General features: G+C 34.9%; 10 protein-coding genes across 21 annotated transcripts; 6 read left to right on the plus strand and 4 right to left on the minus strand.

The window, feature by feature from the left end:
• The first annotated feature begins 1,138 nt into the window (after positions 1-1,138).
• LOC108986601 (aluminum-activated malate transporter 10-like) lies at positions 1,139-4,081 on the plus strand. Its single transcript, XM_018959272.1, has 6 exons — positions 1,139-1,478; positions 1,588-1,728; positions 1,837-2,109; positions 3,070-3,188; positions 3,285-3,428; positions 3,587-4,081. The coding sequence occupies exons 1-6, from the start codon at positions 1,139-1,141 to the stop codon at positions 4,079-4,081; spliced, it is 1,512 nt and encodes a 503-aa protein (XP_018814817.1).
• A 9,351-nt stretch (positions 4,082-13,432) lies between these two features.
• Positions 13,433-18,642, minus strand: LOC108986610. Of its 2 annotated transcripts, none has more exons than XM_018959288.2 (3): positions 18,386-18,642; positions 18,118-18,275; positions 13,433-14,322 (listed from the first exon to the last, which is right to left on the minus strand). In XM_018959288.2, exons 2-3 carry the CDS (start codon positions 18,209-18,211, stop codon positions 13,631-13,633), a joined length of 786 nt encoding a protein of 261 aa, XP_018814833.1. In that variant the 5' UTR covers positions 18,212-18,275; positions 18,386-18,642; the 3' UTR covers positions 13,433-13,630. The 2 variants fall into 2 exon arrangements, with proteins under 2 accessions (XP_018814833.1, XP_018814832.1); XM_018959287.2 differs by having other exon boundaries at positions 18,365-18,642.
• A 10,069-nt stretch (positions 18,643-28,711) lies between these two features.
• Positions 28,712-34,517, plus strand: LOC108986606 (probable serine/threonine-protein kinase WNK10). 2 transcript variants are annotated; one of them, XM_018959281.2, is made up of 7 exons: positions 28,712-29,435; positions 31,925-31,962; positions 32,103-32,330; positions 32,415-32,635; positions 32,721-32,878; positions 32,985-33,387; positions 33,505-34,517. In XM_018959281.2, the coding sequence occupies exons 1-7, from the start codon at positions 29,316-29,318 to the stop codon at positions 34,398-34,400; spliced, it is 2,064 nt and encodes a 687-aa protein (XP_018814826.1). In that variant the 5' UTR covers positions 28,712-29,315; the 3' UTR covers positions 34,401-34,517. The 2 variants fall into 2 exon arrangements, with proteins under 2 accessions (XP_018814826.1, XP_018814827.1); XM_018959282.2 differs by lacking the exon at positions 32,103-32,330 and having other exon boundaries at positions 28,728-29,435; positions 32,526-32,635.
• Positions 34,518-38,698: 4,181 nt separating this feature from the next.
• On the plus strand, positions 38,699-39,853 carry LOC108986598 (calcium-binding protein KIC). Its single transcript, XM_018959269.2, has one exon. The coding sequence runs from the start codon at positions 38,878-38,880 to the stop codon at positions 39,244-39,246; it is 369 nt and encodes a 122-aa protein (XP_018814814.1). The 5' UTR covers positions 38,699-38,877; the 3' UTR covers positions 39,247-39,853.
• A 1,492-nt stretch (positions 39,854-41,345) lies between these two features.
• On the minus strand, positions 41,346-44,328 carry LOC108986608 (serine/arginine-rich splicing factor RS31). Of its 3 annotated transcripts, XM_035692476.1 has the most exons (7): positions 44,264-44,328; positions 43,809-43,923; positions 42,681-43,151; positions 42,437-42,549; positions 42,078-42,307; positions 41,704-41,982; positions 41,346-41,576 (listed from the first exon to the last, which is right to left on the minus strand). In XM_035692476.1, exons 4-7 carry the CDS (start codon positions 42,527-42,529, stop codon positions 41,546-41,548), a joined length of 633 nt encoding a protein of 210 aa, XP_035548369.1. In that variant the 5' UTR covers positions 42,530-42,549; positions 42,681-43,151; positions 43,809-43,923; positions 44,264-44,328; the 3' UTR covers positions 41,346-41,545. The 3 variants fall into 3 exon arrangements, with proteins under 3 accessions (XP_035548369.1, XP_018814829.1, XP_035548370.1); XM_018959284.2 differs by lacking the exon at positions 42,681-43,151 and having other exon boundaries at positions 44,264-44,326; XM_035692477.1 differs by having other exon boundaries at positions 42,681-43,923; positions 44,264-44,325.
• A 15,115-nt stretch (positions 44,329-59,443) lies between these two features.
• On the plus strand, positions 59,444-65,785 carry LOC108986605 (calcium-transporting ATPase, endoplasmic reticulum-type). Of its 6 annotated transcripts, none has more exons than XM_035692228.1 (8): positions 59,444-59,610; positions 60,379-61,923; positions 62,019-62,140; positions 62,467-62,745; positions 62,842-63,225; positions 63,521-63,630; positions 63,704-63,932; positions 64,975-65,785. In XM_035692228.1, exons 2-8 carry the CDS (start codon positions 60,456-60,458, stop codon positions 65,536-65,538), a joined length of 3,156 nt encoding a protein of 1,051 aa, XP_035548121.1. In that variant the 5' UTR covers positions 59,444-59,610; positions 60,379-60,455; the 3' UTR covers positions 65,539-65,785. The 6 variants fall into 6 exon arrangements, with proteins under 6 accessions (XP_035548121.1, XP_018814822.1, XP_018814824.1 ...); XM_018959277.2 differs by having other exon boundaries at positions 59,444-59,583; XM_018959279.2 differs by lacking the exon at positions 59,444-59,610 and adding an exon at positions 59,617-59,700.
• A 14,870-nt stretch (positions 65,786-80,655) lies between these two features.
• On the minus strand, positions 80,656-82,905 carry LOC108986597 (pentatricopeptide repeat-containing protein At5g16420, mitochondrial). The gene has a single exon (XM_018959267.2). The coding sequence runs from the start codon at positions 82,721-82,723 to the stop codon at positions 81,116-81,118; it is 1,608 nt and encodes a 535-aa protein (XP_018814812.1). The 5' UTR covers positions 82,724-82,905; the 3' UTR covers positions 80,656-81,115.
• A 12,296-nt stretch (positions 82,906-95,201) lies between these two features.
• LOC108986596 (ras-related protein RABA3) lies at positions 95,202-97,384 on the plus strand. Its single transcript, XM_018959266.2, has 2 exons — positions 95,202-95,643; positions 96,860-97,384. The coding sequence occupies exons 1-2, from the start codon at positions 95,390-95,392 to the stop codon at positions 97,317-97,319; spliced, it is 714 nt and encodes a 237-aa protein (XP_018814811.1). The 5' UTR covers positions 95,202-95,389; the 3' UTR covers positions 97,320-97,384.
• Positions 97,385-110,362: 12,978 nt separating this feature from the next.
• LOC108986607 (AAA-ATPase At2g46620-like) lies at positions 110,363-112,517 on the minus strand. Its single transcript, XM_018959283.2, has one exon. It carries the CDS (start codon positions 112,150-112,152, stop codon positions 110,644-110,646), a length of 1,509 nt encoding a protein of 502 aa, XP_018814828.2. The 5' UTR covers positions 112,153-112,517; the 3' UTR covers positions 110,363-110,643.
• Positions 112,518-122,932: 10,415 nt separating this feature from the next.
• LOC108986609 lies at positions 122,933-126,779 on the plus strand. Of its 3 annotated transcripts, none has more exons than XM_035692717.1 (5): positions 123,041-123,456; positions 123,568-123,828; positions 124,154-124,313; positions 124,483-124,669; positions 126,584-126,779. In XM_035692717.1, the coding sequence occupies exons 1-4, from the start codon at positions 123,250-123,252 to the stop codon at positions 124,659-124,661; spliced, it is 807 nt and encodes a 268-aa protein (XP_035548610.1). In that variant the 5' UTR covers positions 123,041-123,249; the 3' UTR covers positions 124,662-124,669; positions 126,584-126,779. The 3 variants fall into 3 exon arrangements, with proteins under 3 accessions (XP_018814831.1, XP_035548610.1, XP_035548609.1); XM_035692716.1 differs by lacking the exon at positions 126,584-126,779 and adding an exon at positions 126,022-126,148; XM_018959286.2 differs by lacking the exon at positions 126,584-126,779 and having other exon boundaries at positions 122,933-123,456; positions 124,483-125,115.
• Positions 126,780-144,179: the final 17,400 nt, after the last annotated feature.

The following is a 144,179-nucleotide window of genomic DNA, read 5'->3' on the forward strand; positions in this document are numbered from 1 at the left end:
TGTCCATTTAATACTTTATTAGGAAGATCAATTAATTTTAAAATAGTGACTATTGCACCCTTCAACCAAAAGGTGTCACGTCAGTATTTTTATGGTAAGTAAAATAGATTCATCCACGCAAAATCAAAATACACATTTATAATAAAATAAATTAAAAACTAAAACTTATGAAAAACATCTTTAAAATAGCGACCAACCATTGGGAATTGAAAGGCTAAGCCCGAAATTAAATCATTTATTAAACCCATCTTCATATGGTAATTATAATTAAACATCTACGAAATCGAAATACGCATCTGTGTGCAGAACTTTCAGTACGTAAGTCCACCTAACAATGTGAATTTCCATTTTGTTTCTTCGTTTATATATGTTTTTTGTTTTTGTTTTTATTATTATTTTATTTTATTTTTACTCTTGGAATATCATATTTGATAACTAGCTAGGTTCCGTTTGAATTCAGAGATGAGTTGAATAAAATATTCTTTAGACTATTATTTTTTTAATATTATTATTATGAGATTTAAAAAAATTGAATTATTTATTATATTTTGTATAAAAATTTAAAAAAAATTATAATGATAAGAAGAAATGAATTTTCAATCCAAACTGAGGCTAGCGCTAAATCTCTACAAGTGATAGCCGACGTTGTACACAACACGTTACACAACATCCTGTTGAAGGAGCTTGAATTGAGAGGTGAGTTGAGATCACCTCATTACTATTCACAAATATTCTCAACTTATCTTAGCTATCTCTACATCCTAACAAATAAATGATTTGCCAAAACAAACTTGCCCTAAAAGGACAGAAAGCACCACCAGATCAGGCGCCGATCAATTTATTTAATTTATCTTCGCACTTTCTGTTCTCCTCTAATTGAAGGCATTCGTGCTAAAATAATCACAGATTCATGATTCACTCGTGGAGTACTTATTTTAAGCAATTTGATTAATCAAGCGCCACTATCGACTGCATATATAATACACACACTTGATTGGCAACAACGTATAACATAGCAGCCTAGCCATATTGTAAGAAACAGAAACCATAAAAGCCTAATCCGTCCAATACAATGGCAATCAAGTCTCCCTAGCAGCAACCTCCGATTCATATATAATTTTTCTTAGTCTTGTCCAAAATGGTGAAGGAAAATGACCTGTCGGAGAAACTGGAATGGAGGATCAATTTCCCAGACGGGAAATCGAAGGTGTTGGTCCCAGAATCTGGGATTCTGGACAAAACTTGGGTTGGGTTAAAGGGTCTTCTTGGCAGGTTCATCTTGATGGTTTTGAGGTTCTTAGAAAATGCTTGGAATTTAGGGGTTGCAGAACCTAAGAAAGTCATCCACGGTGTCAAAGTAGGGTTGACCCTTTTCCTCGTTTCACTTTTTTACTATATGAGGCCTTTGTACGACGGTCTTGGAGGGAATGCTATGTGGGCAATTATGACGGTTGTCGTTGTTTTTGAATCGAATGTGGGTTAGTACTCCAAAAATACATTCAAATTCCTAGATACGCTTTTCTTCTATGTCTTTTGTAATCATCATCACTTCTGATGTATTACATAAATAACGTTATTTCGGCGCAGGTGCGACACTCTACAAGTGCGTTAATAGAGTAATAGGGACTTTTCTTGCTGGATCTCTTGCTTTAGGCGTTCAGTGGATTGCATGCAAATCAGGAGAAACTTTTGAGCCCATGCTTGTTGGAGTTTCAGTTTTCTTCTTTGGTACATACGTACTTGCATGTGTTTTCTTGGATAATTTTCTTTGCCAATTGAGAATTCCTGGAAAAAAATAAAGAAGCTTATACTTTCCTTTGTTTTGGTTGCATGCAGCTTCGGCAGCAACTTTCTCTCGATTTATTCCATCTGTGAAAACCCATTTTGACTATGGTACCATGATCTTCATCCTCACCTTCAGCTTAGTTTCAGTTTCTGGGTATCGTGCGGATGAAGTGTTTCAGTTGGGACACCAAAGATTATCAACTATTGCCATTGGGACCTCTCTTTGCATCGTTATCTCCATTCTCATCTATCCCATTTGGTCCGGCACTGAGCTCCACCTCTTGATCTTTCGTAACCTAGGAAAACTTGCCGACTCCCTTGAAGGTATAATATGCATGAACATACACTCCAATTTTCAGATCAATATCTTTTTAAGTTCTTATCAGAACATTGAGCGTTACAAATTGGAGAGAAATTGACATATGAATCAGTTAATTATGCTCCTCAAAAAAATTATAGGAACAGTAATAAATGTTGTAGTCGTGTATATTTTTCTTCTACTTGAGTCTCTCCGGACTCGAGGAGATCTTTCTTCTTAATTTTCTACATCAATAGAGCACTCTTTTTTTTTTTTTTTTTTTTTTTTTGAAAATATCAATAGAGCACTCTCAATACTTATTTATCTTATCCTTTTAAATACATCATCAAAATTTATTTTTTCTATTTTATATATTAACTTTTATAATACATCATACATCAGCTTATTTATTTTTTCTTTATATCATTTAAATATTATATTTTTTAATCTTTTTTACTTATTTCAAATATTATATTCTCTACACATCATATATTTCAAATATGTTTCTATGTTTCTATACATCATATATTTTGATATTTATAATATTTCTTTATGTATAACATAATATTTTAAATTACTTAAAAAAAAGAGTAAAACGATAAAAAAATATTTGTCTTTATTATTAACCATATCAAAACTTATGCATGCATAAAAGTTGAAGAAACTATAAATTGAGTGCTAGAGAGTAGAAGAGAGATAAGAGAGTGGGGCCTGTGCAAAAGTGATAAAAAAGGGTTAAAATAAAAATAAGATAAAAAAAATAAAAAAAAAAGATGATGAAATGAGAGAGAAATAATAAAAAATTATTTAGCAGAATGAACAGTAACCTCTATGTGTAGAAGATTTATTGTAATTAAATGTAAAATAAAAATAGAATAGATGATTCAATAGAATAGATTTTGACTATTTTTCTTATATTTTAAAGAAAGTATATTTTATAAAAACCATTGGAGCTGCTGTTTCTCTGTCAACTTTAAACTTAACAGGATGTGTGACCGAGTACTTCGAGGAAGACAAAACTGTGCCAGAAAGTGAGAAAGATGACAGTAAAAGAATACAAGGCTATAAATGTGTGCTTAATTGCAAGGGAACTGAAGAATCCATGGTAGGGCTGCTAACTAAATCTCAGCCTAGTGGGGTCAATTTGCTAGCAGTGATACAATTTGACTGCTCAATCGTTTTACTTTTTCCAATTTTCTAGGCCAAGTTGGCAACATGGGAACCTGGGCATGATCGGTTCAACTTCCGACATCCATGGAAACAATACCTCAAGGTTGGGGCCACAATGCGTAACTGTGCCTATTGCGTCGAGGCTCTCAACAGTTCCGTAAACTCAAAAAATCAGGTTAACCACGTCTTAGCTGGAATAAGAATCGTCAGGTTTTTAGAAAAACTGTTGATTTATATGGTATTTGTAATTTTGCTTACACATTTTAACACCATAAATATTTTCTTAGTTTTTCTTGCAATATGAATTCCAAAAATATTTGTGGTTTTTTACAGGCACCAGAGCATCTAAAGAAGCATCTCAGGGATGCATGCATGGCATTGAGCTCCTGTTATTCGGATGTCCTAAAAGAATTGGCCCTTACAATAGAAAATACCACCAAATCATCCAAGATAGATTTCTTGATTGGAGAGATGAACTTTGCTGTGCAAGAACTTGAAGACGCATTGAAATCTGTTCCTAATTCTGTCACTGAACCCGCAGAGCTGTCAACACTGGAAGCTCCCATTAATGAAGCCAATAGGGAACCCGTCACAAAAACAACCTTACCACTTATCGTGGAATTTCTTCCGTTGGCAACTCTAGTATCTTTGTTGATTGAGATTGCAGCACGAGTCAAAGAAATTGCAAATGCAGTAGACCAGTTGGCAGACCTTGCAAAATTCAAGCTTACTATGGATGAAAAACCCAATCAAAAGAAAACCACTAAGGAGCCAACCTCGGATGCACAAGATGATGAAACTACGAAGATTCCACAAAATTTAAGATGAAGAATAGTATTTCTCTATTGGGTAACGGGAAAATGAATTTTCTGTCTTTTGATAGGAACTGGCTCAGTTTATATATATGCTTTCCACTCTATATATATAGAGAGATTTCTTAGGATAAAAAATAAAAGAGAATAATGTTATTATGCCGTTGTCCACTTATTTTGGCCGCTCATGTATTTAATTTTTTTTTTATATTTTTTTCTTTTACTAAATAAGAAGTGACTATATTAGCGTATTGCTATTTTTTTACATTTTTTAAAAAAATATAAAAAATTAAAATTAAAAAATAGAATTTTGTCTATGAGCACGCCCAACCGTCACTGTTGTGTGGCACCCTAGCAGCACTCAAAATAAAACTATATTAAGGTTAAGTCTGATAGAAGAGTGGAAGTGCTGATCACTTTATATATAACGTACAGACATATAACTAATTAAAGTGATAAAATAAAAATACTCTATGTACGTAATGAAATCAACATATCAAAAAGCCATTTATATATATATATATATATATATATAATAATTAACTGCGTACTATAACTTTTAAACGAGTGCCAATGTACGTAACACTTTGATCTCCAAAACTTTAGTTTAAAAACTAATTAATTGCATCTTTACTCTCCTTGTTCACATTTGTTTCTATGCTATATATCGATGAGAAACCTCACTAACTTTACTTGAGTTAAGAGAAGGATCGATCAATGACTCTTTAAATAGTGCATCAAAGTAATTATGGTCATGATCAAGCATCTCAACTGAAAGGTTAATTAACTTATTTTAAAATCGAGAAAGATTCATGAATCTAGTCATTACAAAAATAAAAAAGAACAAGTGAGAAAAATACATCCATTAGGAAATCTAAGAGGCTATTAATTTTAAACGTGAATTAGTAACTTAATTAACTTTTATTTCTCATTCAATTCATGATTTAATATAAATTAAAATTATTATTTTATTATTTTATAATTTATATTCAATGGCATATTAAATAATATATTACTTAAACTCATTTAATAGAACTATAATGAAATAGTCGATGATATGATTTCAAATAATCGATATTTCATACCTTGAAAAATTATATACCACGTACATGGATAATATAAATATATATATATATATATATATATATATTATCAAGAATAGTATAGGGACACAATTAGAAGACAAGTGGTGCGTGCACAAGTTCATAATAAACTTTATCTTTTAAAAAAAATTGTTGACTATTGCTTTATCTTAGGTATAATCAAATTGAAAAAACAATAATATTTTTATTGTAGTAAATTGCTCGTGTCCGTACTAGTTCTCCCTCTATTCTAAACATACAAATATATATATATATATATATATATATATATATATATAATATTAAGGTTTCGGAAAGTGAGATGAGATGAGATGAGATGAAATAAAATGTGAATAACAGTGAAATAACTTGTAAATAGTAGTGAAATTGTTTGAGTTAATATATTTTATAGAGTTTTGAGAAATGGAAGAGAAAAAATTAAATAAAAATATTAAAAGATTATTTTTTTTAATATTATTTTTGTTTTCCAATTTGAAAAAATTGAATTTTTTTTTTTTTTTTTTTTTTTTGGAAGTTTGGAAAAATTTTAGTGATTAGATAAAAAAAAAAATAAAGATTTGAAATTTAAAAGTGTTTGTGTTTGTGGTGTTTAGATATTGAGATCAGATGAGTTGAGTTGAGAGGACTTTGCAATCCAAATTAGGCTTAGGGGATGCTTGGAGAATGGGATGAGATGAGAATTTTGTGAATAGTAATAATATTGTTAATGCCAAAAAATCGTACAACATACCGGAATAGGATAAAAAATCATTCTCGGCCAACATCAACGTTTTAGGCCTTCATTATTGTGGTCTAGAGCCCTCGGCAGTGGTACAGTGCGGTTGTATGGCGTCGGTATATACATCCATGGCAATGAAAAATAAATGCTGGGAAAATAAAAGAGAGGGAGACATGCAGATTTACATGATTTGGCATACTGTCTACATCCACGAGCGTTTGGGGAGAAGAAATCTACAATAACATGAGTATTTTACAGTCTCTCATAATCTCTCATTTCTCATTGTATAATAAAAGTCAAAGATCTATTTGCTTGAGGAGATCTTTGTTCTGGAGCTCTTGTCGCTAGGTTGAAGAAGCTGAAGATGTCCCATTTCTTGTCCAGTCTTATCCATTTCTATCCCTAACCTTGGGAGTGGTGAAGGATGGCAGCTTTATTCCACTCCTCATTGGCGTGTCTGACTTGCTTTCTTTCATTTCTCCGTTTTCTCTTTCTTTTCGTCTCTAACTTATTTTCTCTCTAACATCTTATTTTCCCTTATCCCCTCATTGTCTCTTTTTCCTCTCTCCTTCTGTTTTTCTCTATTGAGGGCCCATTGATGGGCTAGACCTAGTTTATCTGGGCCTGGGATATTTTATGCAGCTTAGTTGCCGGCAATTCTTAAAGTCGATTTGCTTAAAAAGAAGGTCTTGAGAATTTCTAAGATAAAATATACTATAAAGACAGTCCGTTGAAATTCGTAAAGAAATAAATTCTGGCAGGTGCACTTGATCGTCTCAGGTGTGAGTGTGGAGTTCAGTTTTGGCGGGAGATGGGTTCAACCTTGTCAAGTGCGAGTGCGGAGTTCACCTTTGGCTAGAGATCGGTTGGACTGCATAAGGTGCAAGCGTGAAGCTTAGTTTTGGTCGAAGATGGGCTCGACCGCATAAGATGCATGCATAGAGCTCGGCTTTGGCCGAAGATGGGCTCGATCGCTTAAGGTGCAAGCGCGGAGCTCAACTTTGAGCACGAGGATTAGGCAGTCAAGTCACTTGCACGACTATTGGTTGCCTGGGAGGCCGAGTGGTCCCTAACCTTTCCCTACCATGAGTTCTTTGCGAGGGAGGTTGGGCAGTTGAGCAACCTGACCCGCCTATTGACTCTCGGCGAGGAACGGGTAGGGTCGAGCGATCCTTGACCTTTCCTGTCCGTTAGTTCATTTTTATAATCGTTTGCTTGATAGGTAGCAATGATGTCAGTTATTTTTTTTTTTTTTTAATTCCGATGGCATTGCTGGCTTTTTGCCCCTCGATGTGAATCGCAGTTGTTATTCCCGTTTCGTTATTGATGTTTGTTGGTGGTAACCCGCTCTAAATGGTTAGGGAGCCCGTGAACCCTCTAGGTCCATCTTAGGTAGTGGTCAAGCCCGTTGACTCGTTTTCGAAGGTATCCCGTGCAAGGCGGTTGTGGAGCTTGGAGGCTTGTTCCCGAATGTAACCCGCCGACAGCGATTGTGGCACAAGTGTAACACTCGGCGTTTGTTACAGAACATGTTGTGCTAGTATTGTTGTCTAGAAGCGAGTCCAATGACTCATCTTTGCTGGTGCTAGGGTCAGCAAGTCAATGGACTTATCCCCGACCCAGCTTCGTGATGAGTCAAGGGACTCGACTTGATGGCATGAAAGTCGAAAAATCAAGAGACTTGTGTCTGACTAGTCGTCTGGAGAATTCAAAGGACTTGTGTCTAACTAACCATTTGGGCAAGTCAAGGTACTTGTGCTCGGCCCAACTTCATGGCGATTTAATGGACTTGGTTTGATAGCACGAAGGTCAGCAAGTTAAGGGACTTGTGTCTAACTGACTATCGGGGCAAGTCAAGGGACTTGTGCCTAGCCTAACTTTGTGGCGAATCAAAGGACTCGGCTTGATGCAACGAAGGTCGGCAAGTCGATGGACTTGTGTCCGACTGGCCATCTGGACAAGTCAAGGGACTCAGCTTGATGGCACGAAAGTCAGCAAGTCAAGGGACTTGTGTCCGACTCACCGTCTGGGAGAGTTAAGAGACTTGTGCCCGGTCCAACTTCGTGGCAAGTTAAGGGACTCGACTTGATGGCACGAAGGTCAACAAGTTGAGGGACTTGCGTCCGACTGGCCATCTAGGCAAGTCATTGGACTTGTGCCCAGCCCAACTTTGTGGCGAGTCAAGAGACTCGACTTTTTTGGAGCGAAGGTCGGCAAATCAAGGGACTTGTGTTCGACTTCTCATCGCAACGAGTCAAGGGACTCAGCTTTGTTGAAGAATACATATGTCCATGCTAAAAAGGCCAACTCAGTTAGGGTAAATAACCCAAATCACAAATGTGAGATTTGCAAACCTAAATCGCTTTGCTAGAGCATGGCGAAGGTTAGAGGTGTGTCGCTGACTTCTGTGGGAAGCCATGTTTTGATGATGATGAAAATTTGGGTGCCAGCGATGCCAAACAATTTATTCTGATGGAGGCATATTAAGACGCCTGAGTGATGCCCGAGTGGGGCATGTAGCCGGTGTTTCACACCACATGAAGCAATTTTGTTAGTAAAAATAAAATTCACATAAATTTTAAGGTAGACAAACTTGAAGCAGTTTAGCTGCCGCTGTAGTCGATCTTCGCTTGATTGAAGTTGTCCGCTGTTGGTTGCTTGTTGTGTTTTTCTCAAGTTTTTTTACCGTATCTCCACGCAAAGTTCATTTTTTGGAGCATGTGAATCTTTGTTGGAACTCCGTGGAGCACCAAGTAAATTGACCAACACATATTGTGTGGCTTTGATCACCTGGGTTGGATAAATGCAACGTGTGATCATCACGGCATCTCTCTTTGGCCGTGTAACTTCATGCGGCGGGTCGTCTTGATAGTGGTTGAGAGACTTCATGTCTGAGCTTCTTTGTTTTGCAATTGTGTGGCTAGAGAACCACTGAGGCCGAGGAAGTCATGTGTAAGGAATTATGTGTGGCCTTGATGCACGAATCTAAGCAAGTAAGGTTGTGGTGCTTGTGGCCGAGTAAGTCGAAGTGGAAGATGTATGTGGCCAAGGAAATGTCATTGTGGGCAAGTATGAAGTACTGACCGCTGCATGTCTCATGCAACGTGCCGAGAAAATTCACTTTGGCTAAGCATCATCTTGGGGCTGTGTACCCCGTGTGGTCGAGCTTCTGTTGTGATTGAGGAGACTTGGCCTGGCAATGCACTGACGGAGCAGCCATGGGGCAAGCCAACTTTTGGCCAGGCAAGGTTGGCGAGGAGCTTGTTTTTGTCGAGGAGTTTGGGTCTTGACCGAGGGGTGTAGTGCTGGACAAGACACTGGCCGAGCGACTCAAGTGCTGGTCATCTTATGATCGGGCAGGGAGTTACCCGCCATGCTGGCCGAGCAACGCAAGCCCCAGTTGAGGGAAAAGCTAGCCGAGGAGTTCCAAGCTTGGGCCGTGATACATGTGTCTCGGCAAAAGGGTGCATGGCAAGACCGTGGCTGTTCAACTCATGGTTGGTCACGGAATTTATGGCCAAGCAACCCACCCTGGGTGAGTAGAGGTATGGCTGGGCAAGTTTTGCCTACATCATGAATGTGCAAAGTGGCGCTTGTCATAGGGGCATGGTGAGCTAGTTGCTTGCAAGGGCGGCCAAGGAGCAAGCTCAGTTGTGGAGTACCCTGTCGCCGACAAAGATTGTCAATGGTCCTAGTGGTAACTGGCGGGCAACCACTAACCCACAAGAGCCACTGGAAATGGACTCCCATCTGGTGCACGACGTTGTACGTTGCCCGTCGTTAGGTCTTTGTGTACATGTATACCCCGGAGGGCACAGACGATGTCGGCGATCCATGTGATGGCCATGTCCGAGTAACTTCGACCACATGCATTACCGTGCACATGTTGAATGGCGAATGCCGCCTCTAAAGGAGTTGGTCGAGGCCTCATCGGAACCATGGTCGTGTAGGGCAGGGTGGTGTTGACCACACGATTGGGGTGACAGACGTTGCCTCTATTGTTAGCGACCACCTGGGGTTATCAAAGAGGGCCGGCAGTCCACACGGTGGCCGCCGGTTGGTTCATTGGGCTCAAAACAGGCTGTCATGAGCCTCCTTGTGCACGACCCTCGCCGACGGGGGCCATAACGTCCGAAACAGAAACCATCTTGTCCACGGTTGGCCATCGTGGACCTTCTGGGTGAACAGTAACATGCACTCGTAATGCCCTTGTGCATGCCATGCACAGTGGGTGCTTGCCCACACACATAGAGCACATAAACTCATTGTGCATGCCACATTACTACACACTCAAATGCACAATACACTTTGATTATATGGCCGAGAAACTCTTTCCGGGTGCATGTCCTTTTATGCACTGTGCACTTAAATGCACAGTACACTTGATTATATGACCAAGAAACTCTCTTCCTGGGTGCATGTGCTTTATGCACTGTGCACTTAAATGTACAAATCATTTAACCGCATGGGCAAAGAAAGGCAATTTTTGGTAACAATGTTCTTAATAAAATAATAGGCGAGAAGTTGAGAACACTTATATGGAAAAAATTATCTGATCCTTCAGAGAAAGTTTCAAAAGCCGAAAAATATCCTTCTCCATCTTCCAGTGTAGAGAATCAGTTGATCCCACAGATGGTGCCAAATGTTCATGCCAAAAAATCACATAACATGTCGGAATAGGATAAAAAATCATTATAGGCTCACGACATTGCTTCGGGCCTCAATCTGTGTGGCTTGGAGCCCCCACCAGTGGTCCAATATGGATGTATTGCGTCGATGCGTACATTCATGGCGATAAATAGAAAATAAATGTAAGAAAAATAAAGGAGAAAGAGATACAGATTTATGTGATTCGGCACAATGCCTACGTCCATGGGCATTTAAAGAAGAAAAATCCACTATAACATAAGTATTTTATAGTCTCTCATTTCTCATTGTACAATAGAAGTCGAAGATTTATTTGCTAGAGGATATATTCTTGTTGCAGCTCTCGTCGCTAGGTTGAAGAAGCTGAAGAAGTTCTATTTTTCGTCCGATCTGATCCCTTTTTATCCCTGGCCCTATGAGTGGTAGGGATGACAACTTTATTCCACTCATTATTGGCATGCCTAGGCCTGATCGTCCGGGTCAGATTTTTTTTCCTACCAAGACTGAAATCCAGATAACCAGGTTCCGATCATAAACAAATCTAGGCCAATACCCACGTAGAAAAGTTTGGGTATACCCAATCTGGAATTTGAGTTTAAACTCGGGTACTCTTTTCTCTTTTTTCTTTTTTTATGTTTTTTATTTAATGTTTTGATGTTTTTTATAGCCGGAACAACCCTCCACAGATTATAAAGAGGTATAGAAAAAGCAAAAACACGAGAGGTTTTGCGAGATATACGAGCAGCTAAAAAATAACTGGGGTGAAATGGTAAAACCCGTGTTTTTTCGATTGCACAGCATACAATTAACCGACTTTGTATTAACCATGTTTGGCAACGAATAGAGGTTTGCGATACCTTTGACTAGAGTGACCGTACAAGAAAGTTAAGTAGCAAATCTCATCGCCCGAAATGAAAAGAGCTAATTTAAAAAAAAAAAGAAAAGAAATGAAAAGAGCTGAAAATTATCAAAAAAAAAAGACGTTACTAACTACTATAGCATAGATTAAACCGACCGTTACAAGAGAGTCAAGTAGCAAATCACATCACCTGACCTGACAAAGCTTTAGAAGACAGAAGGCAGATTTGTTAAAAAAAAAAAAAGACAACGGTTATAACCCGGAAACTTTTAAAACCGCTTCATCTGGGTTCAAGCTTGGGTCTGATTTGGACTAATTCGGATCAGGTTTCAAGTTTCAACCAGAGTTTCAATTTGGATATACTCAAATTTTCGGACTGGAACCCGAATAAACAGTCCTAGACGAGCCTGACTTGCTTTTCTAATGAAAAACACTACTATGCCCACTCTATTTGACACCTCTATTTAACTGTTTGTCTTTTTTTATTTTTTTATTATTATTTTTTTTTACTTGGTGATTAAGAAAGTGATTTTAAATGTATTGATGTATTTTTTTATTTTTTAAATGTATTTAAATATATTTAAAAAATATGAAAAAAAAGAAAAAAAAAAAACTACCGCCCAGCGGTCAAGATGGGGCGGCAGAGTAGCCGCACCCTTTTCTAATTTCTCCGTCCCATCATTATTTTTCTCCCGACATTTTCTTTATTTTTTTTTGTCACTACTTCATCTCTCTTCTGTTGTTCTCTAAAAAGAGTCTTTTGACGAGTTGGATCTAATTTATTTAGATATGAGATAATTTATTTTTCTAAAAAATAATTTATAAATAATAATAAAATAGTTTAAATTAAATATTTATTAATTTTTAAAAAATGAGAGAATAAGTTAAAATAGAAATATTATAAAGTTAAATTATTGTTAGAATATAATTTCTTTAATGTTATTTTTATTTTGAGATTAAAAAAAGTTGAATTATTTTTTAAAAAAAAAATTTAAAAAAATTATAATAATTAATTTGAAAATATTTGTATTTGAATTATATTTATGAAGAAAATGAATTGAGTTGAGATGAGATGAGTTTTGTTTCCAAACATCTATAAGATTCCATGTTTTTTCAAAAGGCTTTGTTATACATAAATCATTATTCATCCCCACACTTGATAGCTTTTTCCTTTTTTTTGATAAGACGTGGAGTGTTGATAGTGAATAATGACTAATAAAAAGATTAATTCTTTTTCAAATACTCAAAACCTCAAAATTCATCTTGAAAAGAAATTTATATAAAAAAAGCACATTGCACACACAACCAACCGTTGGTGCCCCTGGGGAGCCACCCTAGCCACCATCGATGGTTGCCTCGATCTGAGCCTCCTTGGTGGCCCCCCCAAGGCGGCTAGAGCGTTCTGGGTGGCTAGCCGCGTTTCAAGTTTTGTTTTTAATATCCAAACATACTTTATAACGTACGAATCCCGCCACTTTTTAAAAAAATTATCAAACCACCGTCAGTTTAAAAAGTGTTTATACTGTTCATGAAACCAACTACATGAAAGAAAATAAATACTTCTGATGGCTTCACTTTTCCTATCATTTGAAGAATTTTTATTGGATTGAGTTGATTATCATTCACCGTCCCTGATCACACACGTTGCAACCTTTTCCTAGTCCTTAAGAGGTATACAATGTTACGGCCAATAGGTGATAGTGGATATTGTAGCCATGGCCTTTGATTCAGCGTAGGTGGCAAAACAATAGACTTGCTATTCACAAATTATACACACATATACATCCCTGGCTCTTTGATGTTGAATTATTTTCATAGACCATTGAACTAATACGATCTGACAATTTTGCCATTTCACATACAGGTAAAAAGCATAAGAAAAAGAGAATAGAAAAGGAAATGATGAAACGAAAGAAAAATTCTTGCCCCTCGACAGACCATTATAAGTGCAAAATTCAAATTACACTACTCTGCACCCATCGCTACTACCTTCATTTATTTGGCAAACAGAGCATAATATATCATTTCATGCACAGCACAAGACCAGAAAGCACTGTATTATTACCGAAATGTTTGAGGGAAAGAGCATGGGAGGGTGGGGAACTGGGGTGGTGCAGTGTGAAAGATAACAACCATATCAGAAGTTTTACTTATCAGTGTCAACAAATGCTAATCAACCCCAACCATAAATCATCTATATATGCTAAAGTGTCACATGAACAAGGTTGAAATTTTCTACTATCCGGCAATCAGCCGGTTAGCCCCATTGTCATCAGCTACATCTTCAGGATGTGCCCAACCCAGGTTTACAGCCAAGTCCTCCACTGCCACCTTGATCACATCAGTTCGAACCCCAATATCAGTCGCATATCTACTCATACAGTACATTCCAGCGGTCACTGTAGCCACACCAACGGGACTTGGCATTAGCAACTTCAGAGGCGAAGAAAGAATGGCGGCCAATGGGGCACCAATGACAGAAGAAGCTTGACCACTTCCTCCAACCCCTCGTTTGTCCATTATCAGAAGACCAGTTTTGCAATAGAGTGCAAAGTCCTCGCAGTTGTTTTGAAACACATCATAATTTCCAAATCCATTTTGAAGGAGATACATAGCTCGATGGATAACTGTTTCCGGTGGGTCAGATGCTGCAGTGGTGCATGTGCCACCCCGCAACTTAGCAAGGAATACAGATGGGGCTACCCCATAATCAAAACAATAGAGAGATCCCTTTCCAAGGAAACAATCCAGACAAGAGAGGACTACACCACTGTTTGGTTGCCCGAATCCACAGTCGGGAAAGGTAGAACAAGATGAGGGGAGGCTCAATCTCGAATCATACAAGTCAGAATCATTAGATGTCCCAACCCCTGGATTCAAATTCCTCTCAGGTCTAAAGTGAACCACCTTGCTTCCCCCAACAAAAATACCTGCACGGTATGCATTCAATATGGCTTATGATTAAGCTTAATCCAACCACAAAATGAGTCAAAGTACAAAGCCATTTATTGTCAGCTGTTTGAAAGATTGTCAAGGTACAGTTGTATTTGCTAGAAGAATAAAACCCACTTCATTAAATTTCTGATACTTCATTGTCAACCAGGGTTCCTGAGGCAGCAAGGGTGGAGAACAGAATATTTGGGCTCAGAAATGGACGCTGAGACTAAGGCCCGGTTTGGTTAGCCAATACAAATGAAAACATCTCATCTGGAGTTGTAACGTACAGTAGTTTTGGCTATCCAAACACAATATTTCATCTCTTAAGTTTAGAAAACATAAACTTAAATGAACCGTAAATAAAAGTATAAATCAAATCAAACTGACATGAACAATTCATGAGTTGACGTGAATAGTATATGAACAGTGCGTAAACAGTATATGAACAGTGAAAAGTGGCGTGAATAGTGCACAATTCGGGTACTCTATAAAACTATCTCATTTCGTCTCACTATCTAAACATACATTTTTTTACATACTATCTTATCTCATCTTAACTCAAAAAATCTCACTACTATACGTGAATAGTATATCAATAGTGCGTGAACAGTATATGAACAGTGAAAAGTGGCACGAACAGTGCACAATTCGGGTAGTCTATAAAACTATCTCATTTCGTCTCACTATCTAAACATACATTTTTTTACATACTATCTCATCTCATCTTAACTTAAAAAATCTCACTACTATTTAAAATATATTATCTCATCTCATCTGAATTGTCTATCCAAACCAGGCCTAACATAAAAAATAAAAAAAAAAAAAAAAATTATGAAGGATGATATACATCAACTTTCATTTTATATTTGTACATCTACTAGGATGCAGCAGGCAAGTCACAATGATTATAAAACAATGCAAAGCTGATCAAAATTTCCATCAGCATTTAGTCCAATGATCTAATTACAAATGCATATCACTAGGTCCGTCACAATGCATAAAAGTAAGATTATACATGTAACCTGCATCGAATAATCAAGTACAATCCAAAAAGGGACAACTTATCTGATCTGAACTATATATTTTGTTGAGAAACTGAACTAGAATTACACTGCAAATTATGTGGAGAACATATGTAACAAGATTGAAACAGAAAACATCAGCAGTAGAAGAATCCTTGAGAATACAAATGACGAAGACAAAGATGATTACCTCCACATTTAGGTAAACAACCTATTATCTTCGAGTTCTGTAAATATTATAAGAGGGAAATGATAGGACAACATTTCTTTCACTGCAATATCTTACATCATTCTACCTTGGAAGCCCACTCTTTAAATCCAAATTTCATTACGATCACAATAATTAAGGGATCATATGTGAGAAGAAAATGGAGAGAGAAAACATAACCATGCTCTAGGACACTTTCAAGGTAGAATGTTGTTTTCATTTTGTTAGCATTTCGAGAAAACATACATTCACTTATAACAATGAATTCAAAGAAATAAATTGGTGATTTTGTTTTCATCAAACCAAAATACTCTCAAAATTTATTTTCATCAAACCATGTTACTTCAACTTCCATGATAATAAAAAAATAAAAAAAACAAACCCATAAAACTCAAATCAGCTCACAAAACTTCCTTCAAAACCCAATAAAAACATATTAAAAATACGTTCAACTCCAACATATTTCTAATAGGTCCCACCACTCTCACAAAACCCCATAAAAACCCATGCATATTTAAATGTTATTTTTTTCCAAATATTTCAAAAAATTTCAAAAAGAGCTTACATATAAGCATCCTCCAAGTGTTTATTTAATCTTCATTTAATAAGTCTAACTCAATGGCTTATATCATTTAAAAATCATTTATTAAAAATATAATGAGATAGTAGGCATGACTTCATAGGAACCAAACTTCAGCCTTCAAAAATCATATATTATTTGGATATAGATTTTACAATATATTGTTGAAGAGATTGAATTCAACAGAGAAATTAAAATATTTCACCTTCAATTCCTATGATATAAGTCCCTCAATTGAAGTTATCTGTTAGGAGCCTTAAGAGTGAGCCTAATCTTCCAAACTCCATTTGTGGCGTTGGAATTATATATCATTGTTAAGAGATATTAGATTGATGAGTAGAATTTTTCATTGAAAGTCCACTTTCCCATCATTTTACAATTTCTCTCATCTTTCCAGTACAAGAAATTTTCTTTGGACATCCTGATATAAGTCTCATAGCCCTTGACATCTATTCACTGTCACTGAAACTGCAATAGGTCAGAGTGGAGTACAAGGTAAACCCCCAAAAATAGGTAGACTAAGAAGCTACCCTACGACATGAAGTCGTTATCATGAAGAAAAAATAACTTTAGGGACGTCCAGTGAGCTTAAAACTTTTTCATGCATTAATTGGTTGAAATGAAAGAGCTTCACATTCATCAGCCTGTATTCAGCACTTGTAGTGGTAAGATTTCTCACAGTGATGATGGATGAAACATGGTTTTCTACTAAGGGAGGTTACCGGCATTTGACAAGAAAACTTCATAAAGAATTCCCTGACTAACCCACTGGAAGGGAGATAAAGGGGGCATCAATATTACTCTTAAGCTATCCCCTTTGCATATGATTTGCATCAGAGAGGTTACAGAACTCTAGTGATTTTTCTATGTGTTATATCACTTACAACTACTATTACCTTCCATGTGATCGTTTCAGTGAATGTAAAATATTGTTGCTGCTAACTATCCCAAACCACCAGCAATGAAGCCCTAGAGCAAGCTCCCAATTACACGAAGGAAAATCTTAATTCGTCATATGATCAGCACGAGAATTTGAGAAGTGCCATCTTGAAATATCTCAAATTTGCATAAATTAAACTGGTCAGCCAGATTGGATGGCAAGATCTCACAAATAATAGATAATCTCATATAATTTACCGTGAATAATAAACAAACCAAGTTCCAATGAGCAAAATGTACAAGATTCAGTTGATTAAAGAAATAAAATCCATAAACGGTAAAATTAATTGGTTTACTTATCCTACATTCTCATAGACACCAAAAAGAGCATTACCAGTACATACTAGACGATGTAATTATGGATAACCCTGGTACTCCTACACAGAATATGGTATGACGCATCAATGCAGAGGTCAAAGAAGAAATTCTTCAAAGTGACGACTTTGAGAACCATCCGGTTAAATGGTAATAAATTGCAACAGCACAGAATCGGAAAATTTGGTCTAATAGAAGAATTCTCATCCTAGAAGTCAATGGACAAAATACTCAAGAAATCAAGCAACTCCCAAACATATACTTGCAAGTAAAGTAAATCCACATTCCAATATCCCAAAAACACAAAGCAATCGTTAATTTTGAAAATCATGACAAGCGGCGGAAATTAAGGGACACGTCAAACATTTTTAGCGAATTCAACTTACATCTCTAGTAAAAGATGACCCTGTACACCATTCAAACGACAATTATTATGACGAAAAAGAAAAGATTGGACCCCAAAAAGTATATCGACAGAGGAAACGTACATTAAAAAAATGAAGAAGAAACCCACATTCATATTTCTGGGGACAAAAGAGAAACTAAAATGAAATCCCCCGAAAGTAAATTCACAAAGAAGAGAAAACAAAACACCAGCCTCCCCAGAAAAAGGAAAGAAAAGAAAAACCCGGTGTCATGAATTGGATAAGGAACCCACATTGGAAAATTTTGGAAAACTTAAACAATCGAGAATGCAGAGAGAGAGAGAGAGAGAGAGAGAGACCATGGTGGGAGTAGGTGAAGATAGCTCTGTAAGTGTAGATGTGGTCGCCGGGCTTGATCTGACTTCTCTCCACTCTGTGAGTGAGCAGACCCATCTCTTTCTCTCTCTCTGCTATGCTCTAAAGCTCTAAATCCACGGCTTGTTCTTACTGCTTACCTCTAAAGGAACAAATTGAGAGTAACATTAATCCCAAAAGAAAATTAAAAAACAATAAACATGTGGGTGCGGTAACAAATGATTGGCTGACCAAAAAGACGGATGAACGAACTTTCCCAATGCTGTATGAAGATGCCGATGATGCGTGATGATGACGACGATCGACCATGTTTTTTCACTTTTTTTTCTCTCCCTCCTACGTTGACTAGGACTCTACCGAGGGCGTGCCGTCCTCGTCAAGAATCACGCTCATTAGCAAACTCAACGGGCTTAACAAATTTTACCAATGTATTATGTAGTCACGTTTCTATCTAGCTTATGTTTGGTGCCACCGACGCCATTTTAAGCGGTGAAAGGAATTTTCTGTCCCTCGGATTCTTTGCTATGTTTCCAAGCTATACCTTATCTCTTTCCTTTTTTAAATATATATATATATATATATTTGTAATAAATAGTTAGAAATTATATGAATTGACATAAAAATTAAAAATGTAATAAAATATTATTAGAATATATTTTTTAAAATTATTATTATTTTAAAATTTAAAAAAATTAAATTATTTATTTTATTTTATGTAAAAATTTGAAAAAATTATAAAGATTAGATTAGATTATATTAGATTAGATTAGATGATATAAAACGTGTTATGAAAACCATACCTTCAACGTATCTTCGTAATGTGTTGGACCGGCACCATATCATTAAGAGATTATATGAGAGTCGAAACAACAAAGATTTGATTTGGAAAAATGTTGCTCTTAACATTTATGTATGAATTTTACGTAATAGTGCTGACGTGGTAAATGGTCAAATTAATTGTTTTTTATAACGGATGTGACACGTATATTAATACTTGTCATGTTAATGGTATTGCACGAGTGTGACATTTAGGATATTAAGAATTATAAAATTGTCCAAATTAGATTGAGAAATATTCATTGTAACTAGTCAAGCCGAGTGCCCTTGCCACGGCAATTAACGGGCAATTAATGAGCAATTATAGAATTTTGCCATGCCCATCGCCCCTCAAGCCAACTGTCATTGCATTCGCACGTCAATTAATGAGCGATGACAGTCCCTTGAATGTCAAATAACCCTCACCTGTCAAGTTGACTGTCTTTGCATTCGCATGGCAACTAAACAGCCAATAATACTCCCTTGACTGCTTCGACCATCGCCCCTTCAGTCGAATGCTCTAGCATTCACATGATGACTAAAAGGCCGATTACACTTAAGTGCATCAATCTTCGCCTACTTAAGCTGAGTGTCCTTGCACTCACCCCAGACAATTAAGGGATGATGAAACCCCTTGAGCACATAATCCCTCAACCATGAACACGAAGAAGTTACAAACGCAGATCATAACAGCAAGTGTCCAGACATTCAACTATCAATATAAAGGTGTGAAAGAGCATCAAAGTCAAAATGGATGCAACAAAAGTCCAATCCAAAGACAAAATGATGTGAAATGCTAAGAAAAATAATTATATAACAGTTCAAAAAGTAATTAGATTATAAGAAAACAACTGTCATCAGGGGTTCTAAGGTAAAGGAGGAAAGGCGTCGGGCATCACATCTCAACCCAAGGAGTCAATGAAGTGGAAGACGGCAAGGCTAGGGCTAATAGAGTCGAAGTTCAGCAACAGTAGATCTGTACAGGGGTTCTTTAGCTGGTAGCTCCTCAACCTATTCATACCATAGTTGTAGCCCAATCCCCATACTCGGTCACGGACATCCCTAGCTGCCATGAGTTGAGGAGAGACGGGCAACCTCCTCCCTAGAAACCTCCGACTCAACATCCAACGCGACAGCTTTTTCTTCGAAGTCACCAGGCCTCTTCCTGTGAATATCAATGATGCGATTGAGCATAAAGAACTCCTTGTTATGCTTCTTGAGGTCCTTATTAGCCGTCTCATATCGAGCCTCCAACTAAACCATCTCAACACGAGGGTAGTTAAGAGTTGCGTTGAGTTCTCGACAAGCATTCAACGAATTGGCCAGCTTGTTAGCATAGTCAACAACACGCTTAGTTTCCTAAAGCTTATGTTCTATGCGTTGAAGCATATATCGCCCATTATTGCACCCCTCTTCCAAAAGTTTGGCCTCGAAGTGGTACCTAGACGCCTATTCCTCAAACTTATGGAGATCTTGGTGCAAACCAAACAACTCATTGCAAAGATCGGCGACATCCTCCTCTAACATATGGGAATGAGACTCCCAATAAGATCAAGTGTTCGCAACCTTGTCCCTTTCACCTAAGAGATAACTTGGCTAGTCTCTTCGACATAAGCACGAAGGGCACAAACCTTGTTTTCTAAAAAAGTTGGCAGTCAGCAATCTAGTTGGTGAGGTCATCAACCCCCTTCCAAATTGGCAGGCCACGAAACTTCCCCGCCAAGAGGTGGAACTTAAGGTGGGGTAGGATTAGCAAACAAAATGATCTTTCCACCACCACTAATCTCCACACTTGAAGGGTCATCTCGAGACAACCCTAGAGGATCAAATGGAAGATTGGGAGTCTCCCCGCTAGATATGGAGGAAGCAATGGACAATGTTGAAGCATCACGACCACCTCGAGAAGGCACCTCCTCGCCAGCCTCATGCATCTTGGCCAAGTTCCCTGAGGCTAGAGATATCCGCTCCATAATCTCAAATGGCACCTCAGAGAGGAGATCCATCCACAAACCTCTCGGGTACGGGCTCCAGAAATGTAGAGTGCAGTTCCACGTCAATATCCTCCTCCTCCTCCTCTTCCTCTAGTTGATCAAGGACTAGAATCGTGCAATCAGGAGGAGATAGAGCCTAATCAATTGACTCTTAGTCACCAGATACAGTGGTTCCAGGACTCAACGCCACCCGACGCAACACAACAATAACATCCTCTAGGCATTGGGATGAAGTTGGGCCAAGGCTAAACCTAATTAATCCATAATGTCCCGATTTGGACGGTAAAAGGGGAGACGTAACCCCATCAAGAATAGGCTCATGAAAAGGGCCACTCTTCCAACGAATCCTTCGAGGAACCTACGCTGCGATCAAGCCCACGTGCCTCCAACACAATTGAATCAGGGACTCTATCCAAGTCCCTCACAAAGTCCAAATCTGCTTGAGAAGTCGTGGTGGACCAACAACTACCCTTGAAGTCTTTTGCGTGGTAAGAACTGGCCCCCTCGACCTTTTGAAGAAAGCCTTGGGGCAAGAAGAGCAAGAGTCACAAGAACTGAAATGAAAACTATTGCATGGAGCCATTGAAACCAAAAAGAAGGCAAAGGTGAAAAGAAATGAGAGAACTTAAGATTTAGATGAGAATACGGCAGCAAGAATCGACTAGGGTTTCGAGAAAAGAATGCAATGGCAAAAAGCAAAAAACTACGAAAATGGGAGTTTAAATAAGAGAAGTGACAATTAGATGACTCCAACAAAATCACGAAAAGTGTGGCAGACACAAGTACAAAATGGGCAAATCCTGTGACTTGCTCTGCATGAAAAGACGTGAAGAATGAACCGACACATGCCATCCCAAACGTGGGGAGGCATATTGATGGAGTAGATACTTGAAACTAAAGGGGATAATTAAAAGATAAATTAGGAATTCCTACCACACTCGTGTGGTAGGGATTTGCGGGGTAACTGAGGACCGAAAGGACCCTTATAAAGAGTGGGCCAAACCATCGAACAAGAGACACCTGTGGATCAAAGGTCCAAGGCCCGTAATCAATGACCAAAGGGCCAAAAGTCGTAGTGCGCCAGTACAAAATTCAATTTCAACTATCATTAATTACTAATTATTGATAGAATAAGCAAGGTTATGTCTAGTGGGATATCCACCCACTATACTTGCCCAGGGAATTAATTCCCCCCAATGTAACGGCTTATTTAGAGCTCTAACAAGTTGGATTTCAGTGAAGATCAGAGAAGGTTGAGCAATGAGGTAAGCCTTTCCAACAAATCAAGAGAAAGATCGTGTTCTGGAAAACTGCCCGTGGAATTTCAAAGGCTTCCATATGGTACTTCATCAATCACCCATGGGCAGAATATGGCGGGGGGTGGAGAGGTCAACTACTTGTCTATATGTATAGGATGCAGTTTTACCTACTGATTATCTTCCTTTATTGGAGCATTAACGAAGGTAAGAAAGTCCAAAACAAAGGTGCTATGCATTAAACAAATAAATAGATAGGCGAGAAAATTATGTGACACGACTCGTGAACCGATCATGAACGCAATATGACTTAAGCATGTTTAAGTTTGATAAATGAGTTGACATTATAACAAGGTCAATTACGAGTCAATCTGCAATCAACCTCACTACAAGGATTTTGGTCTTTTCCAGCGCTTCAACTTCGCCTCTAAAAGCCCCAAAAACGCTGTGGCTGTTGATAAAAATAACAACAAAAACAATAGACTACCAAACTCTACCCAAACACACAAATATGTACAGAATTTATATGATTGATTTAACCATATATTAGGTATTTTTGTGTGGTAATAGTAAGAACTTCCCACTAATGTCTTCCATTCACGAACTTAATCAACTTGCAATTTGTCTTGAGTAGACTAATCAAAATTTAAGCTTCAACTAGTTCATGCAGGTATTTAATGATAACATACCTATGCTCCAAAAATAATCATGAGGCTTTATATGCTGATAAAGCTCCCCCTACAAGCATTCGAAGTGCATAATGAGCCAAGGTAAAAATAAGCTGAATGGAGCATTTTACATAGAATGAAACAAAAAGTTGCAGAAACTATATTCATTAACCCAATAGCTATAATTTCCTTGTTTCCATCTACTCGGAAGTCCTTTAAAGTAGCAAAAGTCCTTCTCACAACAATGCCTTCCTGCTTGTAACAAAATTAAAACAAAAATCAATTAGCATTTTATGGTTATAAAAACCAGAAAAAAATTACAAATATTGAATATTGATGGGAAATAAAATATATTGTGAGGGATAGGATGCCAGTAACCAGCCATGTCTTCATTACCAGTCCTAGGTGGATACCATGAAAATGCAATATGTGCCCTGGAGGTGGGTTCAATCCTTCTTGTAGTTTTCCAATCTACAAATCAAAACAGCTTAAAAAATTATTTAGGAGTGAGGATTTTGGTTATGTTGGCCGACCATAAGTGAACCTTTGAGTCTCCAAATAGGAAGTAAGGCCTTGCAAATAACTTACCGCGCTAATACCATGATGATCATCAACCTTGAATGCAAAGACCAGAAGGGTTGAGAGAATCACAAACACAAGAGGGGCTCCAGCTGAAACCCAAAACGGCTTTGGTTTTCTCATGCTCTGCATGATATATAAGATCACGAAACTAATTAAATGTTATTATTCAATATTGGAAAATGAATTAAGTTGAATTGGAATGAAAAACTTATAAAAAATAATGAATAAGAACTAAGAAGTAGTACTCGAGAGCCTTTATTCATAATATGGTAAATATATAAGTGAAAAGTAAAGCTATGGTTTTGGTAAAATCTTCAATTAGCATCTATATATTAATTTTTCTTTTGAGGTCAGAAGTAAAATACTTGTTATCGATCCTCAAGGCAAAAAATGGTACCGTACATATAAGTGGTTATAGTGGCACCATCTACCTTTTTTTTTTGCATTTGACGATAGGTAAAAAAGAAACAAATTGACAAACTAAGAAACTTGATAAACTAATATAGTCTCAACAAATATATAAGGGGTGAACACCAATCAAAATGCATAGTAATTCTAGGCAATATCTTCTTTTATAAGAATTCAGACCCAAATTAAAACTAAAATAGTCTAGAAAAAGCATAACCAGGTAACATGAACAAACAACAAAAAAACTAAGAGCTTGAAACAAGAGAAAGGCCTAAACAAAAATGGTAAAGGATAAAAAAAGAACCCAAAAAATCTTGAAACTGAGAAGTTGTATTATTACTAGAGGTAGCACTCCAGATATAGAGAACTTGCTACAAAGTATGTTATTCAGACTTGGCTGCAAAACCTATTACTTGAGTAACTTAACATATTTTCATTTAGCAAGAGACTTTTATCTATAAGGCCATATGTATATGTATGCATTGCTATATGCCTGAAGACCATTCAAGGTCAGTTACCATTATACATTGACTTAATCTACTGCCACATTTGAAACATTAAAAGACTCACCTTGACAATTTTGGCGCCGGTATCATATGCAGACGGTATCTGTAAATCATACATTGATGGAATTAAGTTCTCATCCAGGGAGAAAGAATTTCAAATGTTTCAAATATAAATACAGATATAAACAAACACATAAACAAACTATCGACCACACAGATATAAACACAAAACTCAATCTCCAAACAGAACTAAAACAAGAAATCAAGCAAATATAACTGGAATTGAAAGAGCCCATAAATGTGAAAACAGAAGGCAATATCAGGGGTGGTCGTGGTGGTTGCTTGGCGTGGAGTGGTGGCCCGGGAGGAGCACGGTAGCGTTGGGGAGACCTGGTGGCCGTGTGCTGCGAACAAAGCAAGGGGGAGAGAGAGGGCCTAGGACCGTTGGGCTAGGCGTGGAGGAGAAGGGGGCTCTAATGGAGAACTGGCAATGGCGTCGCGTGTGGGTGGTGGCAAATGGCACCCCTAGTGACTGCGATATAGAGGAATTCGAGAGAGAGAAGGGTGATGCCAGATTCGGGGAGGGCAGAGATCCAGCAGGGGCTAGGGGAGAAGGAGCTGGTGGCCTTCGAGGTGAGGTGGTCATGGCGTGGTGGGAACGTTGGCGATGAGCTATGCGTGGCGGCGTGGGTTGTGTACAACGGAGGGATTGGAGACAGAGAGGGGCGAGAGGAGGTGGGGGGGAGAGGGATGGAGGGAAATGAATGGAAAAAAAGCGGGACTTTTAATTTTAATAGCTTTTGCGGCGAGTATATAGCGCCTCTAATAATATTTTAAGTGGCCTCAAATATTTTACGGCGATAATTTTCGCCGCAAAATTTATCTATTGTAAAGATTTTTACATTCGATGGAAACAAAATTTGCTACAGTCAAAAAGTGCTTATTGCGACAAAAAAATTTGACGCAATAGCTATAAAAGTCACTGCAAAAACTTAACAGTTAATTTCTTCCTCAGTATTATCCAAAGTCGTGCTTTTAAGTCATCGGAGAAATTTAAATCGCCGAAAATAAGTATTAGTTTCGTTTTTATTTTTTATTTTTTGCTTTTGCGTCGATCAATAATTCGTTGAAAATAGTTTTTTGGGCAATTTTGAAAGTGAAAAAATCGCTGCAAAAGACCACTTTGCAACTACATGATTAACAAACCGTCGTAATAAGTTTTTTAATATGCCGATGATTTTTTTTGTCTAAAAAAGTGAATAATCGTTGCAAAAGACCAATTTAGTATTTACAACAAATATTATCGTCTCAAAAAGTTCAAAAATTGTTGCAAACAACCAGTTTCAAAATTTTATGTAAAAAAATTGTTACGATGTAAAAATCGCCGCAATTAAAGGCTTTTTACAGCGATTTTATTTCCAACCAATTGCATCACCAGAAAAAATTTATTTTCAACGAGATTAAAGCTAATACTCCACTTCCATCTTCAAGGCCTGGTTTAGATACTAAAATAATCTAAATTCATCTCATCTCATCTTATTTAATCATTATAAATTTTCCAAACACTCAAACAAAATGCAATAAACAATTTAACTTTCTCAAATCTTAAATGAAAAATAATATTAAAATGTAATATTCTAACAATATTTTATTCAACGTTTAACTTTTATCTCATCTCATCTCAACTCAACTCAGTATCCAAACTAAGGTTTTATGTTTTTGTTGTTGTGAGGATGTTATATTGATATTATTATTTGACTACTTAATATCTCAAAACTATTAACATTTCTTGTTTACGACTACTTAATAATCTTATCTTTTAGACATATATTAATTCTCTTGCCTTTTTTTTTTTTTTTGAAAATAGACTTCATTTCATTCAATGAAACCAAAATTACAGCTATCACTAATATATACAGGAAAAAACCTATATTACAAGCCAAACTACTCATCTATTTGGGGATCCCCACACATAAATTTCTTTGTGACAGACATTGTCTTAACATCTATAGGTTCTCTAATGACAACACCTTTTGAGAAATGATACTTTGTAAGAACAGAGATTTTAATCCCTATTTTTCTGAGATAACCAACCCCCAGCCTCCAAAGGAGGAGAGGGAAAACCATCCTCCATCCTCCAAAGGAGGAGCGGGAAAACCATCATCCATCCTCCAAAAGGGGAGAGGGTTCTCATGCTAGGGACAACAAGTCCAATAGCTTATTTCTTTTTATTTTTATCTAAACACAAACAACAAAACATAAAAACATAGGAAATATCTCGAAAAAATAGAAATACAACAAAGCAAAAATTTTAAAAATACTGAAAATCGAAAAATTACTGAGTAATGAGGTTGTAATGGAGCGTGAAGGACACACGCCACGTTATGAGTGTGCTGGACCGTTGACCCTAAGCTATCGAGATCGTTGACCCAGAAAATGCCGCACGTGGTGGTAGCAGAGCCCTCTATATGGTGGCGCGTGGAAGCCACGCGAGCACTTTGACCCGCGTGTGTGGATCACGGCCGCTCTTTTTAGCAAAAAACCTTCGATAGTCTCAAAGATCGGCAGCTTAAGAACCCCGCGGTGGGGTGTGTGGTGGTCGTTGGCCACTGGAAAATATCAAACGCCGCTTCTCCATTCTTTGACCGGAAAAAATAAAAATAAAATCCAAAACACCGACTAGAAAATTAAACACTTAGAGAAAATTACGTCTAGGAGGAGGGAGGTGGGAGCTTCTGAGGTGGTTTTTTCTAGAGGGAATGTAGAGTTTCTCTCTCTAGAAGCATTTAGGGTCGGCTGCTCTTGCCTATTTATGGCTTGGATATTGATTACAATACTTTATTATGAATTTAGTTTTAATTGCGAAAGATTTATATAGTTATCATTATATTATATATGAAATCATATTAATTGGGTTAAAATAAATATGAGGATCAGCTCAACCCGTTTGGATGAAATAGTTAGGTTAAAACGGGTATTGGTTAATTTAACTCATTATGAGTTCATTATTAAATAAGTTATGCAAAACGTGTTGTGTTTATCTGTTATTTTATAGGGATCATATTAAGATTTTAGGTTTTGACCTATTTAATTAAATGGGTTGAGTTTAGGTTAGCCATATTGTCAATACCCATGACTTAACACAATACTACAAAAACTGCCACCCCCATTAAACCAGCAAAGATGGCAATTTTAAACACATGAGGAGAACACATGCCGGCCCCTACTTGAACTCCTTCCACCATTGAATCCATGTAGCCTTCCTATTACCTTACCAATTAACCATATAAAAGTTAAAAATAATTAGCCAAAATATACTAATTAGTTTAATATTAATATTCATGTTTAAAAGTAACTTTCTATCAAGGAAGCATAAATAATAAGATCAAATATTATGTTATATTAATTTTATAATATATATTATAATACACATAATATATAAAACATTAAAAATATTTTTTTTTATTCGGTTCGGTACACTTTGATTTTAAAATCATAAAAATCGAGACCGAATTTATATATTTTTAATCAATTTCAATTCTCTAAACTCGATACCGATCTGCCCGGTTGATTTGGTCGGGCACTTTGACTTTTGATTTTGATTTTCTTCTTTTCAAATATAAATGGTTTAGGTTATGCAAATATGCTATTAAACAAAAAATATTTTATTAAACGAAATTTACTGAAATATTTTTTGCTAAGTCATGCAACCTAAAAATATGTTGTGAATTAATTGTTACAATTTAAATGTAATATGATCTATCCAAATAACATAATCAGCATCTGATTTGGATTGAATCTTATGACCTTATAGAAAATTGATGAACCATATTCATTTATCATTTAGATAAAAAGGTCTAATAATCATTATGATTTACTAGATCCCCATTTTAAAAACCAAAATGATGGGCTTAGTTATTTTATTAAGCAAACAAGTTAATCAAGAGGGAAAAAAGATGATCCACTCTTGTGAACTTATGGATTTTAAATATAAATGAGTGAGTTAAATGAAGTGAATCCAATAAAATTAATTTTATATAATTCTTTTGTTGATAAAATATTGTTTTATTTGATATTCAGAGGTTTGATTTACAGCCAGGAAAATAATCACAAAATAAATGTTTTTAAAAAATAAATAATCCATTGGTGATGAGTAAATAATTAGATTTGCAGTGATTTTCTTTGAGAGGTAAATCCAACTCGATAGAGAGTTACCAACAAATTTTAAAGAAAAATGACCCGACGGCTGTACTTCTAAAGGACGTGTAAACCAACGACGCGACGTCGTATTGAATAACCACGTAGCCTCTGCACCTGTTTGTTTAAAACAAACCATCCAAGTGTTTGTTCCGACCTTCTCTTACGCACCTCTCGCTACTTCAACCTCGTTTCCTCTCATTCCCAACAACTTCCCCCCCGCCGTCCGCCCGCTCTGTCTCTATCTCTGGCACAAACCCATTTGGTTTATGCTTTGTTTTCTGATTTTTTTAAGAAGTCCATTTGCACCTCATTGAGTCAATCCTTCTTTTTGGTTCCAACTTTTTTGGGCATTGTTTTCTTTTTTCTTGGGGGGGAGTTTTTGGGGTGAAGAAAATGATAATTAAGAGCTGGGTCCTGTTAGGATTGATGCGAGGATAAGTAAAATGCGTGGCATGGAAGTTGGGGTTGTGAATTCAGCTTCAGTTTCACCTTCGGCGGGTTCATGGCCTCAATCCTCTGTCCTCGAATGGCGATTCCACTCGCAGTCGGCATTCGAGTCTTTCTGCATTGCCTCCGAAGCCTTCTCAGATCATCTTCGTTGTCAATTTTTTCTCGGGCTTGATCTGCGGCCATTGCTTTGATTGTACGTGGAGGAAGAAGAAAAGAAAAGGCTAGATTGCCTACAATTGAAAACCAGGAGAGAATAAAATATTTAAATATTTGTTGTTCTTCTAGGTGTTTTGGTCTTAGTAGGAATGACTTCTGGTGCTGGATTGTTGATGCCACCGAATACTGGAGTGTTTGGGACGATGGCAGAGCTTCCCGAGTCCGTGGCGGACCATTTAGAGAAGGATCCGACCGGTCGATACGTTCGGGTATTTGATTAATCACATGGCTACCTTTAATTCCATGAATTGGCATTTTGTTGAATTGGATATGTTAGTAAATTCTGGTTTTTATGTTTATAATTTTATTAGTTTGAAATTATGTATGATGGGTATTGTTTACAGTTTACCATTGCATTGCATTAATTTGCATATTTTACCTTTTTTATTTGTTGTCAATTCTTAAAAAATGAGGACGTTTTCTACTTAAATATATTGGGGGTTAGTAGTTGTGTTAATATTGAGCACAAATCATGTTTATATTTCAAGCGCTTTTTATTATCTAGGAGCAGTTGAGTTTGTGTTGAATTCTCCTTAATTACAGAGTTATTGCTGAAGTTCTTATTTATGTAGGTGATTTCTACTCCTAAAATTCTGAATGTAACACCAGCATAATACTATTGACGTGGTAGATATTGATATACCAGTCACATCAACCATAAAATAAAATGATTGGCTTGACTGTCTGTCAGGTTGGCAATGTTACTCGGGTATCACAGGTGGGGTGTTTCTAGTAGAATTTTCCTTGATAGAGAAACCAGTGATTAGAAGATCTGATTTTATATGTGAAAAGAATGGAAAAACATATTAAAGTTTATGGGCTGTCCTAGCCATTGGGGGGTGATTTGTGGAGGATTTGTTTCTCTAATACTGGATATGGTAGTTGGTGCAGTGGTCATATGCAGATTTCCATGAGATGATTTTTTTTTTTTTTAAAAGTAAATTGTAATATTCACTAAACTTGCCATAATTTTTGCTTTCTAGTTTGGAAGCTTTATTACCATTAAAAGAGGAGTACTTCAAATGTTATTTGTATTAGTCGTAAACCTACACGATGCTTAGGAATAACTAAACTTATTAAAAAAAATTATTCTATATAACTAAGTTTTTTTTATAACTCTATATTACTAAGACAGCTATGCAATAAATAGAACTTCTGGAAAAAAGTTCAATTGTAGTAGTTTGATCTCCAAAATTTGGCTAAGCAACTTAATTTTTGAACCTCACAAACTTGCTTGAGTGAAAAGAGGGACCAAAAGTTATTTATATAATATTCAAAAGTAAAAAGGGCATTGGTAGAGAAAACAAAAAAGCACACACTAGAAAAATTTAAAGATGGCTTCTTTAAATAATTAATAGAAATTTAATTACATATTTCATTTTTATACAATAATTTCGCTTTTAAATAAAATTAAAATTTAGTAATAAATTTTTGTTTATAAATTTAACTTAATGACTTATAGTGGGATAATTGATGATGGGATTCTGTAAGAGCAAAACTCCATCCTTTGAAAATTAATAGTATGTAGTTTTAAAATAACAATAGCAATTTAATTGGATATAATATTTTTATCTTATAAGATTGTAACATTATAATGTAATAATAACAAATGATGACTTGATGATGTGGCTTTATGACATTAGTTGTTTAATAATAACACAGTGGAACAGTTAATGATGTGGTTTCTTGAGAGCAAAGCTCATGCTTTGTATTATATAGCATATAGATGTGTCTATAAGTGCGATTCATTGAAACATAAACATTCCATATTCCATTCTTCTAATCTTTGATAGAAAAAAGAGGTTGAGTACATTGAATTAATATCCTCATTTTTATTTTTTATTCATTATTGGGATTAACGAGTTAAATTAGATATTTGTATGAGTGAAACAAAACAACTAATATTATATACACACAGTATGCACATTATTTATTCTCAGAAAAGTTGTTGAGTCTTGTCTTTGAGGTAGAAGAAGAATTAAAGAGTTGAGCACAATTAGACAGGAGAAGAAGAAACTTCTCACCCAAAGATTTCTTGAGTTGTGATGTAATCCTAGTTTAAACAGGATTAAAAAGATGTTTTCATTAGCTTTTGTATGCATTGCCATATTCTGAGGGTCAATTTGTTCCGTCGAGAAACTGGAATGTTGTAATTTTGATGCGAGATTCGAGGTGTGAGATGTGTAATTTGATCAAATGGCTCATGTCCATGATTCATGTAAACTACCCATGATAAAACGGATTGGAGCCTGCCTTCTGTTCCATGCCATTGGTTCCACATGTAGTTGGCATTACCATAAATTGAGTTTTGATGGGTATACCCATTCTTTTTTTTATAAGTAAAAAAAAAAAAAAAAAAAAACAGGAATGGGTATACCCATTCTTTTTTAGAATTATACGTATGATTCTTACTTGGGGCATGACATTATATTTGATGTTTTGATTTCTTCTTTTATGTAAGCACAAGCTGCACTGATCAAAATAATTTATCAAGCGTGTAGTTGAAATAATACCTTGAAGCTTGCTATTGGCAAAAAAGTAAATAAATAAAAAATAAATAAAATAAAAATAAAAAATCATTTTATTCTTGTTGGAAATGTGGTCATTTCGTTCTTCTTCTTTTTTTCTTTTGTTTCTTTGGTCACTAATTTTCTTATATTGATGTACCCTTTACTTTTTGTTTTTTCCTTTGTTACAGTACAATGAAGTCTTGGGCAGGGGTGCTTTCAAAACTGTGTATGGTTCCTACTCTTTTTCTCTCTCTCTCTCTCTCCCCCTATTTATTTTGATCTATTTTCAAAGAAAATATTTTAGGGGAGAAACATTTCCAAACAGAAGAGTGGTTGTACTTGCGGTTCCTGACTTCTTCTTTGTAGTTTTAAGGCATTTGATGAAGTTGATGGAATAGAAGTTGCTTGGAACCAAGTGAGGATTGATGATGTTTTGCAGTCACCAGAAGATTTGGAAAAATTGTATTCTGAAGTGCATCTGCTGAAATTGTTGAAACATGATAATATCATCAAGTTCTATAATTCTTGGGTGGATGATAAAAAGAAAACTGTGAATATGATAACTGAGCTGTTCACATCTGGAAGCCTGAGACAGTATGTTCTCTTGGTTGTTTCCTATTTTTCTTTTTTGTTTTTGTCTGGCTGCATTTTATGTTATTAATACCTCTTGGTGTTCAGATATCGTAAGAAGCATAAAAATGTGGATATAAAGGCCATAAAGAATTGGGCAAGGCAGATTCTCCTAGGTTTAGTCTATCTTCACGGTCACAATCCACCTGTTATTCACAGGGACTTAAAATGTGACAATATTTTTGTTAATGGAAATCATGGAGAAGTTAAGATTGGAGACCTCGGATTGGCACTTTTAATGCAGCAACCTACTGCTCAAAGTGTGATTGGTAAGAAAGTACTTCCTTCTCATCCTCCTTTTTCTATCTGATGGACTTAAAAAGAAGTGAACATTTTTCCCTTGCTTACCTTTAGGGACTCCTGAGTTTATGGCTCCTGAGCTATATGAAGAAGAATACAATGAACTTGTCGACATATATTCATTTGGGATGTGCATGTTGGAGATGGTTACTTTTGAGTACCCATACAGTGAATGCAAAAACCCAGCTCAAATCTATAAGAAAGTTACCTCGGTAAGCTTAGCAACTTTTGGCCTATCATGATACCATCTACTGGGTGTTTTACTATGAAACCTATAAGCTAACATCCAGTATGTACACACATGCATTTTTGTTGTAGGGCATTAAACCTGCTGCACTCAATAAGGTGAGTGATCCCCAAATTAAGGAATTTATAGAGAAATGTCTGGTTTCAGTATCTGAGAGACTGTCAGCAAAGGAGCTTCTCCAAGACCATTTCCTCCGAGCTGAGAATCCAAAGGAACCAATTCGTGATCCCTTACAGTTACCTGATCAAAGTCTCAAAGCAAATAGTTTACCCAAGTCCGGCCCTCATTCCATGGACATAGATTCTGACTATAAGCAGCTATCTTTAAGCACGTGTACAGGAAGCAACAATGGTAGTCCAAGCTGTCCAGTTTTGGAATTTCAGAGGAAAAATAAGAACAATGAATTTAGGTTAAGAGGGAAGAAAAATGATGACAGCTCAGTATCATTGACCTTGCGTATTGCAGACTCTTCTGGTGAGTATACACTTCTTTCTCATTTTTAGCTGGGGAGCGTTGGAAGTGAAAATACACTTTGCTCGTTTTCCTCCTGTTTCATAGTTTCATAACAGGTATTTGGATTTATTCTTGCAGGTCGAGTGAGGAATATACACTTCCTCTTTTATCTTGATACAGATACTGCACTTTCAGTGGCTGGCGAGATGGTTGAACAACTGGAGTTGGCAGATCATGATGTGGCATTCATATCTGAGTTTATTGATTACTTGATCATGAAACTTCTTCCTGGATGGAAGCCATCATCTGATTACTCCTCAAGTGGAGCAGTAACTCCATGTGGCATTTCCCCAGTCATTGAAGATGGAAAAACATTAATGACTTGTCAATGGGATTCAATGCTAACTGGTGGTCCAGCTGGGTTGGTGGTTGAGCAAGATGTTCTGTCTGAGTCAAGTATGTGTCCTCAGGATGGTGGAGTACAGGCTGAGGAAGGTAGCGTGTGCAATAATGCCGACAGTACCATTTGCCATGGCGACTATAATTCTTCTCCAGGTTTGGCTAATTTCGAGGATCAACATTCACAAGCATCAGTTGCTTCAGATATACTGGTGGAAGCATCTTCAACCAAACATGGAAACGCAGCTGAATCTATTGATTGTAATATTGATGAAAGTCACAAACGATTAAGTTGGTCTTTCTCTGAACTAGAGCTTGGGGATACATATTATGATGACTGCAGATTCCAACGAATGGATAGCAGTGGCACAGAGTGCGTTGTGGATGAATTTTCAAAGACATCAGAGTTGTCATTTCCTGTTCTGAGTGGAAAATCCAAAATGATGAGTTTAACAAGCAGCTGTTCGTCACTGTCCTTGGAAGACAAAGATATAGATGTGGAGCTAAAGTTGGAACTTGATGCAATCGAGTCACAGTATCAAAACTTGTTTCAGGAACTTTCTCAGATGAGGGAAGAAGCAATGGAGGCCACCAAAAGGCGATGGATGGCAAGGAAGAAACTGGCTGTCCATTGATTAATAGCATATTACTGAGGTTTCCTCTCTGGAAAAGTTTGGCTCTATAAAGTCAAACTATCATTACTTTTTGTAATCTGATCACTGTACTATCAAAGTTATCACTTTGCCCTCCAATTTGACACATAATGTGCAAATTGTTAAAGAATAATCTCACATTGCCTATAAACAATGCCTTGGGCATATTTATAAGAAATGAGCAATCATCTCTTATAGAACCGATTTTATGAGATGAGTTAAGCCTATGAATTTCTTATAAACATGTCCAAGACTATGTCTACAAGTAATGTGGGATTATTCCTCAACACAAATCACCTCCTCATTAAAATCTAATCATTAGACAGATGAAAATAGATGTGTGGCGGAGAACAAATTACAATGGAGGTGGTAGTTTGGAGGGTAAAACGATCATTTTGATTGTTTGGTGGTCATTTGAAAAAAGGAGTGGTAGATTGAGAAGGTAAGTGCAGTTTTCTCTTTTCTTTTCCCTTGTTTTCTTCAATTGTTTTCATTCTTATCCAAAAGGTGCTTTGAAATTACTCTTCAAGGGCCTTGATTATATGTTAACAGGAAACCAAGTATTGGATGTTTTTTCTTTTTTCTTTGTAGAAGTTGTGGTCCCTCTTTGGATTAAATTTTTGTACTCTGAGAGGATCTCCATGTTAACTTCGTTTACGAGTATATAAAAAAGTTAAATGTATTTGTTGATTATCCGTTCTTCCTTCATCTTTTGCTCATAAGTATTGTAACTGTCAATGTCCTTGCTGGATTGGTCTGAAACTGGCATGTTGCTGTATAGTAAGAAAAAGGATATGATCAATCAAGTGCTAATGTAATCAAAGATCTTTACACCCTTCAATCAAAGGTTGAAATATAGAATAATATCTACTTAACTATCTATATTAAAATATTAAAAACAGAACACAAAATGACTGGCCAAGAGGAGCCCATGGATGGCTGGCCACCCAAGGGATGGTGGTGGTCTGCATCCACCTTAAGCATGGTGTATCTCCGCTGTATTGCGGGCCTGCGGCCACCACTTCTACGGTGGATAAATGTTTTTTTTTTTTTTTTAAATAGAATGTGAAATATTCCTGTGTAGTGTAATCAGGATGTAAAACTGAATTTTACACTACATCCTTGTAGATGCTTTCCTTAAAAAATATTGTCTATCTAAGAAAAACTCTTGCAAGCAAACAGCTTGGACAAAAGATCAACAAAGAAAATTGAAGCATAGCAATAAGAATCATAAGATAATGCTCATCTTCACCTTCGAGCTTTGACCACCAAATACTCAATCTTGGTTAAGTGGAGGACACTTATGATTAAGGCTCTGTTTGGATTTAGAGATGAGTTGAGATGGTTTTAAATGAATTAAATAAAATATTGTTAGAATATTATTTTTTAATATTATTATTATTTTGAGATTTGAAAAAGTTGAATCATTTATTATATTTTATACGAAAATTTTAAAAAAATGTAATAATAAGTCGACGAGTTTCCAATCTAAACCGGGGTTAAGTTTTTTCTTTTCTTTTTTTGAGTTAGGTAGTTGATTGGGTGTCGTTACGGGACATCCGGCAGCAACACAAAGTAAAAAATTAAGGAAGCCATTACGTAAAAAATGGTTGATCAACTAAATAATGATTTCACCTATTTCACCTATTAATTACTTTTCTTGATAATTAATTAGCTTAATGAAAAAAACTTTTGATCAGTTTTTTACCGATATTCTTAATATAACATGAGTAGTACTATTTGAATGTCTTTATAATTTATACTACATACCGTATATATGACATAATTTGATTTGTAAGATTTAAAATTTAAAATTTATTTTTAAATCAAACTACATCACATATATATGTGTGGTGTAAAGTCTTCAAATAGAATTATTCTTTTATTATATAAACGCTCTTGTTCTACGTTAATTTTTTTATGTTGAGATAATATTGTCCATTAAATTTTTATTTTTTAAAAAACTTAAGAGCTATTTGAAGGGTTATAAAAATGGAAAATTCTCTAACCACAAAAGTAATCTCATAAATTAACGTGATTTGATGCGGTTCGTCAGATTATAAAATTAATCTTATTGTAAAGTAAATCTAATGGATCAGATAAAACTATTTTAATTTATGCGATTATTTTTATATAATTCTTTTATAAATGTAGCACTGCTACTTTTAAAATGGTAAAGGTCTATTCCTAGATGGATGAAGCTCAATGTCAATTGTACCTGCCTAGGGAAATAGGAGGCTAGTGGAGATAGCGGTGTATTTAGAGTAGAATATGGAAGGCTTTTGTTGGTCTGGATCCTAATACTAAGGTTGAAGTGAGGCCTGTATTGGATGGTTTTTATCATCAGAAGATGGACTTATATAATGAATAGTGATTGATGAATAGTGGGGTGTGAGTTGTGAGGTGTGGGATGGTAATGAGATCAGACACTTATATGGCCTAACAGCTTTATCTTTTTTTCTTTTTTTTGACTTAGGGTATGGAATATAAGGTGTGGGATAGTGAATGGTAGTTAATGATAATGATTATTCTAAATCATGACGAGCTCAGATAAGCTCAATTCGCCTAAACTGGATCCAGATCATGAGCCCTAATTAAAAATATAAACAAGATATATAATAATACTAGTGGTAGACAGCATCATACTAGTGGATTGCCATCACGTTACTGGTTTTGGGATGGGGACTTGAAACTGAACCCTAGCTGGTCATGTTTGAAAATTACGTTGCCTTACCTTCAGCCTACAACACTTAGATTTATTAGGAGACTCCAAATACATAATTAATGGACGGCACTGGAAACTGCTCAATAAATACTCCTAATCATGACAGAAAGATCTTTGTGTCACGTACGTGTCTGAAATTCGTGTTCTTTCTAGCCGCCCACATGACAACCCCAGTATTGCTTGAATCCTTGATGCAGAACAATGTAAGTACAGAGTATTGAGAGCAATGACAAAATTGATGAATATCGTGGAAAATGCAGGATGCCAAATGCCACCATATATATGTACACACATATATGAACGAAACTTCACCTTCTACGGCACCAATCAATGATCATATGTCATATGCTGTGTGTGTGTGTGTATGGATTTTGTGGTTATGGAGCCAAAAATTGTATGATGTCAGCAGTGACTGAGGAGGAGGAAGAAAGTGGCGTTTACAAACAAGACAAATTATGTAGATTCCGGCATGCATGATCGCGCCATTAAGTCAAGTTAAAGAGTATTAACCCTCTCTTGCATGGCTTGGTGATCAGTTTTTTAAGAAAATTTCAATCTCTTGGCTACGTTCTATGTACGGCCCTTGCAAACCCTATTTTTGGCATACAATAGTGTGGACAAAACCTGCTCTAGGTCCCACAGCATTCATTAAAAAAAGGAAGAAGAGGAGAAGAAAAGATTATAATGACAGCCAAAAAATATAGAATTTTCAACAGTTATTATAATTTGCAGTTTGGTAAGAATAAAAATAGGTGGTAAATGAAATCTTATATTGTTGGAAAAGAAAAAAAGAAATTTCTTTATAAAATTTTAATGAGGCTCTAACTAATCACTTTAAAATATAAATTATGTAATTTGAATCTTCTATTGAGACGTTACAGTTCTATCGGAAGAGTTTTGAGTGCCTATTTTTACTTTTTCCTCCTCTCCGGCCAACTTTATCGTCTTTACTTTCTAATTGTAATAGATGGGTCATCGAGAGCTTGTATATTAAAGCATTTTATAGTAGATAGATTTTTACAATAACAATGAAAAGGAAGCTACGTACGTACCAATGGCTCAGGGCCTGATCAGGCTAAGAACCGGAAACCCAATCTTATATAAGTTTGGACGTCAGTGAAAAACAAAAGAAAAGGACGGCACATTTCATGGACCAAAACAAAGCAGAGAAGAATCCAAAATATCAAATCGATAGAGAATAGATGAAAGAGAAAAGGAAGCTTCATAGAAGCCAAACTCCGGACAAATTAAGCTATTCCGTCCCATTTGAAGATTACGTCTGTCCACGAGATCGTCACTTATATTCTGCTTCCAATTGCGCCTTCCTGGAAACTGTTAAAAAGGAATAAAAGAAAATGCATTTATATATATATATATAGACGTTTATCCTGTGATTGGCAGTACCATTGACTATGAAAAGTGAGAGAATCAACACCACACACGTGTCTTATATCTACAGTAGATCAAAACATTAAACTTTTCATATGGACCATTGCATGAGTTCCACACCTTTGATGTGTGAACTTGATTTTTAAGGTCACATCTTTCGGTTTTTGGACCTGCCTAGCTTTCATGACTTTATAGTTCAAAAGCAAAGCAATGAAACTTTCTATGTTTATAAAGGCTTCAGGGGTCTTCAATATACCTACTGTTATATGTCTTTTGAGCTGTTGATCTTTGTGCCACCACCACTAAAATCCAGTAAACTAGGAAACTTCTTTCATCACCAGGACAATGGAGGACAACATGAAAACCACCATGAAGATGGAATTTGAGGACTTGCTGCCAGTTATGGCAGAGAAGCTAGACGTCGAGGCCTTTGTGGCCGAATTATGCAAGGGATTCAAGCTTCTAGCCGACCCAGAAAGGAGGTTGATAACACCCGAGAGTCTAAGGAAAAATTCAGGACTCCTGGGTATGGAGGGGATGAGCAAAGAGGACGCGGAGGGGATGGTTAAAGAAGGCGATCTTGATGGCGATGGGGTTCTTAATGAGACTGAGTTTTGCATTCTGATGGTGAGGCTGAGCCCCGGTATGATGGAAGATGCAGAGGCATGGCTCGAGAAGGCGCTTGATCAAGAGCTGAGGAAATCTTCAGCTTGATTGTGCATTGATCAGTATTTGTAGCAGCAAAAAGACTATTCTTCTGGTTTCTGTAACTTTCGCTATGGGAGACAATTATCAAATTTATATGGTCCGATTGTTAAGATTGATGTAGGCTACAGCTTTTGTCATCAACATGATCAGATCGATCGAATATGGATGGGAATTAGAAAAATGGGGCTTAAAATCTTGTGTTATAATAATATTTTTCTTGTCTGCTTATGTAATATTAATGTTTGGATTAAAATTGGCCAAGACTAGACTCTGCATAAGACGTTGGAAGAATAAATTAGGACCATATTTTGGAGCTTTTAGACTACATGCATCTTGCTAAATGCTAGCTAACAAGTACGAAGTAGCTAGGAACCAGAGTGATTTGCTTTTAGCTCTCATTTTCAAGACACAGCTCCAGAAGAACCGATTATTCATTAATGGTGCAGGTTGGGGATTCCAAAATCAGAAGTTATGATAATCATGCAACCGAGATGATTTTGCCATCACCCATCTAATGTAATGTTCCGTAGCTGCAGATATCCGATGTGACAGTCGACTTGTGTTTTAGAACATATAATCATTTGTTAAGTGAAAAAGAGCTAGTTCCCCTCAATGCTCCGAAACAAACATTACAGTACGATGAATAAAGACAAATCTGGAAATGAAACCTAATTTCTCAACTGTTCACGAAGCTAGTTTTGTCGGCTGAAGAAGAATCTATAAGCGCTAGGATGTATATCGGAATTGTCCATATATAGGCTTGGGGGGGGGCATTGAGGATTTCCACTCTCACATCCTTGGATAAGAGAGCATGTGGAGGTATCTCCCAATAAAAGAAGCACGGAGCTCTTGGGAAAAAGGACCACAACAATTTTTGTAACCACTCGTGATAGCCAAGTGCGTAGTTGCCGGCGCATGTGTTTAATTCACGCACTAAAGAGACTCAGGTTTGAGGAGAGATTTGAGGTTGTGTTTAAACTTAACTCATCTCAAATCAGTTATCAATGAAATCTATTATTTTTTCATACATTTCAACTTAAAAAATTAAAAATTAAAATTATTTCTGTAAGACCTATAAAATATTATTATTTATAACTCAATTTAACTCTTCTCAATATCCAAAACGTATCAGAAAGTTTCTCAATAAAATATAAGAAAAAAATTCAAAAAAACATAAAAGTTGCTTAACATGGTCATTTGGTCAATGAGCCAATCAACAGTCATTTAGAAGTAAACTAGCATCGAGACCATGCATGACAATGGTAACGTACGTGTAGCGACGGGTTTGACGATTACGACGGCCGATGGTATTAGGTGGACGAAGGTGGGGTGGAACTTCTAATTCAGGGGTACGTTGAGTTGTTCAATTGGAAAGGAAATAAATTTTCCACCGTTAAATTAATACTTGGATGTTTCAACTACCAAAATTAATAGTTAGCAGTGATGTGACACAATCGTATCAATTCAATAATACAATTAAAACTTCATCGCAATCTTATAAAAAGTAAGAACGTGAAATATCATCCACACCACCTACCCTTGTCATATAGAATATCACAATGTGTATATAGAAGCTTTTTAATAGTTTGATAACATAACATAAAAGATGGAAAACAAATCTTTGGAGTTCGAGAATAGTTTTAAATTAAGAGCAATGATGTAGAGACAATTATTTTGCCGAACACAGTACCAATAAATAAAAAAACAAATGGGGGGGGGGGGGTTTCGCTCCCTCACATTCTCTAGTTCCTGTTCGAGGGCAGCAAATTATCACCTTCAAGGTAGGTGGTGGCACGAACTTATTATTTTTTATATTTCTTATATATTTTCTACTCTTTTAATTTTGGTCTACAGCACTAATAGCAAAAAAGAAAACCCAGTTACAATGCCTGAGAAACAACTGCAGACAAGTAAAAGCAAAAGTCGTGCTCTCTCCGATCTCCACAGTCGGCTTTCATCAAGTTCAACAGTTTTCACAGGAAATTCATTTCTCTCGGATCAAAATAGAATTTTAAAGCCGCGGATCAAAGTTACGAATCCCAAAACACATTGGCTCAGGCCGTCCAGCCGCTGTCATTGCTAAACAACTGCAAACGGCTTAAGTCGAAATGCAAATCACTTTAAACCTTTCTTTTATAGGTAGCAAATCACTAAACATAGAAGTGTTGCTAATTCTCAAATCTTACAACTGAAAATATCAATGTAACATTTAGAAATTCTCCATCTCAAATACGTACCAAAAGCTAAAGAGTACCATAATTCGAGCTAAAGCTTTTTTCAACTTCCCCTGTAACGGGATTATCTTTCAAGTTCCTGACCTTCGTATAGGCGATCGGCTGCAAGTAGAGATTCAAGCTTAACAAATAAAATATAAGACAAGTAAAGTCTGCCCCAAACAAAAGTAATAAAAATGCAAAATTTCACAAAATTATATGGACATTGCACCGTTAAATTACAAGTTACCTCCGGAATCGGCCATATTCAGGACTCCTGTTCCTGCCATAATCAGGACTCCTGCGCCTGTCATATGCTGGACCATTGTACCTATCATAAACAGGGCTACCTGGACGACCATAATCAGGACTCCGGCGTCTTTGATACACTGGACTTGGTGACCTTTTGTAAGGACTAACCCCACGCCCACTATAACCTCTTTTTCTAGGGCTATCGTGATGGCTGTCACCGCTCTCATCGTCATCCCTTAAAGCGTACTCAACAGATACTACTCTGTCTAAAAGCTTGCTGCAAAATGACAACACCCATTGGTTTGATAGGTCACAATACCTTAATAAAGATAAGTTAACAAAGCAATGCAATGAAAAAACCATGTTACAAACCTCATGTGAGTACACTCGAGTGCTTTGGTAGCATCTTCCTGAGTCTCAAACTGAACAAATGCAAAGTTCCGTCGAATTCGAACATGAAGAATCCTTCCGTAAGGTTCAAAGTGCCTTTCTATATCACGCACAGTTGTGCGTATTGGATCAAAGTTAATTATGAACAAGGTTTTAGTAGGCCTTTGGTTTGCCACAGACCTAGATCCATCACGAGGCCGACCACGTTCCCCCTGGAAAAATAAACTGATCATGATCAGGAGGACAGGGGTACTAAATTTAAAATGGTTAAAAAATAAAGCTAACTTCAAGAACATAGAAATATAAAGGACAAAAACAGGAGACTGGTAAGAACACTGTACCCTAGCCCACTCCACTGACAACCTACGCCTGTCAAAACCAAATGGCCTATTATCAAGGCCACGAATGGCATCTTCAGCATCACGCTCATCCATGAAATAAACAAAAGCAAAACCTGCAGAAACAAAACAAACAAAATCAGAGACAAAACTACAATGAACAGTAACGGCATACCACACAGTCAGCTGGCAGTATATTAGTATTATGTTTTCTTTTTCCCTGGCCAAAACTCAAAAAGTACAACACCTGCATTAAGTCAGGGGCTGATGCACATAAGGCTGTAGAGGAGTTGCATGATGAACTAAAGAGTGTTGCATGTAAAAATTTCTAATCCAATTCTGAGATGTCACTGCTAAGCATGCTTCGCCTTTCAGAAAGCACGAGTTCAGTAATGGAAGACATAGCATGACAGATTTCATTGATCCCACTATAATCAGTTGTTGGCATTGCATGACAGATTTCATTGATCACCTATGATCATTGTTGGTAGAAATGGCATAATAAATTGACTGATTCCACTAGACAGTTCGTGGTAAATGGCAAGCGATGAAGTGGGTGAGTAAAGGATTGAGCAGAGTGTAGAAAATGCAGGATGATGCTATCTTTGTGAGGAAGGAGAGCAGGCAAGCAAGAAGGTTTCCTTCCCAAAATAAGTATTTTGCACAGATGTTGGCGAGCCAGATAGAAGCTCAGCAAATTTTCCACTAGTAGAGGTTCCTGCGTCAAAAGAAACACTTAAATATGGAGGTTTTCTCCAAAGAAATTGAACAGTTTGTGGATCCCATTCATTTCCATCAGGAAATAGGCAATGGATATGCACACTACACAAGTAGCTTCATACCCATATCCAATGAATTGATGTTTGATTTTTTTTTTTTTTTAAATAAACACTGCCATGATGGATATCCTTGTGCGCAATAAGCAAGGAAGCAGCCACAGCTCATAAATTCGCCTAAAGAATACAACAAACCAACAAAACTCGCAACACTATTGTCTTAAAAATGATTAATCAAATAATTGAAGACAGAAACTGGAAGAAGGAAACAGAGGGAGAGGTACACTAAATAAACAAAAAGCAACTCCCGAGTTGACAAGTTCCGCTATGAACTTAGCTAAACTTTTGAAGTTTCACATAATTATAATGAAAAATAGAGTCCAGCTATGGAAGAGCCACAACCTCCACATGGATAATATAAATTTCCTTGTTAAAAACCATAAGCTCAGAGAAGTTAGAAGAAATTTAACTCCACAATAATGATTAAGTCCAATGTAACATCGACAACTACCTTTGCATATATGCACTTACAAGCCTGCATATTGCTTAAAAAACATTGCTGGATGCGGTCACATAAAAAACAAACAACTACATCTTACCAGATTTCATGTCCACACGCTCGATCTTCCCGTATTTTCCAAACAAACGCTCCAGTTCAGATTGGCGAGTATCGTACTCGAAGTTACCCACGAAAACCGGCCTCATTGTCGCAACCTATCCAACAAAATTTTGATCTCCCAAAATAAGGTAAACGGGGGAAAACGATATTGTAAAAAGCCTATGGCTCCGTTAATTCCTCAGAAATCTAAAAGGGGAAAAAATAGTTTTGTTGTTTCCCTTCTTCCCGGAAACCGATTAAAATTCTGGAAAAGGCAAAATATATATATTCTTCTGAACCAAAAATCAACGGAAAGCATAAAAAGGGGGGAAATTTTGTCTACTTTTTCTTGTCTTTCCTGATAAACCAAGCAGAGGAAAAGGAGGACAAGGAAAAGATTTTAAACAAAAGAAAACAAGGAATAACAAAGAGTTACAGAGGATAAGAGAGAGGTACCTTCAAAAGCCTTCGGTTCGTCCCAAAGAGAAACAAAGCCCTAGGAAAGAGAATAGGGTTTTTGTGTGTTTAGGCACTTGGAGGGGCCATTTATATTGCCGAACAAAGTCCCAATTCTCGTGACTCGTGGCCGTCTGATCGTGCGGGGATCTGACGGTTAGAGAGGGTGGTAGTGGTCCAAGTGGACTTCGAGTCTTTTTAACTGATGGAAAAAGGTAGTTTGTCTACTCAATTCGTTTCCTTATTTTAATATTTTATGTATTTTAATTTTTTTTAATTTTTTTATTTAATAATTAAAAAATAACAATTAATATATTGATATTTTTTTATATTTTTTTAAAATATTTTAAAATAATAAAAATATAAAAAAATTAAAAAAAATATTAATTTCAACAATCAAATAGAGCGGTGAGCACTGCTCTTAATGGATACATAAGAAAAAAATGAAAAATGTACTGATTTTTCAAGTAAAAATTAATAAATTATAATAAATCTATTTGAAATTCTCCTTGTTGAGGCAGAAAACACCAAAACATGTCAAATTAAAGTAAATTTATTATTGCAAACTCGTAAATTCCAACTTAAAATAATCCGTTTGGTATAGGTTTTAATGTTGAACCACAGTAAATTTTGAGGTCTCTCTATTTATATTTCATGTACTTTATTTAATGCATGGAGATCTAAGCATCGCACCACCATCCAAGCACCATCGTGAGCCGTTTGACCATACTATTGGCATCCGACCTCAATGAAAAAATACATCAACATGTTACATGTATGTTAATGGTACTCCTAGGTACCATACACATGGATGACTCAAATTTTGTTTTAAAATAATATATGTAAGTTAACATACTTTAAGCTATTATTCAATAGACAGAACCCTTGAAATAACGTCAAGTTTAGCATCTAATTGATATCAAAATTTGGTTGAACATCTTGGCTAATACTTCATTTGCTCTCCTTTTGTTTGTATGTTAGTAATGAAAAGCTTCATATACTTAAATGAAGATGGAACCAAAAGCTCCTTACAGGATATCAAAGTAACCTTACTCATCAGAAGTGATAACTTGTAACACTCCTTAATTTCTTCTAAAACTTAAAAAACTTGCATGTATCCATTTTATAGAATTGAAGATGCATGAGTTGAGAAAAATAAAAAACATTCTCTAGAAAAACTGAAAATGCAACGTTTGTTTAGATGTAAAATGATGAAAGTAGGAAAGTGTGTTTAGATGAAAAGTCACATATTTGAAAAGTCAAAGATTGTGTTATATCATGTACGGGTGGTAATATGTGATACGATCCGTGAATTCAACACGAATACGATAAGAAATTAACGAATTTAGACTTGATGTTAACGGGTTTAGGTCAAAATGGGTTCACCCGTTAAGACAATTTATAAACGGATCAATCTAATTAACCTGAAACCAACCCGTTTTGACCAATTTATATTTTATTTCAAAATTACAATTTTATTATTGTTAAGTTGTAATATTGCAATCTTAATATACTTATATTTTTATTATTGAGATTGTAATTCTGGACCTATACTCATATTTTTTATTGTAGGGTTTATAATATTAGTTTTATTATATATTAAAATTTAGAAAATATTGATATTTTTTGTTAGTCTGTAGTCTTTTTTTTTAAGATATTATGGCTACTAATAAATATAAATTTTAACTTTTATATTAATCAAGTTAAATGGTTGTGCATGTTATATGGGTCATATAAATGGGTTATGCATGTTATATGAGTCATTCTTGTAAATGGCTTATGTGTTACATGAAGTTGGTTTACATGAGTGGTGTCGTGTTTACATGTTTCTAATTAATTATTAAATCAATAAAAATGAGTGACACGCTACAACCCGTTATCTAAATGGGTTGGATTAGGATTTGAAAGTTTGACACGTTTAACTTAACAAGTCAAGTTCGATTTGCCTATATCATCGAATGTTCATAACTTTATACGACCCAAAAACACGAATTATCACCCCTAAAATCATATATTTGCGAGTTTTTCATAGTTGAAAAGTCAACACGTTAATATTTATAGAGTAATGTGACTCATTATCTCAATTCTCATTATCCTATCATCATCCCATGATGTAGCATTAGATTATTAGAGACTATTTATTATAATTTACTTGTGAACTTATCATCTATTACCTCATCATGCGATGATGAGAGGATGATGAGAAAATGGACGATGAATAAATTTTTTCATATTTATATATTGGGATGCAAAATCTAAAGAGTTTTGCTCATCATCATCTCACACACCACACACCACACACCACATACTACACTTATTTTGTTTTAATTTTGTTTTAATTTTATTTTTAGTTTTATTCTTCTTAAACTAATTGAGTTCTTCTATTCAACATTCATATATCACAAATTTGATAAGGAAACAAAAAATCATGTCTGATGTGTGGTATGAGGATGGTAAGTAGAGTTTTTCAAATCTAAAAGGTTAAATACAAGGTAAAAAGTGTATTTTTCTCTTAATAATTTTGGTTTAAAAACGTGTATTAGCAATTGAATAAAAAGGATAGGCTCTCGTGTTTTATTTTCCTAGTTAAGCATGCACGTGCAGCCACGTGTGTATATATATATATATATGCTATTGGTGGTTTTTGGTAGTGGTGTACTTGAAACGTCCATTCATAACTTGCTCTCCTCATGCAGTGCTCACTTGAGGGAGTGCATTTTGCCTCTCCAAACCAAGGTCGCAAGGTCTTATGGAGATCGGCCTTGCTTAGTGATTCATAGTAAGGGCCATTTTATCCTGTTTGGTAATCGCAAGCTAGAAGTTGGCCTAGCTCGATAATCCCAAGCATGGACTTATTTTCTTCTTCTGCTTAATTGTCTCGAATAGCTTTGTGTAAAAATTAGCCTTGCTCGATAAAGCCAGGCAAGAGCATACTTTATTCATGCATGGTGTGGGCAGGGTCTTGTGGAGGTCCAAGGTCGGCTTTGCTAGATAATCGACCCTAAGCAAGGACTTATTTCTTTTCTTTGCTCAATCATCCCAAGTAGCTTCTTGTGAAGATCAACCTTACTTAGTAATCCCGAGCAATAGCATAATTTCTTCCTGCTAGTGATTATGAGCAAGGTCTTGTGGAGATAGGCCTTACTCAGGTATCCCGAGCAATGGCCTTGCTTGATGATCTCAAGCAAGGGCTTAAGCTTCTTATGAAGAGGCCTTGCTTAGCAATCCTGAGAAAAATCATACGTTCTTCCTGCTTAATGATCCCTAGCGAGGTCTTGTGGAGATAGGCTTTACTCAAGAATCCCAAGCAAGAGCATACTTTCTTCTAGCTCGGCGATCCCGGTTAGGGTCTTGTGAAGACGACCTTTCAAAGTAATCTAGAGCAAGAGCATACTTTCTTCCCACTTGGTGATCTCGAGCATGGCCTTATGAAGACGACCTTACTCAGCAATCTCTGATCCTAAGTAGGTCTTGTGGAGATAGGCATTGCTCGATAATCCCAAGTAAGAGCATTTTCGGTCTGACTGTTGGAGGGCAGCAATGGGCTAGCTTTAGAGCACGACGGGCGAAGTGTTTGTATGCTAATTACTTGATGGTTAATCTTAATGCCCGATATGCTAATGAGATGGTAAATGGCAAAGTATTGTTGGATGACCATCTCTTCGGTAGTGAGCGGTTTGTGGTGATTTTGTGAGAGGGGGCCACTATGTATCGTTTTCCCCAACAGTAATGGTTTTGAAGATGATTTTAACTTTATCACCAACAAGAAAAGGTAATTTTATCATATGGCCATGCCGAGGGCATCCCATGTATTGGTGCAACGGAAATGAAAGCTAAGGAAATAACGCGAGCAAAGGAAACTGAAGTGGAAGTTACAGAAACAACGCAAGCAACAGAAGCTACGGAAACAACAGCTACTATCAGTTATCCCAAATCAAGCCCAAGATAACCGGATGCATAAATTTTGGGATTTAGACTTTGTATTTCAAATTTGAATGTATATGATTTTCCAATTGTATTATATATAGAAACACTTGTACGCATATCAAAGTTAATGAAAACCGAGGATACTTTCATCCATTTCTTTCTTAACTTCTAAATGGTATCAGAGCCAATAGACCAACGTCATTACAACATCCAAATGCTACCAATGTTCCAAACCAACATGCTGCCTCGCGTTCAGTCCCTATTGAACTCCCACAAACAGATATCTTGCCCAACTAAGTGCACACATCTGCTCCAACTCATCGAATGATCACACGGTTTCAAACAAACAGCCTCAAGTCCAAGACGCCGTATGTTGGATACATTAAATATCCTCTTCTGCAAGCACTTTTTGCCGAGATAAATGCTTCCTATATTGAGCCCAACTATTTTACCGAAGCAAATAAACACTCACACTGGAAAAATGCCATGTTGTTTGAATTTAATGCCTTAATTCAAAATGGGACTTGGGATCTAGTTCCACCCCAACAAGAATACAATCTTGTTGGGAACAAATGGGTTTATCGTGTCAAAAAGAAGGCAGACGGTAGTTTTGAACAATTCAAAGCCCACCTTGTTTCAAAAGGCTTTCATCAATAAGAAGGTGTTGATTTTACTGAGACTTTCAGCCTGGTGGTTAAACCAACTACAATTTGCCTAGTCCTCTCTCTTGCAATCTCTAATAATTGGTCACTACGCCAATTGGATATCCAAAATGCATTTCTTCATAGATTTCTTCAAGATTATGTTTATATGCAACAACCGCAAGGATTTATTCATCTGGATTATCCTCATCATGTTTGCAAATTAAAAAAGAGTCTCTATGGTCTTCGGCAAGCCCCAAGAGCATGGTTCTCTCGCCTCACGGAACAATTGCAAACACTTGGCTTTAAGAGCTCAAAGGCAGATACCTCTCTCTACCCTTTTTCAGCAAGGCAAAGTTCAATTAATTATTCTCATCTATGTGGATGATATAATTGTTACAGGTTCGAACACAAAGGCTATTGATCAATTAATTGGCATTTTATAAACTATTTTTCCCATGAAAGATCTTAGGCAACTATCCTTCTTCCTTGGTGTTGAAATGTTGCGTATTAGTGATAGTTTATTCTTAACCCAGCACAAATACATTGGTGACTTATTATAGAAAGTAAATATGGACAAAGTGAAACCATATGCAACTCCCATGGCAACCACCTGCAATCTCTCTAAATTTGAAGGTGCCGACTTTACTGATCCACATCTTTATCGGAGTACAGTTGGCGCCTTGCATAACCTTGGTTTTACACATCCCGATATCGCTTACAGTGTTCATCGTGTAAACAAGTTCATGCATCAACCAAAAGAACCCACTGGCAGGCGGTAAAGAGAATCATTAAGTATCTTAAGGGAATTATTTCATTCGGCCTTCACTTCTCCAGAAATATTGATCAAGCTCTTCATGGCTTTAGAGATGCCAATTGGGCAGGGGACAACGATGATCCTAGAAGTGTGGGTGCTTACTGTATTTTTCATGGCAAGAATTTAATCTCATGGAGTTGTAAACAACAACAAACCGTTGCAAGAAGTAGCACCGAATTCGAATATAAATCTCTTTCCAACACCACCGCGGAACTTCAATGGATTCAATGGGTTCTACATGACTTACATATTTCTCTTCCCAATTGTCCAAAGTTGTGGTGTGACAATATTGGTGCTACATATCTCTCAATTAATCCAGGGTTTCACGCCCGCACCAAACATATTGAAATTGATTTCCATTATGTACGTGATTAAGTCCTACAAAAGAAGCTCCAAGTTTCATTTGTATCCTCAAAAGACTAGTTGGTTGACTTGCTCACCAAAGCATTAAATTCTCCTCGCTTCATTACGTTACATGCCAATCTTCAATTGCAAGATCTGCCCTTTCGATTGCGAGGGGTTATTGGTGCAACGGAAATGAAAGCTACGGAAATAACGCAAGCAACGGAAACCGAAATGGAAGCTATGGAAACAACGCAAGCAACGGAAGCTACGGAAACGGTAGCTACTATAAGTTATCCCAAATCAAGCCCAAGATAACCAGATGCATAAATTATGGGATTGAGACTTTGTATTTCAAATTTGAATGTATACGATTTTCCAATTGTATTATATATAAAACACTTGTATGCATATCAAAGTTAATGAAAACAGATGAGACTTTCATCCATTTCTTTTTCAACTTCTACACTGTGTAGGCACTATAATAGATGACCAAAGATACGCATTGAGATTTGCCAATTGATCCGCTAGTTCTTACATGTGCTTAGATTGAATGAAGAAAGGATTTTCATATTGGGTTTAGGCGTGATTTCTCTGGACCGTCGATTCTTAAGCATCTTTGGATGGAGGCAATCCTAAGCGAGAGCTTTCCAATTGGGTGGTGGATGGCAAGGGTAAAGATGGAAGAAATTTACAATTTGATTTGAAGCAAAAAGTGACTGCAATACTACGTTGATACACTTGACCAAACGATACCACGCGACTCCTTGGAAAAATGTGAGATGAATATATATACAACGCTTTGGGGGTAGTTAGAAATAACAGATGGCCATGCCGAGGCCATCCGGTGGAGGCGATGTAATAAATGACCAGAGATACACATAGACATTTGTTAGTCGATTTGATAGTTCTTGCCTGCACTCAAATGGAAGGAAGAAGGGTGGAAGGAAGAAGGGCTTTCCTCTCAAGGTTTAGGCATGAGTTCTTGGGACCATAGATCCTTAACCATTTAAGAATAAGGCCTAATTATTAAACGGGTAATCAAATAAGCCGGTATAAATTGGAGGATAGTTTTGTCCAATCAAGTGCCAAGAAAAAAGTTCAAACTCTCTCTTTATCTATAAAGAATAGATTTTTTATAAGGCGATCAAATTTTTTGTACAATTCAAATGAAAATAAAAGCTAAAGTGAAGGGAAAGTTCATCAATATTTACATGCTACTATGGGCGGCTCAGTTGGAGGATCTTTTTCAAAATATTGGAGTGTTTCCTTTTGAGGATCTAGTGGCTTGCTTCGGCAAGTCGTGTATACAAGTGTTTGCATTACGCAGAATGTTTACAGTGTTTTGAATAATGGGATCAATTGTCCAATTGGTGTTAATTAATAAAAGAGTTTTGTATTGCCTCTTGTACTAATTTTGAGTCTCCCTTTATTGTCACCTTGGTGACGTTTAGGTTATGGGGTTCAATTATTGCTAAGAGGGGTACTAGTGCTCCACTTACGCACTAATGTATTGAGAGACATCTTCTATGACAATAATGGATTATATCACATTGCTATCAAAGAACCCATCCCTCATTGTTGCAACTTACGATGGATTTCTTTTATTGTTTATCAATTCAGTTATGCCATCGGGAAGCCCCTTTATTTTGCACACTCCGCACAATAGGTGACATGAAGTTGTTTTATTTAAAAAAAAAAAACACAAACGGACATCCTGAGATAATCACAGTCTCTCTCTCTCTTACTGATCTTTGTAATACTATATTTAAATCAGAAGGGGGAGGGAATTTTTCTTGGGCAAAAAAATGCCTGTAAGGGCATTCCTATAGTGCTATTTGAATTGAATCTTGAGGCTTAAATTTTTCTTCAAAGTTTTTATTACTTTTAGAATCTAGAATTTATATCCTAGAAGCATATGAGGAAGGAGCCGTTCTTTATCTATGTCCAACATGGTTTGCTCTTTATCTTGTGCAACTACGGTTTGGATCCAACATTGTTTGCATTGATTAGTTGTTTTTAAGAGATAACCCACTATCGCCATACATCCCTACCCATGTCCTTACTCTGATTGGTGATTGGACTCAAGCTCTTTCCATTTGATCATTGAGATTAGGGGTGAGCACCGACTTTAGGGCAAGTTTGGGGCTTAAGATAAGATACAAAGTTTTTATCTAATCTCATTTCATCTGATCTCATTTTATTCTCAAACATAATTCAAATACAAAATTTTCAAACTAATCATTACAGCTTTTTCAATTTTTCAAATAAAAAACAATCCCAACTTTTTCAAATCCTCAAACAAAAATAATATTACAAAATAATATTTTTACAATATTTTAATTTTATAATATTTTTTATTCAATTTTTTCCCTCTCATTTCCCAAAACTCAAAAAATACTCAACTCAAACTATCTCACTACTATTCACAAAATTATCATTTCATCTCACTCCACAAACTAACCAAGTAATCGGAATCCAACTTCGACTCCGACTTTGTCGGAATTCAAATCCGAATTCCGACTACAACTTGTGTAGGCTCTGATCCAACTCCAACTCTAACTTGTTGGAGTGGAGTCAGATTTGGATTTTCTTTGGACTTTTTTTTTTAGTTTCATATTTTGCCTATTTAAAAAAGAAAATTCTTGTGGACTTTCAAATTTCAAATTTTCCAAAAAATTAAAAACTAAAACTAAATCATTCACTGCTAATTTACTTTTATACTAATATCTAACTTATTTTTATACTAGATTTATATTATAGTGTCTAATTATATGTTATCATACTATAGTATCACATATTATTTTAGTGTCTAATTGCATGTTATTATATTATAGTATTACATGTTATTATATTACACTAGTGTCTAACTTATTTATAACTTATTTTTACACTAGATTTATTAGTTATTTCTATACTAGTGTCTAATTTGTTTCTATAAAAGACTTATACTATAGTTTCTAATTACATGTTATTATACTTTAGTAAATTAGTATATGTGTTATTAACTTATTATACTATGCTTATTTATATACTAGTATCTAACTTATTTCTATACTTGATTATGTATAGTAGTAATACTATGATGTTTACAATATTAAACTATCATTAGTTTATTTATATTATAGTGTAATTATATTATTTTATAATAATTGGCTTATACTAGTATATTATTGAGTTTAACTGTATAAGTTATGGTTATATAACTATACTAGTATATATATGATAAATATATAAATAAATACATATTTTATAAGGACAGACTCTGACTCCGATTGAAAAGAAAAAAAAATCCGACTCCGACTTCATTTTCTCGGAGTTAAAGCAGAGTCAAATCCAGAGTTAAATTTTTAAATTTTTTCTCAGCCCTAATTAAGATTCTATTTTAGGAAAATGTGTGTATATATGAAACAGATCAATAAGATTGCCTCTGAGCATTCAAACTCTATTCTAACAATGATGCAGTATTATGCACTAATCGAAATTCGTGGTTTTTACTACTCTTTGTGCTCTGCTTGTTGGAATGTGAATGAAAATGAGATCGATGACGGTGATGTGAAGGAGAAGAGGAAAGAGGGACAAGGAGCATTAACGTTAAGGAGAAGAAGAAAGGGGCAGAAGGAGATATGTGCATGTTTAAATAGAATGATAAAAATAACAATTCACATTTTTTTTTTTACTTAGATGGAGGTATACGGGATATGCAGCTTCCGTTTATAACTTTTGTTATCAATTTCTTAATGCTTGTCACCTCTGTAGATATTGAATTTTGCTACTTATCATCTCACACACTATACATTATATATATTTTTTATTTTCTTTAAATAATTTTAGTTTTATTCTTCTTAAATTAATTGAGTTCTTCTAGTTATCATCTATACACAATATATTTGATAAGGAAAAAATATTAAATATTAAAAAATTATATATAATATATAGTGTGAGAATTATGAGTATAATTTTTATACATAGTTTTTAGTTGCACGCAATTCATGTATATATATATATATATATATATATATATATTTTTTTTACCATAACCCTGTTAAATAACTTTTCACCCACACGTACACAAAGCATGCGTGCTATTCACGTTCAAAGTAGATGGTGAGGTTCTTTTTTCTCTCCAAGAAGTGATTTTACTCCGTTCAAGTTCATTTTTCCAACGTTTTTTTTTTTAAACATACAAAATTTAAAACATTTTATTTAACAACTTTTTCCACTTCTCACCTCACAAATATTTACACTTATTGAATTAAAATAAAATTAAAAATAAAATAACATTTTAAAAATAATGTTATTGAGTAGCCACCAAAGGGCCACTTCCATGGAGATCGAACTCCCATGGCGGTGGCCCACCAGGATTGTCCACACCTGATTTTGTAGTTGCCACTTAAGATACTTGGATAATAAGATGGGAATTCTATAAATAGTAATTAAATAATTTATGAATATGTGTAAAATAGTTTAAATTCGAATGTTTTATAAGTTTTGGAAAAGAATTGAGAAAATTTTGAATAAAAATATTATAAAATTAAAATATTATTATAATATAATTTTTGTTTTAAAATTTAAAAAATTGTATTATTTTTTGTATTCTATTTAGAAATTTAAAAAAATTGTAATGATTAGATAAAAAATTATAAAATTTAAAATTAAAAAGTGTTTATGTTTAAATGATATTTAAAAAGAAAATTATAAATATTTTTAGATAAAATGAAATAAGATTAAATCATTTCACTTTCCAAACAAGCTCCTTGCTGGTTAGTTTGTGTAAGGAATATTGTCACCATTATAATGAGTCAAGCAGAAAATATTCAGCCGAGAGAACATGAATGGTCAAGGTGTAATCGGTCTGATCCAGTCTAGTTCGGACCTGGGGCGTCACGAACTAAAAATTTCGGTCCATTATTTTTATCAGACCGAACCGTTAACTATTAATCTATTCAGTCCGATTTGGTCCATGAATATTTTTTTATTGTATATATATGGTTAATGAAATTAAGTGATATTTTTAACATTTTATATATGGTTAATAAATATTAAATAATTTTATTATATTTATGGTCAATGGTGATCTTTTAGATGAAAATTATATAATTAATTTATATAATTACTATATAAAATAATATATTATATATATAATATTTAAAATATATATATATAGGTTTCGATCCGGTCCGAGCTAAAATAATCACATCCCAAAATCGATCAATAAACTAACAATCCGGACCGAACCATGCATATCTGATGACAAAAGTATTTTATATAAAAATCTTAGAACCCTTTGACCCAATACACGTGTCAAATTTTGATTATTTCTAGTGCGAAGAAAAAGACATAATTATTTAATGATACAACTTTTTGTTCAAGTTGGATCAAGATTTTTAAGAAGAAAAGCTATGTTCATCATTTATACACATCATGTTATACATGCTTTTTTTTATTTTTCTTACTAAATATCTGATATATAGATGATAAATAAAAAAAATTAATTAGTTTAATATAATAAAATTAAAAATAAAATTAAAACATGTATTATATGTAATGTAAGATGATGTATTGCAAAACTCCTATCGAAAGTTCAGTACCAAATGGATACATGATAGTGTAATTTCTTTTTACTTCTTCTTTCTTTTTTCATGAAATATTTTTTAAATCACTTTAAATATTTAAAAATAAAATAAAATTTGCAAACTTATTAAAAAATATTTTCTTAACCTTTAAGTGAAAAAAAATTTAAAAAAATAAAAATACAATTCAATAGAAAAATTCGATATACAAATTCGAGGGGAGTAGTGTTTCTCCTTTCAGAATTCCTAACTCATAGAATTCTGGTAGTTCCTAACTCATAGAATTCTGGTAGAATTCTATTATAACACATCTCATACCCGTCTTGATAGGGCCTCTTTTGCTTTTACAAATGAGATGAGTTGAGATTAAAGTTAAAAATTGAATAAAATAATTATTAGAATATATTTTTTAATATTATTTTTTGTTTTGAGATTTAAAAAAATTAAATTATTTATTATATTTTATATGAAAATTTGAAAAACTTATAATGATTAGATGAGATAAGTTGTTTGTATTCAATTTAACAGAGATTTCTTAAAATTTTGTAATGTCTAGACATGTTTGGCAAACATGAAAATTTTCAAAATTTCTAAAATTCTTAAAATTTATCGTAACTTCATTTTTAAATATCTCTCAAATATAGAAAAGTTTTCGATTTTAGATTTTCAATTTTTTTTTTAATCATTGCCTAATTATTACTCAAACACAAAAACTAGTATAACTTTTACAAACTTCAAAATATAGATAACATTAAAAAATTATATTCAAACAACTCTTTAATTTAATCCATCAGCTTTCACAAATTCTAATACAATACTTATTTTAAAAACAAATTTTATTCAATTTTTTCTCTATCATTTTTCAAAATCTAATCAATCTCAAACAAATTCTCATAATTCTCAAATATTCTCAAAATATTGGTATCCCCTCACCTTTCCACGTTAATTACAAATTGAGAGTTTTCCAATGTTACATTGTATTATAATTATGATGGATGATGTTACACGATACATCTCAAGCTTTTTAGTTTGTATTATTTTTATTTTTGTTTTTCAATGCTCTTTTATGATTTATATATAAGCTAAACTTCATAAAGATTTATTTATTTTCCATAAAAAAATATGTTTATATTTATTTATATATGTTTTCTTGAAGTTCTTATTCAAATTATAAAATCTCTAAAAAAAAAAAAAAAAAGAGATATATAAAGTAAATCCTACGATATTTTTAATTTAAAAAGCTTAGTCCTTTCCTTAATGATGAAGATCATTTTCTCTGTTGAAGTTAGGAATATTTAATGTGGCATCAATAAGAAAAGCAAAGTTGGACCGCCATTTTACTTTCTTTAGTTATATTCTTTGTTTTAGTTAAAGCTAATGTCCACAAAAGAAACTACCAAAAAGAAATAAAGAGGTCCCACTCCTTTGACAAAACTAATGATAACGAACCCTAATATGCCGATATACTATTTTAGATTTAGGTAAAACAAATAAATAGCATTACCTTTTTTTCTTTTTTAAGGGTAATGTTAAATATAAGTTTAGAATACGTAAGTTTTGCGTATTCTCTTTAAATAAAATAGAATCTATTATTAAAAAAATAATTTTTTTATATTAATTTTAAATTTAATCATTTTTTTTAAAAATAAATATACGAGATTTATACATTTTAAAACCGTAGCATTTCTCATTTTCTGAGCATCACAGTTTTAATTGCTTATTTTTTTAATAAAAGATTGCTTATTATATGTACACGAGCATTTGTCGCATTACAAAAGCTAAATAAAGACGGACTGTCCCCTTCAACTCCTCAATCTTATAAACTTGTTTCCCAAGTGTCATTAAAGAAAACAATATACAGCTAATAAAGTCAAAACTATATATTATATAATTATTTGATACGTCGAAATTTGAAAATTTTAAGGTGTTGTTTGAATAGTGAGTTGGAATGAGATAAGTTAAGAAGAAAGTTGAATAAAATATTATTAGAATATTATTTTTTAATATTATTATTATTTTGAGATTTGAAAAAGTTGAATTGTTTATTATATTTTATGTTAAAATTTAAAAAAATTGTAATGATTAGATGAGATGTGATGAAATAATTTTACTATCCAAACGGGGTCTTATGATAAATATTATTACATGATTTTTGTTATATAAATATTTTTATTAATATTTCATCATGTGTATGTTTTAAATAACATTTCAATTACATTTTATGAATAATTAATAATTAATAATTACTTGAAAAGTTATTTGAGCTAAGAAGCTTGTTCCAAAATTTCATCTTTGTTTTTGTTTCTTACAAAGTTTCACCAATTAGTAAGTTATATATCATTTTCAGTATTTTTGAGTAATTATTAGATGCTCTTCTCGACGTAGGTAAAAAATATAATTTCTAGAATTATAAAATGTCATATTCTTAAAAATATATGCTCATATAAGTAATCTTAATAATATGAAATTATGTGATAAATGGTACTTATCACTTCAATTATATTTCAGAAATATTTAATAATTACTTATTCAATGATATTGAAACGTCTTAAATAATAAGATGTATAAATAGATGATATATGTATGACTTGATTGGGAAGAGTCTTTGTTCTTTTTCTTTTTCTAAGGACATTATAAAAGCCAAAAGTGAATTGGATTAAATACTTGTAGCGTGTGAGTCAAATTCTTCCTTAATGAGTGGTTTCAACACGTAGAATATTTAATTTAATAAAATAGAATGTAGACTAGGATTCGAATTTAAAATTTCTGTTATGATATTATGTGAAAGGACAATATTATGGTGCAAATCAAATGTGCATCCCAAATATGCACACTAATGCAAATGTTTTTTTTTTAAAGCTGTTTTTAAACACCCATGACCATTAAGAAAAAATTAAAAAAAATACAAATTTATTAATAATCAATTCTTTAACCATTAAGAAAAAAATTAAAAATTAAAAATATGAGTGGGGCACGTATAAGAATCACTACTTGTTTTTGTTATATAAAATTATCACTTGTTCTCAAATATTTAAATTAATGAAAAATTTATATATATAATTAAAGAGTAAAGTTACTCTTATTGCTTTTACGGCATTTTTTTATTTTTTAATATTTTTTTATTTAATAATTAAGTAAATATTTTTTAATGATATTGAAATTTTTTTATTTTTTTTTAAATATTTAAAATTATTAAAAAATACATATAAAAAAATATAATATAATATTATCCAGACGGTATCTTTCAACAGAAGCTAGAGCGGTAGCTGTAGAGCCACCCATAATTAAAAATTTAAAATCAAGCTGCTGGAGCGCGGATAGTTGTGTTTCGTACGTTTCATTGACCCTACTTGTTTTTGCTGGGCTCACAGACGTATGTAAACTTATAAATAAGAATTAAAATAATTTATAATATATATTATCATTTTATCAAAATACAGCTTTAAAGTTTAAAACATGTTTGAAAAAATAACTGTATGTAAGGTAAGGTAGTTATGTTTCTATCATTAGTCCTAACAACGTATATCCTTATATGTGAACTAAATAATCATTATCATGCGGCTGCAAGTCGGCAACATGAATTATATCTCTCTTTTTCTTTTCTTTTTAATAATAACATGAATTATGTCTTGTGCCAAACGTTTAAGATCTGATTCACATAATTTCAGTCTCCAAAATGTATAAAAAAAAACATGAATTATGTCTTAAACGTCTGCAACATACCCACGATCTGCAGTTTTGAAAGGAGTTTAACTAGCGAAGGACGGAGAAACGAACATACTACAATGCTTTTTTAATATATATTTTTTTTTGAGGGTTAAAGCAGTTTTTTTTTTGTTTTTTAATTCTTTTTGGGAGCAGGTAGTTCTTTTTGAATTCGGTAACTGTTTCTAAGAGGCGAAGTCCAAAAAGATTCCAAATTCGAAACCCACTGAAATCACCAGAAAAAGAAGAGAGCCGAAGAAGAAGATTAGAACAGGACTGGTTCAACCACTCATATTCTCTTGTGTGTTCAACAAGGTTTTCAGTTCTCTCCCTCATTGAGAGGTCTTAAAGAATTTTTCTTTGGGCCTTGCTTTCTCTCCAAGCCGTCAACTTTGCTTTTTTTCTTTTTTTTAACTCTCTTGTTGTTCAAAGGTTCATTTCTTTTCCTTGTTTTGCACTCTGGGTTTGGTGAATCGCACAGGTCATTGGAGTGTCTTTGGTGCTGTTATTTCAATGCTTTTCTGAATCTGATCTTGGGCTTCATCTATCATTGTTGTTAAGGCTAATGTGTAGTTTAGTGGGAACTTTTCTTGCTGGCCAGTTTTGTCTTGTGTTGTTTTGTTTTATTTTGGTTTCTTCACGGGGCCGGTCTTAAGGACTCTTTTGTTCTCCCTTTGTCTTTCAATTAAGGGCCACTCCTTACTGTGGATTCTTGTATTCTGGTTCGTCGGCTCTGGTATAAAGAAGTTTAAACTCGTGCAATTTTAGTTGTTATAGCCTGTAATTGTCGCTGGTTTTTCCCCTGTTATTAATCTGTAAAGGGTTCTAACTTCTTTCGGAGGTTTGGGGGGCAGGGGATGCCTTTTTTTCCCTTATTGTTGGCCGCTGCAGACGAGAAAAAAAAAAGTGGATGCTAGTTTTTTAATTTATTTCGAACAATACTTGTCCATGGAGAATTTCTTTTGTTGTAACGTTGTTTATGGCATTATAATTTAACAGCCGTACGTTGTTCTGTTTTTTTTTTTTTTTTTCTAAGTTTCTTCATAAACTTATGAATATGTATGATTCATGCTTTGCTGACAATTTTTTCGTGTTTGAACTGTTAATTAGGAATTTGATATGACTTCAAGACAATTTTGATCAGGATATCCGTTTCCAGTGAATTTGAACTCCAAATAGAACCATCAATGGGCGAAAAACCATTCCCTGCATGGTCATGGTCTGTGGAGCAGTGTTTGAAAGAGTTTAATGTGAAATTAGATAAGGGTTTGAGCACTTATGAGGCTGAGAAGCGGCGTGAGAGGCATGGTTGGAATGAGCTAGCCAAAGAGAAGGGGAAGCCATTATGGCGACTTGTGTTAGAACAATTTGATGACATGCTTGTAAAGATACTACTAGTTGCAGCCTGCATTTCATTTATTCTAGCTTACATGCATGGGGGTGAATTTGGACAGTCTGGATTTGAAGCCTATGTGGAGCCGTTTGTGATTGTCTTGATTCTAGTCCTCAATGCAATTGTTGGAGTTTGGCAAGAGACTAATGCTGAGAAGGCACTTGAGGCCCTCAAAGAGATGCAATGTGAATCTGGAAAGGTTTTAAGGGATGGGTACTTTGTGCCCGAATTGCCTGCTAGAGAACTTGTCCCAGGGGATATTGTGGAATTAAGGGTTGGAGACAAAGTCCCTGCTGACATGAGAGTTGCGGCTTTGAAGACCACTACTTTTAGGGTTGAGCAGAGTTCATTAACTGGAGAAGCTGTGCCTGTTTTGAAAGGCACTGATCCTATATTTCTGGATGACTGTGAGTTGCAAGCTAAAGAAAATATGGTCTTTGCAGGCACAACAGTTGTCAATGGGAGCTGTCTCTGTATTGTTGTTAGTACAGGGATGAACACTGAAATTGGGAAGATACAGAAGCAAATACATGAGGCTTCTCAGGAAGAGAGTGACACCCCTTTGAAGAAGAAGCTGGATGAATTTGGGAGCAGGCTTACTACAGCAATTGGGCTTGTTTGCCTCATTGTGTGGGTGATAAACTATAAAAACTTCTTCTCATGGGATGTTGTGGATGGATCGCCAGCAAATATTCGATTTTCCTTTGAGAAGTGTACATACTATTTTAAGATTGCTGTTGCCCTTGCAGTTGCTGCCATCCCAGAAGGCCTTCCTGCTGTTATTACAACTTGTTTAGCTCTTGGTACGAGGAAAATGGCACAAAAGAATGCAATTGTGCGGAAACTTCCGAGTGTAGAAACCCTAGGATGTACGACTGTAATTTGTTCGGATAAAACTGGGACCTTGACGACAAATCAGATGTCTGTGACAGAATTCTTCACTTTGGGAGGGAAAACCACTGCATCTCGAATCTTTCATGTTGATGGCACTACCTATGATCCAAAGGATGGGGGGATTGTTGACTGGACTTGCTACAATATGGATGCCAATTTGCAAGCCATGGCAGAAATATGTGCTGTTTGCAATGATGCTGGGATCTATTTTGATGGCCGTCTCTATAGAGCTACAGGTTTGCCCACCGAGGCAGCACTTAAGGTTTTGGTTGAAAAGATGGGAGTTCCAGATGCCAAGGTGAGGAGCAAAATTCGTGAAGCACAACTTGCAGCAAACTACTTGATTGACAGCAGCATTGTGAAATTAGGTAAGCAGAAAAAAGAACTTTTTGTTTGTAAGAATGATATAAATTATATGATAATTACGAAATTTTTTATGTCTATCCACTTTTGCTTACAACAGGCTGTTGTGAGTGGTGGATGAAAAGATCAAAAAGGGTTGCCACATTGGAATTCGATCGCATTCGCAAGTCAATGAGTGTTATTGTCCGGGAGCCAACTGGGCATAACAGACTTCTTGTCAAGGTGATTGTTTTATTTATTTATCTATTTTTTTTTTTTTATCTTCACCTAAGAACTATCTCCACTTTTTTATCAAATGGAAAATGGCTAATATAGGCGGTGTTTAAAATCAGGAGTTTGCGTTTTTTTTTTGGTTAGTTTCTTGCACAAATAAAATCAAGTATTGTAAACCCAGCAAAATTACTTTAAGGGAAAGAATTGGAGAAAGTGGAAGTGCAACTTTAGAAAACTGGTTTGATCATAATTTTTTCTCCCAGTGTAATCTTTGAATACATTGAGTGTTCTAGATTTGTTCCTTCAGACGGCATTTATTTAGTCTGAAATTGCAGGGTGCTGTTGAGAGTTTGTTGGAGCGTACTTCACAAGTTCAACTTGCTGATGGATCCCTTGTTCCAGTGGATGAACCTTGTAGGCAACTGTTGCTTTTGAAACTTCAGGAGATGAGTTCAAAGGGATTGCGATGCTTGGGTTTGGCATACAAGGATGACTTGGGAGAGTTTTCTGACTACCATACGGAGAGTCATCCTTCCCACAAGAAGTTGCTTGATCCGGCTTGCTACTCCTCAATTGAAAGTGACTTGGTTTTTGTCGGGGTCATTGGTCTAAGAGTGAGTATCTGTCATTACTTGTGCTGTTCACTTAAATCAACAAATTGTTATATTTGTATCATTCAACTAGAAGCTTTTAATAACTGAGTCAAACAGGATCCTCCTCGTGATGAAGTTCATAAAGCAATTGAAGATTGTAGAGGAGCTGGGATTAAGGTTATGGTGATAACAGGAGATAATAAGTGCACGGCTGAGGCCATTTGTCGGGAAATCAATTTGTTTTCTAAAAGTGAGGATCTTAGAGGGAGAAGTTTAACAGGTAAAGAGTTTATGGCTCTCTCATCTTCACAACAAATTGAAACATTGTCAAAACCTGGAGGGAAGGTTTTCTCACGGGCTGAGCCTAGGCATAAGCAAGAAATTGTAAGGATGCTGAAGGAGATGGGGGAGATTGTTGCAATGACTGGAGATGGTGTAAATGATGCACCTGCACTTAAACTTGCTGACATTGGGATCGCAATGGGAATTACTGGGACTGAGGTAACATAATGAACTCATCCTTAGGGCTTCTTTGAAATTCCTTTTCTGTTGTGGGTTACCTTGCTCACCTCCTGCTGTGAGGAGGTGCCACCAAGACATTTTCGTGTAGCATAAAGGTTTATTTACCATCCAAGGTTTAGCCATTGTTAGATTTTCTTTGGACTGAGATGATCCTGTCCTTTAATTACGATAGATGCGTTGATTTTCTCTTCAACTTCGGCCTTGTAATTTGGATACAAATATTCTTTTAGAATTATGGTCATACGTTAATAATCTTCCATGCTTAACATTACAGGTTGCAAAAGAAGCTTCAGATATGGTTTTGGCAGATGATAATTTTAGTACCATTGTTTCAGCTGTTGCAGAGGGTCGCTCAATTTATAACAACATGAAAGCCTTTATCAGGTACATCTTTTAGTTTGTCACCTTTTCCCTTTTGATGATGCAGGGAAGCCATTTTAATTTCATCAATTCACAGGTACATGATATCATCAAATGTTGGAGAGGTAATATCCATATTCTTGACAGCTGCATTAGGAATACCAGAATGTATGATTCCTGTGCAGCTCCTGTGGGTGAATTTGGTTACTGATGGCCCTCCTGCAACTGCTCTTGGTTTCAACCCTGCTGATGTTGATATAATGCAGAAACCACCCCGCAGAAGTGATGATGCTTTAATAAATTCTTGGGTTCTTCTCCGTTATTTGGTTAGTATTGATTTCTATTCACTTCGTTTCACTTCCAACTGGCTGAAGTTATGCTAGTCCTAGCTTGTCTGCAATTTTCTGTTATCTGAACAAAGTAGAATTGTCCAAACCACATGGTTGAATATAAGTCAGTGCTTTCAGATTCCATGAAATTTAGGGCATTGATCCCATTTTGTTACCAAGTTATTGTGTTTCCACGCACTGACAACTAATGGAAAATATTGATGGCCTTTTTGCTGGTGTAATAGGCTAGTGAGTCTTTTGTCCCCTTATAGCTGGATGATACCAATAAAGAGTTAGAATCCACTAAAGGTACTTTCTATGTAATAATTAATGCTAATAAGTTATAGTTCCATAAAATATTTCTATCTACCATGTGCTGTCAATGGGAGTGGTTGGTTAGGGGGTAGTGGAGAGGGTGATTGCAATAGCGGTTGAACTGGGTTATATGACATTGCAATTGGAATCACAGTGGCACAAATATAATTCAGTTACAGTTTTATTTTATAAAATGGAAATTTTGGGTTATTAGACAGCCAAAAATGTACATGCGTAATTGCATTTCATGCATCAAACTCACAAGTATAGAATAGTTATCTACAGACACAGTCACATTCACCTTAGAAGTCAATTTAATGTTGTTCCAAATGGTGCATTTTGGGCAAGTATAATTTTCGTACTTTTAAAGTAGTACATTATGTGGGAAGAGTTCCCTATCCTGTGCGGTGTTTTTCACTGTGGCTGGCAGTCTCTCTCTTTCCTGTACATACGTTTTAAAACATCCTGAATTTTCATATCATTGAGTGTAATGAAATTTTGAAGAGAGAAAATCATGTCAATGTGAAGCTTTAAAACAAGTGGAAACAAAGAAAATTATCTCCCAGATAGCATATATGGAAGAGAAGTGCGTTTCAGGGTATAACTTTCTACCATTCACTTCATGACAACCACCAAAACTGAGAAGTTCACTCTACACCTCAATTAACCAATGTTTCTTGTTAATAGTCTAAATTAACTAACATTTATGCATCCCAAATGGCAGCTAATTGGTTCATATGTGGGCATTGCAACCGTTGGCATCTTCATCTTGTGGTACACTCAACCATCTTTTATGGGTATCAATCTTGTCAGCGATGGGCACACACTAGTTGAATTATCTCAGCTTCGCAATTGGGGAAACTGCCCGACATGGTCAAATTTCACTGCGAGTCCATTCATGATTTCTGGTGGCCGCATGATCTCTTTTACGGACCCTTGTGACTATTTTTCCATCGGCAAAGTGAAGGCAATGACACTATCACTTTCTGTCCTAGTGTCAATTGAGATGTTCAATTCCTTGAATGCCCTTTCGGAAGACAACAGCTTGATCAAAATGCCACCATGGAGGAACCCTTGGCTTTTGGTTGCCATGTCAGTGTCCTTTGGACTTCATTGCCTCATACTTTATGTTCCATTTCTGGCAGACGTGTTTGGTATTGTACCATTGAGTATGAAGGAGTGGATTTTGGTCATCTTGATTTCAGCACCTGTGATTCTTCTTGAAGAGGTTCTTAAATTATTATGGAGGAACCAAAGATGGATAGGGGCCAAGGAAAAGAGAGAATGATAAAGTTTCGGATCCATGATTGGTGTGAAAGTAATTTCATTCAGGATAACATTGATTGAAGTAGTAACCATTCTGTGGGATGTCTTAGTTATAATTCTTTCATAAATATATTTATCTTCAAAGTTGTAGTAGTTGATACTGAGAAGGGCACACCAGTCAGCTTTGTTCATTAACATTAGGGGTATAAAAGTAAATGACATAAAGAAATTTAAAGGGTTTGCATCCTTCTTTATATCCAGAGGTTTTTACCCACTTCTCTGCAGTTACAAAACAGTATCCTTGAGGTTCTAGTTTGATAACTCTCTCTCTCTCTCTCTCTCTCTCTGTGTGATAAGAAATATTTTTCATACTCAATTTATGCCACTTCAACTATGACTATAGGTTGATTGTATACAGGGCAGGAGAGTTTCTATTTGGTGCCGCCTCATTTGCTAACCTGTGGGCTGCACCGTTTACCTCTCGCTTCACATGTTCTGCATTCCATTCTATCTCTCTTAGTAAATCTTTTACTTCATCTATCATGTGCCCGTATCTGCACCAAATGGAAGCAATACTTTGCAAAGCTTGGACTACTTAACTTGAGTCTCCTTCAATCTCCATTTTCCGAAGGCCCAACTACATGCTATGTCGTCTTGCAACCAATGCTGAACGCTCCCTAACACCTTTTTATGAAAAATTCTGCTCGTCGTTCCACCTATTTTTTTTTTATTTTCTGAAAAAGTGTGCAGTATATGAATGATGAGTAAAAAAACTTATTTTTCGTCTGTCGGTCTCATTAAAATAAGCCTTTGAATGCACTCTAACAAGCCTTTATCTCCACTCTCATTAACTGTTAACATAAAAGAAAAAAAAAAAGTTTGCAAACAACACCATCACATTCCATACACAAAATATTGTAAACACCAACTTAAACACCAACCTCATGTTTATCCTTGAAGATCCATGATTTGTGATATGTTGTGAGTTATATTTCCAAGTTCTCTACATAAAAGACAATAAATCATAAAAAACGAAGTTATTAGATTAAAACACAAGTAAAAATGTTAATAAGTACTATATCTCACTGAAGGGCAGGTATTCTTTGCATGACCCTCAATCTTGCAAATGCTACAATGTATTTTTTTCACTGTTTGAGTCTCTTTTGGATTCTTTTCTCTCAAACATTTTGACTGTCCTTTTGTTGGCACCCGTTGAGAATCCTGTAAAGTTTGTGAGAAATTTGATACAATTTGTGATTTAACATATGAGAATCATTCTTTGACATGTCTCTGCCTTCTATATTTTTCTTGACAATATCTTCTATCAAAACCAACTCCTTGTGGACCTCATATAAGGCAAGAGAGAGGTGGTTCATTCTTTGACTTAATTGTGAGCCAAGTTCTACAATATTGTAAACTTACATCATCAACTTGTTTTTTCGCATAATCGGATCTTCTTGTGTCATTACATGCTCATGAGAATTTGGTATTTCAAGTATACCTCGACTTTTAGCATTGATTGTCCATCTCTCTAGAATATAGTGATGTGACAACATATCTAACTTCTCTTTCTTGGCAAGGACACATAGGATATGCTTACAAAGACTATCCAGAAACTCAAACATATGATATGTACATATTGCCTTCACTTCTCCACTCTCCAAAGTCACATAATAAATAGGTTTTTCTTTGCTACCTGGTGTCACTCCATACATCTTATTTTCACCCTCTTTCTGAGCTTTGGTTGTTTTATATTGTTGACAATTTAATAGCTCGTCTTGAAAGATGATGAAATACTTCCTTGTATAGACTTTGGTTGCCTCTTCTTCAATTTTGTGATAGGTTTTCAAAAACGCTTTAATCGATTTCGTTCTCACATCCTTCTCTTTCTCCTTGAAATAACGTGCATATAAGGCTTTCACGTATTGATGCACAAAGTCACTCACCATCGTGCTCGAACGAACATAATCATTGAAAAATTTATTCATGCTCTCGCTCTTTTGTGTGGTTGACATACCGACACAAAACATGGTTTGCAAGTAAGTCGGAACCTACTTACCTCGTCGGCTATAAAGATTTTGGAGCCAATCATTACCTACTAAACCATACTTCACCAGTATTGAACTCCATTCCTCCTCGAACTCATCAGTCGTTATTATCTTATGGATACAGTGACGAAACTCTTTTTGAAAGTTTGGAAACTTGTTATAGACATGTATGCGTCAAATGTTTTGAAAATTTTTGTAAAATATGCCACAAGTACAACCGGTGAGTTGTATTTGGAACTACCTCTGCAATGGCCTTGGCCATAGCTTTGTCATCATCAATAATTATGGTTGAAGGGGCACGCCCAAACATTGCTTCATGCCATGTTCTTAATAACTGCATATAAGATTCAGCTATATGGTATCTTATAAATATTTGTGAGGTATGTCACATCAAATGTGACAACATCCCCAAAATATCGATAAGCAGACCTTGATCTTGCATCTGCCCAAAAACAACTCCCTATATACCCATTCTCATCAACCTGCATGGAGTACACAAACCCAGGTTCTATATACTGTCGATCAAGAAAGTAGGTATACAACCTTTGTGTATCTCCCTCTTCAAACAATTTTCTTCTTTTATTTTTCAAATAATTTTCGACATCCTTACCAATACAGCCAATGTTAAAATCACCACCTGATTATTTACTCAACACCGACATTATCATCCTTGTCGATACATCGGACTCATTCAAACTGAGAATGAGTTTTTTTTGGACACGTGTCACTCATCTATGTCCACGAAGCAAGCTAGTACTTTTCGATGTGAGTAACTCATGGTTGTGTTTAAGTACAAACTTATATACTATCCACTTTTCACCATCATTTTTTATACACATCGTTGCTTTACACCCAATCTTGGTTTCAGCAGGTTCAGGAATTTCGTTCTTTTTATTTGAGATTTTCACGCCTAAATCATTCCCTTGCGCAAACATAGTCTACTAGAATTAGTTTCATGTCCTATTTTGATAATCGAGTATGGTTGGTTCTCATTGCAAAACCTCTTCGTCTTGCATATGTTTTGTAAAATGCTTAGGCGTCTTCTACCTCATCAAATTCCTTCCCAACGAACGGTTCAAAAAATCCACTACTGGAAGTGGAAATCACATTGACTTCATCTCCATCTTCCACATTTACTCTATCTCCATCTCCATCACTATCTCCATCGCCCCACATTCACTCCATCTTCCAAATTCACTTGATCTATACGATCTTCCATATTCATTTCATCTCTCACATTTATTACATCTCTCACATTCAAATTATATTGCTCTTCCATGATTTTAGCCTCAATACTTTAATTTTCAACTTGAGGACAATTTCTAATCATTAGTATCTCAACTTCATTACTATTCAAACTCGACATAAGATGCATAAGTTGTGAGACAATTCAAGCATGATAAAACAATGCAATTAATAAGATCCTTCAATCTATAGAGTGATAATTTGCAGAACTGAGAGATGGAAAACCAAAGAGTGATAATTTGCAAAACAAATTTGAAAATAACGTTATCTATTAAAAAGATTCTCTAAAAGATTAGCTTCGCCTGAATAGAAAACTGAAAAATAAACTAATAAACATAAAATATAATTACAAATTTACAATCCATCATAGTAAGTAACTTTTCAGAATAAACTTTGAAAAATTCAAATCTTGGGGAACAAATCCACAAGAGAAACTTGTAAATTTCTATTTAAAAAAAAAAAGTAAAAACACAGACACCTATCAACGCCCCTTTCATGCTTAAGCTGAGAAACAATTCAAGCATGGAAAAAGTTCAACTTTCATTCCAACCACACGTCATAAATGCAACCACCCAAAATTTAAATCTCTCTTTGAACCAAATTTAACGAAAGTAAGAACATCCATAAACAAACATCGCAAAAAAAATTAAATCTGACATTTTTAGAGAAAATAATGGAAAAATGGATACCCAAAGAAGAAAAATATACCTTAGAATCACTCATTGTGCGTCTTCACCAGTGTGGCGTGTAGGGTGAGGTGGCTGCAAAAATTGGTCGGCGTTGGAGGCAAAATCGTGTTGGTCTGGAGGCATTTCTCTCTTCATTGAGTGAAATAGATATTCACGGGAGGGAGGGGAAAATTTTTGTTTTAGATCCTGTGTGATGAGGTACACCATCTTCTTATGAAATTTTCTGATATGTCAATTTTCTATTGGGTGTCGATGGAGTCTGAAGATAGGCATCGCCGGTTCAAAGAGGAACTGATCTTAAAAACAAGCATATATGTAAACACATATTTATTGGTATTTTTATTTTATTTTTAAAACCATAGTAAACACACCGACTTACTTGCATGATGCAGAATTTAAAAAAAAAGTATTATAAATTGAAATTTTGTCCCAATTTTAAATTAGTTCAATCAGGTGTCATAGAATTTTAAAAACACACATATATAAATTTTTACTAGACGTCCAGAGATGGAGTTGGTCCAATCATGTGTCATATATGGATGACAAGTCAAATGTCAAAAAGTATTTTGGCAGTGATTTTTGGATGGAGTCTCGCACGGGAATGGCATATCAAAAGATAGGGTAGTTGACTTGGCTATAAAAATACAATTTTATCCCTCATTTTTAGCTAATTTACAAAAGGACAATTGCTTTAACCATTCCGGCTGAAATACCAGAATCCAGTCGGAATTGACCGAAACTAGTTGAAACGGTCGAAATTTGACTCGATATGGAATATGTACTTACCCTGTGTTGGTTATTATTCTGGCACGAAAAATTCCGGCCAAAATGATACGGTTTTAAAAACTTTTGTTTTTAGGCTCAAAATGGCTCAAAAACAGGTTCTGGGTAGTGTTTTGGGCCTAATGGGCCGTGTGCCCATTTATGGGCAGGGCGGGGGGTGGATGGATAAGGGGTTCTCCCTCGCCCCTGGCGAGAATCACATAAGTACCAATTGAGAATTACTCCACCCATTCAACATGGAAAATCTCTCTACCCAGTCAATGTGTGAACTCATACCAAAACAAACCATGAGGAGTCACTCAACCCATTTGACTCAGGGAATCGCCCTACCTAGTTGACACATAACAAAGGATACCATACATGATCAACTTGAGGACTCTCTCTACCCGTATTATCAAGTGAGGCCAATACGTAGATGTTCCACCCCGATCATGATCTGGAATCCCTCTATCTGCATGAAACTCATGGAAACGGATCACAAGAATGGTGCGAGGACTCCTCAACTTATCCATAATTATTCGACACATGATAAGACACAACACTTAGAATCATATCATCTCAAATCATATGCCAAATCACATCTCAACTCATCTTAATGTCTCAATGTAAAGATAGTCAATAAATATAGTGGAAAAGAATGCACTTTTATGTAAGAAGGACACGAGATGCAGAATATGCAAATCGTGAACTTACAAACTTACCCACAAACATTTAGCCCACATTCTCAATATCGTCGTAAGAGCTAACCTACCTAAACAATATCTGTAACACTATGGTTGCACTGGTGCCGATTCTTCCATTACAAGTTTTGAAGTTACTTGCTTTTTTTATGTAACACCTCTCTAAAGTATACCAAAAAGCCCTATAGGTAATGGATCTTGTTATAGGAATTACTATCTTTAGGGACTTAAGAATAAAGCCCAAACCACCTTAAGGACTTTAGTTAGGAAACATGGGTTAGGGACATAAAGAAATAAAGGACCCAACCTACTAAGGAGGAAGTTTAAAATAGACCTAAGAGACAAGGCCCAAAGCCCAAATAAGGAGCCTAGACCTTAATGGGCCCAAGGCCCAAAGAGTAGCCCACAAACTAAGGCCAAACCGAAAGGACGTAGACCCAATTAAGGCCTAAAGCTAGGCCCAACCAAGTAAGTCGAAGCTGAATAAGACAAAGCCAAACCTAAACTTAAGTCCAATACACTAAACTTATGGTCCAGTTGCCCAACTTAGAGGCCAAGTTTAGGAAACTTGCTCCACACCTCTCACCTTAGGAAATTTCCTAGTTGGCGCCTAAGAGACGACTTTGTCACCAAGTATTACTCTTCCAAGATTCTAAGAAATAAAAATCTAAAAATTTGTAAGACAAGACCAAAGGTCAATTACACTAGAAGGCAATCGACCAGTAAGACCTTGTAAGGAAATTCTTCAAAAACTTAATTTAAACTTATTACAATTGGATTTCATAATTAATTAAGTTAAAATGCTATTAATGAGACCAAGTCATAGTCACATGAAGCAAGCCATGCCGAAAACATTAGGACCTACACATCCGAATGATTCCAAATTCATACCTCTACGTTCTTTGTCCAAATCTAGTAGAAATATATGCCACAAACTTAGCCCTACCATCTGAATTGTTTAGGATCTCGAAATATTAAAAAGACAATAGGGTGACACAAATGAAGGACACACCCATATGACATACACACTATAAGGCTTACTCGGATCAACACACATAACCAATGGTTGATGAAAACTCTTCCCCAAGCTATATACTTTGTCCCAAGCAAGTGATAGGAAACTTCTTAATGCCTAGATGTCATTTGGCCCCACAAAGTCAAAGATTCAAGAATCAAAGACCAAAATCCACCAAACTACCTCATTCGGCCAAATTTGCACCTCTTGGAATCAAATCTGAATTTGCCTACCTCCTATATCTTGCCAACACCTCACCTCCTCAAAAAAAACTCTAAACACATTATCCTAAATGTATGAGAGAAGTAGATTCATGTCAAACCCTTTAACTACATGTCAAACAACTTGAACACCACTCCAAGTCTAAAACAAGGCAATTGGATACCTCTAGCATGAAACCAACGACATGAGTCAAATTGAAAAAATATTTTCTGAAGAATCACAACCTTAGTAGAGAACCATGAGGGAGAGACCAGATATGGGGAAAAAAAGAGCAAAGAAAGTATCCTTAAGATCCAACCAAAGAGGGAACTATAGCCTAGCCCCTAGCCGAATCTCATTAATGAACTTTTTTCCAAACCTTCTACTATTCCACTACCACCTTCGTAACTCCCAAGCACGGCTGAAGAATCCATGGTATTCTCCTATCCCATGCCACCTACGCCTCAGTTTGAAACGATAGAATGAAAGAAGAAGTAAGAAATACATTGATGAAGCCAAGTGGTGCATCTCGAAAAGCAACACCTCATCTCTTCTTCTTCTGACTTCTTCCATCTCCTAAGACTAAGTGTCCCGTACCTCTTGTCTCTCTTAATCCTATGGATAAGATTGGTTCTTCATTTAGCTAACCTAAGAAGCAAAAGCTGGCTTGAGAAATCCACCATGAAGAGTCACAGTTTTGAAAAAACATGGCAATAACCGATTACCACCCAACCAAACCATAAACTATGTTTTGAATATCTTTCTTGCATCCCACGCCCCACCAGATCAGAATTGTAGCTCCAAAGATTCCCTTAGTTGAACTCAAGAAAGCCCATGAGGAAGCTTCTAGCTAACCTAGCCAAAATCACCATGGTAGGAGGCATGCTTTGAGTGAACGGTCACACTTTAAGAGGCTTATAATAAAACCCTCCCTAACTCACTTCACCTCACACCACTTACAAGAGCTATTGAGTGAGTTAGAAAGAAAGAGCTTCAAAAAGAATGAAGAAATAGCCTTAGTCAAATGCTTGTAGGAGAACGTCCAAGATTGTAAGTAATCTATACTTGTGTCTTGATAGATTCATGAGCAAAGCATGTTGAGTTGAGTATGAAGGTGCATGCTCAAAATAGGTCTTGATGATAGTATCATAAGTGTTTCGTATGCCATGGTTATAAAGTTAAAAATCTAGTTACAACATGCTCTATCTTGGGTTGATCATCATTCTTATCTTGAGGTTATTAGTGGTTTTAATGCATTGAGTTAAATAGCTTAAAGAGGTTAGTATCAATTACATTTTGATTTAATCACTTATGAGTATATGAATTTTATGCAACACTTAGATCTTAACCTAAGAAGTAAGCTTGATCACTTAGCATAAGCAATAACATTGATTTCTTTAAGGTTGATACAAAGCACATGCCACAACTATACCTAAGAAATACCATCATATAAGGTGTTTTGTCTTGGAATTGGCCACGGCCTTAGCTATGAAGTCACTAAGTTTAGCAAAACTACTTGATTGAAAGCATGGCTAGTTCTTAATAATTATCAAGATTCTAACTCCTAACACATCTTTTGTTTCAACCATCAACTTCACATACCCAGGAAATTAGTAAGTCGGCTTCTAACTAACTTTTGGATAATGTTTATATGACTTTGTATAAACGCTTCATTCATGTATAAATGTTAATTTTTTTTTATCACGAACTACCTTGCCTTATCTAATGAGCAATCAGTTTCTATAGGTCATGTGATAATTTTATGAACTTTTACATAACAAGTACTCTTTAGGCATGATGCATAAAAGATATGATGTTTTACTTGAAGTTTGATTACTTGTTCAAAAGAAAAGCACATGTCATCCAATATGTTTTATCATGAGAATAACATGAAATTATTTTTTTCATGACCCAATGCTAGGATGGAGAAATATCTTAGTGAAACTTATCTGTCCACTTTGGAGTGATTAAAAATGGAATGGTAACCCCTAGATTGACGAAGAACAGTCAATGAACATCGATTAGGTTCTCTTTAAAGGATTTTAAGGTGTTTTCATAAGAACATGATGCATAATGTTGTGGATATCACTATGAATGAATACTCTTTCTATGGTTAATTTAGACAGCCTGAGTATTGAAGTATGATGAATGCATTGAATTTATTTGTGCAGCTATGATGACGTTGTCCCAAAAATTTGGGTTACGGTAACCAACAAGTACTCTAGGTGAAGAAAGAGGAGCCATGATATTACCATATGTTAAGAAAGGAAAAAAAAAAATGAAATATTCTCTGTAAGAAAATGTGTATCTGGGTTCTCTAAAAGATGTTGAGGAATCTGACTAGAAAAACAAGTATATTCTCTGAATTTTCTAAAAGATGTTGAGGAACCCGATGGAAAGCATATATTTTCTCTGCATACCATGCAAGCATCTCATGTTTATGACCTTTCATGTCTATGTTATCTTTTTGTATGTTGGTCGCTAACTTACTGAGATTTTAAGGAATACTTTATTATGACTAAACTACCATTCCTTTTGGGTTGGGAGAAGGTTTAGCAGGACTTGACCATGGTGATGAACATGAACCCCTGGTTAATGATGATTGAGGAAGAGATAAACCTTGACTGCCAGCTAGAGTTGATCATGATGTTCCTCAAGATGGCCCTGCAAGCCATTTAGGGCATCAGAGAGATGCTCTAAAAATGTTATGTCTAACTCCCAACAACCATGGATTGAATAAGGAGATATATTTTCCATTTGTTTATAAGTACTATGTACTCGCCTCATGTTATGAACTTTTTAAATGAGACGTGAATGAAAGTTAATGAAGTTATGTTTTAGTTATTTTGGTGCAAAATTTTTAAAAGTCTTAATTCCGCTGCGATTATTGTATACTACTAAATTACTCATAACATGCATTGTATACTATCTATCATGAACGAGAATATGTAACTATATGTTGCATGTCTTGATGCTCCAAATCTCCATCAAATCATAAGTGGAGGTTGGGGGTGTCACACTTTATGACTCTGGCAAGAAGACTTTACGATTTCAAAAATGAGATGTTTGACTCTTATCAAAGGCCTTATATATGACAAAACTATTAGTCACAGTCTTGATGTTCTTCTAAATCTCTATATGCTTGAATGAGAGAGCTTCTGTCTAAACTGTCTATCTACTCTCTGGACTTATAGAAACTGAGTGCTGATGGGACAAGGCATGCATGTTCCTGTAGCTTGCCTTGGGTCCAATCCTACAGTCCTTCCCCTAACAAGAGTCTCCCACGTGGCGCTAAGCCATGTCTATGAGATTAAACAATATAGCTTGTAGGTTCGTAATTTTTTTCTATCCCCGTAGACTCACTCCAAATGTAACGTCTCTGGTAGAGTATGGGCCTTTGGGTATGACACCTACCTCCCTCTGAGCTCCCCCGTGTTATCTTAGAGGCCCCTATGTTTGCATCGAGCCTGTCCTCATCCATTGCTCATCTTGGTACGGTCAACCCATCGTTCTTCGTCCTATGCTATACTGCATCTGCCAAGCTCTCTACAACATTTTGCTTGCCTTACTCCTTGACTGGCTACATGTTGCTCACTAGTCTGCTCCTTGTAGCCAGTATTTTGCCCATATGAGGGGATCTCTTCCCTCTGTTTGGCATAGTCCTCACAACAATGACTGTCATAGCTCCAGCGTTTGACACCTTCACCATTTTATTGTAGCTTTATTAGTTGTAGGATGATCTCGTCGATAAAGTCATCACCAACAAGTTCTGGGCAGTCGCCAATTCCTCTCTCCATCTAGCATCAAGGATAGAGGAGGTTGGATGAGGAGCTTAAGCTGCCATGTAAAGGAAGTTTTGCCTCTCTTGCATTAATGCTCACAAGCTTGTGACGATTCTATAGATAATTGTTAGCTATCTTCGTAACAATAGAAATTATTTTTCATTGGCAATTGTCTTATAGGTACCATCTGCAAATTTCTCCTTCTAGTATGCTTAAATTGAATATTGATGGTGCTTCCAAAGATAACTCTAGGATAGTCAACTATAGGGGTGTAAATTCAAACCGAAAAATCGGACCGGACCGGACCGAACCCGACCGGTTTTACCAGTTTTGAACCGGTCCGATCCGGAACCGGTTTTTAAAATGTAAAAACCGGCCAGTTCCGGTTTCGGGATTTTTTGGACCGGACTGGACCAGTTGATTAAATCAATTTTTATACAAAATATTTTATATATATTAAATATTTATATATATAAGTTTTATATATAATGTATAATTATAAATTTTTATGTGAAATTTTATATATAACATATATATTCATATATGAAATAATTTCTTATTATAATTTATAAATTATTACATAAAATGTTAATACTAAATCACTAAAAGTTTATAACTAATACTAATATATAACTTATAACTATACCAATAGTCTAATATTAATACTATTATATAGTCTAATATATTAATAAAAGTATAAAACAGTTTTTTTTAAATCAATTTTTTTTTTTTATAAACAAATTTTTAATGACAAATTGTGAAATTTACATTTAAAAAAAATCGAAAAACTGGACCTGATCGGACCGGAAACAGGTAAAACCGGAAGTACCGGTTTAGGAGGGTAACCGGTGCGTAATCAGTTTTGAAAAATATAAAACCGGTACATACCGGTTCAGTCTTAGATTTTATCCAAAACCGGACCGGATCGGACCGGTTACACCCCTAGTCAACTATAGAGGTGTCTTAAGATCCTTCATTGGATGATTGTTTCATATATGCTTATTCGTTTTGTTTAGGAATTGGCACAAATGTTTTTACTGAGATATCAGCTCTAAAAATTGGTTTGTTGGTATGCTTTTAGTTGCAAACTCAGGATCTTATTAACAAAATTTATATTCTTTTTGTAGCAAATTGATTTAAGCAAAAGGTTTAGCCACCATGAAGGTACTTTCACCTATGGGAAGACATCCTAGCTTTACATCCTTATTCACATTTTGAAACTATGCATGTTTTCATAGAGGAAAACCAAGTTGGGGCCAGCAGGCATTGAGGGCTCTTTTTCTAGTGTTTCTCATCTTCCAAATCATGTCCTTGGCTTATATGCTCAAGAAAGTTTTGGAATACCTTACTTTAGGCACTAGAATTTCAGCTTTTCTGGTAATTGTCATTCAGTAGCTTAATATAGGTTGATGTAGTTCGGCCATAACATAATCGGCAGATCCAAGATGTACTCCTACAAGTAAAGGGGGTTCGAATATATATTGTTTGTTAGAGCAAAAGTTTTAAGTTAGAACTCTGACTCTACACTCTACCCCAATTTAATTAAATATTTCACGTGTTCGGCCACCAATTGAGGGTGAGTCTGACCCACACGTGAGCGGAAGTGTTAAGATATAAAATAAATAATAAAATATACATCTTCCTAGTAGGTTAAACTTTTGGGACAAGTGGTAATTTCACAGGGATATGATCTATACCTCCACAATGAAATTGTAGCATGCTGCCATCTTTATAATTTGGCTACCCTTTATCAACTTCCTTAACAATGGAACCCTAGCCCATGTCAATCTACGTATTGACTTAAAATATTAGAAAGACTAATATAGTTTTTCCATTATAAATAATAGTTACGCGAGCTTAGGCTTATCTTTTTCTACTCTATAAATAACAAAGGGTGCGTGGCTCTCAACTAGGGTATGTGAAAAATTGGATTTAGAAGAACCTTCATTGATTATTTCAATCATCTGACTTAGACATAAGAAACATTTAATATCCTTCAGGCCTTCTTTAAATTTCTAAGTGCAGGTGACGGGAAGTGTTGTCAGGCGCAAAACACGTACAAAACAGAAGTAATATGAAAGTTAGTCTCCATTTATATTTGATTGAATTCGAAAGAGTGGACGACCTTCTATCTATGATAATGTGGATCTCACGCACTGCTTTGACCCGCGTGTGTGACTCATGCGCTGCTCCGTTCGACAAAAGCCTTCAGCTATCCAAAAGATTGGCAGCCTGCGAATCCTGCGGTGGGGCTTGTGGTGGTTGCTGGACTTTAGAAAACAGCAGCTCGGCATTTTGCCTGGGAATCTAGAATTTAAAAATTGAAAAATAAAAGATTACACAATCTCTGATCTAACCAGATGGGAGGAGGGAGGGAGGAGCCGAAGCTCCACCCCCATATGGGTTGGGTTTTTGCTAGGGGCAAGTCTCTGGAGAGTAAAAGGAGAGAGAGCTCTCTTGGGGAGCTCTCTTCAATTAGAAATTAACATGAAAGAGTTTGGGCGTCTCTTCCTAAACACTGAACAATTTTAAGTGAATTGACCGCTCATAGTCCATCAACAAAAATTAAAATCAAAGTTCATGAGTTCGAGTTGTGGGAACTTCATCCCAAGAAATGGATTGTGGTTGTATTTACGATACTGCTCTCTGTGACCAACCTAAAAATAGACTTGCAGGATGCGCCAAGGTGATAGTGAGTTGGCTGTTTGGTTTCACAAAATTTTGAAACCAACTCATTATTTTAAGATCTAAATACTATTTAAATATAGATATTTTTTAATTTTTAACTTTTTAATTTTTTTATCTAATTATTATTTAATTATTATAATTTTTTTAAACTTTTAAACAAAACACAAAAATCAATTTAACTTTTTTAAATTTAAAATAAAAATAATATTAAAAATATATATTCTAACTCTCTTTTAACTTTATATAATTTTTTTATTCAATTTTTTCTCTTTTTTTTTCAAAATTCTATAAAAGTCTTAAGTCAAATTATTTCACTATTATTCATAAATTATCTTATTATTATTCATTAATTTTTTATCTCATCTCATCTATATAATCAAACGAGATCTTATAACCGCATTTCTGCTGCACAATCGATTTCTAGCACTGGTCATCAATTAAGGCAATAGAGAGTCAGAGACAAGCAAAGAGACTGCAACATAAAGATGGGAGACAAAAAGGTCAAATGGTACCTTAAGGACATTTCGAGATGAGGGTTGGATGAAGAATATCTATTTTATTTGAACTTTATTATTTGCTTTGTTAAATAGTGGTTAAACTATTTACCAATGATAATCCTACCTTAAATGAAATGTCTACTTTTTCTCTCTCTACAGCTATCATTCCTTGAGCAATAATTATTCTCTTAAAACTTGATATGTGGAAATCATTAGGCGACTCTAATAGTGGTTTTGAGAACTGTTTGAGTTACATCTAATTACCTCCGTTTAACACCAAGATTGGACTAAAATCTCTAAATTTTAATATTCATAATACATTTCCTATGCTCTCGTCTTTTTGAATCTTAGGTATTGAGAACTCTATATGCATTATAGCGTTATGAGATTTTAAAAACTTTGTTCTATCACTGAGGATCCCACAGTAGGACTGTTTACCAAACTCGACCATCCAAAAATTTTTACTTCCACGACCCAAAATTATTCTGGGCCGGAAGAAATATTTCCGAACAAAAAAGTCCGGTCATATTTCCAACCCGAACTTTTTTTTTTATATTTTTATTTTAATAAAGTTTAACGATATCGTTTAACACAAATTTCAAATAATTCGGATAGATTATCGGGGTATCAGGTCGGCTTGATAACTTCCGAAATATAAGTGAGAATTTTTCGACTTTCAACCCGTTTCTTATTGGGTAGGTTATTTTCGAGTCCGGCCGGGTCAGCCAAGCAGCTGTATTGTACACTCCTAACCCCCCACCTTAGTGACTGCGTTCAATGAAGGTACCTGAAAATTTCAAGGGTTGATCACTGCAACAAATAATTTTATTGCTTTTCTACAAAACTGCAATTAGTCCACAAGGGAAGAATATTAAAAAAAAAAAATGACTACGCTTTACCATCAACTGAAATTCACCAATCCCATTCCTACTTGCTAGAGTTTGTCAAGATGGATGAATTTCAATCTCCAGACTGTTTTCGACCGCTGAAAGTTGAGCATATCACTAACTCTCTAAGACTATTACGTAATATGCTAATTAATTTCACCGACTTTCTAGCCACATAATGATTCTTATGCAGTGAAAATGTACAGGGTATTAGCAATAATAAGGACAGTAAAGATTTACAAGAAAGCAAATCCCTACAAAAATACATTTTCATTAATTATGCTCTATCAATATATCTCATATGACAACACAAAACATCAAGGCAGCAAATCCTATCATTCTTAGCATGCACAGACTAGATTAAACATAAAACGCTACCTTCAATTTGTATAGATCCTTCCAAAACTGGTCAGTACAGTTTGTACTACACTGTTTACTTCGTAATTGCATTATATAAATCAATAAAGCTCTCAAAGCATTCTCGGATTGTGTGAAGAATTCCCAAAATCAAATCTTAAATAGAGTCTTCCTCCTATGGCCTCTTTACCCTAGAATGTAGGTAATTTTGTCACTCTACGCTTCAAACAAGACAACTACCGTGGAGGGAACAAATTTTGCCCTTACTGAGAGCCAAGACCTTGTTGGACACCTCACAAGTGAGAGTTTACCACCACCACAATACAACAATCATCTGATGCGGCGGCCTCTATTGTCGAAAAGGAACTCAGTGAAGCATTCATCCAATGGCGTACGTGGGATTGACTGTTGTGGGTGGATAATCGGTACTCTGTCACAGGAGGCTATCAAAGAACCATATGCTTAGGACTCCTAAGAGAGGGAGTTCAAACTTCAAACCCAACATCTTACCTACCTATGTAAGGAGATAACTACTCCATTATTCGGTCATCTCCACCATTTTAAGGTACTGTGCAATAGTCTATTGGACAGTCTTAGAGCCAGATAAGAGCTCTTCACCACGTTGGTGCAAAAGCCTCCGATGCCTTCATACGCTGAGCTCATCCCCCTACCCAAGGTTTTGAGAATCCTCATGTCTTTGAGCTTGACTGTTTATTCAATAAACTTTTTAAGAAGCATTCTCCATTAATATTCTGTTAAGATCACAAATCCCACTATCAAGATCATCAACCATCTCTATAAAGAAAAGACCCCAAGAATCATCATCAACTACTCCATTTGACAAGGCCATTGAAAAAATCTTTATGACTTCTTCTTCCATTCCCAAGTCATAAAGCCCCCGAATCAATATAGAGTACGTCAACTTGTCCGGCAGACATTCCTTTTCCAGCATCTCCTCCAGAATTCTAATCCCCTCCTTTGCATTTCTAACCTTACAAAACCCCTTAATCAACATGTTATACGTAAAGGCATTAGGAGTACATCCCTTTTCCACCATGTCATCCCACAACCTCGCTGCCTCACACAACTCCCCCCTCTCGCACATCCCCCCAATAAGCATATTATAAGTCAAAACACTTGGCATAGAACCCTTCTCAAACTCATCAAATAACTTCCTAGCTTCCCATATCTTTCCTTGCTTACAAAGCCAATGTATAAGTGTACTCGATATAGCATTATCCGGAGTAACATTCTTCTTCAAAAGCCTCTTCCACAACTCACACGCATCCCCAACCTTCCCTTCTGCACACAACACATCAATCACCCTGCAACAGAGCGCTGAGCTCGGTATATACTTCTTCTCAAGCATATCATCAAGCAAGTTGCGTGCTTCACCCGACCTCTTCTCCTTACAATAAGCCTCGATCATGACCCCATAAGTAACCTCATTTGCCTCAACCCCATTCTCCTCCATCTCATCCATCACCTTAATTGCATCAACTAACCTCCCTAGCTTACACAACCCATCCATCAGAACAGTATATGTTGTCGCATCAGGTTCCCACCCTCTATCCAAAACCTCACCAAAAACCTTCCTCGCACTAACCATATCGCCCCGCGCAACATACCCACCTAAAATCGTAGTGTAAGAAACCAAATTAGGTACCATTCCCATAGCAGGCATTTCGTCGAGAACCCTGACTGCACCCTCCACATCATTCTTCTTACACATGGCTTTGAGCAAAATGTTACACGTGAACACATTGGGCACGACGCCAAATCTCGCTTTACTGTTCTTGAACAATACATGCACCAAAGTGTACCTCTTGTTCTGAACCAAAGCGTTTAACAGTGTGTTCAACGACCTCACCGACCGCTGGACACCAAACGTTTCGATGCGCAGGAAGGTTTTTAACGCGGAATCAGGTCGACCCGCGAGGCCGTAACTTCGAATCACGTCGATGAAAAGGTTTTCACCGCATTTGATTTGAGAATGACGCAGCTCCGAGAGCAATGACTCGACGGGTGCGAATTCGCGGGCGCGGGAGAGGCGTCTGATAATGGCATGATACGTGTCGTAATTTTGGGAAAAACCGGGGTGGAATTTGGAGGCATGGTAGAAGATCTGGAGAGCAAGGTCGAGATTTTGCTGCCGGGTAACCATAGCGACGAGGCGCTTGGGGTAGAGCCGCTGGGGCCAGGGTTTGATCGGGGGTGTGACGGTGTAGGATTGGAGGAGGGTCTGGTCGGGATCAACGGTGGAGAATTGACGGAAACGCGAGACAGTGTCGCGGGCCGAGAGAAGGCGGTGGTGAGAATGGCTTAGACGCAACATGGTGGAGACGGAGAGGTCTGCTCTTTCGGACAAAGACGAATTTCGAGTCTCGATCTCGAGTAGAGTAGACAGCGTACCGCCGCTGCTCTATTCAAATTTCAAATGCAGTGTTCATATTCTTCTGTACAAGTAGACAGTAGAAACATTTTTTACCCAAAGCCCGACTCCCTCGCAGAGTCGCAACTCGCAAGCGTCAAAAGTTCCAAGGACTCTTCAGTCTTCACCCATTGCCGCTACGACCATAACCGCATAGAGGTTTCGCACATGACACACTATTTTTTTTTAATTTTTTAAAATTTAAAACTTTTCTATTTATTTTATTATTTTTAAATTTATTAAATTATTTTACTCACCATCTATATATCACACATTTAATAAAGAATAAATAAAAAAGAATGTAATGTGTTAAAATGATGAATAAAATTTTTTCGTAGCCCATTTTTATGCGCCCAAAAACAAAAAAAAAAAAAACAACTTAAAGGCTCTTTTACCTAAAAGCTTTTCAAGGAAAAATAATATTAGTTATAGAGGATTGGCAAGTAAAATGAGACACAAAATTTTTATATTATTTCATCTTATCATTATAATTTTTTTAAATTTCTACATAAAATATTATAAATAATTCAACTTTTTCAAATCTCAATACAACTTAAATAAATCTTAAAAAAATAATAATATTACCTCATTTTGCATGTTACAAAATCAATTCAACACAAGCATTTAATATCTGTGGCCATATATAGATAGAAATTCAAAAACTAACTTAATAGTAGTAAAAATATACCAACCAATCAAGAGCTACTGTATCAGTAATGCTTGTCATGACCTTCTGCAAGGAAGTAAAATGTCAATATTTATATGATAAAAAGAGCTTAAAATTAAATATTAGAGAGCTTCATGTATTGAGTTGCTGGGTCTATTATACCTCCCTCTTCAAACAAAGCAGAGATCCAAAGAGTGAGAGGGTGGAAGAGTTGCAAAGAGTATGGTTGTCTCTCGAGCTCAATATAAGTTAGTAATAGCTTCTCTGATGTTCACCTAATCACAACTAAAAGGTTTATAAAATTGAAAAACGAAATGAATACTCAGCAGTAAATATTCATAGCAGTAAGTAAACAGTTCTTTTACGTACAGACGAATTCATGGACACCACTGATATTTTTTTTTTTATAGAAGAGTCGGAAGCCACCTGTCCATTAGTGACCCCGTCCCAATTTTATTAAAAAAAACCTCACTTATGGCGGAGGAAAACCGTGGTTACAAAACCAATACTCGGGAATTACAAACATCCCTTGTATCGAAACCAAAACCCAAAATCAAAATTACAAAACCACCTAAAACAGCAGACCCAACCTAATTTAACCCAAAAACCTGCTACTCAAAATAAACTGCCTATAGATACAAAACAAGACAGAAACCCGAACGCCTCCTCCACGAAACATAAAACTGCACGAACGAAAACCAGCAGCAACTGGCAACATGCACAGTTTAACTCAACTAGTTCTTCCGCCTAATAGAAGGGAGACCCCATTTATCAACTCTAATCAAGCCCCGTAACAGAGGAGAAACCTCCCCCATACTCTGCCATTCCACATCACCATCACTTGCTCCCCTTCTAGCTAACCAGTCCGCAACATCATTTCCTTCCCTATGAATGTGCATAAACCGAATATCCATATTAATGAGCTGAATTTGCAATTCCTCCCAAAAATCCTCCAAATACCAGCTACCGCATTTGTTCTTTTCTAACCATGCCAGAATCACTTTAGAATCCATTTCTATATCAACAGCACTGAAATTCATGTTCTTACAATATTTGACACATTCCAAAAGCGCTCTTAACTCCGCATAAGTACTATTACCATACCCGATATTCTTAGCAAATGCTAACAGCAACCTCCCATGCATATCCCGAATCACACCTCCTGCCCCTGATTCACCTGGATTTCCTAAACTACTACCATCCATATTTAGCTTCACACGGCCTTGAGCAGGCTTAGACCATGCTATGTAATTAATCTGTTATTGCTTGATTGGAACTTTCTGTATATTGAAACAATTAAGAATGTAAAAGTCAGTTTGAGTGAATTTCTTAGGCTTTGAAAACCCTTGACAGATAACACCCACCCACTGTTTGATAGATTGCCACACAACTTGACCAGATTCCATCTTCCCTTCCATACGTGCCTTACATCTCCTATTCCATAGCCTCCACAAAATAACTGTAGGTAATACACCCAATATGACACCAGCTTGAGAGGCATTTGAAGCCCTCCGAAACCAACTAAGACAAGTTTCATACCAATTTCTTCCAATTGGAAGACCAAGCAAAACTCCAATTTTTTTTCCAGACTTCAGCAGCCACTTCACCAGCAAATAAAACATGATTTAAGTCTTCATATTTACCTTGAATACAACAATTGCATCTCGAGACTAAAGGGATACCAATTCTCCGAATTTTATCATCCACTGCTAAAGCTCCATGCCAAGCCTTCCACATTAGAACAGAAATTTTTTTTAGAAGAATGTTATTCCAAATCCATTTATGTCCCTCTAAATTCTGTCCTCTAACACGAACACATTCCCAAGCTGATTTTGTTGAAAACTTACCATTTTCACTAGTAGCCCAGATTAGCAAATCCCTTCCTTACAATTAGCAATAACCTCTAGAACCCTCTCTGCATTCTCAGTCCCCACAAGCCTCTCTAATCGAGCCATATCCCATCCTCTATCCAAATTACAATCTTTAATCTTCAAAAGAGGTTGTTCACTCACAAAACAATTTTCTGCAAGAGGACCCTGCTCCAGCCAATTATCATACCAAAAAAATACATTACCTTCTCGAATTTTCCATTTCGAATTACTCAAAACTGTGGGAATACTTCTAACAATCATCCGCCAAAAACTTGTACCCTTTTGATCATCCAGCAGCAACAAAGGTTTGTTCCCCACATATTTCGAACGAAAAAAATTTGTCTAAAGAGAATCCTCATTCATCAATTTCCAGGCAAGTTTTAAATGAAGGGCCTTTTGCATATCATCAAACGATCTAATATCCAAACCTCCTTCTTCTATTGGTTTACAAATAGACCTCCAAGCAACCCATTTTTTCTTACTCTTTCCATCCCTTTCTCCCAAAAAAAAAGAGCTCATTTACCGATTTAATGAAGAAATAACTAACTTTGGAACCTTTAAAACTGCTAATTGATGTAACGCCATACTAGCCAGAACATGCCTCAATAGAATCACTCTACCCCCTGCTGAAAGTAATTTCATTTTCCAGCCACTAATTTTTTTTTAACCTTGTTCTCCAACTCTTCCAAATCGCCAATTTTCATTCTACCCGAAACAATAGGCACCCCCAAATATTTAAAAGGAAACTTACCTTCCGAAAACCCCGTCAATCTTTTGAGATTCCTTCTTCTAGCCATCGGAAGTGTTTTTGAGAAATACATAGCAGTTTTCTCTTTATTAATCAATTGACCAGACCACTTTTCATAAGTATTCAAAATATCTAGAAGACACCGAATTGATCGACAACCACCATTAGTAAAAATGACCACATCATCCGCATACATTAGATGAGATACTAAAATCGTACCTCTAGGTTGAGAGAAGTGTCCAAAACTATTTTCTGCCACCTTTTGTTTTATTAGTCGAGAAGGGACCTCTTGTAAGATAATAAACAAATAAGGCGACAAACGATCACCTTGCCTCAATCCTCTACCACCTTTGAAAAAGCCTTTCGTTGTCCCATTCATTAAAATCGAGTACCAAGGCGTAGTAATACACTCCCTAATTAATCCACAAACTGTAGGAGAAAACCCAAAAGTTTGGAGCACCTTCAAGAGGAACTCCCACTCAACACGATCATATGCCTTGGCCATATCAAGCTTCAATACCACATTTCCCCCATGAATTTTTTTATTTATAGAATGGACCATTTCTTGAGTTAGACTAATGTTTTCAAAAATACTTCTTCCAGGAATAAACGCACCTTGTTCAACGGAAATAATTTTTGGAAGCAGAATAGCCAAACGATTTACAATCACCTTTGAGCAAATTTTATAAAACACCAAACAAAGACTTATTGGTCTAAATTTCTCAAACCCTGTTGGCTTATCTACCTTAGGGATTAGGACTACATATGAAGACGTATAAAATCTCGACCATTTACCTCCTCTAAAAAATTCTTCCACCTCTTCCATCATATCCACCTTAATAATATTCCAGACACTCTTAAAAAAACCCGACCCAAAACCATCCGGCCCTGGCACACTATTAGAAGGAATGGAGTCCAAAGCATTTTTCACTTCATTAATCGAAGGAACTAAACCAATAGCCTCATTTTCCTCCAATGAAATAACCGACGATATAATATGTGATAAATCCGGAATACTATCTTGACTTTCTCCTTGTAAAAAATTTGAGAAATAATGGACTGCACCTAAATGGATCTCCTCAGGAGATCTCAAATAAGTTCCATCATGAAGCCTCATTTCCGTGACTCTTTTTTTCCTTTTATAAGATAAATACGTATGAAAGAAAGATGAATTTTGATCCCCTTCCGCACACCATTTAAGTTTAGCCATTTGAGCCAATCTAATTTCTTCCTGGCTGCGCCAACTAGCTAATTCCATATTTTTACTCACAAGATCATGTTCAAGCCTCGGGTCCCAATGTTGTTGAAGATCGGATTCAAGCTCCTCAATTTTATTTTCTAACCCCTGAATATGAATTTCAGTTCTGCCAAATATACTTTTATTCCATTCACGTAAAGCACCTCTCAATCTTTTAAGTTTAAAAGCCAACTTCAGAAGTCCCCTTCCACTCACCCCCTCTTGCCAAATTCTGCCCACAAACTGATGAAAATCTGGATGCTCAATCCACATTTGTTGAAACCGAAATGGAGAAGGCCCATACAAAAAAATATCAGACTGAAATTGAATAAACATAGGGGAATGATCTGATGTAGATCTCGATAAATAGCAATTATTTACATTTGGAAATCTGGTCAAGCAACTGGCATTTAATAATCCTCTGTCCAATTTTGCCCAACTACGTGCTAACCCTCTTTGGCCATTATACCAAGAAAACCTTCTTCTCGACGATTTCATGTCCATTAAACCACAATTATCAATCCAATTATTAAAATCCTCCATTGCCATTCTCGGACGAGATCTACCACCTCGACGTTCCGAATCTTCCCTTATAATATTAAAATCCCCTACAATAATACAAGGTTCATTTCCTATTATTTGACCATTAAGGGACTCCCACACTTCTCTCCTATTAACCATATTACATTTGGCGTACACAAAGCAACAAATGACAGTATTATCACCAACCCCAACACGAAGTAAAATATATTATTCTTTACAAAGAATCGGCTGAACTAAAATATCATCTTGCCAAAGCACCCAAATCTTACCAGACTCCCCATCATTAGTAATAACCTTATCCATATGTAACAACCGAATGACATCCTGAACCTTATCCGATGAAGCAAAAGGTTCTATTAAAGCAACAATTTTCGGTTTTAATTTCCTAACCAAAATTTTTAATCGACCTCTAGAAGTTCCAATCCCTCTAATATTCCAAGATAAAATAGGGCCAATCATAGAGAAAATTTATTAGGCCGAGAACTCACCCGATTCGAACTTCTAACCTTTTGAAATATTTTCCGAGCTCCTTTTCGCTTAGCATCCGCACCCTCATTATCCGAGGCATAGTCTTTTTGTTTAGAAAAATGTTCCACATTTAACTCCGTATCTGGTTCAGAAACCATATCCTCCATACATTCAGGATTCTCCTCTGGTATTCTTTCCAGCTCCGAGTCTGAAACTATCTGCTCTACTCCCTTGTCAAAATTCAAATTACTCTCCAAATTTTCTGTTGACAGCCCCAGCAAAACTTTCTACCGGCAACCCCTCCCCTGCCAAATTCACCATATCATTTATTTGCATGCCCTCTATTTCATCTTCTTCTATCTCCTCTACATGATATTCCTTACCAGATGATACATTTTCTTCAATCAACCTAACTTCCATTTCTTGTCCCTCCAAATTTTCCAGAGCAGCTCCCTCCTTTTCACCCACGTCATGATGTTGATCTGGTGCACCACAATCCCGTTGTTGATCCCGAGACAAATCTATTTTTTTTTCCGATCGCCTTTTTCCATTCCTACTTCCGTCATCATCACTCCCTTGCCTTTATCCAACTCAACATTTATTTCAGTTTGTGGCTCTGTTTTTTTTTCTTCAGTATCTTTTACATTCTTTCGCATCCAAATATTTTCTCCATCTTTACGATTCTTCAAATTACAGGTATGTGCATTATGCCCTCGAACTTTACAATTTATACAGAACGCTGGAAGTGTCTCATAAAGAATTTCCTGCTTACGTCCCAACCCTGGCATCCCAATCCAAAAATAAGAAATCGGTTTTTTTGAAGCATCCATCTCCAAGCATAAACGTGCTCCATCCGTGCGAGTTGCACATTTTGTTGGATTATCTCTTCTAATGTATCTACCAATCGGAGTAGTGAAAATCTTTAGAAAAGATTCATGATAGAAATTTGGTGGAAGACCCGGCAGCATAATCCAAACTGGGACCAACGACGGCTCCTCATCTTCATTAAAATCTGGTTTCCAATGAAAAACTCGATACTGAACCCCATTCACCTCACAAGTTTCCCGAGAAATAGCTTTTAAGAAATCTTGCTCATTTGTCATTCGAATGAAAACATTTCTTAGTCTCCGCATAGCTGTAACCATCGGCATGCAAGATATTCCCCAGCGGATATGTATAAACGACCGAATCACATCCAACGAGGGTCTCTGTCTTAGGAATTTCAATACAACAGAAAAATGAAAAGGTTCCACAGATCGAGCAATTTCCTCCTTAGTGAACTGAAAACATATTTCTCCATCCACATACTTCGGCCCACGATGAGGCACCGATAATTCTGGAAGTGGTTGCGGAACCACAGAGACCAGTTCTGCAAAGGAACGTCGACCTGCCTCAACATTCTTGGCCGCCATGGCCCCCCTGAGAGGGCCCGATGCCAAACTCTTGTTCAACTTCCCAGAATCTTGGAGCTTTCTTGGAGCACTTACCATGCAGTACTTGCTCCGGTAAGTCTACTTGCATCCCTTTAAACGTTCGAAAATTCAAGTCCTACTGCGTAAAACAAACGTCCAGATCTCACACCCATTAATTTTCTGTATGAACTCAAGACTTTTATAATTTTATAGAAGTTGTCAGTACGAATGGACACCACTGATATGGCAATTGTTTTATATTAAAAAAAAATAGGAAAAAAAAAAAAAAGAGAAAGGACTGAATCCCATTTCAGCCCAGATCCATCTTCCCGTTCTTCGTTTCCCCATTTTCATCACCCATCTTCGCACCCCATTTTGTGGATCTCTTACGTCTCTCTTGTTTCTTCAAATCCCACTGAAAATGATGTACACTGTAATTGCTTGGTAGTGTAGGAGATATGGTAAACATTATAGAAAATTTCAGAAACTCTCATTTTCTTCTATTTTCAATGACACCAATATCTGATCTCAAGTCTTAAGAAAATATTGGGGAAATATCACCCTTTTCCGGCCTTTTTGAAAATGGCTCAAAAAAAAAACTTCCGCCCAAATAAAACATTAGGGGTATCTTAACTAGCTTCCAGTGGTATGGATGTAAATTTAAACCGAAAAATTGGATTGGACCGGTTGGTCCGATTTTGAACCGGTCCGGTCCAGGACCGGTTCCTATATTATAAAAACCAGCTGAATCCGGTTCGATTTCTGTTCCGTAGTTTCTTGGACCAGACCGGATCGAACTAGACTAGTTGGAAAAAAATATATAAAAACATTAGAAATTAATTTTATATATTATACAAAATATTATATATATAAGTTTTAAAATTTTATATATAATATATAATTATATATGAGATTTTTATATATAATAAATTATATATCATATATCAGTGCAATGTGCAACAAACATTGTATACATTAATATTGTTTGATCATATATATATTAGTATTGTTTGATCATAGAGTATTCATATTATAAATTATAAATTATAACATAAAATGTTAACCTTAAATATGCAAGTTATAATTTATAAATTATAATTTGAAAGTTATAACATAAATTTATAACTTACATTTTAAAATAATTGAAAAATCTGACTGGATCGAAAATCGATAAAATCAGAAGTACCGATTTAAGAGGGTAACTAGTGCGTAATCAATTTTAAAAATATAAAATCGGTATATACCAATTCATTCCTAAATTTTATCTAAAATTAGACTAGACCGAACTGATTACACCCCTAGCCTCTGGCAATGGCCCTTGAAATCCTGCAGTTTCAAAAAAAACCCAGAAACAATCTCTTGCACTAAAAAAGGCGTAGAATATTTTTGTTCGTACCCAGTTATTATTATTATTATTATTATTCGAATTTCAGCACTTGAGGATTAACTTCTTGGGCCAGAACGATGGAGGACTTTTTTACCTAAAATGTTCTATGACCAACAATACAACAAAAGCTACATGACAACCCAACGAATCGGGTGTTGCTATCTGTGCGCCGACATTGTCTTACGAGTCTTTGACCATCCTTGAGCTTTTCAGATTGCACAGACATGAACGAAGCTGCTATCTTGGGTGGTGACTTTGGTTTTCCTTATCTTTGCCACCTAAGCTCCGGATATGGTGGTATCTTCCCTTTCCTTACGGAACAATGAGGAGAATTGCCATTCCATTTTAACAATTCCGAATACATGATCGTATACGACTCCCTCCGCGATGCTGTCAATCTTGGATGGTCTCCCTTACATTTAATGGCGACGAACGTTAAAGAGAAGCCGGAAGAGCTCATTCATGTCAGCATTTTGTTCCCTGCCCATTCCGCAACCCAGCCCTTCTCCTGATGTCTAGACGCACCATTTTATTTAAACGCCTGCCATTCTATGTCAATTCTTGCGCAAGGGGTGCGCCAAATTGACTGAATTTAGAGTTTTTCATAAGTAAATGAGAGAAGAGTGACACAAAAACACACAATTTCGCTTGTTCTCAAGGACAAAGTGAATCTCTCATAGACGGTCACATTCACTTTTTCTTTTTATTTTTCTTTTCTTACCTTTACTCGCCCACTTCACACCTCACAATTTTAGATGCGTGTAAATAATAAATTGAGATTAGATAAAAATTAAAAAATAAATAAAATATTATTAGAATATTATTTTTTAATATTATTATTATTTTGAGATTTAAAAAAAATTAAATTTTTTATTATATTTTATGTAAAAATTTAAAAAAATTATAATAATTAAATTAAATAAAAAAAATTGAGATTAATTCTAAATTCAAACGAAACAAAGTCTCTCCACTTTTTACTATTGCTTAGTTATTTTTATTTTTTATTTTTTATTTTTTAGGTAAAGCCAATTAAGCCGAACTTATGATCTATTGTCAGCCTGTTGCCTAGTCCTGGCATTTTAGGTTTAGGCAAGTGTCATTTCGACCACCCGCTTCTCAATCTCTTTTAGATTCGTCTGAATAATGAGATGAAATAAAATAAAATATTTTTAAATAAATTAAATAAAATAAAATATTTTTAAATAAATTAAATAAAATATTATTTTTAATTTTATTATTATTTTAAAATTAAAAAAAATTAATTTATTTATTATATTTTATATAAAAATTTAAAAAAATTATAATGAAAAGATAAAATGAAATGAGATAGATTAAAAATATTTTTATATTCAAACATATTTTACTTTCTCTATTCGTGGCGATTTTGCTCACAACAAATATCATTTTCTCTTATAGTGATAAAAAGAGTTTTGGCTTTTATTTACGCTCTACTTGTATAGAAGAACTCATTTCGTTTATAACCGTCGAGATTAAAGGCTATTAGCTAATTCATTCTTGAAGTTGATTTGCCATCTCTTCTTCTTTTCTTTCTTTTTTTCAATTTATTTGCAGTAATATGTTTCAATTCATTTGGTTATCATGGAAGTGAGGTTTTACTTGTTCAAGTTTAAGATGCTTTTTTGCGGACAAAAGTTTAGAATAGCTCAAGTATTTCATGACTAGCTCCCTATGTAACTTTAATTTATCTTTCATGACCATTTCCCCTTTTATTTTACGAATCTATTCTCATAGCTAGAGCTGTTGGATTGTTCGCCCTATTTTTAGAGGTTGAAACTTAGGAATCATTTAGACACGTAGATGAGATGATCTCATTTTAAAACTTTTCATTATTTTATTCTCAAATTTCACTCACATACAAAATACTTTTTAATTTAAAATTTTTAACTTTTTCATCTAACCATTACAATTTTTTAAAACTTTCAAACAAAATACAGAAACAATAAAATTTTTTCAAATTTTAAAATAAAAATAATATTAAAAAATAATATTTTAACAATATTTTAACTTTATAACATTATTTGTATCCAACTTTTTTTGTTTTCCCTCTCAAGTTTTTCAAAACCCAATAAAATATGTTTAACTTAAATAATTTATTATTATTTACAAACTATTTTTCTATGGTTGACAAAATTCTCATCTTCTCTCATTATCTAAACATTCTCATATCTCTCACCCAATGCACTACATATGAAGAAGTTTGGCATTTCTTTTATATGTGGTAGGGGTGAAAACCGACGTCGTCGGTGCGGTTTTTGGACAAAACCGATGCCGACCGACGTCTAGAAAAATGGGGGAGCCACCGACCGTAATTGGTCGATAGCGAGGAGGACACTGATTGAGGCGGTTTTTTGCCGGTTCTCGGTCGGCGTCAGTTCTTTGGCAGTTCTATTGAGAGAATAATGAGAGAGAATGAGAGAGGGTGAGATGCATAGGAGGGAGAGAGAGAGAGAGAGGAGAGTTTGGGAAGAAGACGATTCGGGAAGATTTTAAAAAAGAAAAGATTTTATTATATCGGTCGGTTCAACGGTCCGGTCCAATTTCAAACCGAGACCGAACTGCTGAACGTCAGTTTCTTGAAATTTCCACCACACGCCGACCGGTTCTCCACCTGTTCCTGACGCGGCCGGTCAATTTACATCGATGGCGGCCGGTGCTGTCGATTTCTATATAGCCCTAATATGCAGTATGCTTTGTCAATTACAGGCACTAGACGGTAGTTAATTAGAACATGCACACAAAGTATCACACTCATTATGTGAGGAAAAGTATCTAATCCTACACAACATTTCTCACCTCCAATTATATGGATTGTTGACCAAACCAAAGATAGGATAAAAAGCAACCAGGAAACACCCAAATGTAGTGTTTACCACAACAACCAGAAGGGGGAAAAAGTAGAGAAAACAAAATTGCATTTATGGTCGCCATAATTATAAGCATTAGTTGTGAGCTCTCCCTCAGTTAACATTCCACTCTTAAAGATGTGGGCCATAGTTTTTTAATTCGTAGGATTGTCATTCTATTAAATTTTGTCGGTGGACAGATCAAAATTTAGGACCTCTGCTTTGTACAAGGTCACTCACGTAAGACAGCTTTAAGAAGTTTCCTGTTTTTGTGTTTAGTATTGTGGGCCAGGGAATGGTGGGGATACTCATTCCGATCCAAATCCTCTGCAATCTCACTCACAGTACCGTTTGGTTGTTGGATTCATTTGAGTGTAATTAGGTTTAATTGAATTTTAAGTTAAATTTAATATTTAAATACTTAATTTTTAAATTATTAAATTTACTTTAATTTAAAATCTATTTGTACGTAAGATTCATAATTTTTTTTAATTTTTCATAAATACATTTAAACTTATTTTAACATTAAAATAAATTTAAACTCATATTAGATGGATATTACAAAACTCACTCTACTATCTCAACTCATTACTATTTATAAAGAACTCAATTCAATTCAATTTAACTCAATATTCAAACGCAATCTAAAATAAGAGATTTGGATCCAACGTTCATTAGATGCCATTTGAGATTTTGATCTGTCAAATTTAACAATAACAGATGGTATAAAGCATTTTATTAAAAATAATGATGATCAACATTATCATAAATGATAATTGGCAAATTAGTGAATAAAATCTTCAAAAAATGGGATGCAAGTATGCATTACAATTGATGTTCAAAAGCTCTGCTTTTGAGAATGCAGAAATACGATGTTTAAGGGCCTACCTCCTTGGCTTTTGACGATGAAATCATCTCGAACAATCATAAAAGAGGGTGCATCTGGGCCACTGATCGTGTGGATAATCCCGTGGATTGCGGTAGCTTGCCAAGATTACATAACTTGCACTTTAATCAAAGTGGCAAAACCCCCCAGAATTCCTAGTCCATCAACAGCTTTTTGGCAGGCACTGTTTTGCCCCCAAATCATGCTCAATCATTTTGCATAAAAATATAACTAATGCATGGTACGTCCACTGAGATAAAGCATTAAAAGGGTAGACAAGGACAAGACCATACTTATACTTAGCTTCCCCTTTCCACCCTTCCACTTGAGAATTGCCTAGTCTTGTCCGTCTCTCTCTCTCTCTCTCTCTCTCTCTCTCTCTCTCTCTCTCTCTACTTACTGCTACTTACCTCCCAAGACTGAAAAAGACTCGGACTGAGATCAAAGTGTCATACAGCTCCAGCTCTTGGTGTTCTGGGTGGGGAAAATGAATCAAGAGATGAATGGGGTTGGAACTGAGAGTTACCAATGGAATGCGTATGAAAAAATTGATTATGTATTCAAGGTGGTGGTGATTGGAGACTCGGCTGTGGGTAAGAGTCAGCTACTTTCCAGGTTTACTAAGAACGAGTTCTGCTTTGACTCCAAATCCACCATTGGGGTTGAGTTCCAGACCAGGACTGTCACCATTAAGGGCAAAGTTATCAAGGCCCAGATCTGGGATACTGCTGGTCAAGAAAGGTTTGCTTCTCTCTCTCTCTCTCTCTCTCACTTTTGACATACTTAGCAAATGATTTGTTTCGTGACCATATCTCATTGTCTGAATTCTTAACATTCCATGAATATTATTAGGCACTTGTAGAATTAGATAAGGTGATATTTAAATCAGTCAGTATTTATAGCCAGTAGGTAGAATCAAGTAGACTTGGCTGTAGTACTATGTGTGTGAAGATTCATCTGCCATCATATTATAAAAGAAGTTTTCAAGCATTTGCCGCGAAGCAATCCTCTACTGGAGGAAGCCACTAGCCATCTCCTGCACTTGGGTAGATATTCACTGCCCAACCAAAGGAAAACAGAATGTCTGCAACACTACATGTGCTGCACATGGACTCGTGGAGTTTACACGGATGCTAAAATTAATCCCATGAAAATGTTAGGTACAAGGCATTAAAATATTTGTGTTAGGACAATGATGAATTGGCACTTAGGCAGACTGGCAAGAGGGTACGTTTGATGAGAAGGGGATACAGACAAAGAAGCGGTGCCTCTCGGGCCCGCCCATCGTCGTCATCAATCAATCGTCTATTTCTTTTACTCTCTTTCACCCGGTTGAGAATCCATCTCATTTTATCTTATCATTATAATTTTATCAAAATTTTATATAAAATATAATAAAAAAATTCAAGTTTTTCAAATTTCAAAATAATAATAATATTAAAAAATAATATTTTATTCAACTCATCTAAAACTATATTATCTGATTATCTCACTATCCAAACAAACCCTTAAAACTACCCTACCTTCACTCAATAGTCGATACAACGGATATTAATAACATATGAATTTTATGAATTATCATTTTTTACTTTAGAATTTTTCATATTTGTTTACACTTAAAAAGTATTTTAATCATAAAGAGATTCAACAAAAATAATTCTATAAATTAACGTAATTTGATGTAATATGTTAGATTATAAATTACTTTTATTATAAAATTAATTTAACGTATTATTATATGAAATCGTATCAATTTATAGTTTTACTTTTATCAAATTTTTTTTTATTATAACACTTCTTTTCACACTTTTTGACGTGACACGGTTAGGTGGATGTCCATTGAAGTAGTAAACATACGAAGCTACTCATCTATGTCTATGAATGAAAAATGCCCATGCATAATTTCACAAGTCAAACTAAAAACCTTTTATTGTGTGCAATTCACCAAAATACCTAGGTACAGAGCCGTGACAAGTGCATACTACAGGGGAGCACTAGGGGCAATGCTGGTATACGACATAACAAAGAGACCTAGCTTTGATCACGTTGCGAGGTGGGTGGAGGAACTCAGGGCCCATGCAGACAACTCCATCGTCATCACTCTCATTGGCAACAAAGCCGATCTCGTGGACCTGAGGGCTGTGCCCACTGAAGATGCTATTGAATTTGCAGAAAACCAAGGCCTCTTTTTCTCTGAGACGTCAGCCCTAAGTGGTGACAACGTGGACACTGCATTTTTTAGACTGCTAGAAGAAATCTATGGTGTGGTTTCTAAAAAGACTTTGGAAAGTGGCAATGGAAGATCCAACGGTGGTGGTGGTGATGCCATTGGGCTTAAAGGATCCAAGATTGATGTCATTTCGGGTTCTGAATTAGAAATTAGTGAGATGAAGAAATTATCTGCATGCTCTTGTTAGGTGTTCATATAATAAGAAGAAAATTAAGGCATCATTGGGTTTGATCATGATGTCTTTTGTGGGTATCTTTTGGACGATTATACTATTAATGTACTAGGAAAGGCAAATTCGACCTTTTCCTTTTAAATATTTGTGGGGAAAAAAATCTGAGATCACAAATTTGATTATGAGCCAAAATGATATAAAGGTATCTAAGGTTATTTATCCCGACTAATTCCTTGGACACCTATACCCGTTTTGCTCTCATTAGGTAATGAAAATATTTTAGCCACGTAATTTTATAAAAATAAACTCATAAATTATTGTAGCTTGACGTGATATATCAGACTGTAAATTTATTTTTATTATAAAGTAGATCAATAGATCACATGAAATCACATCAGCTTGTGGGATTACTTTTATAAAATCTTATATCACTTCTAGTAGGTAATTATTAGTAACATAAATTCATTGTCTCCCACTCATTGAATTTAACTTCAATCAAGGCATGATGTTAATTAGGTCATTTACATCCATTAATAGAAAATTGACACATCAGTTCTTAGTTGAAAAATAAAAAGTATACTTACAATGAATCGAATTATTAAAAAAAAAAAAAAAAACAAAGAAATTTGGAGCTGGCTGTCCACCCTCGAGAGATGGTCTGACCATTTTCAAAATTTGTTTTAATATTTTCAAATATATTATTGAAAATAATTTAGTGTAATTGAGTGATTTAAAAAACCCACAGAATTTAATATCAACTTTTCACTGAAGTTGCTACTCTCATTTTAGACCTGGAAATCATTTCGAGGGAAAGCTGATCAAGCAAGCATTGGCATGTATATGGGCTTTTTTGATGTTAAGGCTCAGCCCAGAATTTGAAGCAGCCCTGTTGTTCAGCCTGGGTTAATAATTTTCACGGGATTTATTATGCATCGGCTACTATTCACTCTCATACTTCATACTTATAACTTTTTCATAAAGTGTGAATGTATTTTTCATAAAGTGTAGAGTGTGCGATGATGAATAGAATAATTTTTCTAATTTTCACTCAGTTGGAGACTTGCTCGGGCACAACAATTGTAGCTTTATCTTTCTTTCATTCTTTCTTCTACCTTTTTTAACCCTTTTTGGAATCAGGAAAAAAAAAGTGAAAATAACCAAACCCTCTCAGGTCTCAACTATGTTCTCCCGTCATCTGAGGATTTGAGTGCTGGAAATATGGGCTGCCCAGGCCCATGAAAATCCAGCGGCCCAACCCAAGAAGAACCCGATTGGCAGGTGAGAATCCTAAACTTGCCTTGACGGTGAGCGAACTCATGATTCACAGCGACATAACAAAGAATTGGTGGAGACACAAACAACCTATGAGATTGGTTGAGTAAGATCCCACATTTGGAAGGTGAGGTATTAACGTAGAAATGAGAAAAAAAAAAAATTAATATCTCAGAATATATGTGAATAGTAATGAAATAATTTGTGAATAATAACGAAATGGTTTGAGTTAAGATGTTTTATTTGAGAAATAAGAGAAAAAAATTGAATAAAAATATTATAAATTAAAAAATTAACTAAATATTATTTTTAATATTATTTTTATTTTAAAATTTGAAAAATTTATATTGCTTTTTGTGTTTTGTTTGGGAGTTTAAAAAATTTGTAATAATTAAGTATTGATTAGATGAAAAAGTTAAAAATTTAAAATTAAAAAATATTTTATGTTAAATGATATTTGTAAAGGAAATATTTGAAAATAGTTGAGAATACTAGTGTTCCCAAACTAGGCCTTAACGAAGACAAAATGGAGAGAACTAGGCATCGCACGTAAGAAGCCGTCAACAACGACGAATAAGAGCGTAGAAGAAGCACTAGGGGCAGACATTGTCAAGTTTCAGATGAATTGAGATTTGGCTTGTAAGAAGAGATTGCATGGACGTAAACAGAGAAGATGAATTGAAAAACTTCCATGAAAATGAACTTTATTATATTTTATAATTACAAAGTACTTGAACTATATTTATACACGGCTTAAATGAGAAATAATAAACTAACTATAATAACAGAAATAACTAACTCTTCTTTTCCTCTTCTAGTTTAACACGTGTAGCTTTAGAATTTAATTCCATTTGTTCAATCCGTGAGGCTATATTCCAACACCCCCCCTCAAGATGAGCATGTATATTGAGGATGTTCATCTTGCGGAGAGCATGATGAAATGGAAGAGAGCCGAGAGGCTTTGTTAAAATATCCGCCAGTTGCAATCTTGAAGGGACATGGAAGAGCTTGATGATATTTTGTTGCAACTTCTCTCTAATAAGATGACAGTCTATTTGTATGTGCTTTGTTCTCTCGTGTTGGACTAGATTAGTTGCAATGGATAATGCTGATTTATTGTCTGTATAGACCAAAGTTGGCTGCTGGTGGTTGATAGCTAGGTCTTGCATTGCATAAAGGAGCCATTGAATCTCACAAGCTGTTGACTATATTCTGCTTCTGCAGAAGATCTGCATATTGTAGCTTGCTTTTTGCTCTTCCATGAAATTAATGAGTCACCCAAAAAAATGGCAAAACCTGTTACACTCCTTCGGGTGTCAACACATCCTGCCCAATCACTGTCTGAGAAAGCCTTGAGCTGCAATTCTGATGAAGCTGGGAAAAATAATCCTTGTCCAGGGGTTGCCTTTAGATACCTGAGAACTCAAATGGCTGCTTGGTGATGACTAACAGCTGGTTTGGTGAAGAATTGACTGAGAACTTGGACAGAATAGGCAAGGTCAGGTCGAGTTATTGTTAAGTATAGCAATCTCCCAACTAATCTTCTGTAGGCTGAAGGATCTTTATACATATCAGGATCTGAAGCAGAGAGCTTTAGATTCGATTCCATTGGAAAAGTTGTAGGTTTTGCTCCAAGAACTCCAGCTTGTTCCAGTATGTCTAGAACATACTTCCTTTGACAAATTGATATGCCATTTTTAGTTCTTGCTATTTCCAATCCGAGAAAATATTTGAGTTCCCCCAAATCTTTAATAGTAAACTTATCATGTAGAAAAGTTTTAAGCAATTGGATTTCAATCAAGCTATCACTAGCCAACAGAATATCATCTACATAGACTAGTAAAGCTATGAAGGAGGATTTAGATTTCTTGACAAACAAAGAACAATCTGAAATAGCTTGAGTAAAACCATAATCAAGCAATGATGTGGACAGTTTAGCAAACCATTGTCTAGATGCTTGTTTCAAGCCATATAGACTCTTAAGAAGTTTGCAAACTTTATTTTCTCCTTTGACAACCAAACCAGGTGGCAACTCCATATAAACTTCTTCATGCAATTCACCATGTAAAAAGGCATTATTAACATCTAATTGGTGAAGATGCCAATTTTTAATAGAGGCTATAGCAAGCAGTAACCAAATGGAAGTAATTTTTGCTACTGGAGAAAAAGTGTCAAAAAAATCCAAACCTTCTTGTTGAGTGTAGCCTTTAGCTACCAATCTAGCTTTGTGTCTTTCTATAGTTCCATCTGCCCTATGCTTTATTCGAAATACCCACTTACAACCTATGGTCTTTTTATTTTTAGGAAGATTAACAATTTCCCAAGTCTTATTTAACTCTAATGCACTTATTTCATTTTGCATTGCAACTTGCCATTCAGAAATTTTAGAAGCCAATTTATAAGTTTTGGGTTCTTGGGAAGCTGAAAGGGATACTAGAAAGGCTTTTATGAGAAGTGGATAATCTATTTGCAGAAATGAAATCAGATATGGGATATATAATACTTTTAGTATGAGGGGAAGCAGCAATAACAGATGAGTGAATGGCATTTGGAATGTGGGAAGCAGTACCACAATAGTAATCCTGCAAGTAATTTGGCACTTGTTTAATTCTAGAGGATTTTCTAAGATGTTGAGATTCTATTTGAGGAACAGGTTCATTGTTCAAAGGAAGTGGAACAGATTCATTGTTCAAAGGAAGTTGATGGTTGGTAAGGTTCTGGTTTGAGGTGAGATTCTGATTTGAATTCAGATTTTGCCGTGAGGCTATATGTTGATTAGAATGGATGTCAGAAGAATGAAAATAGAAATCTGAAGCAGAATTTGTAGGAGGGAATAAGAAGGTATGTATTTCAGGATTAGAAGGAAAAACCTTGAAAGGAAAGACATTTTCATAAAAGACTACATTTCTTGAAATGAATACTTTATTGGTATTAAGGTCTATTAATTTGTAGCCTTTTATATCAGAAGGATAACCTAAGAATAGACATTTTGTGGCTCTTGGGTCAAATTTATGTCTATGAGTTGTGAGTGTTGATGCAAAACAAAGACAACCAAACACTTTGAGGTGAGAAAGATTAGGTGGTTTATCAAAAAGCATTTCGAATGGTGTTTTGTTTTTGAGAAGAGGAGTAGGAATTCTATTTATAATGTGTGCTGCAGTTAACACACAGTCACTCCAAAAGGTTAAATGTATGTTTGATTGAAACATTAAAGCCCTGGCAGTGTTTAATAAATGTTGATGTTTCCTTTCCACAACTCCATTTTGTTGTGGAGTTTTCACACAACTTCTTTGATGCACAATGCCATTGTCATTATAGAATTGAGTCAATAGGAATTCAGGTCCATTATCTGACCTTATTGTTTTGATAAGAACATTAAATTGTGTTTTTACCATGTTGCAGAAAATTTTGAGAATGGAAGGAACTTCAGATTTCATCTTGAGCATATATACCAAGTACAACGTGTATAGTCATCAACTATAGTAAGAAAGTATTTGAAACCAGAGTAGGAAACAGCATTGAAGGGACCCCATATATCACAATATATCAAGTCAAACATTTTATTGGAATTGGTTTGAGATACAGGAAATGGAATCTTTCTTTGCTTTGCTAAATGGCATACATCACAAACAGTAGTAGAATCGAAAGATATAGATGGCTCTAGTTGTCTAAGAAAAGGTAATCTTGAATTAGAAACGTGGCCTAGTCTGTGGTGCCAAGTATCTAATTGATTTAGAGTAATAGCTGAGACAAAAGAAGAGGAATTATAGTTGGGTTGATTACAGGCAACATCTTTTGATATAGCTTGAGATAGGTGATATAATCCATGTTTTTTAAAGGCAATACCAATCATCTTCTTTGTTGATTGGTCCTGTAAAAGACAGTAGGAGTTAAAGAAAGAAACACAAATATTAGACTGTTTTGTTAGTTTTGAAACAGACAATAAATTGAATGTAAAACTGGGAACACATAACACATCATGCAAGGATAATGTATTTGAAAGTCTCATATTGCCAATATGTGAAGCTGGAACAGAGTTCCCATTTCGCAAATTAATAGATGTGTTGATGGATTTAGGTGTAGATGAATACAATAGGGGTGAACAGACCATATGATCTGTTGCACCTGTGTCCAGAATCCATGAGGATACATGCTGTAAAGATGAAGAAACAGAATAGCAAGGGTTCGAAGGTTTACCAGAAATTTGAGAAGTGACAATGTTTACAGCTGGTGAAGTTGTTTGGGTAGATATTTGAGATGAGTTAGAATTTGCAAGTGCTAGCAATTTATGGAATTCCTCAGAAGTTAAAGAGAACTTTTAATTGTCGTTACTATTTTGGATGTAGAGCTCAGAGGTTGATATAGCAGCATGAGCAGCAGGTGGATTTCGTTTCCCTTTTGGTCCAGTCCAGCCAGGGGGGTAGCCATGAAATTGAAAACATTTCTCTATTGTATGTCCATTGTACCCACAGTGGGTGCAATATAAAGAAGATCGCTTCTGTTTGTCTTTGGAGAATTTCGATGGAACAAAGGTTTGATTAGTCTGTTTGGCAAGCAAAGCATGAGTTTCATTGCTGACAGAATTATTGAGTTGTCTTTGGCTTTCCTCTTGAAGTAGTAAAGAGAATACTTTTGCCATACTAGGCAATGGTGAAACCATGAGCAATTGACTTCGAATTGAAGCGTAGGAGTCATTTAAGCCAACCAAGAATTTTAACACATAATCAGACTGCTGTCTAATTAGTAAGAAATCAAATAAGTTGCAAGTACATGTTGCCATCTTTCCACAGCTACAAGTTGGGAATGGTCTGTAATTAATGTACTCATCCCATAAGGTCTTGAAAGAACTAAAATACTCAGTGATTGATAAAGAACCCTGAGTGATAGAACTTAAAGATTTTTCAAGATGAAAGACTCTCGGACCATCACTTATTAAGTATCTTGTTTTCAACTCTTTCCAAAGATCAACAGCAGATGCAACATAAAGAAGACTGTTCCTTATGTCCTTGGAAATAGAATTCATTAACCACGAGAGAACCAAGTTATTGGCACGTAGCCAAGCATTATGAAGAACACATTGATTAACAGGAGGAGCAAGAATCGTACCATCAATGAACACTGCCTTGTTCTTGACTGTTAGAGCAATGGTGATGGATCGACTCCATGCGATATAGTTATCACCAGTAAAGATTTCGGAAACAAGTAATGCACCAGGATTGTCGCTTGGGTGCAAGTAGTATGGACTTGATGAATCATCCGAAGGGTTGATCATGCGATGAGAAGTATGGGAACTAATAGAGTCTTCTCCATCAGAAGTCATTTCTGGAAATTTTCCAAGAAATGCAAGAAAAGTATGTAGAATGAAAGTTACAGAGATTTCAGAGCAAAATCTGTGTAAGGTCGCGGAAGCAAAAACAATATTTCAATCTGATACCATGTCAAGTTTCAGATGAATTGAGATTTGGCTTGTAAGAAGAGATTGCATGGACGTAAACAGAGAAGATGAATTGAAAAACTTCCATGAAAATGAACTTTATTATATTTTATAATTACAAAGTACTTGAACTATATTTATACACGGCTTAAATGAGAAATAATAAACTAACTATAATAACAGAAATAACTAACTCTTCTTTTCCTCTTCTAGTTTAACACGTGTAGCTTTAGAATTTAATTCCATTTGTTCAATCCGTGAGGCTATATTCCAACAGACATCACATGGAATGAATTCCAAATAGTTGCATAGATCTAACATTAATAGGCCAAAACATGAGGTAAACGGGGTTCCATCATTTCAAAATAACGCTGTGTTTTTGGTTTTAGATGGAGGAGTAACTTAAATACAAGGTCTAGGCATTGGGAACTCATGTATCCACACTAACTAACAAAGTTCAGCCTTTATCCATTCATGCTCATATTTTCTTTCCTTATAAAAGAAAATTACACAAAGTACATTAAAAAAAACTATAATCTAAATTAGAATATATGTACTTTCAACAATTACGTGTAGCAATTCGAGTTCACAAATTAAGTTTGCGTTGTGTCAAGTTATGGTATGAGCCTGTATGGCTCAACCCTAACTCGATTTATTTAATTAAGCATGTCAAACCACTTCATATAATAAAAGTGTCATATCGTTTAACCGACGTAACACTTTTAATAAATTAATTATATTGAATAGATTAAAATAACTCGTTTCGATTTATATTAGAATTAAGCATATCCAAATGATTGATTTGACTTGATTAATATATTTTCATATCATATAATTATAAATTATATAAATTCTACCAATCCTAGATTCATGACAAAAATCGAAAAATAAAAACTAACTTGTCAATGAACATCTAATTAGTACGATATTAAAATCAGATTTTTTTTATTTGACCTTATATTTTATTAATTATTAGTAAAATGAATACAAAGTATAGATTCTTATAATAAAAGTCTCATGATAATTAAAAATCAAGTATGTATATAAGACAAAACTAATAATCAAATCAAGTTTTGTCATAGATATTGATATTATCTCTAACAATGTATACAATCTATCTATACATGATGATGAATTAGGTGTACTAAAAAAAATAGGAAGAGCCATTTTAGCTTGGTGTAGGTAGGACGGAAAATCTTCGAGCATGCATCACCCTTAAGCAATTCTAAAATCTTCGAGTAGATAAGATAAGAAAAGAAAAGAAAAATATCTCTATGTATCATCAGTTGCGAATATTTTGGTGTATTTGTTTTGTCATCTTTGTGAAGTAGAAGTTTGTTAGGCAAGTACCCAATTTACATCCTTTAAAATCAAACCAAACCAAACGTAATGATGAATTAGGTGTGATTTGGTGACAACTTAAGAAGCCAAAGAGAGAGTTGCATATGTATTACTTATCACTAACTAGAGAATATAAAAAAGTGGTGGGGGTGAAAATGATATTTTTCTTTCTTCCGACAACCACCAAAATATTAGCCATTTTGTAATGAATGGTTTCGTCTTTTGAGAAGTGACAACGTTAATGACATGTTCCTTTTTGGCATGTGAGAAAGTAAAAATAAAAAATGGAACTTTCACCCATGTCGTAACGGGTTCTCTTGTTGCTTCATCTCCGGACAAAACAAAACAATCTGACTGTCAGAACTGATCAGCATCTCGCCGCAATGCACGCATCTTTGTGAAACAAACGTCGATCGATGATTCATGCGTCCTCATGTGCTCGTGGTACCAACTTCTTAACGTTCTTTTAAGGAAAGGAAAAAAGTTTTGTTCTTTAATTCTTTACAAATAATGTTATATTTTATTTTAAAATTTGTTATTTTTAAATATATTTATATTTATTCAAAAATCGAAAAGTAATTCTTTTTTATTTCTTTCGTTCGAGATTTCACTACAAGAAAATTATTTATTAATAACCAACTATTTCATACGAAAATGACTATTTTCTACTAAAATGAATATTTTCGTCGTAAATAATCATACTCGTCGTAAAAAATCTGTTACAAATGCTCGTGTTTCTTATAGTACTCCTATGATCCGTAATATTGGATAATATTTAATATGAGTGGAATTGGGTCCAAAACTTTCAATTTGACACTTGATAACAAGCATATACATAGGTACGCGGTTTGAGATGATTAACAACCACATGTTTCAACAAACATAAGGAATCACCAAAACTCAATGACGACATGGCTTTCAATTGAGAATAGTATGCGCATTATTGGTGCAATCAGTTGCTTCTTGTCTGTATTAACTCGGTTAATCTGCTTTTAACACTATTTTCACCTCAACCAGCTCTCAACAACCACTTTATTGATCTCCTTGGAACATCATTCTCTCCCCATTATATGATTCAATTATATTCACCATTAAATTAAAGTTTTGAGTGAAAAGTAATATATCTAATTGAGTTAATAAATTTCATTTAAAGTTAAAAGCATCTTTTAGGCCCCGTAACACACGTCTCTTTGACTTCTTAACTCGTGACTTTTTAGTTTGGTCCAAGTACATTGGTAGGAGGTGACGATTTGTTCGTATCGTGTTAAATTATAGATATTTAAATCATAGATATTTAACTATATGGATCAATTGGAACACAACCTGTTAAGTTAAATAAATTAGACATTCAAATTTTAACATGATACATTTAAATAATGAGTCGTGTTATGTCACTATTTTTTATCCGTATAATAATTAATTAGAAATAAATCAATATAACATAACTCATTTCAATATATTTTATGTAAATTGGTTGATCTAACCTGCATAACACATTTGATCTGATTAACATAATTTTATATTAAAGTTAAAATTTGTATTCATTAGTAGCCATAATATCTCAAAAAAAAAAAAAAAAATATGAGTATAGCCTTAAAGGTCAATTAACCAAAAATATCAATATTTTTTATATTTTAACTTATAATAAAATCAATATTACTAAATTAAATAATAATAAATACGAGTGTAAGTCTAGAATTAAATTTCCAACAATAAAAAATAAACATACTGAGAAATATCAATATTACAACTCAACAAAAATAAAAAAAAATTATAATTTTAAAATAAAATGTAAACGGGATATTATGGGTTGATTTCGAATTAAAGTTGATCCGTTTATTAATTATGTATTAATGGGTCAACTTATTTTTATCCGAACTCATTTATATCAAATTCAAACTCATTAATTTCGTATTGAATTCACGGATCATGTCACATACTGTCACCCTTATACATTTGCATACCATATACAGATTTTTTAGTATTATCTTCATTAGAGAATTTGGGAGATTTCTCATCGGTAACACAGAAATTTGCAAGATTTATCTAGTGTGCGCCAAGGCGTTAATATTGTTATTTGTTAAAGATTCTATTTATGGTTCAAAGTATAAGCTGCTTTGTTCCATATAGTATTATTTTTTTTAGTTTTATAAATTTAACTATTTCTATGATTCTACAACTAACTCTATAATTTCTAAACAGATTCTGTATATAATTATTATTATTATTATTATTATTATTATTATTATTATTATTTTATCATCATCATCATCATCATCATTATTTATGGAACAACTCAATCAGCGACGGTGGAGGACACATATATATAGGGTGGCAGAATATTTATATATATATATATATTTATATATATGCTTGCCCATTCCAGCTAGGCACTCTGGTTTTATTCCAAATTTAGATGAGGAATGTTATATGGAGACGGTAAGTTTAAGTAATTTTATTTTTAAAATTTTTTAAAATTATAAAAATATTTTTTTTAAAATAATATTTTTTTTTCATTTAATAAAATATATAATTTCTACTTGACTACAAATAGAATTTTTGAATTTAAATATGCATAACACAACCTGTTGGCCTCACACCCAATACCGATTCTCCATGATTGCATTTTTTTTTTATCGGTTGGTTGTCTTCCGAGTAATGCTACGTACAGTTGTGGAATGCGCAAACGCCGTGCAGTCGCTTTGAAAAAGAGTGGAGTCCACTATTAAAAAATTAATTTCTTTTCAGGTGGGTCCCTTATTTATTCACTTTTTTCAAAGCGACTGCACGACAACTGCACGCTCACGACTGCAAGTATCATTTCTCTCGATTTTATTATTCCAATATACATTTTAAGTGATTTGTCTATTTTAAGTTTTAAATATATAAAATTACTTAAAATATGTTATACAGACACATATAAGGAAAATAATATTTGATTTCATGAGTTTGTCCCTCAAAGTTATCGTTAGGATATTTTAATTTTTTTTTCTTTAATAGTTAAGAAATTAACTATTAATAAAGTGGTGTATTTTTTCTATTTTAAAAATGTTTAAAGGTGTTTAAAAAATATTTGAAAGAAGAAAAAGAATTGCATTAATATAAGACTGAGGTGGCAAACTCATGTGACCGACTAGCACCATCCCATATAACTAGAGGTACAAAATCTAAGTAAGAGTAATATTAATATTTTCGGCAAGACGTGCAATTGCAACATACCCTTTAACAGTTACGTTACTGCAATACAATAAAAAGCCTATCTAGTTTTGTTGATCTCTTCAGTTGCAGAAGTGGCACAACTGTCATGCTTATAAAGAAAAATCTTCTTGCAATTGATTTTGAGTACTAAATCGTATATTAATATTAAATATAAGATATTTGTTTAATAAAATAATATGAATTAAAGACAAAAATAATTTTTATAAAATAGATGATTTTATTTTTCTCTAAAAAAAGTATTTTTTTAATTTTATTTATAATAACAAAAACTATATTAATATTAATATGCAATTTAGTAATCAAATCGCTTCTACCTCGTAAGTTCCAAAAACAAAACAAAGTAAACAGAGGATGGATGTCAATGGTTGATATAAATAGTTTTTTTTTTTTTTTTAAAAAAGAACTTCATTGTATGTATCGAGGCATAAAACCTATATAAATAGTTAAATAGAGGAAGAAAATGAACAATTTTCGGCTGACTCAGTGCTTTAGGACAAATTGACTTTATCAAATGGGGACAAATTACATCATCACCAATGATGACCGCAAGAAAACGGATACTTTTTTTTCTGAACAGGAAGAGGAAGAGGAATAGGAATAGCACCGTTTAGGGAAGGATAAATGATAAAGTAGTAACTAATTTACTACTCTTAAATTATTATTGAGTAAAATAATATTTTTTTTTTTTAAATTTGATTTTACTTTTTGGTTTTGATTTGATGTATCTAAAATTTAAAAAAAAATATATATTTTATAAAAAAGTAGTAAACAAATTATAGATGGGTCACTAAAAAGAATAACAGATTTTATTTTTTTCTAAATATAAAAAAAATATTTAAGTTCAAAAAATTATACAACATGTTAAGTTATACAAAATATTTAGGTTAAGTTTAAATAATGAGTTGGGCTAAAAGGACGTAAAAAAATATTAAAAAAAATGGAGGCTAAAACTCGTTTTCTCTATCCATTTTGATTTTGTGTTTTTAATTTTTTTTAATAAATCATATGGAGTGGTGTCAGGTCAAGGTCAAGAGATCAGTCATAAGTTTCGTATACTCAAGTAGCATTATTCTTATAAAAGAGTGAATCCCATTATAAAAAAAAAAAAAAAAAAAAATGTAAAAATTTATTATTGTGATCCCAACTTTAATATAGGACTTCACAAAACTTGTGCTTGGCATTACCTGGATTGTATCTGTAGACATGATTATTTGGGATTCCTTCGAGAGCATCTCAAGGAAACCCTTTGGATCCCTCATATATAAAAGGAAAAACCAGCAAAATTCGTTATCTGAGGAGGAAAAAAAAAAAAAAGGAAAGAAAAGATGATCTCTTTACTTGCATCATTTCAGCTATATCCACATGTATACACTGGAAAAGTACTTCCTCGAGTGAACATTCTTCTTGTACAGAAAAATACTCTACAAAGTCCTTAGATGATGCTTTAAAACTCAAATATAAATACCAGGAAGGTCAAAGGCATATGGCATCCAAGTCTCTCAAATGGAGGTCTTGAATTCGACTACCCTCCTCGAATAAAAAAAAAAAAAAGTTACCAGGAAGATTCATCACTCATATGACCTAATAACTTCATTGGAATTGGTCACATGATTTGATTCCCACAATGCCTTCCACAACAAAGAAAACCAAAACAAAACAAATTTAATCAAACTCACTCTGTACATCAAGGAAGGAATTAAGCAGGTGTTGTCTTTCAGCTGTATCCTATCAATAACGAAGCCTATGTTGTCATTATTTACAAACTGATCAAGACTTTCCAAAAGCAAACTTACTCCCCATCAACCCTTTAATATATATATTTATATATATAAACATTGCAGAATCATATATCAATTAGGATTTTATATCCAACAAAACATCCAACCAATAAATATAAAAAATAGTGGTTTTGGCTTTAAAGCCTTTTGCTTTTTGTGTTTGTGTTTTTGAATCATGGCTCCCAAAGTAATGATATCGCTAGCATATTATGTCTATCTAACTTAATGCTACATGTCGTGAACCCAGTGGAAGGAGATTCGACATGTCCAAAAAACGTAGGGTAGATCGATATTTTTACCCGAAACGTTTCGGAGTTTCGGATGCGGTCGTGTCGCCGTCCACCTTGTGCGCCGAGTCGTCATCCAGCAACTGAGAATGTGAGACTTTGTTGCTTTTCATCCTCAAGAAACCGTAGAATTTCCGGAACTCCCGAATGGTATGGCTGGCTTCGTTACTGCGAAACGACACTCCGTCTTCGTCCACGGACTTCCTCGCTCCGACATTCCCGACCCCCCTCCCGTCGCCGTCGGTTTGCAGCGCCGTGATGACAGATTTTATAGCCCGGCTCGGAGAAGTCCGGTTGGCAATCATCAGCTCGCCAATTTCGGCTGGGCTCAAGCTCGCCCCGCTTTGGAAAATCTCCTCCACCTGAGGGAAGAGCTTGTGATCCTTGAGACCCAAGTAGCTATTCGCCAAGGTTTTGAAGGCCAGAAAATCACAGAGAGGAAAATGGATATGAACATCGATACGACCGGGTCTAAGCAGAGCTGCGTCAACGTGTTCCTTTCTGTTCATCGTGAACACCATAACTCTCTCTTCGGCGCAGCACGAGTTTAATATCCCGTCCATGAAGTTCAATAAGCCGGACAAGCTCACACCAGTTGATTTCTCCTTCAGAAACCGATCGAGATCTTCCATTACAATGATGGACTTGCTCTTCGTTTGTAAAAGAAGCAAATTCAGATCCGAGTCATTCAAAACCTTCGAGAGATCGATAACGTAGACATCGTAGGATATGAAATTCGCCATGGCGGCCACGAAGCTCGATTTCCCAGTTCCCGACGGCCCATATAATAGAAAGCTTCGTTTCCAAACACGGCCTAGTCGGTGATAGTACTGTTTGGCTTTGAGGAAGTAGTCGAGGTCGGACTTTACCTTGTTTTTGAGATCTTCTTCCATGGCGATGGTATCGAAAGTCGAAGGGTGCGTGAAGGGAACGGATCTCCACCGTACGTTACCACCACCGCGGGGATGATGATCGACGCCGACGCCATCGTCGTCGTATCGTTTAACATTCATGTAGAGCTTCAAGTCTCGCTGCTTCCTCTGCTCGATTTCATCAGCCACCGTGTGGATGTGCTGGAGATACGGCCGGACGATTCTGCGCTTGTCCGCTCTTCTGAACTTCAACACGAAGCTTCTGCAATCCTTTCTCTCGACCTTGTCGCCGTTACTCCAGGTTACTATCGCGCCGAGAAAGTTGTCGTCGACGGTCTGGTTGGGGTCGAGACAGAGAACGATGTCGTTTGGCTTCTTGCCGGTGACCAGATTGGTGAAATCGGAGTCGTCGAGGGTAGACAAGGAGTTAAGGTAAAGGGAAACCTTCCGATAAAGCTGATTCTCCTGCATGCCTTCATTAAATTCGGGTACTTTGAGGAACTGGTGTACATGGAAGCAATCTTCGATCCATCTCCACCATTTCTTCACGATGTAAATCAATCCTGTCTTGAACAGAAGCACCCGAATCACCACGAGAAAACAAACAATCGTAATCCCAAGAAGAACCAGGTTTCGAAGAATCATCGTGTCTGGCCTGTACTGATAAGGCAGAAATTCAGACACGCTTTTCTCTTTGGTTGTTCCTAAAGAACAAGTTTGGACGAAAAGAGAACTTTTATGGGAGGAGAAACCATGCTTGTGGGAGAGCGACAGGAGGAGAGAAACTTGGGTTTGAAGATTTGTGTAAAAGAAGTACTGAAGAAGATGGGAAATAATAGTTCAAATGTATGGAGAAGTGTGTGTGTATATATATATATATATATATGTGTGTGTGTGTGTGTATTTGCCGAAAGACGGCAACTTGCCGGCAAGTGTATAGGGTAAAAGTGAGAGAGAGAGAGAGAGCTGTGTAGGCAGAGGGTCCTATGGAAAGAGGGAGTGAGGGGGAGGAAGAGGAGAGTTTTTGGTTTTAACTTTTGGGATGTTAATATTGAGAAAATCTCCTTTTATTTATGAAAAATTTTAATCTTAAGTTTCGTTCACCACACATTATTATTTTTATAATTTTTATAATTTTATTCTCTTATTAAATATGTAGTATATAAATTATAAATAAAATAATTTAATTATTTTAAGAATAATAAAATAAAAAAAACTTTAAAAAAATAAAAATAAATAAAAAAAATTATAGTGTGTGATGTATGAGCTTATGAATAGCAATACTTTTTATTTATTTATTTATCCGTCGTTTCGAGCAACTTTCCAGCCAGATTCTGCTAGCTAGTTTATGATTTTTCTTCTTCATTTATTTAATTTATGTATATTATATAATAAAATAAATAAATATGTAATTATAAATTATGTTATTTATGGAGTTTCGCTGGCTTTGGCTTCTTTCTCGGGTATGGAATATAATCTCCAATCATATCATGCATTAGTTTTCATATATTATTTGCCACCCATTTACACTGCGCCCGCGGCAGATCTTTTCGCTTTCTTTGATCGAGACGCCCCACGGTCCATTTGCTGCTCACCCACACGTCCTAACATGATATAATTGGTTTTTTTTTTTTTTAAATGGCGTTATATATCTTTATTTTAGACTTATTATCGAAATCTTAGGATTTAGTATGTAAAAAGAAAAATTCTTACTCTAATTAAGAAAAATTTACCTTTTTTGTATTAATTATTGATATACCAAAAATTATGAAATTAAAAAAAGATTGACAATACGAGTCGTAATATTTATGTACGTAAAATTATAAATACATATAATACTACTAATGTGAAAATAAACATCTAAAATAAGTCCGGCAGTATTTATTATTGTTAATAAGATATAGTAATATTTTTTTACAATTGGGTTAGATAATAAGATATAAAGATAAAATTTTATAATTTTATAATCGAAATATCTTAAGTGAGTCTATCCATCACCATTAAAATGCCCCCTAGCTACCATTTGGCCCTTCATGAATTCTTAACGATAAGATCATAACATACTTAACGTAACATAATTAATAGAAAATGATTTTCAAAAAAGTCTGCCTCTTCATAAAACCAAAACATGTGAGCACTAACTCATAATTTATTTTCTTTAGTTTTCTTTCATTCTCTTTATTTTCTTCCTACCTCTTTAACTCTACTATACCATCCCACTCCTTATCAAAACATTATTACGTATTTTGAAAATATGGATGACGCGGTACTATCATCCAATCAAAAGATGACATCTCATTAAAATTTTTAATGACATCTCATTAAACTCCTAGAGGGGATAGCCGTACTTGCTCATTGCATGCTTTCCTCTCTAGGAGTTTTAAACTTTTATGGAAGAAAAGCTTAGCGGGGAGAAATCTAAGTTTAGAAACAGCTTTGCATGTCGTACGATTCAGAATTTCAAAAAAAAAAAAAAACAGTGAGAAATTTGGGAAGAAACTCGTTGATACATAATACACTCAAGGTATACGAAAATGTAATAGATATTAGACAAATTTATTCGCTTTTTTAATAGAGTTTTGCTACGGGCAACCGGGGTAAAGCTTATATGGAAGAAAAATAAATAAATAAATACAAATAAAAAAGCAAAGCAAAAGGCCAAAGCAAAGCAAAATTTGAAATTTTTCTTCTTCTTCTGTCGAGTAGCAGACCACTTACTTTGAAGCAAACAACATTTCGAATGTAAACAGAGCAGATTCCTTTAGGATGTTGAAGTAGTTTGTGCGAGGCCACAACCCATATTTCATAGGACTTTGAAGCATTTTTCCACCAAGAAAAACTGGCCGACCAGAGCACAACAGAGAAAACTGGCCAACCATAGCATTTTTCTTTATATCATAAACCTACTTGTTGAGTTTGGTAAATTTACCACCCCAACTACTTTGTCGAAAAAATACAAGTTTACGGTCTACACTGGAACTCAACCTCATTTTCATTTTTTGATTTTTTTTTTTACCAACCAGGAAATAGAAAGTCAACCCAAAAAATCTATAACCCCCCACTAGCTAGACCTCCCCAAATGCATTTACCTCTAGATTAATTCATTTATGAACAAAACAATAAAATAAAATACTTTTTGCTGCATATCCACCGCTAGACCCAACTTAGTGAAACCATTTATGTTACTCAAGTTACACAAAGCCTTGCAATTTACAAAGCACAAAATCCAATCATTTGCAGCTCGTAGAGTATCAATAAAAAAGTAATAGAATTTGTGCATGTGGGGAAGACAAAGGAATGGAAGTCTGAAATGGAGGAAAACGAATTCATTTTGGACAAAAAAGAAAACGGTGTCGTTTTCAGTTCTACCACATGGGACACGGTTCCCCTTAGCTTTTCTCTTTTTAAAAATGTTTGACTTGCCAACAAGTGAAGATAAAACATCAGTAAATTTGGGATTATTCAACCACTTACCATTCATAAATGAAAGTAGGAATATATCTTTGGATTCCAACTTCATCTAAGGTTCAGGATGCAATTTGGATAGTAGTTAGTTTTAGGTTATCAAAATTATTACATTTTCTTTCCATTAATTAAGAAAAAGTATTTTATGGACAAGTTTGCCCGACTTTATTCAGAAGAGTTTGTGAGACTACATATACAAAGGGTCAATGACCAAAAGTATCTCTCAAGTAGAAACCCATGATGCTTGCATCACAATTTTGGGATATATTGTAACGAATGGAAATTTTGAAAGCGCCATTTAAAATGGAAAATTAGATAATGTGTGATGCATTTAAGGGTATTTGGATCGAAGACATATCATTAATATAATTTGTTTTAAAAAATTCTATTTATAAGCCGGTGTGAATAATTAGAGGTGAAACCTGCTAATGAAGGGGGGTAAAATCCGTCGGTATAGTTTCGATTAGTTACCTTCGATTCATCGATATCTCCGTTAGTTTCACTTCATAATCCCATCAAAAAAATTTCACAAATCTCAATGTCTCACAACAAATATCATTTTGCAAATCTCACAATAAATAATCAAATATCACAATAAAAATTAGAAAAATGAATGGGAGAAGAGAGAATCTATGATAGAAAGAGCCGAAAGGGAGATGAGATGAGAGACAGAGCACAGAGGGAGATGAGGGACTCAAATATGGGCTGTCCACTAATAGTCATGTGTGCTGTAACTGTGAGAGTTTCAATATTTGTTTGGTTTGACGGTAGCTGTCCAATAATAGCGTGTGCTAGCTGTAGTTGTAGGGATTTCAATATTTCTTAAATTTATTATGATAAATAATTAATGCTTTAAAGAGATGCTTAAATTTGGCTTTTTTTTTCTTGTAAGATCAGAAGTGTGTGTATATATATATATATATATATATATATATATATATAAATATACATATGTATATGTACGCACGTGTGTGTGTTTGTTTTATGGTTTCTTGTTGAGAATAGTGGAAAAAATGAAGGAAAAATTAGGCATATATATAATACGTTCAGTAAATTAGGAATAATGTATTCGATCATAGCTAATTCAATTATTTTTCATTTCCAAATTAATAATTGTCCTACGTACATTGTTATATAAGGATGATTATTTTATTACAAGAAAACTGCTTATTTATAGCCAGTTAATTCTAACGAAATAACTATTTACAACTAAAATGAATCTGTTTTGAATACAAATAATCTTTTCGTCGCAATTAAATGATCACAAAAATTAATTTTTCTTGTAGTGTTTTTTATTTAGTAAACATGAACGTCTTTGATTCTAGACGACGACCATGAACAAGCCAGCCATAACTCAGGGGAGGCTCAAAGGCAAGACGACTAAGGCGCTTGCCTAAGTCCCCTACTCCTTAAGTCCCACCAAAAAGTTCCTAATGGCTAATGTGGGTTGTTCAAAAAAAATTGACACAAGTAATTTATATTCTTTTCAAGAATAAAATTAATAGAAAATAGATATTAAAAAATGTTAGTACTGTAACGAACACATCTCGAATATTCTTTTAACATTTGGTATGAGTTGTAAATAAATTAATAAAGCAATATTTCGAATAAATACCTTATAACATAAAAGCATAGTTATTTGAGATATACATTAATTAAGAATAGAATACAAAATTTAGATTTTGATCTCAACTTTAAATAATATTGATCATGATCTGAAAAAGAAAAGTTTTATGATTTTTTTTTCGATTTGGGTGAGGTGGTTTTGAATTTCAGACGTATATTTTGGAAGCTGAATGTTATGATAATTAAGTCACATATATTTAGTTAAAAAAAAAAAAACTAATTTTGAAACTTACAAAAAAAAAAAAATGTTTATTATAGAATCAGAATATTTGTTTATTTATATTATACTTAATTGGAGAATTGAGTAAATTATTATATTAAAAGTTCTTAAAAACAATCTCATCTTAAATTTTTGCCCGAGGCCACCGTGTGCATTGAGCCGCCCCTGCCATAGCTATAGCTACGTACTAGGGGAGGAAACAATGTACGAGTTTGTACCAACCAGTGAAGGTCGGAGTGTAGGATATTGAGGGAATCGTAATTAAATTCCCTCGAAATCGGAACGCCCCATGCACTCGCATACGGCACATATATTAATATATAATATATCATATATAGGCCGGCTATGTGACCATGTCATTTGCAAGCATTTCTCAATCTTTTTTGCTATTAATTTGTAGGTCATGCAAGAAAAAGACTAGGCCAACCGATCGAGAGCTAGATCAGGGGCCATCTGATCACGGCCATATCTAGATATATATATATATGTATATATATATATATATATATATATATATATATAAAGCCAACGTACGACGTCGGAGTTGAGGCACTACCGCTCGTTGCAGCTTATAATAAGTTTAGGAAGAAGATCAGTTGAGCCATTTGTAAGTATTAATATATTATATATATAAAGCTTATAAATTAGTCAAATATATATTGAGATTATAATTAATTAATTAATTAATTGTCTTACTAAAACGTCTCATGATCAGTAACGTCTAATTATGATCATGGGTGTTGGTGGCCAAGGCAGGCAATTAGGCTCTATATATAATATCAAATTAAAGCATATAAATATAATATCCCTTTTTCTTTCGGTTTCCAATCTCTGACTTGGTGACAATTTACCAAACGACCAAGTAATCTAATAGTACCAGTAATTTCTTGTTGAAATTTTCTACATCTCATGAATACTATAATATATAATTAAGACTGCATGCTTACAGATTTAGGGGCTGAAAGTCATGGAGGTACAGATTTTTCTTTAATATTTGGTGTTGGTGTTGTTTTTTTAAAGGCATAGCGTGTACAACGGGCGTACACCAAGTGTCATCAGTCAAATTTATATAAAGGCAGAATAAGCCTCTAATTAGGGCTTTGATAGATCAGAAAGTCATGAAATCATAACTTATTTCTTTGACCATTTCATCTTCTTAAATTCATGTCAGCATTGGGATTTTCTTCTGATCTCATTGAATCAATATATATATATATACTTTGTAGTTAATTTGTAACTTTAAATTAATAATTAATTAATTAATTAATATTATATATATATATACAACGTACGTACGTGTCTTTTATTCGGTTAAATATCAGATCGATGATCACTGATCATATATTAATTAATATTTGCGCACACACGGATCGAGTTAAATTAAAATGTTTTTTGGATACACAAAATCCACACGGAGCACACACGGAGTTAAATTAAATTGTTTTTGGCGTACACAAAATCCACACGGAGTTAAATTGACGAGACTTTTGAATTATTAACGCAATCCTTGATCCACCTGGACACGCACACACGAACGTACGCAAAATTCGCGACTCTCTTTATTCTCCGTGCGCGCTCTCTCTCGCTTTCATATAAATAAATGCTAAAACCAAGTGAATATATTCCCCATATCTCTAGCTATATATCCAATTAGTACGTACAGCCAGCCAAATGTCAACCCCATGCCATTAATTAATATCCTTGATGATCAATAGTACTTGATTTTGGATTACTTTCAAAGTTTCCTAGCTAGCTAGCTAGCGCTTCCCTACTTTTGAATCTTGATACACTACAAGAAAAATGAGTTTTTGTGGTCATTTAATTACGGTAAAAATGTTATTTGTGATCAAAACAGATTCATTTTAACTGTAAATAGTTATTTTGCTGGAATTAAATGGCCACAAATAAACAATTTTCTTGTAGTGATACTAATACCGACAGAATTTGTATACGTGACGCATAAGATCATCAGCATATAATTAATTTAGAGTTTAATTATTTACAAATTATATCCTATTACATATTTAACATGATTAAACAGTACACTACTAGTTTAATTAAAAACTTATCGCATCAGATAACATAAAAATATATTTTTATTTAACCCTTTTCATAATTATAATGAGTTTTATAATAAATTACGTGGTAATAATATTATATCGACTAACAAGCTGCAGCAAAATTTGTTTAGAAACTTGTAAAAGTTAAATTAGATGATAATATATATATATATATATAGAGAGAGAGAGAGAGAGAGAGAGAGGGAGAGAGTTTTACTTGGAACTGGTTGAATTCGAATAGATTAGCCTGATTTTGATAGTGATTAAGCTCTTGAGATCACCAAGCTTAATGTAATCACTAGTAAAGAATCATGTGTAAATGCTTCAACTGGTATATTCCATATGCTTTGGAAGGGGAATAAAGGTTAGCTAGGTTACCACTATTATTAAGAATATTAATCAGGAGTAATATATTTAAATATAATTTTAAAGTGTACAAATCTTACGTATTTTTTTTTTATTAAAATAGAATCTACCAATATAAAATTTTATGAATATTAACATCCTGATACTACAAAATTTATTAGTATATTTATCATCAATATTTAGGTAGTTGATTTGACTCCATGATCGAGTATCTTGCTTAATTCAGACTAAGTTAATTTATAGGGGATTTATGCTATATTTTTATGTGAATCCAAAGAGTATTAACAAAGACTACTTTCCGTACCAAAGAATAACTCCATTCAATCTTATCTTAAATAATAAAAATAGATATGAGTTTCTACGATTGCTAGCTTCTGATTGCATGTGTCCAATATTGTACTAATATTGTCCACGAGTGGTTCAGACTTTTTGTGGACCTGCATGTGATGTGAGTCGGATATTATACAATATTATATTATATACAATTTCGTATTTATTTATGAATTGCATATAAAAGAATCAATATTTTCGTACGTAAGAGTTGTGTGATGTGTGAAGCTGTTCCATGTAGAGCCACATGTACAAGTTTGTGTGCTTGGCGATATTCGTTATTAAAATCGCCATCTTCGCGTCTGCAATCCACCACATTGTTCAGTACTTTAGGCTGTGTTTGATTGTAAGATTTAATTAAATTTAATATAATTTTAAATTAAGTCTAATATTTAAATATTTAATTTTTAAATTATTAAATTTATTTTAATTTAAAATTTCTTTACAAGTAACACTCACAATTTTTTTTAACTTAATATATCTTTATCCGTGAAATACGTGAGACTCACAATCTTTTTAACTCTTCATAAAAAGTATTAAACTTATTTTAACATCTAAATACATTTTAAACTCAGTTTAAATAGACCCCACATAACTCTTTCTACTACTCAACTTACTACTCTCTTGCACCACATGCAATTCCTTTTTCTTTTTACTTAGTCTTTTGGATAACATTGCTAGCTTTTGTATTATATATATATATATATATATATATATATATGTGAAGAATTTTATAGGAAAGTCTTACACTATACAAGTGTTACACCTTCGTCTAATGATTAATATATTATTTATCATTTTTATCATTCTATTTTTTAAGATTGAAATATGTGTGTTTTTAAATAGAAAGATAAAAATGATAAATCATATGCCGGTTAGGTAGAGATCATGTGTTGTGTAAGATTTCTTTGTAGCATTTCTCTAAAATTATAAACAACGATGATCACCTTAAAATGTGTAAATCTTGCATAGTTGTTTTAAGAAAAGTAAGTTTGTAGTATAGTTTTAAGGTGCGCCCTATTTTTTTTTTTTAACCAACGCAGGTGCTTACACAATCTAAAGCTCTACAAATTATATATATATATATATATATATATATATATATATGAGTAATGCTATTATCATCTTACTCTTAATCTTAAAAGTCTATCATTCCCAATCACACTCGTTAATGTCTCTATTGGGTTCTTCGATGAATAGATGTATTATTATTATATATTAAGGCCCGAACGTCTCCTACATAATATTGTTCTATTCATGTGTTCCTCCATATTTAATTAAGGACCTACACTGCTACACAATTATACATACGTGTGATATTGACCGAGTACTCTACAATTGATGAATTATATATGATCGATCTTTCTTTTGCATGTCTATCATTATGTTAGATTTCACGTTCATATCCATATATATGAATAAGGATTTAAATTTTTAACAAGCAAGTAGAACACACCAACTTAATTAATTACGTGACGCTAAAAAAGAGTTGTGATGAGGTGTTTAAACTTAGACTAATTACGTATAAGTTGTTTATATATATGTTTTGGGTTTAAAAGCAACGGCAAAGGAGCTTGATGATGACGGTACCCCACGGCACCAGCCCCATGGAGGGATTACACGTACGACTCTCCAAAGTGGCATATTCTTGAGCCGAAAGTGAAGTTTGATGGCCAGGCAGGTGATGAGAGTCCTCATAATTGGTACTTGTGGCTGCAGATGATTACCTAAAAAAAGATACCAATCTGGCAGACAACACAACAACCAAAATCTCAAAATTTCTTTTCTCATTTTCTTTTCTAAGCCACAACATGTTTTTATTATATATGTGGATGTCAGCAGCCCATGATAATAAATTGCTCATTTGGATGGTATATATAATTTATGGGTTAATTTTTCTATACATCAGTCACTATTCATCCTCACACTCCACACCTGATAATTTTTTTTTATTGGATGTAAAGTGTAAAATAGTGAATAGTGACTGATGAAAATAATTATTCATAATTAATACATAAGTAGTGCTACATGTACTTATAATTTTACTTACAAAATTCATTTTGTTAGTTTTCTTTTGAAATTCAAATTTTAAATTTTAAATTTCATGTTTTTAATATATCAATAACTGATACGTGGAGGAGTAAGATTTTTATAATTTTTTCTTAAATAACATTTTCCTTTATACATTTATAGTTGGTTGTGCATGCAACGTTATCAAGTTTGGGCCTAGCTAAGGTTTTGTGCAGAAAGTTAAGAGTATAGGCCTACTTTTCCCCCTTTCTGATGACAGTAAGCCCATGGGCCGATGTAGATACAGAAACAAATCTAAAGACACAACCCATATGTTGAGTTTTATTTGCTTGGAATTTTGTAGCCTGATTTTGGTTGTTTTTGTTGGCTACAATACTTATTTTGGACCATGTTGAGTTTAATATTATATACACGTGTGTGTGTAATGTCTATCCAGAATCCATTAGTTTTGTTAGTTAAAAAAAAAATTAAAAATCTTAATTATTTTTCATTATACTTATTTTTCAATCTCACATTAATTATAATTAGAAAAGTGATAATAAAATGACTGAATGTATAACCTTGTAGGATAACTCAGCTCAAACATTAAAATATGGAATTATTTCTTCAATGTGAGTAGTGAATGAATCAATTAGGGTGTTTAAGGAGTTAGGAATTTTTTATTTTATTTTATTTATCATAATTGACTCCAAAAAATTCACACCCACTAAAAAATCTAGAATAATAATTTTCAATCAATATAATAGTGTTACTTAAAAATGCTTCTCACACCAAGAAATTAAGCTCGTGGATTTCTAACCATTGTATTTATGATTTACTTGATAACTAAATATAAATATAAATATAGTAAATATATGCGGCAGCTCCCTATTAAGGCTCGGTTTGGATACAAAAAGGTCTTCAACTCAACTTATTTTATCTAATTTAATCATTACAATTTTCTTAAATTTTTACATAAAATATAATAAATAATTCAACTTTTTAAAATTTTAAAATAATAATAATATTAAAAAAATAATATTCTAACAATATTTTATTCAATTTCTATTTTTCATCTCAACTCAATATCCAAACCTCTCCCAAATGTTATGCATGTTTCTTTAATAATTTCTAATTTGATATGAGAAACTTCTGTCAATGAAGATTATCGATTCAATCAGGAACTTATAATATGGTACCGCCGATGGTTATTGGTTATTTAGACATTAGTCTTGTTGGTTCGGTCTTTTTTCTTTTATTGTATTACAATTTTTCTACGATTGAATTTGAAAATGGCAATTAAGATTTGAAATGATATACAAAAAATTATCAGAAAAATCGCTATTAGGATAATAGATATGGAACCACACTATGGTAGGTGATTGGTGAAGAATCTGAAGAGTGAAGATGATATCAGAAGCCTCTCATTTATTCGGCGCGCTTCCGAGTTCCCAACTTCCCGTAGACGACTCTTGGCCACTTGGGTCTTGCTTTCCACGAGGAGGAAAAAGGTCAGTGGGGTCCCCTTATTAGAGTCGCTAAAGATCAGCAGAGACGACCAACGATATGAATTCAAACCCCATCTTGAAATCTCAGTTCCTTATCTTTTCTTGAACAAAGTCGACGTCTAATTTCTCTGCTCAATACAATTCCGGACCGAAGGCAATGGCAGTCACTCTCAGCCTTCTCAGGCTCCCTATTCTTCCCCAGAAGCCGCTGCACTCCCACTCAAAACTGCCAATTCCATCCAACCCAACAAAAGCGTGCATCTCCAAAGACTCGGCATGCAACCCACAGCCACTCTTCCATGCTCTTAAATCGGCTTCTCTTCCCCTTACAGCACTTGCAATACCATTCATTCTAGACCCAAAGGCAAGTACCCTCACCCCAATTTCAGATTTCTTGTGCTTTTTCTTGTTTTCGTTTTAAAATTGTAAACTTTGAAGTACTCTGACTTTGGTGGGGATGAATTTGATTATATAGGATGCACTTGCTGTTGGTGGGGAGTTCGGAATATTAGAGGGAAGGTCCTTTGCACTCATTCACCCCATTGTGATGGGTAGCTTGTTCTTCTATACTTTGTGGGCTGGGTATTTGGGTTGGCAATGGCGGCGAGTCCGGACGATACAAAATGAGATTAACGAGCTCAAGAAGCAGGTGAAGCCTACCCCGGTTACTCCAGAAGGGACAGCAGTGGAAGCGGCACCTTCTCCGGTTGACCTCAAAATTCAACAACTCACTGAGGTAGGTACCTTGTAACTGATATTGTTTTGGAAATTCCTCTGAAATAAAAGGCATTTTAGGTTTGGAAATTTAAGTAGTATTATCAATGTCGGTTTTCATTTTGCTCGACAATAAGGAAAGGAATCGTTGAAAACATTATCGTCTGAATGGAATTTCCGGTTACAAAATGTTTATTTAAATGACATTGCAATATTTCTAGCACTATTAAGTTGGCAGCTTTATTTTTGTCACAGAAATGGGTTTTGAGTTACGCTGTTTATGTATTGAAAACAAATGTATAACGCTCACTCTAGGAGTGACTGAGCTCTTGGTTTGTCAAATTCAGGAGAGGAAGGAGTTGCTGAAAGGGTCTTTCAAGGATAGGCACTTCAATGCAGGGTCGATATTGTTAGGATTTGGAGTGTTCGAGTCTATTTTTGGAGGAGTAAACACATGGTTGAGGACAGGAAAGCTATTTCCAGGGCCCCATCTGTTTTCTGGTGCAGGTAAATCTAATGCTTTGCAGTTTTTGCAAAATTGAAGAGAACGGCAAGTAGTTCACATTTAGCCAACAGCTATTAGTTGAGAAAAGGCTCTAGATCTGAGAATATACAGGTCGCTGTTCTGCATTTTGTGGATATTTAAGCTGATTTTTCTGATATAATTTATGAACAGCCATTACAGTGCTATGGGCAGCCGCTGCGGCTCTTGTACCTGCAATGCAGAAAGGGAATGAGACCGCTAGAAATCTTCATATTGCATTCAATGTGTTGAATGTTCTCCTCTTTGTGACCCAGATCCCCACTGGACTTGATATTGTCTTCAAAGTTTTTGAATTTACTACATGGCCCTGAATTGACAGGTATTCCTGGTGATCTCTCTTGTTTTTGGGCCGCACAACATATATCTTAGATTCTAGGGTAAATAATTTCTATGTGGCTGTATCAGGTTCACCGAATTAAGGTGAAAACTTTATAGTCTGTTCATTACATGAAAAAACCACATCGACCTTTAGGGATAAGCCACATTAAGTCGTGCTTGACTGTGGGATGGTTTTACTAAATATTGTAATCATATTATGCCTTACAAAATCACTGTAAACTACCACTCCCCATTTTGTTATGTGGTATGTGCTTGTCATCTGCATGATTGGGATGGGCTGGAAAACTGTACAAGGAAACTCTCTGGACCAATGCCCATTTTTTTATTAATATCATTTTGCTGCTGCAAGCTTCATATCTGGTTCTGCCACAGATATACATTTATGTATGTCTGTATAAATGGAAGCATTTATCTATTTAGGGTCTCTATGTCATCTTTAAGCTCAAACACTAATAATAATAATAATAATAATAATTTCGTTTCAATGGTAAACGTGTAATTTGCTGTTATTCAGTTCTTGTGCAAATTAAAGTATTTGTCCATAGGTACTCAACTCCACCATCCCACCCACCAATTGGGCCAGGATTTTGTGTCTGTAAACAGACCATTAAAAGTATATGGATCATGGAAATCTGATGGATATCAGTAATTTGCTTTGATACATTTGGATGGACTAGTTCTTAGGACTCCTTAAAATCTTTAAAGATTATTATGCTTGGATATATTGATGTCTTTCCTTGTAGACACGAATAATGCTTCTGTTTTCCTCGAAATGCATAAAATTATGTTTTCTTAATTACGTACTCCTAAGGAAGACATGAAGTTGAAAGAATGTTCTATAGTTTATGGTAAATCCTATAAGCCATCACTAAATCCCAATAAACATCAAGAAAATTTATATGTTTATATTCCAAAGAACGTACATTTTATCTCAAATTTTCTGTGTGCCTGTTACATACCCTTTGTTCCTAAAGCAGTATTATATACCAATTGGATGATGTTGGTATGCTTCTGCTCATAGGAAATACGAATTGTTTTTATCTTTAAAAAAGGTGCACACACAGACTTAAAGGATCAACTTTTAAGAAAGCAGTTGTAGTGGCGTTTGTATGTTATATTCACATTCTCATGTTATTGTTTGGGCTTTTTATTTATCAGATATTGGAATTGTATGCATTGACAAGTTAATCTTGCTTTACTACTTCTTTGTGCGGGGATAATACTACTTGCGCATGCTGTGACAGAGAAATAATTGTTTTTAATCATCTTTACTGTCTAGGTCACACTTATAACTTAAAAAATAATTTTCCATTTTCTACCTTTGGTCTTTAGATAATAGCAGGAACTTGGAAGGGACGACATTATTATCTCTTGAATAATTCCTAGCTAGTCTTGGAGCATGGCTACTGAGTACTCTCATCCTATCACTGGATGTCATATCATTAAAATTTAGTGTCTAGTTAAGCAGTTTTAGTAGCTTGACATTTATAATCACATCCTTCATATTCAGCAATACTAATTTTAGTTCTCAAGAAGTCAAATGTGTAGCGTTATGTAGATTTAAATATAAATTAGTGAACGACATCTTTGTAGCAAGATGCTCCTACTATAATTATATAATAATCTATTTATAGGAAACCCATACTGCAATGAGTAATATTTGGCTACGTTTGAATGCTGAGGAGATCTTAGATGATTTGAGTTGATATGTGAATGATAGTATTTTATGGGTTCCATTAAGATGTGTTTGAATGTAAATATGTTGAGATATGTATTTAAATGTATGAAGTAGGTTGATATGAGTTTTGACTTTTTATGAAAAGTTAAAAAGTAGTGGGTCCAATCAAATGATTTGTTTGAGATGGATTGATGTGATTTTATCTTCCAAACACAGCCTTAATATCCTACAAGGGAAACAAGGTACTGGAGTCAAGTGGCAATGTTAATTACCATCGAGGTTGGTAGGTCAGTGGTTCTGATTATTCCCATGTATTTTAGAATAAGCCATCGCCAATGCTCTAATACTAATAGTTTAAGATGAATCCATATTCAAATTCGAGTTCAGGATTTTGCATCTTTAAATTTTTTCATAACTATGAACACTGCTTCTTCAAATTCACTCCTCAAACATTATTTTATTGTTCTCTCTCTCTCTCTCTCTCTCCCTCTCTCCCTCCACAACGGAACTCTCTCGAATACTTTTCTCTCCTTACTCTCTCTTCTTCTTCGATTACGAAGGCATCATAACTACTCTCGATTCTCTCCATTGTTCTCCTCTTTCTTCGACTACGAAGGCACCGGAACAACTCTCCATTGTTCTACAACACTTGAAAAACCTAGAATACCTTGCTTGTATGACCTTGCAGTGTTCTACAGCAAACCAGATTTGTGGGTCTGAAGCTGACCAGGGTCCTACCATGCGACCTCGCGTACCCGACAATTGCGAAATTCGCCACCAAAACCAAATAGATTCGAGAAATACTGAACTCCAAAAAATCCGAACCCCAAAAACTAAAGAATAAACAAAACAAATTTTGTAAGATTCCACATACCATCCGTGTCGAGCAGAGAGAGCCACTTCCGCTTTGGTTGAGAAAATGGAATTTTTGGGAAATTTAGGAAAGGTTTGATGGGAGACTTTGATTGTATTGTTTTGATTGGGGAAGATTTTAGAACACAAAGTGTGTCGAACAACGTTGGAGTAGATTTGTACATAGAGAGAGATGATGGAGTCTAAAAAGATATATTAATAAAATAATAAATATTTTATTATTATTTGATTTAAAGATGCATAATTCAATGTGATAGTTTTTCTTCATATGCAAAATTAATCTTCAAAAGATGTGATTTTGCATAGGAAGATGCATAAGTCACTGCTAATGTTCTTATCCGTAAAATGATTTATTACATTCTTTAATGGGACTAAGATTTTTGTTGTGGTCCAAACCCGACTCGAGGGACTGTTTGTGGCTTCCTGCTATCTAGGCCCATCCTCTCTTGATTTTACACATTTCATTGTTCCACTAAAAATTCCCTTTGCCCCTACCATACTCCAGGTTGGTAGTTTCTATCACATGTCTAGTGTTGAGGCTTTAGAGCATCTCTATTGGATTCTCCATAATTTTTCCTATAACTTAACTAAAAAGTACATTCTCTATAATTTTTTTTCTAAATTTTATTCATCTTTCAAAAACCTTCTACATCTCATTTCCCATCCTTATCTATATTCTATTAAATAATATTTTTCTATTCTTTCTTTATTATTTTTTTTTTCTCTCATTTCCATTTACAATCTTAACTATTAACTCTTTTATTTTATTACCTTATTTTCAAATATCACATTCTACTAAATACTTTACGATTTTGACTACCAAATACAGTATTATTTTTCAAACCGAAAGCCGTATTATAAAAAATAATATTTTTTTTAATATGTGCATTTTCTAATGGTAACATTTTGAACTCCTACCTCCAACGGTAACATTTTGAACTCCTGTCTCTAATGGTAATATTTTTTGTATTTTCTCCAACGGTAACATTTTTTGTCTTATCTCAAACGGTAACATTTTTTGTCCTATACATAACAGTAACTTTTTCCTCTATAAATACACATTCTGCTTGTATTCACATTCTCACAAACTCAATTCTCATTTGATCTAAAGAATCGAAATTCAACAGTCTCTCCTGATATCTCACTCCCTTCATCAAATGGCTTGTACCATATTTTACAAATTACTCACATACTTATCTTTTGAAGATGAGTTGGATGTTGTTCTTAATGACGAGGCCAATGGACAGTTATTGAGATATTGTGACAATCGTCAACGCCGTAAGTTCATTCGGCGTGATCATACTCAAGGGCACGAGCGCCTATTTTGCGATTATTTTGCAGAAAATTTAGTATATCCCTCGAATCATATTCAATTCGCATATTCACACGCTACAACAACCAAACAACATGTAAATCACAATAATGCTAAATAAGAGCATCCTCATTGGATTTCTCATAAAATTATGAGAATAAAGAAATAAATGGGGCTCAGAATGATGGAAATATTGACAACATGCGTAAGCAAGGAGCCGTTCACATCAAATGGCTGCAAAATCCCACCAGAACGTCCATTGCCTTTTCTGGAAAGCACCAGAAACTACAATATGACAATCTGGGTGAGGATTACCCTGCCATATCAGATGGGGCCCAATGTTCACACTTGTGAATTAACCCGTATTATAACACCATCATCACAGCTTAATAACAGCCATTTCCTCGGAGAGATACAAATACACTGCAAAGAAACCCAACAACACAGCACAACACAAATTACCCATGGAAAGAACAATTATACATAATTGGTTTAAGGAACATAAAATTACATTTTTTAGGATATCATAAAATTAACATAATTGGTTTAAGGGATCCATGAAATTTACCCATCATTTCATTTTTCCAATTTATAGTAAAATGTATGCACATTATACCTCAAGGAAGAAAAGAAAATCACAAATAGGGTTCAAAAGATGGTAGTATGCTAATGAATAAACAACTTCCGTAGGAGGTTCCTCAAAACATAAACTGAAATAAAAGTGGAAGCTCTATATCTAATATGAGACTTCAAACCAAATGGATTATAACAAGAGAACCACTTCGAGTGAGTTTTCCTCATTTAAGTTTAGCCCGAATCTTTATAAAAAAAAATCTTTGATTTTGTAATTTGTTATCCAACAAAGTTCCTAAGTGCAAATATGTATCTTTTCTTTTTAAATGTTTGATTTACTTTTGTCAATTCAACCCATTTCTTATTCTTTTTCATTCTCCACAACCATGATTTTGATAAGGAAATATTAAGTTCTCGGTTGAAGAGAAAAAATTGAGCAAATGAACTGGATTTAAGCAAACTAACTCGAGAGCAAACAATAACTTCCGAAGCACTGAGTGTAATAAGAAAGTTCTACTCAGAAAAAGATCATGAGCACTACAATCCATGAAGGAAAATGAGAGACAAATCAAACTGGATTTTCGCAGCAACCAAACAATGGTGAGAAAAATGAGAGCAAAATTGGAAATATCAGCTTCAACCTCAACACAAAATAAATTTCACAACAACATAAGTCTGAAAGTCACATCTCATAGAAAGTGAAAGAAAAAACATCTATACAGAGTAATTTAAAAAAAAAAAATTTACAAAACATCAAAATTTTCTCGGCAGCCAAACACTCAACACAGCCAACCAAAATACAGATAAATCAATGGCAACGTAAGGTCAAAATGAGAACAAATTTTCATCTATACAAAAGCCCAAAATGAGAATGACTAAATGAGAGTGACAAAAAATTCAGCAAAATTGAACCAATCTGACAGCAAAGAAACATTCTCTGCAACCAAACAGCGAAGAGATCGCCGATGCAGAGCACCAAATTGGTTTATCTCCATTGCATACTTACCTTGATCATGGCCTTGGGAGGAAGAAAATTGAGAAGAGAGAAACAGAGAAGGAGGGAGGTATGAAGTGAGAAATTTTTTTCGAAAATCAAGGAGAGGTGCTGCTTTGATTTGGTGTTGCGAAATCAAAGTCACAGAATTTTTAAGAAACCGAAATCAAAACTTACAAAATCTGCCGATGGAGAGGGGCTGCGATCGTTGGTGTTTCGAGAGAGAGGTCAATGCCGAGAGAGAAGAAGACATGGGATGGAAGGGAAGCTGGAATGCAATAGAGATCTACAGTCGTTCCTACGACTATAGAACCCATAAAATTAAACTGCAAAATGGGAAATCCAATGGGGAGAGGTTTTTCTCCAAAATCCTAAATTTATCCCCAAATTATAGGGATATATCCCATATGGGGAATCCAATGGAGATGCTCTTAGATGCTAATTTACCGTAAATTAATTATAACGATCCCAAATGAACTCCGAACGAAGTCAAAGGGTGGAAGGAGCCACTAACTAAACTAATGTTGCAAATTTTGATATCCTATTAAAGAGTTTCCAAGTCCGAAGGGAATGATTTGTGAAGAAATTTAACATGTTTTTCTTCTCCCATTCCTTTCATTAAAACAAGCTTATGCGGTATAGAAACTCAACAATGCATAGGAATAATAACGAAGTGGTCGAACTCAAGTCGAACCATAATCAGATTCGTACAAGAAGTTTGGGAAATTTATCCCAATCAAAATCTTACAACCTAAGAGACATAGATAGTGAAACGCTTTGTAAAAGTAGTATAGTAGGATAGACGGAAACTTCATTTCTTAATGTCAGACACTATAAAAACTCAAAATTTAGTGGTAGTGTAATAGGGATTTGGATCATATGAGATGAGTTGAGATTAAAATTGAAAATTGAATAAAATATTATTATAATATTATTTTTTAATATTATTTTTGTTTTGAGATTTGAAAAAGTTGAATTGTTTGAGTAAAGTGAGTCCCTCGACATTTATAGTTGTTTGAGTGAATTTCTCGAACATTATTAAATGTTCAATGAATGTTGTGAGATTCATTTTATATGTTAATCCGTGTTACAAGATTAAATGGTAGAATCCATAAGCTGCAATCAAATATACCTAAAGTGATCATGCAATTCAATCAAAGGCTTTTGTAATATCAAGATTTAGAAACATATTTCCACTCCTTGATTATTGTATGAGACAATTCTTATGCTACTAATGAAATATTTTCAGAAATTAAGCATCGTAGAGATAATTTTATAACAAACTAGGCACAATGACACAGGTGTGAATGAAGTTAGTAAAAAGTCTGGAATTTCCAGCTTGGGAATTAATGCAATAATTGATGCTTTATACAAAACAGATAGAAATTAGTGTTTGAAACAGCATAACTGTTAATCAACGCCATAAACCAACATAAAAAGTCTATAAAGATGCTGAAAGTTACATCAATTCAGGATCCACTGAAAATGGAGAAAATTGTGTCAAAGGTCTATGGCCTGATTGGCATAACCCTCGTCCTTTAAAATGGAGGTCTGGAGTTCGAAATCCCCCTCCTCTAAATGTATAAAAAAAAAAAAAAAATGGAGAAAACTACATTTTTCAACTGATCATGCATTGTTAGATAAGCCAGCATAAATATTTTATTCTCTAGTAATGTTTTCAGCATCCCTAGAGGATTTCTTGCACTAAAAAAAAAAATAATCAGGATGAAGTGTTGACATCCTTTGAAACTTGAAAGAGTGATGGACCGCATCTCTTTTAAGTTCTTGTGCCAGCAGACTTGGGTATTTGCAGCCCTCCTAACTTCTCACTATCTTCTCTAATAATATTTAAGAACGAACTCCAATAATCCAAGGGAGAGAAGTTGAATTCCAATAAGAGAGAGAAGAACATAATATCCTTCACAAATGACAGAGATACTATGATTCTATGCCAAAAACTTGGTAATGGCTGCCACTTGAAATACTGCCAACCACATAAAACAAAGTTATCTTGAACTTTGTATCCAGACTAACAAAATGGACTCATTAGAATTCAAGTTAGAGGTTACTAGAATTGAGGAAATTCTATTACTGCATTTCCTGTACATATAAGGTGAGGCTGTTAGCCTATTATTTAGAGAAAATGTTAAAAATACTATAACGTTTTTTTTTTTTTCCCTCCAAAAGTCATGAAAACTGAGTTTGCAAATTATTTTTTTTTTAATGAGAAATGCTTGGGGTCTCCATTTTGGGTTTCGAGTATTTTTATCGATACTTTTTTTTTTTCTTATTTGGTGATTTAAGTAAATATTTTTTAATAATATTATAATTTTTTTAAAATACTTAAGGATATAAAAAAAATACATTTAACATTATCAGGACATGTTGTCAGACTACACCCTCGATAGGTGTAGCACGACTTGGTTCCAGCAGTATATTCCCTTGAAACTATATTTAGAAAGAGAAAAATCTGTTTTGGTGTTTTTGAAAATGGTGAGATCCACAAAAAGTATGTTTGGGAAGAATTGTTTTACATGATTTCTCTCTCTCTCTCTCTCTCTCTCTCTCTTTTATTTGTTGTGAGAGCATTTTTGGTTTTGTATTTTTGATTATGAAAAATAAAATTATTGAGAAGAAAAAATAATTTTGGCAGATGGATAAGTGCTTTGGAAGCATGCTTTATTATTATTATTATTATGGAAAATAATAATAAAAAATTACTAGGAGGCAGATAATGTTTCAGTAATCAATTAATTTTCATGAAGGATGAGAAATTTATGTTAGATGGAAGTTTTGATTATGTACATGAAAAATATGACGTCACCCGATGGCGAGGCAAGCCCAACAACGCCTCTAATTCTAGAATCTCGGCCTACTCTATTAAAACAAACAATCTTCTTCTCGCTGTTCCTATTGGGCCACATTTTTTTGATAATTTTAGACCGAAAGGATAATCACATCGCTCAGGATTTATTAGAATTAGAAACTTTATCTAAATAAAGTATTTTCTCCTAATTTATTTTACTATTTCCAACAATACAATTGTCAAGTGATATTAATGCCGCAACAATAAAGCCTCATTTATTTTTATAGATGAGATAAGATGAATTAATATTAAAGTTAACAATTAAATAAAATATTACTAGAATATATTTTCTTAATATTATTTTTATTTTAAAATTTAAAAAATTTAAATTATTTATTTTATTATGTGTGAGAATTTAAAAAATTTGTAATGATTAGTGAGGTAAAATGAGATGAGTTGAAAAAAATTGTGAAAAAAATAAGACCTAAAAGGCTAGCATGTGGCAGTATAGTACTACGTACACTAGCAATGTCGCAAAAAATTAATATAAAACTATAAAAATAATTTTAAAAATCCAAGAATTATTTCATAACCAATCAATATGAAAATATAGTAATGTTAAATAAAGTTTTGGAATGCGTAAGTCTCACATATTTTTTTTAGAAAAAATTTGGGATTCATCGTTAAGAAAGTAATTTTTTCATTTCGATCCTATATTTACAGTTTTACTTTTTTTTAAAGTAAATATGCGTAATTTACATATTTCAAAACTGTAAATATTATTTCTCTTAAATATAATTAAAACTACTAAGTCAACCATGTCATTAACTAATTAAGTAATTTTAAAACCTAAAAATTAAAAACAAAATGACTACTAAAAGGAAACTACAAAATTGTAATAACCTAAACAAGTAAAAAGTTTTTAGAAAGTCTACAAAATAAAAATATATAAAACATAAAAAATAAACTTAGAAATAGGAAAAAATATTAAAATGTTAAAAATGAAATTAAAACATAAAAAAGTCATTACGAGGGTAAGTTTCCATCCATGGATGATTCCCCCTCTCTAAACTTTAATTGCAAGGGTGGTGGTGGTGATTCAATTCGTGGAGGGGAAAGCAATCCCTTTTCCTCAAGACTGTTGATTCCCCCTCCCATATATAATGTTTTAATTCCTAGTTTTTAAATTAATTTTTAGATTTTTGTTTTGAAATTTGTTTTACAGTTTTTCTTCTCTTCTACAAATAATTTGGTTTCACCAAAATTATCTCTTTTTGTTTCACTTTTGATTGTAAGTGTTTTTTAAGTTTTTCTTTTGAGGGAAAATCTAATTCTTATTATTTAATAATTATTTTCTTAGTTTTTTTGTTTCAAGTGTTTGTTATTTTTTTTTTTGAATTTTTAAAATAATCTATTTCAATGGGATGTAGTTCTGCTGGGGAAAAAACCATTGTCCATAACAAAGCACTCTGTAATGCACACCACAATTCATTGGACAAACTTCTTTTGAACTTCTGTTGCTGAGTATTTGCCATTCTCTTATGAATGCACACCACAATTTGGGGGAGAAAATTAGAGAGGACAGGGTTCAGCTTCCATATAATCCTGACAATGAGAGTAAAAAGAATGCAATTGACAGGACATCTGGCCATCCATCGCACAGCTCCCTCTTTTGGCAAAAGAGGGCGTGGGACAGCCAACAAGAACCCAATTACAGATCATCCATAAGTTAATGGTGCGATCTCGAGTTTCCTTAGGCGACCAAACGCCAAGAGAAAGACCACTACAAAGGTTGTTGATTAACTAACATGCCCATATAATTATGGACTATGATTTGGCTGAATGAAGCATCTCTCCAATATATTTGTCGACGTTGTCGATCATGGCTTTTCCAGTCTAGTAGATCGGCGGTTTGCGATTATGAGTAGGGCACGCGTGTAAGTTGTAGGTGTCCTGGTGTGAGCAAGGGGAAGCTTAATGCCTGCTGGTTAGGAGTTTTGGGCAAGAAGAGCAGAGAAGATACTTGGGAAAAGAGTTAGTACTGTAATATGGTCTCCTATGAAGATGTATTAATATCCCTTTTGACAAACTAGTGAGCCGATTATTATGACATGGACCTACGAGATGTAATTAAGCTAGCTGCTTTGTTATCAAGAAGAACGAAGGCCACATCAACCACACCACATCTGAATGGGAATAATCCGAAGCACTTTAGCAGCAACTGAAGACCCCATGAAGCCTAGAGGGACCATGCATGCTCAGCATCCTACATTGGTTTTAGGCTTTGCTGCTATCTGACAACTTACTATGGGTCAAAAAGCAGTACACAGTACAATCCTTAGGACTTCGCAACGTATTAAGGTTGCAATTGGGTATGAGGTCATTTCAGATATTTTTATAAATAATAATAATAAAATATTAAATAATAATAAATAATAATAAAAATTAATAAAAATTAAGTAAAAAATAATAATAAAATACTAAATAATAGTGAAATATTCTTAACCCAAAGAGAGCCTTCTCTTCTTCTATGGCTATGTTTCCCTTTGGCTAAGCTCTTTTAGGTAATTCCAGCTAGCCTCAGTATTTATGTTAAAAATTGCACCAAAGGAGAAATAATTATTTCTAATCCATGATGATAGTTTGGGTATTGATATTGTGCTCTTCATGTTTATCTAAAAAATAAATAATAAATAATGTATAAAAATAAAATATATTATAATAGACGATTTACAAGCTCTAATGACCTCACGTATTTCTCAATATAATAGAGAAATTTTAAATTTTAAGAGGTTGAATATGATGCCTTCTCGGAGAGAATATCCTTTGGATTCATTGTGCGTGGTGGATCCGTGCATAGAGAAGTCGTGGAGAGTCCCCTTCATTTATAGAGATCTCACCTTTTTATAGATGTGTATTTATTTTTTTAGAGTGATTTGAGTCATTTCGCTTTATGAAACTATTTCATTTTAGAAGTCTGAATCAACTTCTCTTATCTCTTTTTAGACTTATCTCTTAACCTTATTTTCTCTCTCTCTTTTTTCTCCCTTAAATACACAAGAAAACCAAAATAATGGGCTTTTTTCCTTTTCACTCAACCAAAAGGCATATATGGTGTTTAAAAAGCAGTTGATTATTTTGGGTCCAATAAAAGTCCCAGAACTTTCACGTCGCTAGAGCGAAAGGTTCTCTCTCTCTCTCTAACGGAAAGAGAAAAGAAAATTATGGAAAGAAAAGCGAAATGCAGTAAACTCGATAAATATTAATTAAGCACCGATGATGATACACACACACACATATATATATATTTGCTTGCTCTCTCCCAAAAAAAAATTTGTCCAGTACCTCTCGTAAGATTATTATTTTAAAAAAAAAAAAAAGCAAATATCCTTAATTCCATTCTTGGATAGCGGATAGCTTCTCCCTTCCATCTTCTCCTTCCCCATTAATTCTTGTGATTTTGTCTATAAGCCCCCCTTTTTTTTTCTCCTTATGATCTTCTCTAGATAGAAAATGCATGTCTTGATCTACTACTTCCCAACTACGCCAATCCACTCAACCTCAAATCGTTGATCTTCAAGAACATACACCACAATTGCTACCATAAGCTAATTAGTGCATGGGGTTTACGTGGTGCCCAACCTATACATGAGTCCCATATACATGTAACTACAAAGTCATGCCTCCAATGTCTACACATGTGGTAGTAGGGATGAGCACCGACGTAGTTGGAGTCGGAATTTCTTAAATTTGATTCCAACTTAACGGAACATAGTTGGATTTAAGTTTTTTGGTTGTTTTTTAGCTTTATAGTTTTTAAACAAAACTTTTTGTGGGTTTTTAAATTTTAAGTTTACTAAAAATATAACCAAAACTCTTTCAATAAGATCAACAAGATGCCTCTGTTAATGATCATTCCACATCAATATTTATAATAAATATATAATTATAGAAAGTATTAACAGTAAATATAATAGGAGCCTAGTAACTAAGTAAAAAAATCACGAGTTTAAAACTCAGCTACTACCTTATATGCCATATCAATTATTAGTGTCTAACTTATTTCTATAATAAACTTATTTCTAGTGTTTAATTACATGTTACTGTATTTTAATAAATTAGTATTATGTGTTATTAACTTATTATTCTAGACTTATTAGTTATTTCTATATTATTGTCAAATTTATTTATATACTAGACTTATACTATAGTATTTAATTACATGTTATTATATATTAGTATAACATGTTATTATACTAGTGTCTAACTTATTTATAACTTAATTATATACTAGATCTTCTAGTGTCTAATTACATGTTATTATACTTTAGTAAATTAGTATTATGTGTTACTAACTTATTAAAGTAGCTAGACTTATTTTAATACTAGTGTCTAATTTATTTCTATACTTGATTACGTATGGTAGTAATACAATAATATTTGCATATACTAAACAATTATTAGTCTATTTATATTACAATAGTATATTATTTTATAATAATTAGCTCATACTAGTATATTATTGAATTTAACTATATAAGTTCTAGTTATTTAACTATATAACTATACTAGTATATATGATCAATATATAGATAAATAGATATTTTTATAACATATGTATTGCTGAAATTACTATTTGTATTTCATTGAGCAAATATTACAGTGAGGGCTTGTGCCTTTTATACAGAGTATGTGTGAGGAATATTTTATTCTAACAAAAATATTACAGTTGGTGCTATGCACAGAGGTATTCACGTTACATGAGCCACAGTCACTACAAATGATGGTTTGTGGAGAAGATTCTTGCAGGAGGTGGTAGGGCTCTGCATGGTTCGTTTGAGTGCGCATGTATAGGTATGGGATCTGCTGTGACGCATGATGAGGACGTCGCATTATCATCCGGGTCTGCATGGTTTGCATGTGCATCGTGTATAGCTCTAACAGTCCCCCCTCAAGTCAAGCTGCCTCAAGCGTAGACTTGAACACAAGAGTTGGAACCTTGCAGCAGACAAGGGCTTAGTGAGAAGGTCCGCTAACTGATTCTTTCTAGAAATGAATGCAACTGATAAGAATTTATTTAGAACTCTGTTTTAGACAAAGTGGAAGTCGATCTCCACATACTTTGTTCAGGCATGAAACACCGAGTTTGATGAGAGGTACGTGGCACCTAGATTATCACAGTGCAGTGTTCGTGCAGCGTCCAAATTGATATCGAGGTTTTTACAGAGATGTTGGACCCAAATAATTTCGGCTGTGGCATTTGCCACAGCTTTGAATTCAGCTTCGGTGGAGGACCTTCCAATCGTTGGCTATTTCTTAAATGACCATGAGATCAAATTGGAACCAGAGAAGATAAGATATGCACTGGTGGATCGTTGGTCGTCGAGACACCCTGCCTAGTCGACTTCGGAAAAGGCATTAATGTTCATGGTGGATAACTTGCTGAATAACAGACCAAGATGAGAGGTGTGTTTGAGGTAGCGGAGAATTAGTTTAACTGCCTTCCAATGGGGAACTCGTGGAGCATGCATGTATTGACAGACCTTGCTCACAGTGAAAGCAAAATCAAGCCTCGTGAAAGAGAGGTATTGCAATGAACCAATAGTACTCCGGTAGAGTGATGGGTCTTCAAAGAGGTTGCCAGTGTGCAGAGATAATTTTTCTGATGTGGGCATGTTGGTTCGTTGTAGAAGTTCTAAAATGTATTTCTTCTATGTGAGCAACAAGCCATCTATAGTATGTGTTGCTTCGATCTCCAAAAAGAAATTAAATGGGCTGAGATATGAGATTGGAAACTCAACATGAAGTGCATAAATCAATTCTGTAATTAAGTCCATAGATGAACTTGTAACAAGCATGTCATCAACATAAACTAACAGATAGAGTGCTTTGAACTCGAGGTGTTTAACAAAAAGTGAGAAGTCTGTAGTCGAAATGGTGAAACCAACATCAATTAATTTTTGGCTGAGACGAGAATACCAAGCACGGGGAGATTGTTTTAAATTATAAATTGCTTTTCAAAGCTTTAATACATGGTTAGGGAATTGAGGATGACTGAATCCAGGTGATTGTGCCATGAACACTGTTTTTGAAAGTGGACCATGGAGGAAAGCATTTTGAATGTCATATTGAAGAATGGGCTAATTGTGGGTTACGGACAGAGCCAGTACTAAGCGAATGGTGGTTGCCTTAATGATTGACTGAAGGTTTGGTCATAGTCTAAACCAGATTTCTATAGAAATCCTTTGGCTACCAAATGAGCCTTCCGTCGCTCGATGGTGCCATAAGCTTTGTGTTTAGTTCGCAAAACCCACATATGAGAGATGACATTCGATGCCTTAGTTGGCGATACAAGCATCCAGGTGTTGTTTTTGAGCAAGGTGTTAAACATAATTGACATAGCCTTGCGCCATTCGGGGTGCTTTTGAGCAGTGGAGTAGCAGGATGGAGTTTTGGGTATACAGAGGGTGGTGGAAAGGTGAGCATGAGGAGGAGGCCATGTGATGGCACTGTCGGTAAACTGTCGTGGACAAGTTGATCCAGTTTGTGGTGATGTCATAATTGATTGGACAGGTTGCTGAACATGGTGAGGACTTATCTAAGATGGAGTAGAGCTGAGTGAAGAAGACGAGAAGGGCGGTGGGCCTAAAATGGAGTGATTTTGAGTGGGGCCCGTGTGAATTAAAGGGAGAGGAAGTGGCACACAAGTGGGCTCAGGAAGGGATGTCGGCTTGGATGGATGGGCAAAAGGGAAGAAACATTCGTTGAATCGAATGTCTTTGGAGACATAGGTTCGTTTGGTAGGGATGTTATAACAAAGGGAGTCATGATGGGCTAGGTTTGATCTTAGATAAACACATTATATGGCCCGATAGTGAAATTTATGCTGATTAAAGGGCCTGGTTAAGGGCCAGCAAGCTGACCCAAAACACAAAGGCCTTTGTAATCTAGTTAAGTTTTATGTAGTAGAAAATATGGAGAGTGATGTTGAAGAGAGGGGGAGGGCAGCATATTGATTAACATGATTGTAGGTTTAAAAGCATAAGGCCACAAACTACGAGGAATGGAAGCATGTGCTAATTGGGCCAATCCATAATCTACAATGTGTCTGTGCTTTCTTTCAATTGTTCCATTTTGCGTGTGTGCATGGGGACAAGTAATACGATGTTTAATTCCCGAAGTGGATAAAATTTTAATAAAGGATCAGAATTTCCCACCTCAATCAATTTGTAGTTGTTTTATTTTGGCACTAAATTTTAATTCAACGTAGGATATGAACTTAGTAAAAACAGACAATGTTTGAGATTTTGCTTGTAAAGGAAACAACCATGTATGGCGTGAATAGTCATCAACAAAGATAATATAAAAATGAAAGCCTTCACTTGAGACATGGGGGGAAAGACCCCACAAATCACTGAATACAAGTTGAAAGGGTGATGTGGACTTAGTAAATCTAGTAGTAGCAGGTGTGCGATGGTGCTTAGCCATAGCACATGCATTACAAAATTGAGAAATAGAAGATGGATCAAAAGGAAGTCCATGTTGATGGAGGATGGCTCTAACAATTTTGATGGATGGATGACCTAATCTTGAGTGCCATGTTGGAACGGAGGTGAGAGAGCCTGTGTGGGCTTGATGGGGTTGTGTTGTAAATATATAAAGTCCATTAGTGGTTGTCCCTTGAAGTAGAGTTCTCCCTGTGGTGCATTCCTTTACATAGAAACGATCAGAAAAGAATTGAAAGTAAACATCATTGTCTAAGCAAAACTGCCTAACAAAAACAAGGTTCTTAGTAAATGAAGGAACACAAAGAAGTTTAGTTAAAATGAATTGAGAGGAAGAGGAAGGAAAAGTAGTAGAGCTGGTGTGAGAGATTGGGACTTGGGAACCATCACCAATGCAAAGATGTTTATCACCATTATGTTCAACAGACTGTAGATTTAAATTAGCAAGATCACTTGTAATGTGATTGGTAGCTGCCGTGTCAAGATGCGATGCACCATCAAAAGATTAAAGGGATGAACTGTAATGGGCTGAGGGAGCAGCAGAGGTCGTGTAGGCTTGGTTGAAGCGATATAAGCACTTAGGTGCTATGTGTCCAACTCTGTTACATACTTGGCAAACAAGACAAGAATCAGTTACTAATGAAGATGGACCAGGGAAGGAATTACCTGAGTGTCCAGGAGAGCTACGGCCTCGATTTGTATTGAAACGTCCTCCACAACTTCGATTATTATGGCCATGAAAACCACAGGTTTGACTGGAATTTGAAGGTGCTCGAGCAAAGTAGTTGGTAGTTGCTTCTAGGGTTGAGAAAAGTGAAGTCGTGGTTGGATGATGCTGCAACCGAGCCTCATGGGCTAGCAGATGACCAAGTAGCTCTTCCGTAGAAATAGGATCCAACCTTGCAGTTATAGAGGACACTATGACGTCATAGTTTGGACCAAGCCCAGTGAGAAAATAGGGAACAAATTCCATTGAGGGAAGAGGACGCCTGTAACATCCCGATCCTATGTCATTAGAGATATTTCATGGATATTTTATTAGGTTTGATAATTAGGTTATTATTATTATTATTATTATTTATTTTTAGTTTTTCTCCAAGCTCACGAGTCTAAATACTATTAAAATTCTTATTTCTTTTTAATGATAAAAACTCTCTTGCACGTACGTCTTTTCTTCTTATTCATTAGGGTTTCATGGGTCTATATATAGAACTCGTTCATTATAGACGTAAATGTCTTCAACCTAGAGCTAGGGTTGCCGTAGCCACTGCATGCAAACCATCTGCACGACAGCAATGGCCTCCTTCCCCAAACCTGGCCACCCACACGGCAACCACCATGCCTCCCTATCCAGAAACCAGCCGCGACAACTCCACGCCACCACCAGCCACCACAGAAGACAGCAGACCATCCTCAGCGGCCAAGGCACGCCGCAACAGCAACGGACGTGGAGAAGCCTCTGCTTCTCTTCCACGGTAACGACCACACGGACGCACCTCTGTCTAACACTCCCAAAAACAGAGCATCCCGATAGTCCGAAACCACCATCACCCACGTTCCTCCACGGCGACTCCACCACCGCCCAGAACATGCCGACGCCGCCACCACTTTCAGATCACGCCGGTGCCAGCTCATGGACCGCCACTTTCGAGAAACCAACTCAACCACGTTGCGGCCTCTTGCACCCGTAGCCGAGCACCTCGACGCTACCAGTTCAGGTTGTTCTGCCGATCACCCCAGGACGTCGGTGCACCACCCACGGTGCCAGAAATCGCCGACCAGCTCTTCCCCGTGGCATCTACTCCATCCCGGTTGGCCTACGACCCTCAGCCACCCAGCTCAGCACGTGCTCCTCCCTCTCTCTCGGTTACACTGCCGCATGGTTCACTTCCTTCGGCGTCGCACCACCACAGACGAGCCCCCAGTCGCGCCGCCGTGACCCCCCGCCAACAACCCAGAACCGCCGCACGTCAGCTTATCTCTCGGTGAGCCCTTGCTTCGCGCGCCTCTCTCTCCCGAGCTCTCTGTTCTTCTGCAGAATATATATACGTATTTGCTTTAGGTTTCAGTTTACTAAGTGTTAGTATATGAAATTACAAGTATGCCCTTTCTAATCTAGTATCTTGAAGCAGTGTTTTTAAGTATAATTATATTTATAACCTTATATATGTTAATTATGAATATTGTTATGTCATTTTAATTAAAGTTGAGTTTAATATTTCAAGTTGAGTTTAATTTTGTTAAGTAAATATATTAGTCAAATGCTCTTTTTATTAAGAAATTGTTTAAGGAATTTAAAATGTGTTTTGAAGTACATTATGAAGCCTATTATTTTAGTTAGTTTTCTTTTATCTATTTAGTCGGATTTTAATAAAATTATTATGTTATATTTTAAAAAGAATTAAGGAATATGTTATGAGTTTTGAATAATATTATGATTAAGTCTACTTTTATTAAATCGAATGTTTCGACCAATTATTTTAGAATTATATATATATATACAGTTAAATTATATTTGAAAGATTAGATATCATATTTCAGCAGTAAGAGTTGTTAATTTATTTTGAACGATTTCTTAAATGATATTAATATTTATTAGATTTCTTATAAGATTTAATCATTGTGTTAAGAAATAAAACTTATTTTAAGAATTGAAGTTTTATGACGTATTTAAATAGTTCAAGTATTCTACTAAGTTTTAATATGTTATCAGTATTTTAAGTAATTTAAATACTATGAATTATCGATTTTAGTGTTAAACAAATATTTGTTTGACTATCTTTTAGAATTCCAAATTTAGCTAAGTAAGATATTAGTATTTATTTATGTATTTCCAAATAATTTAGTGATAGTTATTTATTGAATATAGGTCTCAAGTTACGAAGTATTATTCAAGAAGAAATGCATCGAGGTAAGTAAATTTGATCATAAATTAGGATCGTTACAGTTAGCTTATACGTATGTATTGTTCAAGCCAGTTCTTTGATAGCCATTATTTATGAACCGCTCATGTGCAAGCATGTCATCCAGCATAGCATATGATCATGTCATTCCGCATCATGTTTCAGTTTCAGAAATTATACTTATGTATGTATTATGTCATGCATCTCATGTGTATAAGACACATAAGCCATCTTAAATTCAAGTGTAAGATAAAAATCAGATCAGTTAATAAGATGGCCATTCAGATGCATGGTACCAATGCAGTTCAGTTTCAGGGTGGTGTGCAAGCCACGAACTCAGTCGTGGTCCACCATAGTATGCTAGAATACTATCAGCAGTTCCCCTTGCTGCAGCGGGATGTGGGGCTGGTGCACAACCTTGCACACAGGGTTAAGTGTGTTGGCCAGTCAGATAAGTAAGATAAATCAGTCAGTTAGTTCAGATAATTCAGTCATACATAGCATAAACATTAGCATGAACAGTCATGAATTTTAAGTTCAGCATGAAAGTTCTTATGAAAATTTTATGTTTATTACGTTTTCGTTATGATAGATTTCTTACTGAGTCATCGACTCATTTTAGTTTATTTTCATGTTTTTAATTACCCAGGTGAAGATGATGATTACGAGCAGGCAGGCCAGGAGTAGAAGGAGCATTTTAGTTTTGTTCAGATTTTTTAAAATAAAATGTGTATTTTATGACGAATTTATTCAGTTATTTCTTTAATGTTTTTGGGAAGACATTTTTATTAGACCTTTTATTTCATAATAAATTACTTCAGTTTATTTTTCAATTATGAAATTAGA

The sequence above is a fragment of the Juglans regia genome, chromosome 7 (genome assembly GCF_001411555.2).
Source record: "Juglans regia cultivar Chandler chromosome 7, Walnut 2.0, whole genome shotgun sequence".
In the NCBI taxonomy this organism is placed as follows: Eukaryota; Viridiplantae; Streptophyta; class Magnoliopsida; order Fagales; family Juglandaceae; genus Juglans; species Juglans regia.

Bases quoted from the DNA above. Each gene is read 5' to 3' on its own strand.
- LOC108986598 (XM_018959269.2), top strand. From the start codon at position 38,878: ATGGAGGACAACATGAAAACCACCATGAAGATGGAATTTGAGGACTTG.
- LOC108986601 (XM_018959272.1), top strand. From the start codon at position 1,139: ATGGTGAAGGAAAATGACCTGTCGGAGAAACTGGAATGGAGGATCAAT. The intron at 1,729-1,836 runs GTACATACGTAC...GGTTGCATGCAG, and splicing joins AGTTTCAGTTTTCTTCTTTG to CTTCGGCAGCAACTTTCTCT. The intron at 3,429-3,586 runs GTTAACCACGTC...GGTTTTTTACAG, and splicing joins CCGTAAACTCAAAAAATCAG to GCACCAGAGCATCTAAAGAA.
- LOC108986605 (XM_035692228.1), top strand. From the start codon at position 60,456: ATGGGCGAAAAACCATTCCCTGCATGGTCATGGTCTGTGGAGCAGTGT. The intron at 61,924-62,018 runs GTAAGCAGAAAA...TGCTTACAACAG, and splicing joins CAGCAGCATTGTGAAATTAG to GCTGTTGTGAGTGGTGGATG. The intron at 62,141-62,466 runs GTGATTGTTTTA...CTGAAATTGCAG, and splicing joins ATAACAGACTTCTTGTCAAG to GGTGCTGTTGAGAGTTTGTT.
- LOC108986609 (XM_018959286.2), top strand. From the start codon at position 123,250: ATGGCAGTCACTCTCAGCCTTCTCAGGCTCCCTATTCTTCCCCAGAAG. The intron at 123,457-123,567 runs GCAAGTACCCTC...TTGATTATATAG, and splicing joins CATTCATTCTAGACCCAAAG to GATGCACTTGCTGTTGGTGG. The intron at 123,829-124,153 runs GTAGGTACCTTG...TGTCAAATTCAG, and splicing joins AAATTCAACAACTCACTGAG to GAGAGGAAGGAGTTGCTGAA.
- LOC108986597 (XM_018959267.2), bottom strand. From the start codon at position 82,723: ATGTTGCGTCTAAGCCATTCTCACCACCGCCTTCTCTCGGCCCGCGAC.
- LOC108986607 (XM_018959283.2), bottom strand. From the start codon at position 112,152: ATGATTCTTCGAAACCTGGTTCTTCTTGGGATTACGATTGTTTGTTTT.
- LOC108986610 (XM_018959288.2), bottom strand. From the start codon at position 18,211: ATGGGTCTGCTCACTCACAGAGTGGAGAGAAGTCAGATCAAGCCCGGC. The intron at 14,323-18,117 runs GTCTCTCTCTCT...CATACCGTGCAG, and splicing joins CTTCACCTACTCCCACCATG to GTATTTTTGTTGGGGGAAGC.
- LOC108986608 (XM_018959284.2), bottom strand. From the start codon at position 43,914: ATGAGGCCGGTTTTCGTGGGTAACTTCGAGTACGATACTCGCCAATCT. The intron at 41,983-42,077 runs GTTTGTAACATG...GTCATTTTGCAG, and splicing joins CTCGAGTGTACTCACATGAG to CAAGCTTTTAGACAGAGTAG. The intron at 41,577-41,703 runs GTAACTTGTAAT...CTCTACTTGCAG, and splicing joins GAATATGGCCGATTCCGGAG to CCGATCGCCTATACGAAGGT.
- LOC108986606 (XM_018959281.2), top strand. From the start codon at position 29,316: ATGACTTCTGGTGCTGGATTGTTGATGCCACCGAATACTGGAGTGTTT. The intron at 31,963-32,102 runs GTATGGTTCCTA...TCTTCTTTGTAG, and splicing joins AGGGGTGCTTTCAAAACTGT to TTTTAAGGCATTTGATGAAG. The intron at 32,879-32,984 runs GTAAGCTTAGCA...TTTTTGTTGTAG, and splicing joins TCTATAAGAAAGTTACCTCG to GGCATTAAACCTGCTGCACT.
- LOC108986596 (XM_018959266.2), top strand. From the start codon at position 95,390: ATGAATCAAGAGATGAATGGGGTTGGAACTGAGAGTTACCAATGGAAT. The intron at 95,644-96,859 runs GTTTGCTTCTCT...CAAAATACCTAG, and splicing joins GATACTGCTGGTCAAGAAAG to GTACAGAGCCGTGACAAGTG.